The 121896-nt window shown below is 52.7% G+C and overlaps 7 protein-coding genes and 1 pseudogene across 19 annotated transcripts; 4 read left to right on the top strand and 4 right to left on the bottom strand.

Moving 5' to 3' along the window:
• Positions 1 to 336: 336 nt before the first annotated feature.
• Positions 337 to 2893, top strand: NKX3-1 (NK3 homeobox 1; the record flags this gene model as incomplete). Its single annotated transcript, XM_080634507.1, has 2 exons — positions 337 to 667; positions 2505 to 2893. 2 exons carry the CDS (start codon positions 337 to 339, stop codon positions 2891 to 2893), a joined length of 720 nt encoding a protein of 239 aa, XP_080490633.1.
• A 10611-nt stretch (positions 2894 to 13504) lies between these two features.
• Positions 13505 to 25460, bottom strand: SLC25A37 (solute carrier family 25 member 37). Of its 2 annotated transcripts, none has more exons than XM_080634715.1 (4): positions 25168 to 25460; positions 18751 to 18979; positions 17610 to 17666; positions 13505 to 16706 (listed from the first exon to the last, which is right to left on the bottom strand). In XM_080634715.1, exons 1-4 carry the CDS (start codon positions 25378 to 25380, stop codon positions 16189 to 16191), a joined length of 1017 nt encoding a protein of 338 aa, XP_080490841.1. In that variant the 5' UTR covers positions 25381 to 25460; the 3' UTR covers positions 13505 to 16188. The 2 variants fall into 2 exon arrangements, with proteins under 2 accessions (XP_080490841.1, XP_080490842.1); XM_080634716.1 differs by lacking the exon at positions 25168 to 25460 and adding an exon at positions 23747 to 25001.
• Positions 25461 to 28743: 3283 nt separating this feature from the next.
• ENTPD4 (ectonucleoside triphosphate diphosphohydrolase 4) lies at positions 28744 to 41058 on the top strand. Of its 6 annotated transcripts, XR_013958493.1 has the most exons (17): positions 28744 to 28881; positions 29259 to 29342; positions 29996 to 30139; positions 31157 to 32375; positions 33525 to 33642; positions 33913 to 34110; positions 34321 to 34526; positions 35101 to 35251; positions 35337 to 35440; positions 36013 to 36072; positions 36309 to 36463; positions 37425 to 37591; positions 37788 to 38112; positions 38830 to 38915; positions 39134 to 39295; positions 39975 to 40471; positions 40567 to 41058. XR_013958493.1 is itself a non-coding variant. In XM_080634350.1 (16 exons), exons 5-16 carry the CDS (start codon positions 33635 to 33637, stop codon positions 40201 to 40203), a joined length of 1851 nt encoding a protein of 616 aa, XP_080490476.1. In that variant the 5' UTR covers positions 28744 to 28881; positions 29259 to 29342; positions 29763 to 30139; positions 31157 to 32375; positions 33525 to 33634; the 3' UTR covers positions 40204 to 41058. The 6 variants fall into 6 exon arrangements, 5 of the variants coding, with proteins under 5 accessions (XP_080490476.1, XP_080490477.1, XP_080490475.1 ...); XM_080634350.1 differs by having other exon boundaries at positions 29763 to 30139; positions 39975 to 41058; XM_080634351.1 differs by lacking the exon at positions 29996 to 30139 and adding an exon at positions 29763 to 29955 and having other exon boundaries at positions 39975 to 41058.
• A 13491-nt stretch (positions 41059 to 54549) lies between these two features.
• On the top strand, positions 54550 to 80320 carry LOXL2 (lysyl oxidase like 2; the record flags this gene model as incomplete). Its single annotated transcript, XM_080634665.1, has 13 exons — positions 54550 to 54910; positions 55905 to 56080; positions 64246 to 64457; positions 67847 to 68069; positions 69445 to 69628; positions 71876 to 72027; positions 72404 to 72571; positions 74168 to 74333; positions 74430 to 74673; positions 77179 to 77294; positions 77766 to 77902; positions 78728 to 78839; positions 80241 to 80320. 13 exons carry the CDS (start codon positions 54550 to 54552, stop codon positions 80318 to 80320), a joined length of 2331 nt encoding a protein of 776 aa, XP_080490791.1.
• Positions 80321 to 82346: 2026 nt separating this feature from the next.
• Positions 82347 to 92121, bottom strand: R3HCC1 (R3H domain and coiled-coil containing 1). 5 transcript variants are annotated; one of them, XM_080634389.1, is made up of 9 exons: positions 91973 to 92085; positions 90453 to 90624; positions 89378 to 89500; positions 88416 to 88553; positions 86769 to 87966; positions 86387 to 86559; positions 85360 to 85430; positions 84445 to 84540; positions 82347 to 82556 (listed from the first exon to the last, which is right to left on the bottom strand). In XM_080634389.1, exons 3-9 carry the CDS (start codon positions 89470 to 89472, stop codon positions 82408 to 82410), a joined length of 1920 nt encoding a protein of 639 aa, XP_080490515.1. In that variant the 5' UTR covers positions 89473 to 89500; positions 90453 to 90624; positions 91973 to 92085; the 3' UTR covers positions 82347 to 82407. The 5 variants fall into 5 exon arrangements, with proteins under 5 accessions (XP_080490515.1, XP_080490513.1, XP_080490512.1 ...); XM_080634387.1 differs by lacking the exon at positions 90453 to 90624 and having other exon boundaries at positions 88416 to 88526; positions 91973 to 92121; XM_080634386.1 differs by lacking the exon at positions 90453 to 90624 and having other exon boundaries at positions 91973 to 92121.
• Positions 92122 to 92554: 433 nt separating this feature from the next.
• Positions 92555 to 95476, bottom strand: LOC308229972 (D(1) dopamine receptor pseudogene; annotated as a pseudogene). The gene has a single exon. The product of its transcript is annotated as a D(1) dopamine receptor pseudogene (transcript).
• Positions 95477 to 99313: 3837 nt separating this feature from the next.
• CHMP7 (charged multivesicular body protein 7) lies at positions 99314 to 107140 on the bottom strand. 2 transcript variants are annotated; one of them, XM_080634458.1, is made up of 10 exons: positions 106730 to 107140; positions 105615 to 105789; positions 103903 to 104088; positions 103089 to 103222; positions 102639 to 102687; positions 102202 to 102321; positions 101807 to 101905; positions 101118 to 101178; positions 100517 to 100681; positions 99314 to 99860 (listed from the first exon to the last, which is right to left on the bottom strand). In XM_080634458.1, exons 1-10 carry the CDS (start codon positions 107017 to 107019, stop codon positions 99796 to 99798), a joined length of 1344 nt encoding a protein of 447 aa, XP_080490584.1. In that variant the 5' UTR covers positions 107020 to 107140; the 3' UTR covers positions 99314 to 99795. The 2 variants fall into 2 exon arrangements, with proteins under 2 accessions (XP_080490584.1, XP_080490585.1); XM_080634459.1 differs by having other exon boundaries at positions 100517 to 100678; positions 106730 to 107137.
• Positions 107141 to 110980: 3840 nt separating this feature from the next.
• Positions 110981 to 121456, top strand: LOC308230169 (tumor necrosis factor receptor superfamily member 10B-like). The gene is made up of 10 exons (XM_080634725.1): positions 110981 to 113965; positions 117329 to 117461; positions 117829 to 117957; positions 118317 to 118431; positions 118514 to 118605; positions 118712 to 118801; positions 118904 to 118944; positions 119366 to 119506; positions 119954 to 120035; positions 120127 to 121456. The coding sequence occupies exons 1-10, from the start codon at positions 113522 to 113524 to the stop codon at positions 120411 to 120413; spliced, it is 1554 nt and encodes a 517-aa protein (XP_080490851.1). The 5' UTR covers positions 110981 to 113521; the 3' UTR covers positions 120414 to 121456.
• Positions 121457 to 121896: the final 440 nt, after the last annotated feature.

Consider the following 121896-nt stretch of genomic DNA (forward strand, 5'->3'; position numbering starts at 1 on the left):
GCCCTCTCCTCTCACCCAAACCCCCACCTTGGAAGCATTTTGACCCCCAAAAGGATGAACTCACTTAAGCATCATCCACCATAAAAGCTCAGGGGAGCAACAGGGGGGCAAAGGAGGAGGCTGAGGTTTGGCTGTGACCCCATGGATCCATGGGGAAGGGTGTCCTGAGCAAGGGGGAGAAGCAAGCAGGCAGGGAGCCTGTGGGAGCCAAGACACCAGGGAAGGGCGTAGACTCCAGCCAGGGATCTCCAATCAGGCCCCGGAGGCTTGGCTGCCTGCCCTACAAATGCAGAGCCGGGAGGGTGGGAAGGCCGGGAGGCTCTGGGCAGGGAGAGGATGAGGAGCAGGAGCGCCTGGGTGGAGGCAGAGAGCAGGCAGCAGCGCCCGGCAGGGATGAGCTGCACCCCGGCAGCAGCCCAGCACACGGCGCCCATCGCCTCCAGGCCCCGGACGTCCTTCCTCATCCAAGACATCCTCTGGGATGGGGCGGAACAGGGAGCGCAGCCGGAGAGGGGCAAGAGCAGAGGATTCGGCAGCCAGGACGGGGAGCCAGGGGCAGAGGCAGTGGAGGGGAGCAAGGGCAGCTCTGCCCCAGGGCACCCCACCAGGAGCCCTCATCCCGCAGGAGCATCCCAAGGCCGAGGGACACCCCAAGAGGCAGTCAAAGGTAAGGGAAGGGGGTGGAAGCTCCTGGCTGGGGAATGGATCAGCAATGGTTATGGTTGGGTCAAGGAGAACCCTCTGCAAGGGGCAGGATCCAGACCCGGCTGCTGGAGCCAAATAAGTTGTGCTTTAAATGCCATGAGTGTCTGTGCTCTAGGGGTGGGAAAGGAGGAGGAATAGCAGCAGTGTAATAGCAAACCTCTCACCGGGCGCTTCAAATAGCTCAAAGGACTGAATCTGCCTAAAATGCTCCTTCAAAATGAAACCCAATTAATGCATTTCTGTGATTTCTCGGGAAATAAAGTTCCCTTCAATGTGGAAGGTGCCCAGCAAAGGCACCGTGGGGCTGCCAGCCCATCCTTGATGCCACTGCAGCCGAGCTCATCGGTGCCTCTGGTCCTTTGAATGTCCCCGTGTTGAATTGGTGCTGTTTGAAGCCCTGCTTTCACAGCCTGTACCCCCATACATGGTTTGCTAACAGCAACCTGCTCCTCTTGCCACAGCGTCCCTTCCTAGCATGTAACTCCCAAATTCCTTGCAGGAATACCATTTCACTGCGGAAGCATCACACTGAAAACCGTGCTCAGGAGCCAACCTCTGTGCCTGTTGCCCCTTGTGTTGCAGCAGCACGAGCACAGCTGGGGCTGCAGGAGGGGGCTTGGCGTTTCCTTGCCCAAGCAGCCCTTGGGCTGAGCTGCGCCAGCTCAGTTTTGAACTCTCTAGTGACTGGCTCTCGCTTGCTGCACCAGCCCTTGCCAGGGGAAGGCTGGCTTTAAGTTTCAGTGCTGGGAGAAGGGGTTTCTATGGAACAGCAAGCTCAGAAGCAGTCACCAGGCTGGGGCTTATGAAAACCATTGGAGGCTGCACCAGATCTCCCCAAAAGCTGCTTTTGTCAGGGCAGCCGCGGGGGTTTCAGTGGGACAGCCGTGATTTACACAAGCTGGGAGCTGAGCATCCGATGCTTCCATCCTGAGCGCTGTGTTCAGGTCTTAAGAAAACAGACTAAGAAACAACTAAAGGGAAAAATCCCAATTGGCCTATTCCCATCCCAAGCTGGGGGTTACACAGAAAGGACCTCACTGACTTGAGAAGGTTCAACACTCCTATGGGATGCATCCCAGGGAGCGCAGCACCTTTGTGCCTCGTGGCTCAGGTGCCATAAGAAGCAAGGCAAACACTGAGATGCTGCTTTGGGGCTGCAGCCCGAGCCTAGGGCTGCAGTGATATGTGTAAAACCAGGCCTGAAGGTTTAAAAGTGTACCCCAAAATTTCTCGCCATTGCCTTGGAACCATGAAAGCAAACAGGGAGGGATTTGTTTCCAGCGCTTCCTCACTGCAGCCTGCTCTAAGCTGCACTGATTTCCCATTTCTGGGCTGTCCTTTGTAACCTGAGGACAGAACCTTGTTCTCTTTGGGGAATCAGGATTTTCCCATAGGCACAGGAGGAGATTTCAAACAAGTGCCTTCATAGTATCAACTCTGCAATACAAACCTCCAGAGCCCTTGACGCCTCGCTGTACATAACAACAGCACTCAGGCAGACCCCCTCCACCACTGCAAACCAGCCCTTTCGGATTCATTTGAGTCCCTTGAATGTATATTCCTATTGAATGGCAGGGATGGGGCAGCCACAGCTTCTCTGGGCACCCTGTGCCAGCGCCTCAGCACCCTCACAGGGAAGAGCTTCTGCCTAAGAGCTCCTCTCTGGCAGCTTAAAGCCATTCCCCTTGTCCGAAGCCTCTCTCCAGGGACACCCATCGCTATTTCACTCTCTGCAAGGGGAACACCAAGTGATTGGGGCTCTTTCCAAGTGGATCATTCCCATCTCTTTCCTCCCACAGACACCCCAGCGGAGCCCTACCCATCAGACTGTGCCCCCCCGCTGCAGCCCATGGCCCCGTGTCCCCCCAAGCAGGCGAAGCGCTCCCGGGCAGCCTTTTCCCACAGCCAAGTCCTCGAACTGGAGAGGGAATTCAGGCACCAGCGGTACCTGTCTGCCCCTGAGCGAGCCCGCCTGGCCCGGGCCCTGCAGCTCACCGAGACCCAGGTGAAGATCTGGTTCCAGAACAGGAGGTACAAAACCAAGCGGAAAGAGGTGGCCTCCGGAATCACCAGACTGGGCAGGCAGAAAGCAGCCGAGCTCCATGGAGCATCCCTGCTGGCGCTGCGGGGTGGATGGCACTACCTGCCCTGCCTCTACTACCTGAGCGCCTGGAGCCCTGCGTGGTAGCAGCTGCCTGTGAGCAGGAAGCAGCCTTTTCTCTTCTATGTGGTGGGGGTTTTAATCCTGCCTTGCTTTTTCTAGTGGTAATTGAGACCCTGCGCGCAGCAATGATCAGCATCTAGGTGCCGCACAAGCCTCTCTTGTTGCTAACAGAAAAGAACCTAAACAGAGCCCCAAAATCCCCCCCCCCCCAAGCTTTTAATTCAGCTCATTTGATAGCACTGTTACGAGGTGGAACTGCAGCTGTAAATCACTGCAGGCTTCTCAGGGGGGCAGAAAGGGATGGCATCTCTGCCATTGATAGCATCACGGTTCATGGTCCCAGAAGGGACTTAGACCCCCCTCAATACTCCTGCATGCTGTGAGGCAGCACCCCAGGTAATGCAGGTGGCTTTTGGGGTGAACTAAACCCCTTTCTGCTAGGAGGGACAGGAACCTGAAGTGCCCGATGGCCCCAGCTCACCCCAACCAAACCCATCCCTCTGCCCCTGGACGCTGAGATGCCAACCGGTGCCTTGAGAAGCCAAACCAGCCCCTTCGGGAACACGGACAATAGCGCAATGACAGATGAGCTTTGCATATCCGGGTGTTGCTGCTGTTTGAACGTTCCCATATCAGCTATTTAAAACAGCAACGTCTCCAAGAGCTCAACGCTCCCCTCAGCTTCCAAAGCACCAAACTCCCTGTTTGCCATTGAAACCAGCCCGAACCCAGCATCAGGACACGGGGACAAGAAGAGGGTGAGACCTTTACAAGCGGTTTCTTAGTGAGACAACAATTTGCACTGGTAGAAAAGCAAAGATTGGGTTTTTTTTTGCACCTAATCATACATAAAACCTGAGATGTCACTAAATCCATGGGAGAAAGTGTAAAAATAAATGAGATTTCCAAGAGAAGAAACACATCAACTGCTTTTTCTCACTGGTGTCGATCAGCGAAGCTCTGCTGGAACACATAGAATACCCTGGGGTAAAACACAAGTAGAGGTTTCTTCCCTGTGAAGCACCAGAAATGTCCCTGTGGTGCCTGTTCTGTCTGGCAGAGAATTCAGAATCACCCTGGTCCAGCTCCCTCCCGCAGCAGGGAAAGGGAGAATTAAACCAGAACCTGCTTAGATCTGTCCCTTTAAACCAGATTATTTGGAAGCTGAGCTTTTGCCTTGTCAATAGACTCAGATGGTGCAAGCCCACAAAGATGAAGCTGCTGGGGGATGCGGAGGAGGGAGGACAGGGAGGGGAGAACGTGCAAACTGAAGCCCTTTGCAGTAGATACTCGTGTGCTCTTGCTATCAAAGCCCTTGCTGGCTTTGGAGGACAACCAGTTGCTTTCTAATAGCCTGAAAGTAACCCTTAATATCTGGAGATATCATTTCCCTTCCAGCTCCGGCTCTCCGATGCTGCGTGTCCCTGGTGCTCAAAGCAGACATCTCCCCTGCACTGTTGCAATGTGTTTCAAACCCAGCCCTGCTGCTTATCCACTTTGCACTTTGCTTATCCACTGCTTGGAACATCAAAATGAAGCCCTTCTGGCCTCAAAGCCGAGCCCCAATAGGGCACAGATTCCTCTCCAGGGGGAAAAGGGCCTGCTAAACCTCAGGATGCTGCTTAAATCAATGCAAAGACACTGAATGTGCTCTAAACGCACTGGATTAGTAGCTCAGAGCATCCCAGAGCTGCCCCTGAATAGGGATCCTGGCACATCCTTCGCACGGGCAGCAGAAGAGCAGCAGGGATGGGCACATAACGTTGGGAAGGACTGAATTGGGCTGGGAAAATCAAACCTAAACTGGAAATTAGCTCTAAACTGAACATCTTGGATGCTTCTTTGGGAAAATGTGGTGTAGCTGCTTCTTTTTTCCCCACTGATGGTTTATAACCAATCAAATGCCCTTTTTGCTGCTTCAACACCCAACTGCTCATAGCTAACCCCTGGCACAAAGCAAGGCCAGCACAAATAGTTGCTATTTTTGTACATATATTTTGATACTATTTCATCCCATTTGTGTTGTCCTTTGGAATAAAGAGCTCAGAGTCTTTACTAAAAACCAGCTGCCTGTGTGGGGTTTTTGCCCTGGGTTTGGGGGTTCTTTTGACTCTGTTTCTGGCCATGGGTGTCCCATCAGCTTCTCCCATGAGCAGCTCCTGCAGATGCTGCACCTGAGTGAGTTTTGTGCAGTGAATTGTCACGAGCTCACAAGGTGGGAAATCGTCATTCATCGCTGTTTGTAGCTGCTCCATCACTCATGCAGCCAAGTACAGAGTGTCTGAGCATCCTCTAATCCCGTTTACCATCTGGTGAACACGAAACAGGTGACTACTTCCCAAAAGTAAGAGCTTATATAGTGAAGTAGTTTCTTTATTACCCAAAAATTACCCGTAATCCCATAGTTTAAGCCTAATCCCAGTGGCCTCTGGAGTTTTGCACCACAAGCACTGCTCCCAGGTTTTATCTCTGCCCCTGCCTTCCACTCCTGCAACCACATCAGTGCAATCAGGGCAGTGCTGGGCTCCATGAGGAAAAGGATCCATCCTGGGAGCTGTCGGTGTGAATGTTTCCCCTCATACAGGGTGGAGAGGGACCAACCTTGGGCACACACTCCCTCCCTTCTGCTGTTGGCAGCAGCAGCTTTTCCCGAATGGAAAGCAATGTGCAATAGCTACCATTGCACCCAGCGTAAACAGCTTTAAAAGGGAACAAATCGAAGCCAAAGCAAGCATTAAGATGGCAAAAGGAGCAGGTTCTGGCTCAGACATTGGTGCTGGTTGGAGGCAGGGATGCTGGCAGCAGCTCCGACTCCTTTGCAGCCTCTGCCGTGGAGAAACATCTTGGCCGTGTCCCCCCGTGCAGCAAGCACTGCCCTCCCTCCTCTCCTTCCCAACCCTTCTCTCTACAACCCTCAAGTGGTTTCTTTATGGGCAGAAGATTGACTTCCAGTTCGTTTTTCCTTTTCTTGTCCCAGCACAAAGCACGAGGACAAAAAGGAAGGGCTGTGCCATTTGGATAACCAAAGCATCGGAGAGTGTTACAGCATTAATCACAGCGGGAATGACATGAGAGGCTTTCCCACAGATAAATAGCTCCTTGATTCATAAAGGAAAGAAAAATCCCCCCCTTAACTATGGGGACTTGGAGTTTTAATGAGCCTTAACAAAGGAGAACTCCTGTTTGTACACAACTAGAAACAGAAAGCATCATTTAATGTCTGTCAATTAATGTCATGCTCCGCCGCTAACGCATCCATCAAGATTAAGCAGCTTCTAATGCTGACATAACATTTACACTGCTTTGTGCCAACTCATTTATTTCAAGCTAGGGAAAAAAACAAGGCAAGAAAGAAAGAAAAAAGGCTGCCTTTGGATAATGTAACTGTTGACTAACATTTGCATGCAATAAACCACATACTTGGCATGGGCTCACAGGACTCGGGCCAAGAGAAATCTTCAACTTGACCTACACAACATTTGCAAAGCAGAGCAGTGGGAACAAGATTGCTACATGCAGCTAAATAGGGGATGGAAAATGCAAGGACACTGCATCAGGCTGGTGGTTCCCCCTGGTTTTGGTATCAGTACAAAGATGCTTTGGAGGGAAAGGCAGAAAACCTTTCAGCAATGAGCACGGGGATGCACCTTTTGGGATGCGTGGATGCTTCCCAAAGAAAAATGCAAACTAAGCCATAAAGCACAAGGGTTTGGAGCTCTTAAACCCCTTGAGGACTTCCAGTATTTACTATTCTTATTGTAGATGCTATTATCCACAGAAATGCTTTATCCCCTTCTAACCCAGGTAGAGCCTCTGTGGCAAGGCCATCCTGTGACAGGGACTCCCACAGCCCATTGTGAGCCACTGGACCCCTTGGTGCTTCCCCCTGCTCCTTGAGCCATCCTGGCAACAGCAGTGCCAAAGGGGGGACAGGGAAAAGCCGAGTGGCAGAGTCATCGAGGCAGATTTTCACCATGATGGACAGTTGGTGGGGAAAGAAAAGGGGGCAAAAAGAATAGGAAGTACTTTGGAGATGCAGCAAAACACAGTTTCATCAATTGGCATTCCCAAAGGAGACTCCTTTGCTGCTTCCCTCAAAAATCCATGGCACATTCCTCCTCTTTCTTCTGTTATGGTCTGGGCACTGTTTATTAAGAACAACCAAAGGAGGAGAGAAATCCACAGCAAAGAGCCCTGGAAGTGCTCCCAAAGCCATCTGGCTGCAGGGATTTATGGCGGGCCACTCATGGAAGGGAAAGTCAGGAGATAAGACAAGTATTTTTACAGGAAAAGGAGTCGGGAGCGAAGCAAATACGGGTGGGTTTGGGCCAAAGTGCTCGGGTCTCAGAAGGAAAAGGAAACGGGGCCAAGAAAAAGGCTTTTGGAGTCAGGTGCTGGGTGTGTGAGCAGATGGATTCAGGCTCCTTGCTGTATCCCCAAGGTCAGAAGGGGAGGGTGTCACCATGGTCACCTCACTACAGCCATGGACCCCCCATCAATGCCCGTCCTGGGAGCAGGGAGGGGGAAAGCCATGGAAGGAGCTGCAGCATCTGGGCTCTGCCTCCATCCCTGCGGCACGGGGGAGTTGCCGGCTATGGCAGGGAGAGCAAGGACATAAGGGAGGCTCTGGCTCCCACGGGACATTCCCACTGGATAGTGCCGGGGCTGGGGGGGGGAATCTCTGCAGAGTCAGCAGGGGAGGATGCTCACAGCACTGTAGTTGGTTTTCCCCTATTCTTGCAGCACGGGGGTTTGGGTTGCCAAGGGCCATCAGCCAAGCAAGGTCTCCCCAGCTCTTCTCATCCGGAGCCTTTTGGGGCACCCAGATTCCCAGAAAAGCAGGTTTATTCCAGACTCCAGGTGGTCAAACCTTGGAATCTCCCTCGGCCATGTGCATCCCCATCGAGCCCTGACTCCTCCTGAGCCTCCCAGGGATGTTCCCAGCTTTTCAGGCTGAGTTTCCAACGCTTTGATTTTACATCCTCCGTGTCGACCAGTTTGCATTGCCCACATCAGGGCAAAGGAGGAGAAAGGGACCCCATCCTGAGGAGCCCACGCTCCGGAGAGGAGGGAAACCCAGGGATGTCAGCAAAGCCTCCGTGGTACTTTTCCATGGCCCGGGAGGCAAACGGGGTCCTGCTTGCGCCGCACCAGAAAGCACAGGGATTAGCACAAGTCTGTCTGCAAACAGAGCCTGGGTGAGGGCACCCAGCGCTCCTCACCACTCCCCTCGGAATTAAAGACCGGGAAAACCCAGCTCTATAGAAGCAATTCTTCATTTGGAGCCACTTTCTCATCGGGAACAGCAGCGCCCGGGCCTCTGGGGTGGGGATTGGCAGGATTTACCCTGCCAGTTCCTTCACTTCCTCTGCGGGAAGGTGGCAAAAGACTTCACAAACGTCATCCCATCGGCTGGGACCAGGGCAAAGCGCCCCCAAAGGCCAGATGTTGCCCTCAAGCATGTGCAGATGTTCCCCCCCTCACCCCGAGCTGGGTCTGGAGCAAGTAGAACGTGGGCTCCCTTTATACCCAGATAACATTAATCCTCCTTCTAGACTGCAGCAGCCGGGAGCTCTGCCAGTGTCTATGGGATGCGTGTGCTGTGAGGGATGCTCACGTACAAGGCAGGGCAATGCAGATTGCTCAGCTCCCAGGCGGGTTTCCATGAGGAAACAGAGCTTTCCCCACATAGCAGTGTTCTAATGTGGATATCCACACTGCCCCCCCAGCAAGCAGCTGCCTGCATCCACTTTTCCCTCTACAACAAGACAGGGATGATCCAGGTCTTTACCCATCTCAATTCAAGAGCCAGCCACTCAGTTGAACTGAAGGGAGATGGAGACGGTCGAAGCTAAACCAAACCTTCCTAGCCCCAGGACTGCATCCCAAAGGCACAGCCTGGTCCCCATCAGCACAGGCAATGTGGAACGTTGGGGTTTTTCATGCCAACTAATAGGTAAAGGGAGAACTTTAGGGCAAAGATCCTGGAGCATCGGAGGCATCTCTGCAAGATTGGGGCACCACGAGGCAGCCTCATGCCTGGGCACCAGGCAGCAAGCTAAGTACCAAGACATCATCTAATCGAGGGTCTGGAACCCTCAGGCTTCAGAAGAGGGACCAAAATCTGCTTCATTTCACCCCAGTTTTGTGCCCAGCAGGAGACGGGGCCACTCTTTGCTCTCCCAACCCCAACAACCTCGGGCATCATTATGAGATGACCAGTATTTCCCCCCTGTGTGCTGAGAGGCGTTTTGCTGGGTGTTGATGGCACATCAACCCTCCTCATCCTCTGTTTGCGCTGGTGAAAGGAGGAATTACTGCAGTATTTATCTACCACACTCTCTTTCACCAGGAGATTCTGCATCTCCTTTGCAAAGCAGCCCTGGGGCACGGCTCATGCTAAAAACCCACTCGCTAAAACCACCTCAGGGGGCAAAGCTTGAAAGCAAATAAAACAATGGGAATTTAGAAAGGAAGGTGCTTGACTGCATTGAGCTGCGTTGGTGTCAGGGCTGCGCTGGCCGGGGCAGACCTGCGGCTCTGAGCAGCTTCGGGAGGGTTTGGTTTATCCCAGGCAACAACAAACAGGCTTTTGGTGTGTAAATCACAGCAGGTGAAAAGCAAAGAGGGGGAAAGGAAAGCCTGGCTTTGCTACTCACAGGCAGTAAGGGAAGCAAAGGTGAGGATGCTGCACTGGGGATGTATGTTGTCGATTGGGGGTAGGGGAGCGGCTTAATTCCAGGACCAAAAGCGTCATGGCCTAAAACTGGCACTATTTGGGGCTGGACTCACGTTCACCTCCTCCACAGCCATTCACATCCAGGGCTTGGCCGCTGTAAATGCACAGCAGATTTACACCTGCAGAGCCCGGCGGAAAGCACTTACCTGTTCTACAAAGGGATCCCTTGTCTTTCAGAAGGAATTAAATCTTATGGATAAATACAAGTGGGTTTATTCCCTTTGTGGACAACTGTGGCAGAATAAGGTAGCGACTCAAGGTGTGGCCGGAAAACCTTTCCCTCCATGGCCTGCATCTTGTCACCCAAGGTAAATACGCAGCTTAATGAAATTTCAAGAGGGAAAAGGTGAAATATTTGCCTTTATGTTCATTACCCTTTAAAGCAGGAACAATATTTGAAGAGAAACAAAGATAATGATCATATGCGGTGAACAAACACAGCCTAGATCCTGGATTAATCCAATGACTTAAAAACCCAGCCGCTGGGGCTTTGGTGGCACAGGGGGAAGCACCCATGTCCCATGGAGCACGTAGGCCTTGCACCCACCACTGGTCCTAATGTCTCTGCTGGAAGGATCCCTCGGATGGCATCCTCCACCAGCAGCAGCATCATCCACATGTCCCAGGAAGCATTTGGCCTTTGGCATCCCGCTGTGTTCACAACTGATGCTCATGGTGCACCTTCCACCCTCCCGCAAAGCCTGCAGTTGCTATTCCTCCTTGTACCCATTACAGAGCCCATTTAATCCTTGTAGGCCCTTAGGAAAAATACTACTTGGGAAGTTTATAAATCATGGGCTGCACAGTAGCAGGGAATTTATTTGCTGGTAGCAACCCAAGGCTTCAATATAGGAGCAAGTGCTGAGCACAGCAAAGCGAACACCTATAGAGCTTCCCTGCAGGAAATCCTGCAGGTTGAAGGAGTTGCTACGCTCTATCGGGTACATACAACACATGTGGAAATACCCTCTAAAGATATTGACACAAGCAGCTGTACCGGTTCCAACAAAGCCATTAGTGTCAATTAGAACATCGGATGCATTCCCAGAGCAAAGCACCAGCCAGCCTGGAGGGAGATGGGGATATCGGTGTCACAGCTCTTGGCAAATGCACGTGCCCATGGCTGGCACCTCCAGCAGCTCATTCCTCCTCCTAAGGAGCCATCCTAAAGGCTTGAAGGTGATGGAGGAGCTGGGGGGTCACCCTTGGGTTTTGGTTGTTCTGCTGCTGCTTTTGGTACCCACATGTCCCATGGGATGGGTCCCATTCTGCACGGCTGCAGGAATCCCCTATTCCTACTCATCAACAAGCCAGGCAGATGCCAGAGGGTTAAAGCAGAAAGGAGGGAGCAGAGATAACCATCAACGTGATGGTTTGCAGGGGTTCCTTCAGCCTTTCTAGGAATCTCAGCCAGCCTCTCTCCATCCAAGGGAAAAACCATCCCTTTCTCCCAACCACAGCCTTTTCCTGCTGGGAATACTGAGGCTCAGACCATGCTTTCCTAACGAAGAATCTCTCTTTACTTCCCTCAATAACCAGCCCCATTCTCCATTATTATCTGCAGCATAAGGCACAGCACAGAAGCAGCATTTCCTGAAGTCAGGAAATGCAAACCCAAACCAGAGAAAACAGAGGAAAAGCTGCATTTACCCAGCAGAAGTGGAAGGAGAGGAGCCTGAAGCCTTTGGGATGTTGAGGCCGATGGCAGGTCTCCCTGTTGGGAAGGGCACGGAGTCTCTTCCCACAGGATCTCAGTTTTCCTGGCTCTTTTCCCCTTCATTTTAGCAGATTGCAGTCAGAATTTTGACAGCCTTGAGCAACCCAGGGGTGAAAATCCCTTCATCCCCCTGGGTCTAGCAGAGGTTACAGGGATGGGCAGGAATAGGCGCTATCAGCAAGTTTAACCACATAACTCACATCCTCCGTAACCACGCATCAGCCAAGCACAAAGCCCCCTCCTATGCAGACACTATAAGGGGCACTTCCCACTTCCTGAGGAATTACTGGGAATACGATGCAGCTGAATGGTGATTGTGATAGAGAAACGCAGGGTCCTCATCAGCCTTCATATAACCCCGGTATTTAGTGCTTACAAAGCATGCATGAAGCGTGTTACACACCTCACCCTTCGGGACTACCACATCTTTACTACACGGAGGAAGGGGAGCTCAGTATTTACTCTGCAGTGCAAACAGGGATATAAACCTGTCAGAAAGGGTTTTGCTGGGCATAAATAGTACTTTTATCTTCCAATCTTGTCTGCTTTGCTCTTCGGGCAGGGGAGGCAGCAATGCTCCATTGCACCTCCTTGAGTTTTCACTGGCAGTGAGAAAGCAACCAAGAAAGGAGAAAGGGAAGAAGAGGTGAGAAAAGGAAAGCCCTTCCTTTGGGGTGAACTGAGGACAGCAGCATCGTGCTGCTACTTCCCTTTGCAGCCTCCTCAGAGAGGTGTTTGCTGCTCAGCCCTGTGCTTATGACTTTATTCCGACCTGAGCCTGTCCAGGAGGCGCTGGGGCATCCCAACAAAGGTTCATCAATAGGATTTTAGGTGCATCTCTATTTGCCGCACACACGAACGCGCTGAAATCAGTGCTTCTGTATCACCAGAAGGTGCGTATCCCAGCGATGAGCATCTCTTCCAAACTAGACTGGTAGGAAGCAAGTTGTGCTCCATTCCTTTGTCAAAACTACAAGAGGCTGCTCCCAGAAGAATCCTTCAGACAAAGGTCCGGAGTTTCAAAGCTGGAGATTCACTCCAAGGAGTTTCAGACCCTTCTTTTTGAAGCAGAGATGCACTGCAAGCTGGAATGTGAGGCCAAGCTGGTTTTCGTGCTGATTTGGAACAAGGACCACGTGGTTGTGCTGGGTTTATTATAGGTGAAAAGGAGGGAAAGGACCTGGAGAAGCCCAGATCCTCCTGATAATGGTGGGAAGAATCCAATTCGGAAATAAGGAATGGGAGACTTGGGATGGACCAGGAAGATCAAACTTGGGCTCTGCCCTTGCTGCTCTGCCTGCAGAGCCCCAGACCCCACAGCAGCAGAGACCACAAGTCCAGTGGGGCTGCAGCTGAGAGCTGGGCTGGCTCAGCCTGGAGAAGAGAAGGCTCCTTAAGGGGTTCTGTGATTTCACATCCTGGGCACACTGGAGCAGAGCGACCTGCATCAGACAGAGCTGAAACCAAACTCCCTGCACGGAGCCACCCCATGGCCCGGAACATTCCCTACTTGGAGCTCAAAGTCACTTGTTTCATCATCAGAATGCTCCGATTCAAACTCAGGTTTTCCCTTCAGAGCCCACCTTGGCCAAGCCCTGGGGGTCCCGTTTGCTCCGGGCACAGCTCAGATTTAACCCAATGCTGCTCAGCCCAAGCTTTATTCCTCCCGCAGCACCAGTGCTGTGCAGAAACCAAACCCACGAGGGTGCCTTTTCCTTTTGATGGAAGGGGAAGGTAAGATCTGAAGCAGCTTAATGGCTGCTGGGGTTTTCCCTTCGAATTATGCAGCAAACATGAGTGAAACCTCAGCAAACAAGGAGCTTCCCAGGCACTTTCTGCCATGGAGAGGTGGGGGAAGGCATTCCCATTTGGGAATGCTGAGCAAACCATAGCTGCGGGTTTGCTTTGCCAATGTCAGGAGCCAATTCTTTGTGCCAGAGGGACCGTGTTTGAAAGCCCTTCAGAGGCTCCTAGAGGAGCACAAGCCCATAACAGAGATTTCAGCTCACAACCCCTCCCAGGAGGCATTTTCTTCCTCCCATGTGCTGACAAAGGGCTTGATGTGACTCATAGCGAGGTGCTCAGGCAACACTAGAAGGCACCATTCCCCCAGGGATCAGGACACCTCCCGCTGCTCTCAACACCCAACAGCCCAGGAAAGCCACAAGCAGGAGCCTCAAAGGCCAAAAAGAATGAGGATGTTTTATTTCCTTGAGCTCCAGTGATACAACTGTAGCAGCATCTCACAAAGGGACTCCTGCACTGTTAAACATACATTTAAAGGAAACACATTAAATTCCAAGGCAGGCAAAAATATATATATATATCTGTAAAATTAAGAACTGCAGACAAAGATCCTCATCCTCCCTCTTAAATAACATGTGCGTTTGTTGCAGACAAAGCAGCAGAACATGGTTCACAGCCCAGGTTAAAGTGAAACTTCACTCGCAAAGGCAAACCCAGAAGGGATGAGGAGGGGCTTTGGTGAAGGGGCTTTCACTGGGGATCCAGCATCACTTATAGCAGGAAACATTCCAAACGTAGAAGAGACCTCTGCAGCTATCAGACAGGGATGCTGCATCCCTCTCCACGGAGGATGCGCAGCCAGGACCACCCTCCCTGTCACTCCATGCCCACAAGGCTCCATCCCTGGGCAAATCCAGCCTTCACATCCCAGCTACTCACAGGTTACTCCAAACAGGAGATGAGGTTCTCCCAGCATAGCCAAGGTGAAGTCAGAAGTATTAAAGCTAAGCAGCCAGAGCAAGAGGATGATGCACTGGGGACTGCTCGCTCAGTGTGAATCCTAGCTACTGAAGTCACACTGGAAGCTGTCACCTTCCACGTGATGCTACAGTTTGCCCCTTAGTATTAAAGTGACCCAAAAATGTTCCTGTTTCTGCCCATCTCAAAAGGAAATATTTGGTGCAGTTCCGGTTCCTGTTAGTGATAACTCCAGTTTCTCAACAGAAAAAGACATCCAAGGCTAAGAGACAGCTCGGAGACCTCCAGCCCCTGCATGCAGAGACAGCTGAGAGCTCTCTCCAGCTGCACCACCACCATCAGTGGCCTCAAGCTCACAATTTGTACACTTTTAAGACAACACGGTGCATTTGACACAGTGATTCATTCAGTTTAAGTGACAAAAAAAAAGGCATCAAGAAGCTCATTTCACCATCAGCAATGGTACAAGGCTAATTTACACAAGGCACATGCAACACCACCCAGAGAGGTGCGCTTTGATTTACCTTCTCCAAGTAACACAGCAAGAGGTTTAGGTCTGTTTAGTGTCATCCTACCCAGGGTGCCTGGCTGATGGGACACATCCAGTGACACAGGCCAGCCCAGAAGCTGCCCATCACATTGCAGCTCCCCCAGAGACATCCCACCCAGCGCTGACAGCAAGCTGAAGCCACATCTCCACAAGCTGCACCATGGAGATGGTGCCAGCTGGAGCCATCACTTCCAAGGAGGATGGGGATGTGCCGCCTGGTGTCCTGTCACTTAGATTTACACATCCAGGCCCCTAAAATCCCTCACTGGCTCCTGATCACCCAAGTAACTGGTTAAAGGCTGCATTTTTGGGATGGAAAAGCCATTCCCAGTAGGAGCAGGCACAGCTTTGCTGGCCACTGCAAAGCTCAGCATCCCACAGCAGCAAACCAGAGGAACCTCTCTAGGTGGTCTTTTTGATGTTTTCTCCCCTCCCCAGCAGAGATGAGCAGCAGCTTATTGTCAAACATGGGGCTGGGAGGTGCCTTCGGTTCCGTAGGGCAGAATTCCCTATGGATTTCCCTGCCTGCTGCTGGTTTGGTGCTGCCAGGATGTGACCCTTGTGACTGTGTAGCCAACCTGTAAACAGAAGCCCCAGGTCCCCCCTTAGGGAGCAGAGCAGCTCCATGCACCCCAGCTCCAGCTATGGGGATGCGCACGGTCGCTCCTGCGAGCGGGAATGGGGCCTTGGTGGGAAAGGATGAATAAGTTAAGGGAGGATGAGGCTGTGCAGCCACCACGCACCACCAGAATGTACCTTTAAAAAAGCATCTGCGAAGAAAAAGGACTTTTCTGATTAAAATCCACATTTTTTAAGTCTCCTTGTAAAATACAATGGAATTGTTTCCCCCTTTCCCCCACAACGTGTTTTGGGATGTTCTTCCTTGGTGGTGCCCCTGGTCCTTCTCCTCCCCATCCCAAGGAGTCTCAAGGGGGTACCAAGTACCTTGACACCCCCACGAGAATCCAGGCCACCGTTTGGGGGTTCAATGCTGGAGAATTAAAGCCAATCTGGCTATAAAAATAAATGCTTTTGTGTCTTCCTCGCACAGGATGGAAGAATCGAGCCCTTTTTAAACAGCATCCAGCTGTAAGAGTAGTTACAAACCCAACCCCAACGCCTCTATAGAAAAATAAAGGATAAACATTATCCATCTATTTCATATTCATATAAAAACTAAGCTCTGTGACAGGATATTTTGCTTCTTTGCTGTAAAAAAAGCCACCGCCCCAGCCTGGGTTGTCCGACCCAAGCTTTGCGGTGAGGAGTAAACTGCATCTTCAACTTATTCATAGAGAAAAATATCAGTCAGCAATTTCACTTCTCCAAAATAAAGTTATTAAATATATATATTATTATGATGAGTCTTTATAAATCTTTTCATGGAGCAAGGAGGGGAACACGTGGCTGAGGAGCACTTGAATCCCTGAGGAAGGGAGAAGTGGACGTCAGCCGCGAATCCACCACGAACCTGGTACTTCCCTTAGCAGAGACCCAGAGCTGGCTGGCTTGCAGGTACACGCACACACACACACACACACACACACAGAAGGGACACGGAGGCTTGCATTCACCCTGGGAGTCCTTCACTAGGACGCTCTCTTCTCCTGCTTGTGCTTTGTGAGAAAGTACTTGAAGAACTCGTACACGGACCAGGCAATGGCTGTGGAGGGCATCTGGTAAATGACACGGGCTTGCACCCCCCTGAAATACCCCGAGACACCCCGCAGCTGATAGACAGTCTTGAAGGCATTCACCATGCCCGTGAGGTGCCCGCTGATGTTCACAGAGCTCAAGGCCATGTTCTCCTGGGTGTTGAGCAGGGTCTTGCAGACATCCAGAGGAGTGGTGGCGGCGGCGGCCACGGCCCCTGCGACGGCGCCGGAGACGATGTGGGACCACGGGTTGTACTCCCTGTGCGGGTTGATCTGCTCCTGCATGAACTCGTAGGTGATGAAGTGAATGGCCTGGAAGGGCACGTTCATGGTGAGCTGCGTGGTGTAGCTGCGGTAGAAGGCACCAAACCCTTCCGTCTTCTGCACTGTCCTTATGCACGCCAGGACGGACTTGTAAGGGGAGTTGAACATCTGCATCCGCTGCTTCACCACTGGTCCAGGCGATGGCCACAGGGTGGGCAGCACCAGGCAGGACAGGCACAGGGACATAGACTTGTTAGCTAAAGCACATCTTTCCTGGTCATCCCAACACCCAGCCCTGCTCCAAGCCCCAACCATCCAGAGCCAACCTCCCCCTTCCGAGTCCCAATTGCTACAACATAAAGCAGGTATTTCTGTAGCAATGAGCTCCTTGTCAACAGGCTTCCATCAAAAAGCTGCATAGAGCCTCTGCTTCCCCTCAGCCTGCCCAGTGCCTTTAATTCGGGCTAGAAAGGCACTGAGACAGACTGGTAAGGACCCTCAGATGCACCCATAAGTGCTGAAACACTGACACACCAAGAGGACAGGGGCAGAAAGGTGATTGAATCACCTGGGAAGTATAACAGACCCCAGTCCAGAAATGGAACAACTTCCACTGACTTAAGCAAAAGCCAATTCATTTGATCAGGGTGTGATTAAAAGGATTTCAAACACTAGAGACATCTTTTCCTTCAGAAAAAACTGATCCTGGCCAATTCAGAAGCCCCATACATTAACAGTAAAGAGCTGGCAGCCCAGCTGACTGTCTTCAGTTTAGCTGCATTTTACCATTAGCCCTCTTCATGCTGGACTCTACCTACCCAGGAAGCACTAGCAGAGTAGTAACAGCATCATGTTAGTAAAGGGGACACCAGCTTTCCTAAGAAATCACAACATGCCATGCAGATGCTGTGCACCCCCTTGGCAAGCAAGGGAGAGCAGCCAGGCAGAATCTATCCCTATGCACTGACCTGCCTGAGCTCGTTAAAAGTTGGGCAGAGTCACTAAAGCAAAGGGCTTAAGGTGCTGAGATGGCACAGGGTGTCTTCCCAGGCTAACGGGGTGCAGCACTTCCCAACAGCACAGGGCATTACCTTCAGCAGGATTCATCACTGCGTCATGGAGTAGCGTGGCCACGCTCCCAGCTATACCTGCAAGACACAAGAGCATCCTTTAAGAAGGGTATTCAGAAGCCAGGGCTTGCCTGGGCACTGCCATCTGCAGAGGCAGCAGCCAACATCATCATGGGATGGTTTGGGTTGGAAGGGACCTTAAAGCTCATTCAGTTCCAACCCCCCGCATGGGCAGGGACACCTTCCACTGGAGCAGCTTGCTCCAAGCCCTGTCCAACCTGGGTGCCGCTGCCTGCGATGCTGCAGCCCAAGGAAGCGCCCAGCAACACAACTCACTCCCAGTGCAGAAAAACCCCATCCAAAGCAGCCTAATAGGAACCAGGATCCCAACCATCACCTTTGCTACTCCCTACGACAACTCCCAAGGTTTTGTCTGTGCAGGAAAGCACCAGATGCACTCAGCCTGTGCTGGACTGAGGCCTGAGCAATGTTTAGCACTGGCTCAGTGCATCCATAATGAGGCATTTTCATCCGTTTACTCAGCCTAGTTCTAAACACAAATTGCCCAGATTCTGCCAGCATCCAGCCAGCCATTAATGATTGTGCAGTTGGCTCAAGGATGGGCCTCTCGAGCCACACCTTCTCCTTTGATGTAGGTTTCCATCTCAAATTCTCTCTTGCCCAAATGACTTTCGGTCATTTCTCATTAAGGCAGCGCTTCACTCTTCCCACTGGAACCAAAAGCCTGTAGCTACTTGAAAGGCAAACCCAGGAAGCACATTGCCAGCAAAAAGCAGCAAGCCAGAAAGCTGTTACATACCCTTAACTGAGGTGGTTGAGTCAAGTGGGGCCTGCCATGGCAGCTTCCCACCATCGCATTGTGTCAAGGACCACCACAGTGGTGGCAGGTACCACACTTGCCTGTCTGACAGTCCCTGCCTCCCCAGCCCTTCCAAAGCAGAGACCGGCAAGCCTGGGATGACATTTCCATCCCACGTCCTCCCATCCACGTATTAACAGCAGCATTCTGAACGCTGGCTGCCTACAGCAGCCCTTCCCAGAGCAAAGAACAGCGAGGGATGCCAGGCTAAGCACATCAAGCAAGCAAGGGACAGGCTGGTAACTGCAAGCTTATTTTGTGCATAACCCCCCCTGGAAATACCATTGGCCAAGTGGCTGTTTCCTCCATGCTGGAAAGTGTCACTTAGAGACTTTTTCATCTTCTCATAGCAGGCAAAGTACATGGCATGGGCAGGGCCAGCCCCCAGCATGGTGACATTGATCCCACGTAAAGGCCTCCAGAAACCCTCTGTCAGGACAATCTTCTTCAGCGCTTCATACACGCCCCTGTACTGGGCTTTGGGGTCCGGCTGCAAGCTCTGCATCCTGGTCTGCAACAAAGCACACGAAGGGAGAGGCCTCACTTAACCCATCCTGAATGCAACAAGCACGAGGCAGAGAGTGAAAGAGCCACGAGGCTCCCAGGATCATGAGTGGGCTCCATCATTCAGTCCCCAGCTGCACCCACGGCGCTATTCAGGGCAGCAAGATTAAGCCCATGCTCCCATTGCAACACCACAACGTTACGAGGCTGCTCAGACAAGTGCTCAGGAGGGACGTGTAACCTCTGCTCCTGTTTCTGCAGGGAAAACACAGGGAATTAAGCTCGCGCAGTCGTTCAAAAGCCTGGGTGAAGAAATACAGTTAGGTCTGTAATTGCCTCTTGCTTACAACACTCCCAGCTCTCTGCCCCAGCTTGTTCCTCCTGCTGTTGCTCAGCTGCTTGTGACACTTGTGTGCAGCGCTTGTCTGGTCCATTGGGAAACAGCTTTCCTAGAAGGGCAAGCTGAGAAAACTGGGCACCCACAGTAACCCCCCCATAGAGACAGGTAAAGGGCACCGGAGCTGGTGCAGGGCCTGGAGCCCAAGTGATGGGGAAGGGCTGAGGGACCTGCGGGGTTCAGATGGGGAAAAGAAGGCTCAGGGGGGACCTGATCGCTCCCTACAACCGCCTGACAGGAGGATGGAGCCAGGAGGGGCTGGGCTCTGCTCCCAAGGAACAAGGGATGGGACAAGAGGAACCGGCCTCAAGCTGCACCAGGGCAGGGTTAGATGGAGCTGAGGAACAATACTTTGGAAGTCAGCTGAGCTGCTGGCACCCAAATCCTCCCATCGCTCTCACTGCTGTCTATTAGGCACCATGTGAAAAATGACTCCTTTTGGTCTGTTTCAGGCTTCCGCAGGCTGATGCCATCACACACCAGCGACACCCAAAGCCCTTGCAGGGATGATGCCAACCCGCAGTGGTGTTTGCAGGGCGCAGACATGAGCTGCTTCCCACCATCAACAGGAGAGCTGCTGACAAGGCTTAAACCTCTGCGAACATCCCAGCAAGATCAAGCACATGTAGAGCATCGAAGATGCAAAGGGCTCTGGTGCTCCTGCTGGTCTGCGATCCCAGACTGAAGGGATACAGCCTCCAGTGCAGCCTCACACCTGGAACCACAGTCAGGGAATAGCCATGGCAGAGGAGTGTTCAGCACCCTGCAACAGGCACCAAACTAATGCTCTCTCAAGGAGAAGCTTGGGAATTGCAATGAACAGGTCCCTGACACATGGGTTTGACAGGAAGGATGCCTCCCACCCCATCACCTGGGACACCCCACCCTCTGACTGAAGTTTCCCCACCCATCAATGTGGCAGAACATAGGCAAAGCAGCTCAGTCCTCAGCAGAGATTCCTTAGCCCTTGAGAAAGCAAGGGCTGCCCGTGCCACCTCCACACTTCCTCATGGGGACACATCCCTTCAAGCTTATCATTTCCCATCAGCAATTAGCCGGGAGGTAATACTACAGCCAAGCTTTCAGGCAAGATTATGCCAATAATTAAGGTTTGGACCTTCCATTCCCCAAACCACTCCAGTCACTGCAAACTGCAGCACTTTCAGATACACTTTCTAGGACCAAGGAAGAGCTCAGGGCCCAGTGCAAGACTTTAACCCAGTACAATAAAACCAAGCCATGCAAGCAGCAAAGCAACGCTTTGAGGCTGAACCAAACAAACTGCTGTATTTGTAGTAAATAGCCTAAAAAAAGGGCACAGGAATTACATCTGCAAAGTGACTTAGTGCGGCAGACTTGAGCATCAGCCAGTGTCCACGACAAGGCATCACCACCCTGCAGCAGGGGATTTGGCAGCCTCGAGCAAAGCTTCCTGTTTCAGAGCACTAAAGGCATTGTAACCTATGAACAGCACTGGAAATGGACCCAAAGGTTGAGGAAAACCCTTCTGTAAATGCAGCAACAGCACTGGGTTATCTTTGAGCTTAAAACCAGGCTTTAAACCCAGCTCGGAGCCACCTCTGAGCAGGCACGAGGGTCTTGACCCCCTCACCATGAGTCCCAGCACATTCCCATCCTATGGATGCTCGTCAGGAGGGGCTGGATTTCGTGATGCTGCCAAGAAGCTCCCGGCAGCGGCTCCGCCGTCAGCGTGACTCAGCAGACCCACCGCTGCCGAGCTGGTCCCATCCAGCCGGGGCTGGGCTTCGCTCGGTTTCTCCTCTTCTCTGCTAGTTTTAACTTGAAGGCATTGCTTCAGAGGCCGGAGCTGACCCAGAGATCCCCATCTCACCCCGCTCTGCTGCTGGGATGCCTTCATCTCAGCAGAAAGGGAATGAGGAATAACCACTCCTCTAAAGCAGTAAACTGCCAGCCCAGCCCTGGGTACCTCCACCCTCACTAAGGATCCAGTTGCTTTCATATCACAGGGGATAAATGTTTTCCCACTCAGCACCCCAGAGTGGGTGGGAAGGGTGCTGGACCCACCTAACCCACGCATGGGTCTGCGGTTTGCATCACCACCAGCACAGCCGGGTGCACCAGGTTTCTTGTGGTGTGAACAATGATTTGCCACCAGCTCTGCAGTCCTTACCCCCCCATCTCCTGCCACCTATCTGAAGCCATCAAGTTCCTCCAGGAGCCTCACGCCCTGTTACCCAGCCAAGAAACACTTCTCCACCTACTGAGATTAATCCTCATTGCATAAGGCACTGACAACCACAAGCATCCTGGCAGTCCTGGTTTCAGCTTGGGCATGAGAAGCAACAGCAGAAGTCACGGCTTCAGCTCCATCAGGTTACCTGTTTGTGAACCAGCGCTGCCTTTATAGGTGCTGTTTGGGGGAGAGCACCCAGAAGCACGTCAATAGCCCAGGGCTGGTTTCTACCTAGAGCTGCTTTACTAAGGTGAGTCTCTGGCTTTGCACACTCTCCAAGGGTCACGGTTTGACATGCCGCTGTACAAACAGGCTGGGATCTCATTCGCCCTTGTTTTCCTTCCTGGACACAGCACGCTTTCTCCAAGTTCATGTGACAGACAAACAGCTCCCTGAGGCCAACAAAAGACACAGAGAGCACTGTATGCTTTCACCAGGAGATAAGCAGTGTTTCTGCAGCAACCTGGGCAGATCCTGCTGTCCACAGAAGGCTTTGCTGCTGCACAACCCATGCCATGCTCAAGCTCGGAGCTCCCTTTTGCTGCTCCCAAGCAATGTGGTACCCACCCCTGTCTGCAAAGGCCCACAGAAGGGGAATATGGGGCCAGCCAGGTTAGCCATGACTTTCCAGCACCCCAACACTGAAACAAGAGGAACTGCTCCTCCTAGACCTGCATTGGATGCAGAACCTCCCACCACCAAACCCCAGGCAAGCATCACTTAACTCCAAAGCCTGACTAAATTGCAGTAAAACAGCTCACAGGTGCTCATCTGCCCTGCTCAGTCACACTTGTGCTTTCAAGCTGCTACAAGCAGGGAAGCTCCAAAGCTTCCTTGCTCCAGGCAGGTCACCCATGGTGGATTGTCCTACCTAAAGCCATGGAAACACTCCATTCCCTCCCATCAACCCTCATTGTACCTATCCTTTCCTGTCCATTCCCCTCTCTGGCATCACAGATGTAGGCTCCATGTTCCTCCTACCCTTCACCCTAGGAATTCCCATTACAGCCCAGGACCTCCCATACCCACTGGGTAGGAGCAGTTGAGGCTTTCACAGGTGACTGCAGCATGGTTGGGGCTGGAGAAAGGACTTTGTCATTAGTGCCACTGCGAGGAAGGGAGGCTCAAGCACATGCAGTGTCTCACCAAGCTGTCTGAAGCAATCAGCTCCCACGTGAGGACAACTCCACATCCTCCATCCTCCAGGCAGCCACTTCACCCACCTTGGGAAGCCAGCTCCAGCAGCACTGCAGGGAAGCCACTACACAGCTTAAGAGGATGCTCCAGCGGAGTCCTCCTGAAGCCCCTGACATGCTGATCTCTACCATTCATTTGGAGGCTGATCAGGCTTGCCTGATCAAACAGAACGAGCCTAAGGACTATGAGACACACATCTAAAACCCTACAGCCAGTGCTTTAATACAACCACAGCGTTAGGTGCGTAAGACAGAGGTCAACACATAACCAAGGCTGAAGCTGCATGGGGGTCTTTAGCATCAGAAGGAAAAGGCACCAAGCAAGCCTCAATAACCACAAGCCTCCAGGTTTAGGGGGTAAATACAACCCGTAACTCATTCCCCCTCTATGAAGAAACACTGCTGCAAAACACCCAACTAGTGATGACTTCAGTGGCAGCACGTTATCACAGCAAGGAGGCTGCACACAGGGATGTGCACCATGGATTTACACATTACACAAGCACCAACGGCACTTTGGGTATTCCCAACACTGCCACACGAGTGTCGATGAGCTTCACAGAGGTCCATCGGGTGCTCTCTTGGGCGCTTCCCTTGACTCACCTCACCAGGACACCACCATCACGGCCCTGCCCTACCCCAGGAATTGTGCAAGCATCTGAAGCAAGCCATTTCCCAAATTAAAGCATTTTCAGTTTCTCTTCAGGAGGAAATGACTTGTTGGAGCCACAACATCACCTCGTCAGCCAGGTGCCTGAAACGTCTCTTGCTGCAGCATCCACAACCCCTGATCTCCTCCTCAGGCTCTGCTCAGCCACCGCGGATCCCAGTGAGTGTTACCCACAAAGGAAGGAGCTTTGCTGCAGGAGGTGAGCAGCACATTTCCCACAGCTGCTTTTACAAGCCTCCATTAGTGTTTGGTTACTCCCATTACAATAAAAAAGCCCTTTTTGGGTCAGTTCTCACCTTTCCCACATGGACAGAGCAGTGGAGAGCGCCCATCACAGCACCCAAATCCTGCGGCTCCGGATTCCACTCTGCCCCAAACGCACGGGGTGACCTTGGCCACTCTTCAAAGTTCTCCCAGTGTTTTATCAGCTCCCGAGCACTTCAAGGCAGTTGCTGAGCGGGATTATTCCCGGAGTAAGGCACTGCCCCGGTGCAATCCCAGCACCGGCAAGGAGGGAATTCACTGCCTGGGGAAAGCAGCACTTTCGCCTTCCTCCAAAGCACCTCCCGCCCGGGAAAACCAGGCACGGCTTTCGTTTTCTCCCTATTCCCTGCAGAGGAAATGCCCTCTTCAACCACACCACGGAGGCCCGAGTGACGCTGCTCTGAGCGTGACTTGGCACAAAGCACCCGGCTTGACTGGGACAGGAGCCAGGCTGGGCTCAGACCCTGCACCTCAAAGCAGCCCCAGCCCTGGAGCCAGGTCCAATGGGCACAAACCCAGAGGGAAAACACAGGAAAGCAGCAGAAAATGTTTCCTTTAAGTGCTTATCGCAGCACACGGGCAAGATCTCCAGTGCCTCAAAGCGAAGGCATTTCCTCTCCTCTCGCTACTCTTTCAGGAGCCCTGTATTGGGAAGAGGAGAATTAGAGCATCTCCTTGCAGCCTTTCCTGAGTGGACCAGTGAGGGTCCATCAGCACCAGCAACACAGCATCGAGGGTGCTTGGCTTTTCCCAACCTTCCCTCTCTTTTAATAGCACGCTGGCAGGGCACAGGGAGGAAATACCCTTCGTGATGCTTCCGACCATGCTGGAGACACTGTGAAGTCCTCCCTCATGTGCACCCAACAGCACGCTCGTTAGCCTGGAGCTCATTAGCATCGAACCCAACCACCAGCAGCCACACAAACCCCTTTGTAAAGCCCTGACCCCGGTAAAGCCACCATGGCCACGGCACTGGGGTGGCAGGAGGTCGGGTTCACGCTGCTCACAACCATCCTCGTGTGTGGACGGACACAACAACACCGGCGTTTCCCACCCGGCCTTGGGATTCCAACACTCCAGGAAGGAAAAGCTGCTCCAGGAGGGCACCGGTGGCATCTCTGCCCCGAGGCGGGAGCAGCACAAGGACTTTGCTTGCTGCAGCGGGCCTTGGTGCACACCTTTGCACCGCGGGTTGCGCAAAGCTCAACGGGGCCGAGGGCACCGGTGCTGCCGGGATGGTGCTTCCATCGGCGAGACCTCGAGGGACCCCCGGGGGGACCCTCTGCACCGCAACACCCCTCTTCGCACCCACCCCTGCACTCCCGCACACCCCCAGCAGCTCCGTACCCTGCTCCCCGCTATGAGCATCGCGCACGCCGGGACCCCCGTGCACCCCGACACCGGCAGCCGTCGGAGCACCTCCTCGGAGGTACCGGGGGCCTCCGCCACGCACCTTGACCGAGTCCACCGGGTACATGACCGTGTGCTCCATGATGCCCGCCACCGCCCCGGCTACCATGTGAGTGCCGAGCGAGGCGCCGCTGGGCAGGCTCTCGTACTCCTCGCCCTCCATAGGCGGCACCGGCGGAACGGCGGCAGCTGCGGGCGGGGGGCCGGGCCCCGGGGGTGCGGCCGCGCTGCCCCCCACTCCGCAGCTCAGCTCCATCCGCCCGGTACCGGCGGCGGCAGCGGGGGGTAACGGGTGGTTAACGGGGACGGGGAGGGCCCGCACGGGGCCCGCGCGCCGCCCCGGCCCCGCTTTAAAGCCGCGCCCGCGCCCCGCCCCGCCCCGCGCCGCGCCAGCCAATAGGAAGCCGTCGCCGCCGCTTCCCACCGCCCCGCCGGGCGTGACGTCACACGCCGCCGGCCACCGGTAGCGGATGATTGACAGGGAAGCAGACGAATAGGAAGGAGAGGCGGGTGAGCTGGTGGAGCGTGATTGGCTGCTCTCGGGTGCGGGGGGCGGGACTGCTGTGCAGGCGCGCTGAGGGGGGCAACAGCCCAGCCCGGTTTGAGGCGCGCGGGCCTCGTGGTGGCAGCCGCTCGTGGTGCGAGCGGGGCTCGCCCGGGGCTGCGCCCGTTGCACCGGCAGAGACCCCCGGGCACGGCCGGGCAGGAGCGTGGTTTCCCCGCAGGCACAAGGCCCTCACCGGGGGGGTCGGGTCCTGCAGCGCTGCGCCTGTCACCGTGTCCCGTCAGGATGAGGCACCGCATGGTGGAGTCATGGAGCGGGTTGGGATGAAGGGAGCTTAAAGCTCACCCAGTTCTGCCACAGGCAGGGACCCCTTACACTGGAGCAGGGTGCTCCAAGCCCCTGTGTCCAACCTGGCCTTGAGCACTGCCAGGGATGGGGCAGCCACAGCTTCTCTGGGCACCCTGTGCCAGCGCCTCAGCACCCTCACAGGGAAGAGCTTCTGCCTAAGAGCTCATCTCAGTCTCCCCTCTGGCAGGTTCAAGCCATTCCCCTTGGCCTGTCCCTACAGGCCCTTGTCCCAAGCCCCTCTCCAGGTTTCCTGCAGCCCCTTTAGGCCCTGGAGCTGCTCTAAGGCCTCCCCTTCAGGAGCCTTCTCTTCCCCAGGCTGGACAGCTGCTCTGTATGGGTTTGAGCCTCACCATGGGGAAGGGAAGCTTGTGGAAGAGCTCAGGAGAGCTTCCTGCCCTTCCCTGCAAAGCCTTTTTGCATGCATCGCCTCTCTATGCAGCTCCAGCCCCACAGCACAGCCATTAATACTGGCCTTTCCACACCAGGATTGAGCTCACCCCATGCCCCTGCACCCCCAACCGCTCCCTTGGTAACATCCCTTTGTCCCACCATGAAATCAGCCCAAACCAACTGCATTTGACACTCTTAAAGAGACAGAGGCGACGGCGTCTTCTCCAGGCACAGCGCTGCCTTCATTCCATTCCTCCTGGAAGGATTACTTGGAATTCGACCTCGCTGGGACGGTGGCATTGCGTGGCCTGCACTGAAATCAAGGTTAACCATTCGCGTGGAGCACCATGATACTGCAAAACAGCTTATGGCTGCTGAAGCCTTGGGAAGCACGTAAGGAAACCAGCCTCTGCGAGCCTGGAAAAGCAGGCAAATGAAGTGCTTGGGTTTCCCATTAACCATGAAATGAATACACGTGAGGTGGGAAGAGCCTGGTCTGTTCTCACCCAGGTACTTCGAGAGGGGCTGCAGCATTGGTGTGTGCCATCCTCCTTCCTCCCGCCCCATGTTTGTGCTGGGAAGCCTCCATTCCCGATGGGAACACGATGTGTGACTTGCTCCTGTTTGATTTTGGGTACCTGGGACCCAGAGCAGTGCTTGTGGGGGGGGTGGGAGAGATGGAGCGAGACCTGGGCGCTGTCCTGCGTGTCCAAGCCATGACACTGACATGGAATCATGGTGATCCCATGAGAGTAGGCATCACCAAGTGCCCTGCGACCTGCAGGAATCAGAGAGTGTACGAAGTCCTTCACCAACATGGGATTTAACACAGAGATTTCTAAAGGTCTCTTTCCTTTCCCCTGGAAGAAGGCGCTGGATTATCACAGCTTCGTCTCCATGTCGCTGGCCCGGTTTGACACCACGTTCTGACACTGTGGAGCCAGGCAGCCACGTGCACAGACGTAACTCCGGCAGACAGCGCTCCGGGTGATCACCCACGTCTGCGGGATGTAAATCAACGCCGGGCACAAGAGCTTCCTTTCTGTAAGGCAGCCTTGTTCAAGGAAGTGCCCAAGCTCCGGCTCGAAGGGGAGCGCTTTCCAGTATTGCTCCATGCAGTTTATCTGGGGTTTCTGCTCCATAAACAGCAGTCAACAGGAGCTGATTCCTCCCAGTGCTTTTGGCAGGGCAGAGGAGGGTGGGGAAATTACAGTGTCACCTTAATGAGCCCTTTCCCCTACAGTCTTAAGTCTGGCTCCCTGATAAGCATTAGTATGAATCAGTCTGAAATACGGTGCTGGTTCCAGGTAGGAACAGGTTATAATTTAACCCTGAGGAGCACAGGCACAAGGAATCCTTTCTGCTCCTGCTCTGTGCCCCAAGAGCCACCGTAGGGCACAGGAAGCTGCTTCAGCCAGAGGTGTCAGAGCAGAGATGCAGGGGTTTCCCTGCGTGATTCTCCCCGTGTTCGTGAAGAAGAGATTAAATCATTCATCATTTGTGGAGGCACGATGGGGCAGGGAAGCTGGTCTGGCTTGTGGTTTTGCCATGTCACATGCCCCGCCAGCAGGAAAAGGAGCAGCCCAGTGTCTCCTGGATGGTTTCCTGCCATCCCTGCCTGGCAAATAAGAGTCATCCCCTGCAGAGCATCACCAGAGTGAGCTTGATTTACAAACCCTTCCTTTGAAACAGATCTTGTGCAATGATTCCCTTGCTGCCTTCCAGGGCACAGCCACAGCTCAGTGCATCCCCTCCCTGTGCTGGAGCTCCCCAGGTCCCTCTGCGAGCCCCAAACTCCATCACAGCAGAGAAGCAGCAAAGGACGAAGCTATTTATGCTGCTAAGAGCACAACCTGGCTGCAGGCTGCATGGAGCACATTCATTTCTACACCAACAAGTTGATGCAGAAGACACCATCGCAATCTGCATGTGCATTGCATCACAGCGAGCAGCTAAAGATGATGAATCAGAGCCACAGATCTGAGTCCTCACTGGTGCGTAACCTTCTTCATGGGGCCTGTGCACTGCAGGACAGCTTTGAACCGGCAGAAATAGAACCCAAGACCAAAAACATGATGAGGAATGCAAAATAACCTGCAAAATGAAGGGAAATGCTCTTGGCTTTCCTAAGACCTGGCCCAAAGAAGGTGTCTGCAGCCCCCAGGCCATCTGCTTGGTGCTCCACAGATGATTAGGAGCACCCAGTTTGCTTATCCTGGTCCCTCGCGGGGCAGGAGGTGCAGCACATGGCTGCACCCATGGTGATAAGGCAGGAGTGTCCTCCTGGGAGGCAGCCACCTTCTGGAACCACACAAGCTGTGGGTTATCTACACCATGCAGTGGGAGGGATGTCATTTTCTTCTTCACTTTCCAAATGTACAAGCTCTCTAACAGCTGAGCAACACCTTGGCTTAGGGTGTGTTGTAGCTGCCACCATCACGGGGCTGCCAGCAGCGGTGCAGAGCCATGGGTGCTGAACTGGGGTGAGGAAAAGGCACCCAGACTCATCAAATGGTTTGTGTTGGAAAGGACCTTAAAGCTCCTCCAGTTCCAACCCCTGCCATGGGCAGGGACACCTTCCACTAGAGCAGGGTGCTCCAAGTGCCTCAGCACTCTCATAGGGAAAAACTTCCTAAGGTCCCATCTCGTGATGTGGATGCAGCCCCTTCCCGGCACACCAGCACTTTGCCACCCCCAGCCCCATCCCTCCTTAGACATGTTCAGTGCTCAAAATGGGTTTCAGTCAGCAGCTCTGGACCTGTTTCCCTGGGAAAAGGCAGCTATGGGGATGCAGCACTTACTGGGAAACCTGATGTGCTCCCCTTTATTTCATTATCTCCGTATTAGCCAATGCCACAGAAAATAAGCAAGCAATGTTGTTTTGTCTTCAGGTTGGACTGACCCACTTCTGTGAGCAGCAGTGTAAAGCAGCCTCTGGTGTTAAGCCCTTGCTGAGCACACCGAGGTGCTGGCAGGTGAGTTAATGCTGCAAAAGCAAGAACATTAATCCCTGCTCTGGCACACAACTGAGAGCATCTCTTTGCCTTGATTCCCCAGCACTCCAGATTCCCAAGGTATTCATTTAATGGTCAGCATATGCATAACAGGTTTATGTGTAACAGCTCAACTGCAGTGTATTCAGTTGATGCCAGTGAGGGCTATGAACATGAATGCAAAGGGAATTAGAGGGAATTGGGTCCCAATGATGCTGCGGGGTTATTCCTATGCCAAAACAGCCCAAATCTGAAAACTCAGCATTACAGCTCCACAGACAGATCCAGCACCCATTAACATTTATGCAACCTCAGAGGTAAAGGAGGTGTGGATGCGAGGAATTTGGCCTCTGGGTTTTATTTCAGTGCTCACATAATCTGACCTAATTTACCATTACCCAGCTCCATGGATTAATGGAACAGGGAGAGGCGATACCCAATGAGCATCATGAAACCTGCCTTTTGTGTTACTTCCTGGACCGAATTCTTTTCATCAACTCGCCTTTCTGGTTTGAAGCCCTGAGGAAACAGGGGGAAAAGTGCTTTGGGGTGGACTGGTGGCACTGCGCAGAGGAGGCTGAAAGGATGCCACAAGGTTTGCTGGAGTTGGGTTGTTTTGGCTTTGTTTCTGGCAGTCAGCAAAACCAGATCCAGAAAACAGAGGGAAAGCTTTGGCTTGGTGAGAGGATGTGTTTACAGCTGGGGATGATCCTGCTCTGCCACCGACTCCTTGCATGGCCTTGGTCAAATGGTTGAATTCAGATGGGTTTCACTTCTGGGTAAGGTTTTGTGTGACTCGAAGAGAGTAAGGATGAAAACCAGGGTGAAATGAGGCCCCTGCAAGCAGGGCTGTGGCTGGGGGGCAGTCATAGCCTGCTGCCACAATGCAAGCAAATGAAAGATCAACTTCATTCGGGGGGGTCGGGCTGCGGAGATGGCAAAATGGGAAGCGGGATGGTTTAAGAAATCAACACAAACATACAAGAAGAAAAGCCCATGTGGGAGGCACAGCCCAGCCCTGCCTCCTGCACATCACCCTTCACACCTTTGCCAGCCAAGAACCCCGCTGCTCACCCTGCATCAGCAACAACAGCCCCTGCTGCTGCCCTATCTGCTCGCCCCGGTGTCCCACCGTGGGCTGATACTGGGAGGGTGCGGTGGGGTGGGTGATGTGCTGCCCTGAGATAGGGGCTGGGCACCCTGCACACACCTCACTTGGGCTGTCAGGGTCGACCCAAACATGTCCCAGGGGTGGTTTTTCTCCTTTGGAAATGGCACCATCAAGCTGCTTTCACCGGGGAGCAACTTAGAGCAGGGGTGGTCTCCAAGGGTCCATTCCAACCCTAATGATTCTGTGATGGTTTTAGCATTATCCTTAGGATAATGGAGGGGGAATAAAGCAGGATTTGGTGCTTGGAGGAAACTTTCCTCCTGTGCAAAACGCTGGGAGCTCTTGAGCATCCGAGCCAGAATCCCAGCCTGGTTTGGGTTGAAGGGGCCTTAGAGCTCATCCAGTTCCAACCCCTTGCATCTGGAAATGGTTAGCATGCACAAAGCCAACTTGCGCATTCCTCCTGGGCTTCCCCTTTTGCCGCCTGCTGACTCTGGTTTCAGCAGCAGCTCTCCATTTCTACACATTCTTCAGTGTTTCTAACACCCCTTGCAGCCCAAAGCCTGTGGGTGACACAGAAACCACTCGGCCCCCCTCAAACCACCCCCCAGAGCAGCTTTTCTGGCTCTGCTTTGATGGCAGCGCTGCCTTTTATTCCTTTCCTTGTTTTCTCTCTTGCCCACAGAGCCCTCGCCGCCGCTGACATGCTCCTACTTGTGCCTTTGTCTCTGGAGATGACGGAACCAGCTGCAGCAATGACTTTTGGGTGGAATTCAGCTTGGAAAGGGACTGAGGGGCTGCCCACAGCCGCTGGGATTTAGCCTGTGGAAAGCCAGGATGGGTCCTTCCAGCCCTGCGGTTGAATGGCCACCATGCTGAGAGAGGGATGCCCTGAAGGGACATTTGCTTCTCATCCCATGGGACAACCATCTCAGCACCTTCCCTGGGCTGAACCCATAGCAGAGGTTTGCACCTTTGTGCTGACACCAGCTCCAGCGGCTGCCTCAGGGTTCTGTGTTTCTCTTGCAAACCAAAGGCAGGTCTAAGAGTTCCTGGAGGTCTCATCATTAACTCTATGTAATTTGCCATCCCAAAGCACATGCTTTTTTGCCCAGGGCCACATCCAGCCATGTTGGGAATGCCTTGCACACCAAACACAGCTTTCCCAGCAAGTTAATACTGTCTGCTGTGCTTTGGTCCAAACTAACAAGAAATATATACCCACAGGACCCCGCAGGGAGAGGTGAGACCCCAGCCACGCTTCCCAGCAGGTTATTCCTGTTATTAACACATTATAACTACCAGGATAAACCTCTTCTTTCCACTTCTTTGATGGCATCCTGGAGCCGCGTGGGCACAAGCTGTGCTGCCACTCAGTGGCAACGAGCAAGAGGGTTCCTGCTTTGCCAGCGCATTTGCAGCCCCTTTAGGGCAAGGAGAGGCTTTTTGCTTGATTTTTCTTAACCAGATTGATTTATTTATTACTTATAATATTTATATGCTCACTCCCGGTGCTACAACCGTTGTATATTCATAGTATATAATGAAATATTTGTAATTATGTATTTTTACTAATAAGTTTATATTTATATGCTTATACAAACATACTTATATAGCTTTGTTTGTAACCCATTGCTATGCTCAGCCTGCAGCGCTTGTCTTAGGGCTGGCCCTTATACCCGCCCTATAAATTATATAGGGCTGAGCATTATAACCGACCTATAGCTTAACATGAACCCTCCCTGGCCACGCCCCCACCCATGACCACGCCCCCTCACGCATGGCCACGCCCCCGGGGGAATCCCTTCCCCGCCAGCTGCAGCGCCACGTGCGTGCGTGCGTCAGGTCCGGCGGCGGGACCCGGAAGTGGCGTCGTGGCCGGTTGCTATGCGGCTGGCGGTGCGGTGAGTGTGGCGGTCGCGGTGGTCCTGGTGGCTGCCCCGGTTCAGCGGCTTCGGAGAGCGGCCTGAGGGGCGTGGGGCGAGCGCCGCCGGGTCCCCGGGCCAGGCCGCGGCCAGGCCGCGGGTGGGGAGAGCGGTGGGGGGTGAGAGCGGGCCGAGCCCTGCGGCCTGCTCCGTGAGGAGGGCCCGGGCCGGGTCTCCAGCCCGGTGCGCTCCCCGCCCCGCGTTGCGCCCTTGGTGGCCGCTCGGGGTGGTGTTTGTAGGGGTGCGGTGTGTGGGGAAGGGCTGTGAGACCTGCGGGGGGTGGTGGGACACGGGTGTCAGCCCTGGGCTCTCTGTGGTTGGTCTTTAAGTGCTGCTGATGGTTTATTGCATCCTCTGCCCTTGAGGGTGGCAGCAGAGTTGGAGATGCTGTGTTACAGCAGGCTGCTGCTGGCTGGGCATGGCGTTAAGGGTGCTCAGGCATTGGAACAGGCTGCCCAGGGCAGTGCTGGAGTCACTGTCCCTGCAAGTGGTCACACACCGTGTAGACGAGGTCTCAGTGCCATGGTTTAGTGGTGGCCTTGGCAGTGATGGAGGAATGGTTGGACTGGATGAGCTTAAAGGTCTTTGCTAGCCTGGTTGATGCTGTGATTCTCGCTGAGCTGGGTCAGCTGCAGCAGCTCCCTGGGTCTGTGTCCAGTCAGGCCTTTGAATGCTTCCAAGGATGGAGACTGCGCAGCCTCCCTGAGCACCCTGTTCCAGTGTCCCAGCATCCTCACAGGTTTTCCTTACGTGCAGATGGAATTTCATGTGGTTTGGTTTGTACCTGTTGCTTCTTATCCTCTCACTGGCCCCAGTGAGTTTGCTTCCTTTACATTCTCCACCCAGATATCTATATGCATTGATGAGAACCATGCTCTCTCCAGGCAAAACAGGCCCAGCTTTCTCAGTCTCTCACCATGTGAGAGGTGCTTCAGTATTGTAGCTTTCTTTATGGCCCAGCCCTGGTTTTGCCAGCAGGTCTTTGTATTTCTCCTTATTAGGGAGCCCAAAACTGGCCCCACACTCCAGATGCAGCCTCACCAGTGCTGGGCAGAGGGGAGGGATCGCCTCCCTCGACCTGCTGGCAGTGCTGGCTACAAGCTCATCTTTGTTTTCTGTTTAATTCAGGAGCAGAAGAGCAATGGCTTTGAGAATGGTCCCTGTGCCTTGTCAGTGTGAGGTGACCGGCTGATGCTTGAACACCAGCTGGTCTTTCTTTCTGCTGCTCATATCCCAGAATGGGGAGGTAAGAATCCAAAAGGAGCGGTCAAATTCAATTGTGATGTCTGTTGAGTGAAGTACAGGGAACCTGAGCATGAATTCCTGGCAAATCATAAATTCAAAGGTGGGAATAGTGTCTTGAGTACACTCTTGAGAGCACGAGCAAAGTGAGAGCAGAGCAAAGTGAAAAGCTGTGTGGAGCATCTCTTTATCCTGAGCTTGTTTTGAAATGCAGTGTGCTGCTTTTTGGTCCTGAAGCCCATTTTTAAAGCAGGTTCTCCTCTTTGAATTGTAGGATCAGCATCTCGTGTTTGCTTCCTGCTTCTTGGCACTTCAGCATCTCTCCGGTTGGATGCCCACGGCTTCTCAACACCACCTTGCGACAGATCCTGGTGATAGGAATTCTTGCTGCTGCTGTCTCTGTGCTTTACTACTCCCTGGTGGTCATCCGCAATAAGTATGGGCGTGCACACAGGGACAAAAGATTCCACAGGTGAGAGCCGGAAAGGGCTGAGGTGTGAAAGAGAACACACATGAATGGGGTGGAAAAAGTACGAGTCAAACTTCCTGCTTTCTTTACAAAGCTTTCTTTATCTAAGGGGACTTTAATTTATCAATACTTCGATCTTCTAATAAGTTAGTCTGAGAAAAAGCTTCCATATGGAATTTAATTGCCATGTAATAATGCTTAGTTTTCTCCCAGGTATCTTGCCCGAGTGACTGACACTGAAGCTACAGATACCAGCAACCCCAACCTGAACTATGGAATCGTTGTGGACTGTGGCAGCAGTGGCTCCAGGATTTTTGTGTATTGTTGGCCAAGGCACAATGGGAATCCACACGATCTATTGGACATAAAACAGATGAGGGACAAAACCAGAAAACCAGTGGTTATGAAAATTAAACCAGGTACTGGAAAGAAGTTAACTTGAGATGAGGTTTTGCAGCTAGTTGCCTGTCCTGACGTTGCTTTGTCCAGCCCCATGTCTGAAGTGTCTGGATAAAGGCCATTTGCAAGCTGTCAGCACGGCTCCCCTCCAGATTTCTTTGGGCTTGGTTTGCAGACAGCTTTGTTCAGCTTTAAAGCTTGAAATACGGCATTGATGGGCAGGAGGGAGAGGCTTCTCTGGAGTAAGATGGTTGCTGGTTCAGTTATCAGTTAACTCAGTTCTGTTTGTATTGGCTTTCTGTAAAGCTCTTTGAGCCAATTATATAAATACATAATATATCTAATACAGGTTTTTGTTTGTTGTTTAGAGGATTATTGTGAACTTCATCCTTATTTCTGTAGTTCATTTCCTGGCTTTCTTAGAATCATGGAGTGGTTTGGGTTGGAAGGGACCTTAAAGCTCATCCAGTTCCAGCCCCCTGCCACAGGCATGTTTGGATTTGGGTGGTTGGTTTCTCCTCTGTGTGTTGACTATCAAGATTTTCCAGGAAGTGCCTTGGGCTGCTTCAGCTTCCCATGTCTCTCTTTCACCAGGCATCTCGGAGTTTGCCAGCTCTCCTGAAAAGGTCAGTGATTACATTTCTCCACTTCTGAGCTTTGCTGCCCAACACGTGCCACGTGCAAAGCACAAAGAGACTCCTCTTTATATTCTGTGTACTGCAGGAATGAGGATTCTGCCAGAAAGGTTATTGCCTGTTGTATTTTTAGCATTTAGAATAGCAGTCCTGGTGCGTGTGGCTATTTATAACTGCTCACATGTAACTTTGCAGCCAGCAGAAGGCAATACTTGAAGATCTGCTCACTGATATTCCCGTGCACTTTGATTTCCTGTTCTCGGACTCGCATGCAGAGGTTATTTCAGGGAAGCAGGAAGGTAGGTCAGTGTTGGGAAAATGACCTTTGGATTGGTTATTGCTTTCATGGTCCAAATATATTGGATCTATTTTGTTGCCTCTTAAAATTCTGGGTTGGTTGAGAGACCTTATTCCTCAGTAGCAACATATGGAGTGTGGAGATGATCATCTGCTGGGAGCTTCCAACTTGTCTAAATGTTTTCTAATTAGCACTGAAAATAACTTCTCTGTGTTTAGCAGGAATTCTAGGCCATTTTCTTGGCTTTAAGGAGGGAGCCACATAATGGGAGAAAATTTGCAGGGGAAAACGGTTTCTAAAGGAGGGATGTTTCCATGTGATCAGCTTAAAAATCACTTTAAAATCGAATGTGCTTGCTTGGTCTGAAAATCCCACATCAGGCTGACTTTAATACAGTGAATCAGGAGTTTTATCGTAGCATTGACTTGGGAGAGAACAGCTAGAATAACTTCAGGAATGTTTAGCTTCTGAGCATTCTATATAATAAAATATGATCAGTGATATATCTTAATACATGTGCAAAAAACCCCTTTTTGTTTCTAAGAGGAGAAACATGTTTTCTTATGCATGTAGGAGTATATGCATGGATTGGCATCAACTTTGTTCTTGGAAGATTTGAACATACAGATGATGGTAAGTAACTTAATTGTGAATTGGATTTTAGAAAGGACTTGGGTGCCTTTCCCTGGTGCTGGTCTGGTTTTAGACCAAGATGTCGGTGAATTGTGTGTGTGCAGCCAATGTTGACTTCATTTGTACCTGAGCCCACTGATCTACATTGCTGCAAACAATAAGCTAACTGGCAGTGTACTGCTGCTTCAGGCCCACCCTGGGTGTAGTTCTCACTGCCTGTTTGCTGTTGTATGCAGAGGATGAGGCCATTGTGGAGGTGCATGTCCCAGGCAGTGAGAACCAAGAGGCCATCTTTCGCAAGAGGACAGTGGGTGTCCTTGACATGGGCGGAGTGTCAACCCAGATAGCGTATGAAGTCCCTAAAACTGTAAGCTTTGCCTCTTCACAGCAGGTTATTATCTGTGCAACTTTCTTCTTTTCCTTTCGATTCGTTTTAATGCATACTTTTTGTTGTTTTCTTTGTGTTGAGTCTTCTTCACGACATCACATTCCAAACCCAAGGCATGAGAAGATGGCAAATCCAAGTCCTTCATCAGCTGAGCAATTCATTTGTGTTTTGGTCATTCAGAAAGCTTATTTCAGTTAGTATGATTTGCCACATGCATTCTGTGTGTGTCTACATGTATGTTAAATGTGCTCTGCTTAAGAAAGTGTATTCTGGAGTCTCTTGAGAGACTAGGAGCAGATTGTCCCAGGCCAATGTGAATTAGAAATAGAGCTGCAGACAACTGATGATGACTGTTGCATGGCTCTGTCTGAACATAAGCTGATATAAAATAGGTATTTGGTCATGGAACCTGTCCAGGTTCCCAGACAGAGAATGACAAGAGTCACACAGCTCTGTGAGGTTTGCAGTGCTAGTGCTGGTTTTCATTTCCAGCATTGGGTGGAATCCATGCCATGTTAATGCTACATTTCTGAGCATGTTACATATGAAGTGCTTCTGCTGCACATCTCTTTAACTATCTGAAAAGCTACTGCAAGTGACTACTGTGTGGTATGTGAGGAGAGCAGAGTGACTGCCGGGTCTCCTGAAAAGCTTGAAAACCCCAGATTGGGAAATGAAGAACTGAGATTAGTATCTCCTTTTTCGTAGGAGAAGGTACTTTAGTGTCCATAGGAGCAGCCCTGGCCTTTGCAGTTCCTTGAGTATCAACAGTGATAGTGCAATTGATATTCTTTGCTCTATTCTACCCTATGAAGTAGAAGGTAATGTGGACCTGTGAAAAGCAAAATAGATGAGTAGGGAGTGAAGTTTAAAGATGTCAAGGGCATCCAGTTGTTCAAAGAACTTGTCTTTAGGTTCTGGTTCATATTGTTTGTACCTAATCTTGGTGCTTGTGTTCGTACAGGAGGAAGTAGCCAAAAACCTACTTGCAGAATTCAACTTGGGCTGTGATGCTCACCAAACTGAGCACGTGTATAGAGTCTACGTCGCAACGTTCCTCGGCTTTGGGGGAAATGCAGCACGTCAGAGATACGAAGACAATCTATTTACCAGTACAGTGCTTAAAAACAGGTAGCTGGCTTGGAGTTATGGGTTCTGTGCGTCACCAGGCTATAACTTCCTAAGTTAAATATATTTAGTAAAGTGTCCTGATATAAAACTTCTACAGCGTGCAGTGCTGAAGTGTCTTTAAATGAGGCTGGTTTGATGCTCTTAGAGCCTGATGTTTCTGATATGCAGTTGTTACTGTGCTTGCTCTTTTATACAGACTGCTGGGCAAACAGACTGGCATGACTTCTGACTCGCCCTACCTAGATCCTTGCCTGCCCCTGGATGCTCAGGATGAGATCCAGCAGAACGGACAGACTGTGTATTTGCGAGGAACAGGAGACTTTAACCTGTGTCGGGAGATGATCCAGCCCTTCATGAATAAGACTAATGAAACACAGACATCTCTCAATGGTGTCTATCAGCCTGCTGTGCACTTTCAGAACAGTGAGTTCTATGGTTTCTCAGAGTTCTACTACTGCACTGAGGACGTGTTACGGATGGGAGGAGATTACAATGCTGCTAAATTCACTAAAGCTGCAAAGGTAAAGTGATCTGGAGAGAAACTTCTAATTCAACACAACTATTCTGTAGAAGCATTTTATTCTGATAGTCTTGCCCCAAAACTTTAACTTTGAAGATCCCAAATCCTTTTACCCTGCAATGAACTATCACAGGGAATCCCTTTTCCTCTTTAGTTTTCCTTTTAGAGTACTTGTTTTAAGGCACAATAGTAACATTGACCGTAGAGGGAGTGAGATTCATGGTAGTCAGTTCCAGCAGAACTACTGATAATGGGAAAATCCACGCTGCTGCCATCCCTTGCTTCTTTTTAGGAATGGCTGCATTGTTGGATACAGATCCTTTTCCTCTGGCTTTATCCATTTTGTGCCAGTTTCTGGGGTGTTACTCCGAACAGGGTCCATCTGTTGGGGACAGTATAAAGTAAGGCTACAGCATAAAGTAGGGATTGCTTTTTTTTTTTTTGTCAATGCCTTAAAAATAAGTTGTCTATTTTTCCACCTCCACGTATGTGCCCAAAGAGTTTAAGTGCTACTGAATATTAATTTAATCACAAATGGACCAAAATGTTGCAGAAAATACTGTGAAATTTGTGCTCTGACTTATTAACAGTGCAAGGGAAGCTGTTATTTGTTACTTTTCCTTTTGGTATTTGCAGAGTGTCTTATCTAGTGGCATTCTTCTCAAGGCAGAAGCGATGTTGAAATCTTTGTGCTTTCTTTTCTTCCCTTTCCTTGAAGGATTATTGTGCCACTAAGTGGTCTGTCCTCCGGGAGCGGTTTGACCGTGGTCTTTATGCATCACATGCTGATCTCCACAGATTGAAGTGAGTGTGTTTGTACAGTAAACTCCTTCACACAGAGTTGTTAGAAGAGAGGTCAAGGTCATGCCTAACTGATCCATGTAATTAAGTCATTGAAAGTGTGAATATAACCTTAAATATTGCATCAGCCATGAAAAGGTACTGATAATTGTGTCTAATTGTGCTCCCCAGTCCTCTGGGACTCTAAATGCTGGCCTGACTTTATGCTACTCTTTCTATAGGTACCAGTGTTTCAAGTCTGCCTGGATGTATGAAGTATTTCACAGTGGCTTCTCTTTTCCTGTGAGTTACAGCAATTTGAAAACAGCTCTGCAGGTTTATGATAAAGAAGTGCAATGGACCTTGGGAGCCATTCTTTACCGAACACGGTTTTTACCTTTAAGGTACCAGTTGTTTTCTGGGGTGTCCAGAAAGAGCATTTGGGTGGGAAGGTGTGGGAGGTTTGTGAAAGGAAGAAACGTGGTTGATAGGCTGAGAGAGCTGGGCTGGTTCAGGCTGAGAAGAGAAGGCTCCTTAAGGGGAGACCTTAGAGCAGCTCCCAGTGCCTAAAGGGGCTACAAGAAACCTGGAGAGGGGCTTTGGACAAGGGCCTGTAGGGACAGGCCAAGGGGAATGGCTTTAACCTGCCAGAGGGGAGACTGAGATGAGCTCTTAGGCAGAAGCTCTTCCCTGGGAGGGTGCTGAGGCGCTGGCCCAGGGTGCCCAGAGAAGCTGTGGCTGCCCCATCCCTGGCAGTGCTCAAGGCCAGGTTGGACACAGGGGCTTGGAGCAAGCTGCTCCAGTGGAAGGGGTCCCTGCCTGTGGCAGGGGTTGGAGCTGGATGGGCTTTAAGGTCCTTTCCAACACAAACCAGTCTGGGGTTCCATGGTGATAGCAAAGGAGCTGACAGATAGAGGGAGACAAGATGTTGTTCCTGGTGCATTATATATAACCTCAGGATGTATTTCAGGTAGCTCAGTGAATGCTTTATGAAGACTATTCTGGCTGTTTCCTGTGGTGAGATAGTTTGGAGACAAACTTAGATTTGCACCTGGTGTCTGGTATCCCTTTGCTTCTTTTCAGAGACATCCAGCAGGAAAACTTCCGTGGAAATCACTCCCACTGGAGGAGCTTCTCCTTTGTTCACAATCACTATTTGTTCTTTGTGTGTTTTCTGGTCGTGCTGTTCTCCATCCTGCTCTACCTGCTGAGGCTCAGGCGCATCCACCGGCGGATGCTGCGCAGCACCTCCTCTACTTCCCTATGGATGGAGGAAGGCCTCCCACCACAGAAGATTGCAGGAGCCTTATGAGATGCTGTGATGGAGAGAGCTTTTCTTGGACTCGCTACACAAAAAGCCATTTTTGCCTCAGGGTTCCTCCTTTTTGTCCCTTTAAACCGTTGAAGAAGCAGGATGTCATGCAGAAATATGGGAAAATGGGGTCAACTTGGCTTAGTCTCATTAGACAATATTTGCCAAAAATTACCTTTTTCGTTGAAATATTGCACTTTTGTGTGTAATGAGACGAGCAAAAGCCTCGTCCTCAGTAAATGAGTAGCAGCAGCTTAAGCTCTGTATGGTAAGAGAATGAGTGTGAGTTCTCATCCTAGGGGTGAGGCTGTGAGATACTGTTAAGGTCAGATGAATAAGGACTGTGTTCAATTTCTTTTGCAGCTTCCAGGGTTGATATCACTTCTCAATTCTGAGCCTCCTCAGTCAAAGAAAAGGAAGTGCAGGGTTTTCCAAAGCAGTAAGAAAACACCTTTTAGGACAGCTGGTCTGAGTTTCATATTCTGGAACGAGTTCTGTGATGGAGAAGAAGAATCTCTTGCACCCAATGCTGTGCTTCCACAAAACTGCTTAAATCAGTTTTGTTTCTCTGGGACAGTTTCCCTTTTGTCTTGGAAGCTCAATCCTCGTAGTGGCAAAAGTCACCACTTTTTAATCCTTGATTTCTCTTTCATAATCACTCGGAGATCTCCTGACACTCCACAGTAGGTGAAGAGAACTGGAATATGCCTGAGCTTTTGTTTCCGCTGGAGTAGACAATGCACAGTGTCTTCTTTGTTTGGAGTACGATGATTTGTTAATTTATATTTTATTTAAAACTGTTGATTTTACTTGAAAGTAAATTTGTCCATGATTAAAAGTGGGATTTATATGAACTTTGGGTGTACGGATGCTTCACTGCACGCTATCACTTCTGTTCTCTGTGGGCCAACTGGCACCGCTTTCTCTTCTAGTAGGTGTGAGAATGCTGGAAAACTGGGTGCTGTTTTCACTGGAGAACTAGACACGTTGATACCGTGTTTGTCATTAAGGTACAGCTTATTTGTCTCAAATCTAGGGAGTTTGAGTTGTTTTATTGTCTCCTTTTGATACGCCTGCTTTTGCCTAGGACTACAGGGAACTTAAGCTTGATCTGCTGAACTGCAGCTGCATTCCTGCTCCTTCCATCCAGTGTCTGGGAGATGCAGTCACAGGATTAACTTTGAAACACCGATGGAATCTTAAGCAGAGTGTTCAGAAATACCAAACAGCATCTTTCTTTTCCTAAAGGATCCTTTGTACCTGGCAAATCCAAGCACTTCCCAGCCTGTTCTGCAGCTTGCTATTTTTTGAGCAGCATCTGAGTGAGCGCTTAGATAATCCACCTCTCACTTCTGATGTCTGGTACAAACCTGTTGCACTCCTAAGCTGATAAGAGCTATCAGACAACTCCCAGTGCCAATTGTTAGAGAGCCTCTGCTTCCTGCTTTAGAGATACCCAACACCAGAGCACAGAGCCTCTAATTGCAGGCTGAGATAAAGCAGGCAAGGGCTGAGGTTAGTGGTGAAGTGGCGAGGAAGTATCAGTGTGTGACTTGGCAAAGTCCAGGCAGATACCAAGCATCTCTTAGCAGAAGAGATAATGTGTAAAATGCAGTAAAGAAAAAGACAATGAACAACTGTAACATTGATTCTGTAATAGAATCAGCTTTTTTTTATTAACTAATGGACAGTCTGGGCTAAAAAAAGCTATTGTGACATTCCTAGGGTGAGAAAGGATCAGGAAAAAGGGCCAGGAAGCTTCCCATGTACCAGGGACTGCTCTGCAGTGTCCAGGCTTTAGTTTGTCCTTGCCTTTTCTGTGCCTCAGGCTCCTGGCACTGTTGTCCTGCTGCTTCTGGTGGTTTGGTTTAGGAAGAGCAGAATGAAGGTGACCAATTTCATCCTGCACTGATGAAGAGATCAAATCAGTGCATGAAGAACAGATTCCAACAAGTCAAAGGCCTGGAAATGTGAACAAGCTCGGCTTCAGTCATGCAAAATAGGGCACCAAGCCCTGGTTTCCATCTGTACTTTTCCTGCTCATTCAGCTATCAGGAGGTGACTGCTGGAGAAGGTGAGCAGAGAGTGCTTCAGCACCCTGGCTTCTTCAAAACCAAAGCCACCTGGCTCTTCTCTGGTTGAGGACTTGCTTTCCTCACTTCCTTAAGGTCTTTAGGTGCATCCCTGTACATGAGAAGGGGCAATTTGTCATGGTGATACCAGGCTCTGAGCCCCACATTCACACCTTGGGCTGGATTGGGGGTGGTTTTCTTCCAATAAACTCCTTGTTCTTGGGTTTCTATTTCTTTGGGCAGGTTTTCTCCTCCATTACGTCTTTATGGTTGTGGTGCTCACAGAGACATGAGGGGAATGGGCTGAGTTGCTTTAAGCCCTGTCTCTCAGATGTTTAACCCATGACCCACTCTTTAACCCTCGGAGGAGCACAGGGGTTGCATACACTGGGGAAGCAGGGCTGGGACCCTGTTTCCATCCAGCAAGCAGGGAGTTAAGCCCCTTGGTCTCACTCAGGCCACATCAAGAAGCAGCTGAGTTCATTAAGTGTCCTAAAGATGCACAGGAGAGAGCCATCATCCTCATTAGGAGCAAGAGCCCATAAGAGCCAGGAGAACAAAGGGCTGAGAAAGAAGAGATGGTGCTGTGCTTTCTGGATGTGTTATTGCTTACCTGAGGTATTCCAGCTTCCAGGTAAAGGTTTTCAGCCCTGTTGGAGAAGGGGTGGGATTGTGTTTTCCTTGTGGAACAGTGGGGAAGGCGCAGTAGAAGCGGGGTGGGATGCTGTGGGTGGTTTTAATGCTGTAATTGGGGTGTGCTTGGGGTATAGTAGAGTTGGGGTTGGGGTAGTAGAAGAGACGAATTTAGTCCTGGGGAGCTGTGTTTTAGAAGAAAGGACATTAAAAAGCAGCTTGGAGGCCCAGCCTGGCCATCAGGGCAGTGCAGAACAGGTTTGTAGTGTGATCAGAGAGTACCTCTGTGCATGGAGCACCCTGCAGATCCCTCTGCTCCCATAGCCTTGCTGCTGGTGTGTTTGTGAGGCCAATGGGATGGCCTGAGGGGTAGGATTGGGATGGGGAACAATCTGCTCCTCATGGGCATCTCCTCTGGGGTGCTGCTCATCGATGGGGAATGAGACTTTGGTGTCCACCCCCTGTGCAGCTTGGGCCGTGCACCGTCCTCTGTGGTGCAGCACATGGACTGTGTGAGGCCCTTCCTTTGAGGGCTCTGTTGAGTTCATCACCTTGGTGCCTGCTCTACATGAAGGGGAAAGGCAAAAGGAAGCCTTTGCATCCCAGCCTGGACAAGCCTGCTCCAGAGAGCCTGCACTAAGCAACGGGCAGCGTGATTCCTGTAAGAGCCTCAGCAATGCCTGTTTTCACTCGGTGCCTGTTCCTGCGTTCGGATTCCCAGCTCACAATGGTGATGTTTATCTGCTTGTGTCTCTTTCTGCATTAACATGCTTTAGCTTCTTTCCCCTGCTTCTCCTATGTACATTTTCCTTTCTCCAGGTCCATTAAGGACAGGGAAGGGCATGCAGAAAAGCACAGAGGGGAGGCAAGGGCACTGCTCTTTGCCCTATCCCAGTGACCTGGGATGGACAGGTGAATGTCACTGATGCTTTTGGCTTCATGGCCTCTTAAACACATCACTCTTCCTTTTGTCACTGTGCTTTTGGGTGTGGGGAGCATCCAGAGCAAATAAGGCCAAATGTGGTCCCTAATGGAAGAAGTGGCTGGGAGACAAAAGCATACAGGGTATGATGGAGAGGGTGGAAACAAAAGGGTTTCTGTCCCTGCAGCACTTATGGAAGGGGACAGTCAATAGCAGTGGTTGGTGGCACAACTGAGCGGGGGCACCTTGTTCTGCTTGTCCCATTGTTCCTGCCATTGTTGCTACTAAATAATGCATGAAGCTCATTGAGAGCCCAAATGAGCCTCGTGAGGACTCGCTGTGTCCCTGGGCATCAGCCTCTGTGTGTGCAGGGGACCTGGTCCTGCCAGGGTCACCCTCCCTTTGTTCAATGGGTGATAATCACTTTCTCACCTGCTTGTGCTTGAAGGCCTGGGAATTGCTTGGCCCTGGGTTAGCAATGTCTTAGAGGTGGCAAGTGAGATGTGCTGCTGGAGGTGCTCCTTAGAGCCCTGATCTACAACAGAGAGCACTCGGCACACTTGTACTGCACAGCATAGAAAGGAACTGAAGACACAAAGGTGATGCCCAGGTGTTCCTGAACTCCAAACGTTTTCCAGGGTCCTGGGCATCACTGTTCTATGTTCCCTGCTCTATGTACGGAGCAGGGGCGGATCTGAACCTATGCATTGCAGCTGTTTTCTGTCCCTGGGTTTCATGTGTGTGGTGCTTACCAGCATTTCCTTGTGCTGACAATTCCATGGTGACTTACGGACAGGATTCCAGCGGTGCCAGGCTTTTCCCCATGGGGCCCTTTCAGTTGCCACGGCCAAATCTTGGCAGGCAGCAATAGATGGTGGAAGGGAGCAGCCTCGGCTAACCCAGGGCATTGCCTGCTATGGAAGCCGAGTGCATTGCTCCCTGCTGATACAGGGGCATGAAGGGTGTGAATGAAGTGGTGGGAGCAGATGCCAGGGTCTGCCATGGATTCCCTCCCAAGGCCTGGCCCTGCAGGGAGTTCTGTGGATTCAGGAGCTGGAGTCCATGTCCTTGAGCTGCTTGTGGGGCTGCTGCATAGAGCAGAGCTGCTGGCAGGGACTGTCCTTGCTGGGCCATGTTCTTTGCCCTGGCACAGTGAATCCTAACGCCTGTAAGGATGGGGAGGGATTTGCTGCTTTTGCTTGGGAGTGATGGAGCCCAGGACGCTGTTCTTGAGCATCCTCCCCTTTAACAACCAAGTTACCTTCTTCGGGTCATTCCTCCCCTTTTCTCCCTTTCTCTTGGATGGATCTTGCTTAATCCCCGCACACTAAATCCCGACGGACTGCCCTCTGCTCAGTGCTCTTTGGGGCCGGAATTCCCTTCTCCAGCTCTTGACCCCTGCATGCAAAAGCTGTGCTCGCAGAGGCCCTGCTGCTCGGAGGGGGACTCTTGCCATCTAGTGGGAGGGGATGGTAAGCCTCCAGGCCCTCTGTTATCCCTTAGGATATGAAGACAAAACGCAGCTCCCTGCACATGCGGGATGAGCTCTCGCTGCTGTTCCAATTGGGGAAGCTGCGTTTCTCAAACGCTTTTCCTTGTTGGAATTCTCCCTCTTTTCACACTTTTTAGGGGCAAACCTTTCCTCATGCCCTTTTATACTTGCGTCCTGGATGGCTGCATGAGAACGTGTCAGGAACCGGGATGCATGGGAAGGATGCTGGTGCGCGCTGCTCAGACATTGTGTCAGGGCATTGCTGAGGGAAGCTGCCTTTCAACAGCTGACTCCTTGAATCGGTGCTCGGATCCCAGCCACAGCCCTTGCAGACAGGGAATGACAAGTGCCGGCAAAGGGCCCTGTGCTCGGCTCTTCCTTGGTGGAGGAAAACCGGAAACTCGCATTCCAGTTGGGAAATCTCAGCCCGAACCGGCCCCTCCTCACCCCTTTTGTGAAAGGTTAAAGAGAGAAATCCAAGGAAGATGAATGTGCTGCCCCTGGGAACGCGCCGCTCCGTGTCCAGGCTGCCCGGGCTGAGAAGGAGCAGCTGCTCTCATGGCCAAGGAGACGTCATCCCATAGACACGGATCTGCTGCGGGTGTTTCTCAGGGCCCCAGGTTTGCACACACTGTGGTGCATGGGCCCTCCACTTGCTCAGAGGCTGCTGTAGTCAATGGGCGTTGAGGATGCATTGCATCAAACTGAGCCGGGTCTATCCCATATCCCCCATGAGGATGATGTGTTTGCATGGGCTCTTTGGTGGGAGCCTGGACTCCAGCAGAGAGCTTGGGATGCTTTTGTAGAGCTGTGCCTTGGTGGCCTCATTATGGGGGCTGCAGAGCACGGAGAGCGAAGCTGCTGATGGGAAGTGAGCATGAGGTGGTCGTTGTGTGCATTGCATTGACCCTGGGACTGGAACCCATGGAAAGGAGGGGAGAGCTCAAAGGACTGAGGTTATTTCCTAGACAAAATGAGCAGCCTTCTTCCAATTTTCCTGGCTGCAGAAGAGCTGTGATGTGCACGAGGCCGTCCCTCAATAGAACCAGCACCTCTTTACAGTCCTTTTAACAGCAACTTGTAGCTACCAAACAGCAGGGGATGGGCAGTTCCGTCACTTCCAAACTCCTGATCATAGAAATTCCAGCAGGATTAAACCTATCAGTTGGTTTAATGCCCTTGAGGGAAGCATGGCCCTACTCCAGAGCTGCTGGCGTGAGCTCAAAGCAGGGCTCCAGCTCTTCAGCTCCACCTTGGTGTCAGTAACACCCCGCAGCGCTCTCAGGTCCTTCAGGTCTTTATTATCACCAAGCCCATCTCGGCACGGGGCTGAGTGTATCTGCTCTCTGAATGTGCAAGGCCAAGTTGCCCTGTGGCTCCAGAGAGTCTAGGGTGTGAAAAGCCCAGTTTGGGAGGCAATGAGCCTTCCCCTTTCAAAGGAGCTGAGGACTGGAGAGCAGAGATTACAGCGCCTAATAGCGTGTACCTAATCTTCGGGAGCACGGACCATGACTGTGCCTCCTTGGGCCAAACCAGCCTTGACTTGTCCAAGGGGCAAGGTGTGGCCTTCAGGCTGCTGCAGAAAACATGTAGGCAAGAGAGGTGGGCCTGAAATGGGGACTTGGCACAGCCAAGGGATGGATTCAGCCGGAGCTGGGACTTGTACATCGCCATCAATTCAGTGTGGAATCACTGCACGCAGGGAATGGGAGCCCAAAGAGCAGTGAGGGGGCAGTTAAACAGGTTGGGAGGTGCTGGGATGGGATGGCTGGTTGCCTGTTTGCATGATCAGATGATGCCCATCCACTTGGAGCACTTTTTGCTGTAGATTCCACGATTTTGGGAGGTTTTCCTGTTCTTTTTTGCTGGGTGCTTCTCTTCTGGTCTTACCCAGCTACAGGACGAAGGGGGCAGCAAATTCCCTGGATTACTTTGGGAAGCTCTGCTGGATTCCTGCTGGGTGTTGCGCTTTATGCAACCAGCAAGCTCTTCCATCAGCTGGAAGCCCTCATGGCATTTGCTGCTGTATCCTTACCCGACCCGGGCACCCGGCAGACATTCCTGGGGCAGGCTGTCATGTTCCTCCATGCCCTGCTCGGCAGACGCTCACACATTCCTTCCTCTGGCCAAGCGGCTTCCAGCTTCCTGCCACTCTCAAAGAGCTCTGCTCCGTGGAGCTGCTGCTGGGACATGTTTTATCCCTCATGCCCCCAGTGCTGACCGGTCCAGCCAGGCTTGAGCCTCCCCATAGGGCTCTGCTGGGAGCCACGGTGCCATTTGTGGTGTTTCACTGCTTTCTGGTGTGTTTCTTCTCCATTAACAGCGCAATTGATGCTGGGGATGCCCTGCAGGAGGCTTTGCCAGCACTGGGGATGTGGCTGTCATCACTCAGCCCATCTTGTGAGCTGGTAAAGGCCACTCTTGGTGGGGATCTCGGAAGCCTGTGATGTCAGTGAGTAACGAGGCTGTTCCCGTGCTGAGTCATCAGTTCTGGACCGAACCGCTTCATGTGGAGTCCAAAGCAGAGAGCAAGAGGCTTTGCTGGGCACCTTCCCGCCTCCTGTGGTACCCCATCTTCTCTGGTATCATCCAGCAAAGGGCTCTGACCTCAAGTTATCCCAAGCTGCGTTACCTCCAGACTGGCTTCCCTTCTGTTTGCAGCTTCCTTTCCTGCTGATGCCCAGCTCCATTGCCCGCAATATCCCTCTCCAATAAGAGGTGGCATCAGAGAGTGGGGAAGCTCCGCACAGCAGTGCCAGGGCAGCTGGGAATGCTGCTTCTCCTGTGCCTGGGGTTGAGGAAGTGGAGCCGTGCTCTGGATAGGAAGCAGACATCACTTGGTGAGGGGAACAGTGCTGAAAAGCCTGGGGACAGCCGTGGTCGTGTAGGGTTTGTCATTGTATGGCTGGGAATGGATGCAGGGATGTGGGTTAAGCACCTGAGCTTTTCCAGGTAATTAATAGGACTCCTTGGAGGCTCGATGTGGAATCAGGCTCGTGCTAGGGAAGGGCTTGCTGGGAAGTCCTTTATAAATATGCATAGACTGAAATTAACGGGCTATGCCTTTGGGAATCCCTGTGGGAATCCCTGCTGTGCTTCCTGTGCCTCTTGACTCTCTGCTGACTGAACGTAGGTTTTGATACCCAAAGCCAGGGAGAAAATCCATTTCCGTTCTTTGGGACATGCTGATGCTTCAGTGCTGTCCAAAACCAGGCCAGGAAACCCAATTCAAAGGTAATTCCTGTGTGGCAGAGATGGGAAAGCCACTGTGCTCTTGGTATTTGCATGGGTACAGAAGAGACAACTGCTGTGATGGGCTAAAACCCAATGAAGAGGCCAGTTTTCCACCAAAAGGGGGGGTTTGTGCCTTTGAAAGGTTGCAGAAGTTGTGTCTGACTCACGTCCAATTGATTTAGCTGCTTGTTGTTGATAGCAGAACTGTTTGAACCAGCTCCGAGCAGTGTTTCTCGGTCCCTGCTCACACCACAGATGCTCTGAACCTTCTGACAAAGCAGAGCTCAGGCTGTTTGAGTTGTTCTAGGAAGAGCAGTTTGCTCTATCTGCTTAGCCTTTGGGACATCAAAGAGCATGGAGTGACTTGCTGCAGGTTTACATGGCTTGCTTTGAGCTTAAGGGTATTGAAGAGCTCTGAAAGCACTTTCTGGCTGCTGAAGGGTTAAGGGGGGCAATAGCTTCAATGGAGTATTGAAGAATTCGAGGTATTCAAGGGGAGATGGAAGCTGCAGACTCTGCACGCTGTGGGAAGGGGTCTGAGTGTGAGGATGCTCTGCCCTAGGACCCTGCGCTCCTCTGTCTTTGCAGAGTGCTCAAGCCCTGGGAGGCTCTGAGCTGAACTGGGGTGCTCAGAACCTGTGCTCGCTGTGATTGAACCCTGCATGGGCGCAATTCCCAGGGTCTGTCCTGAAGGAAACATCCCCGCTCCTGACCCAGCTCCTTCACTGCGCCTCTGCCCCGATCCCCCCCCATTTCTGCCCTGCCTGCAGCCCTTCTGCTCGGGTTACAAGGCAAGCCCATGATATCACCGCTCACTGAGCCTGGAGGGGCCGGCTCTTGGGAGGGGTTTGCTTCCCTGGCTCCAGTGAAATTGGCCAGGAAGCAGCCGCTTCCCGCACCACATCGCTCCGGCTGCGGGAGGCTCCCGGCGCCGCGGGGACCGCTCGGCTCAGCCCGGGACGAAGAGCTCCATGCGGCAGGACAGGGCATCGCTCCCCCCCGGCACAGCCCACCACTAACGCCAAGGTAACGGCAAGCTAGAGCTGCGGCGCTGGAGCTGGGGGGGTTGATGAGTGCTTGGAGCGTTTCTAACCCTCTCTTGCTTCGGGGCTGGGAGTTGGAGCGCTTCTTCCCTTCTCTCTCGGAGCTGTTTTCCTTCTCTCCCATCGGTTGGTTCTGCAGTGGGATGTTCGGATAGAGCAGGGCTGCTCCTTCTAATCCTGGCCCCCAAGACTTGCTGTGGGACAGCACAGATGCTCAGTGCTGATTGCAAAGGTGTTGTGAGCAGCTTAAAGGTCTTCCCCCCTTGCTCACAAGGTGAAGTAAAAGCCATGCTGCAAACAAGCCCAGGCAATGCCTGTGCTGTGACATCGCTAAAATCAGCTTGATTCAGAGCAGAAAGCTGCAGCCCTGGGTACACGATACCGGGTACGCTTCAGGAGCAGCTGAAGTTCTCCTCTCTGCAGAGCTGCTCTTTCAGAGGAAAGGCTTCAGTGCAGCAGATGTTTCCCATTGGCAACTCAGTTCTGTCCCTGGTTAAGGAACTTTCCTGCTGTCATTGCTTGGGATTTGCAGCCCTCAGCCTGACAGCACCGTTCCTTAGGCTGGTTCATCACAGGGGTGCTCAGGATGACTCCAGAATACTCGGAACCAGGGGAGGTTTCTCTCTGCGCCGACCCTTCCCCAGGCTGCTTTTATTGCCTTTTAAAGAGCAATGAATGCATCCAGGGGCTAAATCTGAAAGCAGATGTGCATTGCTTCCCTTGAAGAAATGGATCTGGGAAGAGGCCTGCATTTGGAAGCTGTAGGAAGTGTTCAGCTGAGCCCTTGCATGAAACGTGCTGGCCATGGACCGGGCTGTTTTGGCCTGCAGAATTCACTGCATCCTTTGGAGAGCAGCGCACTGCTGAACACGGATCTCATAGGTGTTATCAGTGGTGTAAAGGGCTTTGGTTGGGCAATTGCCCCAGACACTGAATCTTTGGTGTTAGACCTGTAGCTGTCTTTAAGAGAAAGCACAAGCCAAGAGCCTTTTCTTTCCTAACTGGTGTGTTTGTCCATCAGGGCTTCTCTAGCTTCAGCAGCAAGTGATGGCAAGCAGCATCCATCCCTGGGCTGTAGATGTGTGTTTGCTGTCTGTCCAAAGTGCTGTCTGTTGTAGTTCATCCTCATCACTTGGCAAACACTGCAGACTGTTTTCTCTTCCCGATAGCACATATTTCATTGAGTTTTGGGAGGAAATGAAAGAATTGGGTGTCTATGTAGGTATGTTTGAGTGTGAAGTAGAGGCCAGGAAGTTCTTCAGTTGTTATCAAGTGATGTTTCTCTCTTGAGTGAGATCTTGTGGCTGGTAAAGTCATGGCAGGGCTCTAGCTTTGCCTTGTGTGAGCTTTCCTTCTGTGAGAAGGCACAGTGAGACTTTGCTGTCTCTTTCTCTGCAGCATCCCAGCAGACCAGAAGCAGCAAATTGCATTTGGAAGCTCCCCTGATGCTTCCCAGCAGTTGAATTTGGTACCGGTTGCCCTTGACCAGCCTGCAGCAATGTGAAAATGCCTTCCTTAAGGCAGGTCTCTGCTCCCTGGTAGCAGGTTTTGGTTCCTGAGCAGTGGCAGCTCTTTAAAGTGACTGTGGGGCTTGGGCTTTGATGGGGCACATGGTCTTCTCCTGAGCTCCTTATCCACTGGGGTAAATCCTGCTCCTCTACCCTATGGGTCTCTGCTGTAGATTTGAGTTTATTGCCATTGCTTGGTGTATCTGGGCCTGCCAGTGACATGTATGGCTTAGTGCTTTAAGGGGAGGATGTGAACAAGAGGGGATCTTACACCAGGGTTGTCATCAGTGGGGATTTAACCTCTTGAAGCAGTGGGGAATGTACCCAAGCGAGTGGTAGCATCTCTGTTCACTGTAACAGCTCTGGAGAGGGGCCCATGTGAATTGCCGTTGATTTGGCTGGAGAACTGCTCCTACAGCAGTGGGAATCCTGCTCCTGTCCCACGGCTGTGCCCGAGGAATGCTCTTTGGGCAATGGGGCACGGAGCTGGAAATGCAGGGGGAGGATTCCTGCTTGGTGCTCCTGGCTGAGAGGCAGGCATGCAGCATGGTCCGAGTGCCAATTGCCTCTTCCTCCCAATGGATGCCAAGCCACATGCAGCATTGCTGGCTCTCCAGGCACAAAGGACTCAAATCAACCCCTCCAGACTTCCCTTGGTTGTCTGGATAAGGATGGAAGCAGGAAGCCGGTTCCTGGATTGATCTGAGCTCATCTCTTGTTTGGGTCATTTGGTGATGTTCAAAAAGGAATTCCCATTGGTAGGAACAGGTTTGGCTTTGGGGAGATCCGAATCCCATTGGCTGCACCAGTGAAGCCTCTGAAGAAGATCAATGTTATCTCACAATGAAACTGTTGCTTCCTTATAAGCCTGTGTCTGGTCCCTTCCAGACTGAGCCTGAAAAGGGCTGAGTCAGCAGCCAGCAGGAGCATGCCTTAAAGCCTTCAATTACACAGTAATGCAGTGATGGAGAATCATCCTGTGGCCTCAAGTAGAGGATGGGGAGCCAGGAGACCGGGAGCATTTTGCTGGCTTTTCCACTGGCTTTATTCAATGGGATTTTTCATGTTCTCTCTTGGAGGCTTTTGAATGGGGAGACCAAAATATATACTTTTAGGATGACATCATTATTAAATCTGGAGGCCATTAAGGAAAGGGTGTGAGGGGAGGAATGAGCCCTGCAATAAAGGGAATAGTCAGCCCAAACCGAACGTCCTGTGCTGCTTTATCAACCCTCTAGACCAGGTCTTGTGTGTTGGATGCGGCTGTAATGGGTCCCAAGAGCCAGAGGTGGAAGAAGCTGTTTCATAGCCCATACATCTCATCCCAGGGAATAGTGGGGAATTTGTTCTGTTGAGACTTCCCAGTGTTTTCCCTGTTGTTCTTTGGGGCTGCTTGTTTTGACATCATTCTGCTGCTGCTTGGCTTGCCTCCAGTGGGAAGTGGCCTGGATAGGATGGATGGATGGATGGATGGATGTGATGGACGGATGGATGGGAGGGATGGATGGATGGATGGAGGGATAGATTGGATGGATGCTGCCACCTCTCCAGTGTCGCATCTCCCTGGTCCCTCCTGACCAGCCTTGAATGGAGGCAGAAAGCCAAGAGCCCTTCTCAGTGCCATGGTGTTAGATGGCTCCTCTGGTCACGCTGGGCTCCTGAAGCTTCCCCGCTGTACCTGGGCTGCTGTTCCTTGTGCCAATAATATCCCTGTGCTCTTATTCCACTGGATTCTGCTTTTCCTGACCTCATGACTGAGTCTGAGCAGTTTCCCTTGAACACCTCAATAAATGAGGCCTCCGGGTACGGGAGGTTCTGTTTCGGGGGCGATGCGAGCACTGGGGAAGCTTTGTCTCCTGCTGTGTGAATGTGTGGCTGTGTGAAGCGGATGGAGACAGGACCTGGAGGCGAGGTGGGCTCTGGTTGCTGGTGCTCACTGCACTGCTGTCTCCTGGAGCGCTGCTCAGACCCTGCAGAGAGTTCCTTTAGGATTCGCTTCCACGACTGGAATAGAACTGGAAGGGAGATTCCGGGATGCTTTTCCAGTCCTTTCCCTGACAAAGATGAGCTGCGATGCTCCATGACCTGAGCACACAATGGGCGTCCAAGTCGTCTTCCTCGGGAAAGGTTTGGGATTGTGCTCATGCAGGCTCGTTCAAATCCCTTTTTGCTGCTCCTTGAGAGGGGCCTCTGGGACAACCTTATCCTCAGGGCCAGGTTTTCTGCTCTAAGCTTTGGGGGAACAGGAATAAACGTGGTGCAGTTCAGGGGGTGTTCGACCCCTTTGGCTTTGCCAAGAGTGACGATTACACCTCCTGTATTGACCAGAATCCCAATGGGCATCTCCCAGGCTGAGCTCGGTATCAGGTAGAACAACCTGGAAGGCTGCTGTGTGTTTTGGGGATAGCAGAGAGCAGGAATACGGGAGGGTTTCAGTTTCTAGACCACCGGGTTTGGAGCCAAGTCTTTCCCCTTCTCCCTCCCCTCTGGTGGTTGCCAGGAAATAAGAGAGCTTTATAGGGCTGGGAGCTGTTTCCCACCACACTCTGGCATTGCTTCATTTGGAAACTATGGAATCCTCAACCCCCCGTGTGCTGCTTGTCCGCTCCGTGCGCTGAGTGAGGCTGGGGACGATGGGAGCAGGCAGACAGGGACCAGGATTTAACTCTGCATGGAATCCCTCAAACGAGTCAGTAAATTGCTGGTTCCTACTCCCAATGCCAAGCGTATGGAAGGATGGAGCACTTGTCTGACAAGCAACGCCCTATCCACACTCAGCAACCCAAAGCTGGAGACCATTAGTCACTACTCCATTGACAGACAAGGTGAGCAAAGTGTCTGTGTACAGTAACCTGTTGATTCTCTATAGATGGAACCAGACGTGCAGCAAGAGAAATACATCCATCACTGGATTGGGAAAACAGACTTCATTAGGAATAGCAGATTGTAACGCATCTCATTGCCTTCTGCTTTTCCACTGTTTAAGTGATGGTTTTGGCTTCTTTCTTGAAGCAGGTATGGGAGAAAAAGGGTTCAGTTGTGTCCTGGTAGGATTTGACCTGAGGTTTGCTGGAGCCACCGAACTACCGGATCTGCAGAGAAATAGGAAAATCCATTGCGCTTGCAACCTGTTTCTATAGGAAAAAAGGGTTTTCCAGCTGAAATGATTTGACAAGCTGCCCTGAACTTACAGATTGCTTTAATGGGAGGGGGTTTGCAGCTCCTCCTCCCCACAAGAAATCCTATACTTGACTTTGGTTATAGCAGGTATCATTGGACATGGCCTATTCCTCAGCTCTGTTCCCTGCAGAAGCAAGAGCTACAAAGTCCACGTCATTACCAAGCCTTACCCAAGCTTTTGTTCCCTTCCAGGCCAGACACGCAGCACCTCCCTGCACTGACTGGCAGCTGCTAGCAGAGGCTTTGGCTCTGAGCACTGAAGATGGGCAGATTCCTGGGTTTCATCCATAACCACTGTTTCATCGCGCTGTTCCTCACCTCCTTGAGCCCGCTGAGCCTTGCCCAGTACGAACACTGGCCCTACCTCCCCGGGTACCCTGAGCCACCCCCCCAAGTGTACCAGCCCCCCCAGAGACCAGCAAACGTGCCCAAGATCCAGCTCCGGCTCGCGGGGCAGAAGAGGAAGCACAACGAGGGCCGGGTGGAGGTGTTCTACAGCGGCGAATGGGGCACCGTGTGCGACGATGACTTCTCCATCCACGCTGCGCACGTGGTCTGCAGGGAGCTGGGCTACGTGGAGGCGGTGTCTTGGCTACCCAGCTCCAAGTATGGGAAGGGAGAAGGTAAGGACGTGCCAGGGAAGCAGAGGCTGGATGTCTGCAACTCCCAGGAGTTCCTGGGCTCTCCGTCCGGGTTAAGATGCAGTGATGCTCCCACAAGCATCCCCAAGGCAGCCCCTTCTGCCACGGTACTCTTCAGACAAGCAAAGCACTTGGTACCCCAAAGCAGGGGAATTGCTTGTTGGCTTTTGAACCCTGCAATGTAGGGAGCAAGGTGCAGGGGAGCACCATGTGCCCAGCACATATCCATAGGGAAAGCGAGCACTTTGAGAAGGGGAATCTCAGAGATGCCGCTGAGGCTTTTGCTCCTACATTTTGGAGGTGGCATCTGTTGATTTTTGTCTGCTTAACTTGGAAGTGAGTCCTGAGGGACCTGATTAAAGAATATCTAATACATTACATGTGTATATATGTGCATGTGCATGCGCTTTTGGCTGGAGGGAAAATGGCAGTCTGAAAACTGGACCTGGCCGTTTGCTTTCAAGGAGCACCTAAACCCCAGCAGGTTCCATTCCATGGGGCTGTGTTAAAGCTTAGGCAAGGACCTGCTTTATGAGAAGCTGGGGTGTTCAAGCAAAGCTTGAGCTTTTCCTCCAAGAGCTGTGATGAGGATTGGAAACATGGTGGAAAGAGAAGGCTGATGTGGTGTGATCAGAGGGCAAGGGTGTAATCGGGCCAAGCCGAGGGCACTGGTGATGCTGTATGCTCCGAAGGGGCTGTCATCAGGAGGTCAGCACTGACTGCATCAAGGATCTGCTTCACTGTGAGCCTACTGATCATTACCATGCAGATAAGGGAAAGGGAAAGCTGTGGGGCAGAGCTGGTTCCAGTTAGGAAGCACTTAAAGTGAGTTATGGATGTTCCTTGGCTGGTTTGCTCAAGCTCGCTTTAGCAGCGCTCTCTTCCCCTGCCACAGAGCACAGCCCCTTGCTTGCTTTCAGTGCAACCCAGATTTACCCCTTCCACGAGTCTCAGTTCTGTTTTCTTTCCCCTTCAGGGAAGATCTGGATGGACAACGTCCACTGCAACGGGAAGGAGCCCACCCTGGCTGCATGCACCTCAAATGGCTGGGGAGTAACTGACTGCAAACACACCGAGGACGTGGGAGTGGTCTGCAGTGAAAAGAGAATCCCTGGCTTCAAGTTTGACAACTCCTTGCTTAACCAAATAGAGGTAAAGGTGCTTACGACTGCAGGCTGCTGCTCCAGAGACATCCCTGCCTGCTGCTGGGCACCGCGGGTTACCGCAGCTGCGCGCTATGGTTAAAGCAAACTCAGCAGTGCCCCTAGACACTGGCTGAAGATGCAATTTTCAGCTGCTCAGACCACTCTATGTATAATAAGAGTTTGAAAGCGGGTTTTGGGGGTTGGTTTTAACAGCATAAGGAATGGGAAAATAGGTTACTGCTGTTCTGCAATCACTGCTCAATTGCAAACTGATTTATTGCATTTCTAAGAATGGATTTAGAGAGACACAATGGGTGCTGTGCTCATAGACCTTCCATCTGGGTGACTTTGTCGGTTCACAGGACTAAGCAATGAGTTTTCTTCCTCTCTTTACCTCCCTTTTGGTACTGGGAACAGTTAGGAGGTCTCTGGCATAACGGGGTGAGCAGGTAGGGTTGGCTTTGGAGGTGAATAGGGCTTACAGCCATGGCGTGGAATGGGAGCATTTAGGAGAGAGAGAAAGCTATTTTTGCACAGTTTGGTTAAGCAGAGCTGAAATAACCGTGATAACTGGATGGAAATATTTGTGGGAATGGGGGATTAGTGTGCAGGAAGTGCTGAAAGGGATTGAAGAGGGGAAAACGTGGGCTGGTCACTGGGGGAAAGGCTCTGGATTGCGACTGGGTTAGGCTGAGACTAAGTGCTTGAGTCATCATCCAGGATTCGTTGGATTCCTGCAGAATAAGGAGCTGGGGAGAATCTGGCGAAGAAAGTGGTGTTTTTCCTTGAGATTTTCAGGTTGGAAAGTATTTGTGGTGACTCCGCCACCAGCTCCCTTGTTTGAGGTGCTCCGGTGTGTCAGTGTGTTCAGTGGCTGCTCTTGGTCAAAAGAGCCCATCCAGTTACTACAGCCAAATCCTTTCAAGCAGACAGGGAAGCCAGGATGTATGCCATCACAGCGAGGTTTCCATGGCTGAATCTTGGCTTTGTTCATGGTCTGAAACAATGGATACAGCTGCCTTCATCACTTTAAACCCAAATCACTCTGGCAGTTACAGCACAGCCGCTGCTTCCCAGCATTTCCTTCTCCTTCAGGAAGCATGGGTGAGCAGGCACCATTCACCACTGCCATGGAAAGCTCCTGTGCGAGGGGGTAGATGTGGGATGTGAGAGCCAAAACGTCCTTCCTCGCCTTGCCCTTGCTTGGCTCAGGAGGGAAAGGCAGCTTTCCGAAGGCATCCCAAGCTGCCTCTGTCAATGGCACCGTTGTTGCTCGGGGAATGAGGCGAGCTCATGGAACATCAGTGATGGCTTTGGCAGACGTGTGCTTCCCCAAAGCCACAGGGAAGCCTCACAACAGAGGCCTGGAAGAAAAGATGCTTTCGTCTAGACAGAGGTCACTTCTCTCTTGTATTAATCATAAAGGCTTTAGAGGGTCTGCTTTTCCATTAGCTCAGCCCCGGGGTTTGACTAATGAGTTGAGCACATTGGGTAATGCAGGGCCAGCTGGTGCTGTGTGGGTGCTTGAGCTTCACGTATGAGAAGTAAAATGAATCAGAAGGTTGAAGCAGTTCATGGAGCAGAAGCCTGGGTCATCAATAGGAGAAATAGATGGAAGAGAAGCCGTATTCCCCATGTCCTGATGGTGCTTGGGAGCTGTGGATGGATGAAGGCGTCCACTGATGGGATCAGCAACAGTATTCACAGGGGGAGGAAAGTTGTTGCTTCTGCTTTACAAAACCCAGCTGACTTTTCTTGGATCCCTGTAAGATCACTGGCAGCTGAAGGGTTCTTTTCCCGCTGGTTTCTTTGCAGCAGGACCAAGGCTGAAGGTGATGCGCTATGTACGTTTCTAAGATGCCATCGTGGATGCACTCTTCCATCACAGCTCCCTGCCAAATGGTTAAACTCCATTCCCCTTTCTCAGCCTTCCTCCTCTTAATCTTTGCTTTCTCTCATTAGCAGCTGCTGTGCCACAGTTTGAGCCAAAGCTGATGAGCAGGGTTACTCATAGGGTCACAAACTCCAGACCAGGGAGGTCAAAAGGCTTGTGTGAACGTATGCTGAAGTCTTTGCTCTCTCCACCCTGCCTGGGAATCCTGCACATCGTACCTCCCATTCACCGGAGGAAACAGCACTGCTTTGTGAGCTGCTGGTTCTTTGTGGCCCAAAGCTTGCCCAAGTGATGTTTGCTCTTCGGAATGAGACCGAGGGTTGAGGGGCCTGGAATTCTCTGCAGTGGTCAGGTCTCTCCACCAGCCCCACTGGCTTCACTCATTGCACTGACAGAGCTAAACCCTCCCAATCCCACTGAGATTTCCCATGGAAACATTTCAGATCGCCCTTAAACTGCTTCTAAAACCAGGCTTGACTCGAAATAGGCCTGGTTATGGTGATGCTCAGAGCTTATGTATTCAGTTTTACCTCCCTTTGCTTCTGACAGGCAGAGTTCACACTTATGAAAGCAGCACGATAGCCCTTGAGCTGTTTGTTAGGCCTGGACAATGCACATCTCTCCATCTCCCAGTCTAGAAATGCAGCAGATAAGTGGTATAGGATGAATTTTTCCATCCCTGTAAACCTTACACATGTGTATGCTCAGATCTTTTCCCATCACAGCTCATATTTTGAGGGTTAAGTCACTTCTCTTCCTGTCCCTGAGCTTTTCCATTCCCTGCCTGTTGGGAAGGGGCAGTGCCTGACCCTGCTTCTGTAAGACAAGGTGCTCGTCACAGCCCAGAGTGGAAGGTTTCACTCGAGGGTGAGTGATGGGAGGTGGTGATAAGGAGGTGGGAGACGGGCAGGAAGAGGTTAATCCTTTCACAGGACGGAGGTTGGGACAGGTCTGAAATCCATCGGTCTCTTGTAAAGGGCAGCGAAGCTCCATCACTTTTGCTTGCTGTTTTCTGCAGCTTTTAGCCTTGGGGCTTGTTCAAAGGGTTCTGCCTGGGAGTGTGATGAATGGGCAGAGCAGAGCAGCCCTTTCATGGGCTGCTGCCAGCTCGGAATTAGCCTGGTCCCCTTTTAGCTCAGGGGCTGCACAAACACCGGAGGTCGCTCACCTTGGCAGAGCAGGGGAGCAGTGTTTGTTCAGCACTGATGTGTAATGGCATCAAGTGCATTTCTCAGAGGGGTTTTTCCCTCTGCTCTTTAAAGCATCTGGGCTGCACAGGCAGCCCCTCATGAATGGAGAGAGCAGGGCTTGTGGTTTGACTTTGTTATTGCCTCTCTGCCTCTGGCAGCATTAGGAGGGGGAAAGCAGGTACAAATCCTGCTGGAATCGCATCGTCTCCCTTCTTCCAGACCCCGTGTGCTCCAGTTCACATCAATGGCTTGACAGAGCAGCTCGGGTTCTTGCCTTGCAGTACACAAGTGTCTGAAAGTGGCCGAGTGGGCAGCGTGGTCCTGCCTTAAGCTCCTTTATAGGGTGCCAGGGGCTGCAGTTTGAACGCGTGCACAGGCTCCAGTGCTTCCCCAGGTCTTTGCAGGATGCCAGAAGCTCTGAAATCAAAGTGATCTAATGAGTGCTCACAAACCCAGGAGCTGGGAATGCTCTCCCTGCTTCTCCAAACAGGCCATGCAGCCACTTGGGGTTGTCCAGACACAGCACAGGCCCTCCTGCAAGTGCCTAAATGGGCTGAGCACCAGTTTGAAGACCACAGGAACCAACTCCTGCCCTTAAAGGATTTCTTACATAAATGCACCAAAGCGAATTCATCTTAACCCAAAAACATCCCTAACAAAATATTTGTTGTCCACCCTCTTCCTCCAGGTGCACAGAGAGGCTGCAAATAGGACATACTCTAAATATACCACATTCCTGAGCACATTACATGCTCACAAACAGCTCTGGTACCTGAGACCAGCCCCAGCTTTGGCCAGACGGTGGGCAGGCAAAGTCTAGCTAAACATAGCAGCTATTTCTGGCCGCCTTCTTCTTTCTGGGGGTATGTGAAGCATAAAGGAACCTCACTTCCAAACCCAGTGGCTCAAAGGCTCTGGTTATCCTATCTCGGGCTTCAGCTCTGTCTTGGCCGTCCAGTTCTCAGGACATTTGGCAATGAAAGGTTTCTTTGCCTGTTTGTTATGACAACAGTGGCTTAATTTTTGTCCCCTTGGTGTAAATGTTTACTTCTCTCAGCATAAGCCCATGTGCAACATCAGTGCTGATGCTTTGTGAGCCTAGAAGGGGTCTTCAGCATCTCCTCTGCAGCAAACTCCAGCCGCTATTAATGAAGCTGCTTTGGGGTAAATCACTGCTTTTCTTTAGCGCTGTAGTTCAAAGGGGGAGGGTGATAGTTTGGAGCTGCTCTCCTCAATGGGCTCTTTGTGATGGCTTGTGGCATGTTGGGGTGCTGGGTTTGCTGGGCAGAGACCTGGTGCTTGTCGCCTACCTGGAGGTAGAAGCCATGAACTTCATAGGTAGGGCTGAGGAAGCACCAAGGCTGCGGTTCCTGCTTGTCTCCTTGCCCTGGCTGCACCCAGCCATCGCGCTGGATGTGGCACCATCTCTCTATTACACAAGACAATGTTTAACTGAGCCTGGGAGCAGGGTATGATCTTGTGGTGGTTTGCAGTGGGGAGATCAGGCAATAAAGGAGGTTTCTTTGCAGCGTCCGATCCAGCTTGTCTGGATCAGGAGAAAGAAAACAGGGAAGGTAAAAGCTTGGCTCCGCCAGAAACCCTCTGACCATGATGTGCACAGGACTGAGCAGCATCCTGCCTGGAGCTGAGCCTCCCACAGCAACTCCAGGGCTCTGCTCCTGCCTTCTCTTGCTCCTGTCACCAGTTTCGTTGCTCTGGTGCTTTTCATTGTCCTGCTCTGCATTAGCAACGGTGAGGCTGCTGCTGGAGCAGTTCACAGCTCAGCAAAGGCCTTGGCTTTTGTCCTTTCCAACCCTGGCCCCTAATCCGGGGTTGCTCTCTCAGCCCTTACCCTTTTGTACTGCGCAAACCCAGAACAAAAAGTGCTTGCGGTCCAATGCAGCATCACATTCCCAGGGGATCGCTGTCCCCCATTGGCAACCAGCCTTGGTCTCGCAGCATCCATCTCCCTGTGTTTATTTAACAGCTGGGACTTTGTCAGTGGCTCAGAGGCACAGCTCCAGATGGTTAAAGCAAAACAGATTCCACCCATTCCTCGGGATGTGGAGAGAGAGCTTTGTGAGAAGTCAGCTTCAGGGGGCAAGACTTGGGAGCTGGGACTTCAGTGGAAGTGAGCGCAGGGTTTGACGAGGGGAGAGAAGATGCTCCGGGGATAAAGTTTGTGGAAGGAGTTTGTGGTTTTAATAGTGCAAAAGAAATCACTTCTGGTCCAAGCTGCAGCCTTAAAGCCTCCGTGTTTGGGAAGCCATAGCTGGAGCTTCACTATACAGGAGAAATGATGATCTGCATGGGTTTCTGCATCTTAAAGCAGGAGAGCGATGAATATGGGTTAGGCAGGGATGGAGAGAGCACCTCCATCCTCTGCCCTGCTCTCCTCAGCATCACCACTGGGGATGGGCTCCATCCTGATGCCTTTTCTGCCTGTTTTGGGCAGTTTCTCTGTCCTTGGCTGTTCAGACCCATCCCATGCAGGTCTCTTGCTGCTTCCTGACCAGCATCAGTGTGCATGGGGGGTGTTTCAAGTGAGTGCTAAGATCCTCTTGAGCTCACTCCTGAACCAGGTCTCTTCTTGTGCTTTGTGGATAGAAATCCCCCCCAGCGCTTTCCCCTTGCACTGAGGGAGCTGGGCTCTGGGTCTGGGCCGGGTTTTCTCCCTCCCTCCCTGCTTTGTGCCCCTCACACTGAGCCAACCGCATCCCATCAGCTCTGGGGCTTGAGTCTCTGTTTCTATGCCTACAATCAGGGGTGCAGCCAACCCGGTTGTGTTACATTGCTCTCTGAATGACTGCTTGGCTCCTGCAGTGCTGCTGAAGGCTTTGCTTTATGACAAGGTGAGGTGGGAGCTCACCAAGCATCCATTCAGGTGCCGAGTCCATTGCTTTGTGATCCTTGAGAGGATTTAACCGGTCTCCCTTGTGGCTGCAGTGCGTGGCTTCAATGTGAGCAGAGATAAAGCTTTCAGAGATGGGTTTTCCCTGTTGAAGGGACAGCTTGTTGGGGATGTCTGTCTCTACGTGTGCACAAAGCATGGGGAGGGTGATTGTAGAGTCTGTTGTAGCCATTAAGGATTGTTTGCTTCTGATTTTTACGTGGAGCCTGTTTTCCCCATCAGGGGCTCTGCCCGCTGGTGTTGGATGATACAATACATCTGCCTCTATGTGTGTTATTGAGTGCTCTCAGTGTAACAGAACCTCTGCAGTGAAGCCATCAAAAGCTGCAGAATTAGAGGGAGAAAACTCCTGGTTCTTGCTCCTTGGGAAACCTGCAGCTTCCTCAGCTTAATCCTTTGGTCTTGAGCCTTCCACTATAAAGCTGAGCTCTACAACGCCTTGAGTTCAGACTCTGGGTAAAGCCCTGAGCTGCTCTATCGATAGTGCTCTGCTCTAACGCTCCCCTCTGGGAGAGGGAAGGGGAATGGATGAGGACTGGGTTTGCTCTCAGCCACATCATGAAGATGTCATTGCGTGCAGGTCTGCTACAGCTATCTGAGGACTGAAATACCCTCCAGGGAGGGAAATGAGGGCTCAATTCTTGCTGATTTGCTCGCTTGCCTTTTTCATCCTTGGCAAATACAGGCAAAAAACCCCATGACAAAGGAGTTGGACTCACTGAAGAATCCCAGGGCAGAGCAGGGTTTGGGTTTGTGTCTATGTCAGCATCTCTGGGGGAAGAGAGATGCGTTGTGGGACCTTGCTTAGGAGAAACTCTCTGCATTGCAAATGGACTTCCCAGGCTACACAGGATGCAAGTTTGCTCTGGCACCAGACCCTCTGAGCACCTTGAAGTGCCTCAGATCTAACAAAGTCAGGTCTTGCTGTGCTGATTCTAAGAACCTAAGCCCAAAGCTTGAACCCGGTATGAGCAGCACTATCCCAAGGGGTAAATCACAGCAGTTCGTTTTCCAGTTTTCCCACGGATGCTGAGCTGCTGCAGGACTGAATTCCTGCAGCTGAAGGAAAGGAGGCATCAGTCATGTGTTTTGCTGTAAAATAGGTGGTAAATAGAGATAATAAAGGGGAAACAAGGAAGAAGAAAAGCCTCAAGTGACTTGCCCCAGGTAGTGCAGGCAGAGCAGGAGCAGAGCTAGGGATGAGGGGGAGATGCCCACTTGGTCTCCGCTTGCCTGGCTGCTGTCAGTGGCATCAGTGCTGGGGAAGTGGCTGGAGATGGATGTGCCACGTGTCACCTGCAGGACCCTGCCCGTCCTGCTGCCATCTCCTCCTGCCTTAGCACCTCTGCCTAACCAGGAGCTTGTGTCTCTTTAAAGCTTTGGGCATTCTTCTTTTCCAAGTCATTGGATTTGAGCAGAGGAGAGAATTCCTGAGCTCTGATGTAACCGTCAGCAGGACCACGTGGGTTATGCCGGTTTTGACAAGAAAAGGTCTCCTTGGAAGCAACTTATAACGTTTTCAGTAGCTCTTTTGTACAGCAGCGATTTTCCAGCCCGACTTTGCTCCTGGGCTCAGGTCCCTGCAACGCTGGTTTGTGCCGTGCCCTCACGTAGGCTCCGAATATGAAATCCATTCAATCTCCGTGACTCATTTGCTGTCCCAAGGAATGCTGCGGCTGGAGGAGGACCCTGGCTTGGGGGAGCAGCAAAGTGGTGGTGTCAGCACAGCAGGATTCCAGCTTTTCCAATGCCTGCCCAGGCCAGGAAGGGGAGGGATTCCCATGGGCTTGATGAGAACCCCCCAACATGAGACTCCCGCTTCCCTGCATCTTGCCAGCATGAAGGTGGCCGTAGCAAAGCTGAGCTGGGTTCACTTCCATAGGAGCTGAGGCCAAACTAACGCCCCTGTGCTTCTGAAACCAGCCCTCCAGTGAATTTAAGTAGCAAGGGAGATTTCTTACACAGGCGTTTGTGAAATCATGGGGTTTCTTTCTAAATGAGGAACAGCATCCTCTTGCACGGGCTGGAGGATGGATTTGCACAGGGTGGAAAGGTTGCGTCGCTTCCCTGTTGTGTCTTTTCCTACTGTGCCTCTCTAAGCAGGGCTGGGTTTTGCTCCCACCTCGAAGCCGTTTCCTTGCAATGCAGCATCACCTCTGTTTCCTTTATGGTTGCAGAACATGAACATCCAAGTGGAGGACATCAGGATCCGTCCCATCCTCGCCACCTACCGCAAGCGGGTGCCCGTCACGGAGGGTTACGTGGAGGTGAAGGATGAAGGGGCCTGGAAGCAGATCTGTGACAAGCACTGGACCATGAAGAATTCCCGCGTCGTCTGTGGCATGTTTGGGTTCCCGAGCGAGAGGAAATACAACACCAACGTCTACAAGTAAGAGCGGGGCTTGGTGCGAGGGCACCGGTGGGTTCCTTTGCACGCTTGGGTTGAAGTTGCCAAGTGACCCCATCCCTGGGCAGAAGCAGCTGCAGGATCAGGCCTGGCTTGTGCTGGAAGCTCCAACCAAGCCACTTTGCAATAAACCAGGTCTTTGTGCTTCGGTGCCCAGGTTCCTCCTTCCCACCCCTGCAGTTCTTGGTCTCCCACCTCTCATAGGATGTGTTTTACCCACGTGGGAGCTGCTCTGGCTCTCACCAGCCGTGGTTTGGGGGGGTCCAGCTGCCACAAAGGACATTTCCCCGTGTATCTCCCACTGTTGTTCACCTCACCTCAGCTCCTTTGGATCCTATCCCTCCAGGTCCCAGCCTGGAATTGCTGCAGCCATCTCTAACCATGTGTGGCTTGCTCTGTCCATTCCAGCCTGCTCTGAACCGGACACTGAGCTAAGAATATCAGTAGCACATCCCCGTTCCTCCTCCAGCATCGCTCCTGCCTGTGCAGCTCAGATGGTGCTTGCAGAAAGATGCAGTTGTGATTTTAGTGTTGCTTTTTCTCCCTGTAGCTGTAGATGGCTTTAAAACGAGAGAAGAAACCAGTGATTCATAGGGAGAACGTTGTTGCAAGCTGATGGCTTTAGGCTGTGTTTCCTGTTTCTGGAGCGCCAGGAGCTCTGGGCTCTTTTATCACTGCTTCAGTTTGCGTTTCATCACCAGCCTCCATCACGGACGTGGCTCTTCCCACACTTTTCCCTAGAAATAACACCCTAAAGCAGATGCAGAACAGTTTAAGTGAAATCCTGTCTCATTCCTTCCCTCCGCTGTGACCTGGGGAGGGGGAAAGCGGCGATGCTGGGGGGAGAGCTGAGCTCTCCAGGCAGGAATGAGGTTTTCCTGCCTGCCCCTTTTGGCCTGTGGAATTGCTCTTTCTGAGCGCTTCCCCTGGAGCTGCCTGGCCACGTTTCATTGCTTTCATTAGCCAGGTCGTGATCAATTGAGGAGGTCCTGGGGTTGGAACAGTGCAAAGCCACACGGCACAGAGAGCATCGGGTAAATAACCCGGGTGGAACTCTGCTTTCAGGCTTCCCAGGGACATGAGCAGTGGATCCATGATTGGTACCAGGCAGCCTCATGCCCTGGACACCACTCTGAGGAGTGTTGCTTCCATCAGTGCAGTGAACTCCTCTCCGAGATTCCCATCCCCTGCATCGGAGCAGGAAGGATAAATGAGCCCTGGTAGCACAGAGGAGACTTTTCCTGCTTCTTAGCTGTGGTGTTTCCAAGAACAGCATTAACTGGAGCAGCTGGAGCCATCTGCCTTCAATAAGAGGGTGCTTGGTAATTGTCCCATCTCTTGCAATAGAGATGGAAAAACTGAGGCACAGTTATCCAGCAAATCCTATTTATTGTGAGTGAAGCCTCAGAAACGTCCCTCTTGTTTCCCAGGCTTTGCTCTCCCTCGTTTGTAAATCCCATTCTCCAAGAGCGGATCCTTCCCTGCTCCTGCTCTGCAGATGGGAGATGGGCTGGAATGGGGGTTCTGCTGGCTGGGGCTGAGTGCCCCTTCCCACATCCCCACCAGCCCCATTGCCCGCATGCTGAGCTTGCTGATCCCCTGCTCCTGCACAAGGGTGGGAGGTGAAATGATTTGCAGATGGATCTTGCTTGAAAGAAAACAACTTAGTTCACGGCTGTCCCGGTGCCAAGGGTTTATTCCTGACCATAACCAAGGCTCGGCAGCTGACAGCATGATTTATGGTAGGAAACGGAACAAATCTCAGCCTTGTTTCCATGTTCTTGTTCATTCTTCAAAGCGATTTGCTGTGGGCACTGCTTGTGAGCTCCTCCTCCCGATCCCTGCTCTGCTTGAGGGAGCAGAGCAGGACTAAATGCATTTTGCTGATGGGGAGAGGAGAAGGCTCCGGCTGGCGATGCCTCAGGCCGGGAGCTGGACCCGGTGCCTTCCTGAGCCCTTCCAGCTTTGTGATGGGTCACATAAATGCAGGGAGGAGCTCAGCACTTCCAGGATACTTGGTTCAACATCAGCCCAAACAGCATCACCCAGTTTCCCCAGTGCTCTCCCAGCACTATAAAGCTGCTCAGATGCGTGGGGCAGTCAATCCCTGCCACGCTTGTATAGGAATCCTCATGGTTTGGGTTCTCTCTGGCAAAGCCAGGATCTCAAAGGCTTTGGCAGGAGGTGGCAAGTCTGGCTCCTCTTCTGCCTCCCTGAGGCTGAAGGCAGCAGCAGTAAAGGCTTGGAGAACACCACAAGGTGCAGGCTTGATGCTCGCAGCCCTGCGAGGAGTTCCCCAGTTCATTGTGTTTGGGTGAGTTTTCCCTGCGGGAATGTGGCAGTGATTGGTTTTGTGCTCCCAGATTCCCCTCGGATGCTTTCTTCCATCACAAGGCTCCTTTAGCTAAAGCTGCAGCCACTTCCCACAGCCCTTGGGCTCAATCTGTGTCTTTGATTAGAGCTCATGTGAGGAAGGTCCCTGCCTCCTCACCAGCAGGAATGATTTGGACTCCAGCTTGCCCTGGAGGTGGCTGAACTCTCGTAGTGTGACTGCTCTCTTACACCTCTGCTCTTGGCTTACACCAAGGCGGGGGAGAGGGGGGGTTGCAGCCTTTCTGTGTTAAAAGGTGATGAACAAGGATGCCCCGGGTCTCTGTCTGCACAAATCAGTGCTATTCCACTCCTTATCCCGGGAAATGAGGTGGGGCTTTCTCCAGCTCTTCCTCCCCAGCCTACCACGGGCTGCTAATGCCAACCAGATGTTAAAGCCTCCTGAAGTTTCCAGGATGAGGTCACTGTTTGCTGTTATAAGGCATCCCCACACTGAGTGCTCGAAGGCAGGCTGTGTTTCTTGTCTGCTTCGGAGTTCTCCTCATGTGTCTGCAGAGGGGAATATTCCCTCCGGTTCCCACTTCCATGCTGAGCACATGCAGGAGCACGGAGGCTGGTGGGGCAGAGCTGGCTTGTGCAGGAAGAATTTGCAGTGGTGGTGCTGGACCGGATGCTTTCCAGGATACTGCACACGTGTCAAAAAGCCGTGGAAGCCTCTGCCCCTGGGCTGCTGGAGCTCAGCACCTGAGCATCAACCGCTCTTCTCAATGGCAGAGCAAGGGGCAGATTCGGGCACTGTGAATGAGTGAGCTGATTTCTGACCCATACATGATGCAGGGATCTTCATTATGTGCCTGTCATTGTTGCTCCAGCTTCCCTGTTGATTCATGCTGAAGGAGATGACCTATTTACTCCCAAGTGACACCTTAGCAGAGAGTCATTGTGGGTATGCATGGCTGAGCCTTCAAATAACGCTGCTCAGCCCCATCTCAGTGCAGTTCCTATGGGCTCCCTTTCCTTTTCCCATCCATTCCTTGCAGGATGTTTGCCAGCCGGAGGAAGCAGCTTTACTGGGCGTACTCCATGGACTGCAGCGGGAGCGAAGCTCACATCTCCAGCTGCAAACTGGGCAACCACCTCAATGTGGATGCGGAGAAGAACGCCACGTGTGACAATGGGATGCCTGCAGTAGTCAGCTGTGTCCCGGGACGTGCCTTTGCCCCCAGCAGCCACAGTGGCTTCCGAAAAGCCTTCAGGCAGGAGGTGAGGAGATGCTCTGTCGTGCAACAGCAACGAGCTCTTAGGCAGAAGGGTTGAATGAGCTCTGTGTGTTCAGTCCAGCAAGGAGAGGGCTGAGGGTAGCACAAGAAGATGTGCAAAAGCCCTAGAAAATGACCCTGGATTCAGTTTTCTCAGGGTGACTGCACAGGAAAGAGCCGTTGAACTTGCAGCAAATGTTGTTTAGGTTGATGCCAAGGGCAATATTGCAGTTGTAAGGGATGTGCCTTAGGACACAGGGGTGGTCTCGAGGTTTGGAGGCTCCTAATGCTGGCTCAGGGGGTTATTTCCCAAGGTGTTGATTGCCCTCGGGTGCAGCCTGCATCCCCCAGCCCTCAGTCTGTGACTTGAGGAGTGGGCTTCATCTTGACCCCACCTCAGGCCACTGCTGTGGTGGGAATGGCACCCTCCTGGCCCTGCTTTGCCAGCCTGGAGTCCCCTGGAGTTTGCAGGATGCAGGCCTCCGAGGTGAAAGGTCTTGTAAATCACTGCTCATCCCCGGAGCCATGCACGCTGCCGAGTGATCCCTTAAGCCTTTGTGTGGGCTTTGGGCGTCCTTGGTGTGACCCCAGCCTGGAGAGCTGCCTGTGCTTCCAGCTTGGGAAGTTCAAGGGGCTTCTGGTCCCAGATGGTCCCATGGTGCTCCCATAGCTGAGACTCCTGCTGCATCTCTTGGGTGCAGCAGCAATTGGCAGGTCTCTGCTTGGTACTGGGCAAGGCTGTAAGCGATGGGTGGTTGGCAATAGAGTAAAGAGCAGGGATTGATGGAACTGGAGCTGTGTGTGAGCTGGCAGATCACTTATCCCACCAGTTGTAACTGCAGCAGACAGGGTTTACGTGGCTTGAGGTCTATGTTGGTCTTCCCAGGACCCCTGGCTGGAGATGTGTGCAGGAAATGAACCCATCCAGTGGTTGCACCACAGGCAGCAAGTGGGAAAAGCCTTGTGTGAATTGGCTCAGGGCGATTCCCAAGCCTCCTCTAAGGCTCCCAGGAGATGCTATGAGGACTGGGCTGTCCCATGGCCAACCAACCCCTTGTGGTGCTGCAAAACTGCTTGTGTGGAAAAGGCTCCTAAATCCAAGCACCAGAACTTCAGAGCAGTAAAATGTCTTTATTCTGTGCCCATGAATAGCCATGCAAGAAACGTGTCTGCGCGTGCCATGAGTCCTAACAGGTGAAAATCTACTTTCACCCAGCACTTTTAGCCCTTTCTATTACGTGCTGCTTGGTTTAAGGTACCGCAGGGTAACACTTGTTGGGCCACAGCTTGCCTGCAGCCGTGTGCCATAAGGAAGGGCTTTAGGAAAGGATGCTCTGGTCCCGGGCAGTGGGAACCCCTCCTCTGTCTGTGTCTTCCAGCAACCACTGGTGAGGCTGAAAGGAGGAGCCAACACTGGCGAGGGCCGAGTGGAAGTGCTGAAGAACGGGGAATGGGGCACGGTTTGTGATGACAACTGGAACCTGGTGTCGGCCAGCGTGGTGTGCCGGGAGCTGGGCTTCGGCAGCGCCAAGGAGGCCATAACAGGAGCCAGGCTCGGGCAAGGTAAGAGCAATGGGAGCTCAGGGACCGGTCGTGCCTTGTCCACCTCCAAGAGCCCTTTCATTGCCCAGGGCAGAGCCTGGTTTTAATGGGATCTTTATTTGGGGGGACCGGGAATTTGTTCTCTGCCCTTTATAAGTCTCTGGAGTCAGGAGCTTGAGGCTGGACTGGAATATGTGACTTGGGAACAGATCCTTGAAAGAAGGCTCCTGGTGATGGGTTCAACCCTTCCCTCCAGCAGCTCTTCCAGTAATTGCCTCTTCGTTATCACATCGGCTGCTCCCAACGCTCTTTGCAACTTCTCCAGATCCACATCCTGGTGTAAGGCACTACTGGAGGCTCCTGGCAAAAATGGGTTCTGGATCTGGACCTCAACCACTCTCCAGCTGAAGTCCAGAACGTGAATTTAGCCCATTATAAATAAAAGGGCATTTGAACAGTTCAGAGCCAGGTTTGGCTTTGGATTTCCTGTAGGTGGGAGTTGGTTTAAATCCCAAACTGTGGTAAAGGGTAACTCAGAGCCTAACAGCGCATGTAAAGCACAGTGGTGGTGGCCAGGAGCTGGGAAGCTTCAAAACGTGACCTGCCCATTGGATCTTGCAGAGGGATGCAGGGAGCTGCTGATGTGTTCAGCTGCATCCAGGAAACAGCAGGGTCATCACTGCGGAAAGCAGCTGCCACGGGAGGGAGCAGGACGTGCTGTTCCCTCTCCCATAGCCTGGAATCTCAGCAGCGGCTGCTGATTCCCACTCGCTTTCCTTCCTTTTACCATGGAACACTGGGCATCAATCACTGCACCCACTCAGAGCTGGCCTTTGGGAGGGCGAGCCCACAGGAACTCCCCTTAGCAGCCGGATCATTACATCGTGGTAGGAAAAGGAGCTCTTTTGGCCCAAACTCACCTCCCCACTCCCATGCCTTGGTGTCTGTGCATGTGCCTTGGTACAGCTGCATCTTGATGTATTTGTGGGGTCAAAGAGTAATGGGAAGGATCAGGCTCATCGTTGCTGGGATGGAGATTCAGTGTCACAGGGCTCCAGGTTCCATCAGTGGGCAGTGTTTGGAGGTCCCAGGTAAGACAAGGTGACCTGTGGGAGATGAGTGTTCAGGCAGCATCGCACAAGATCCATACAACGAAGGAGCAGACTCCGAGGCTGAGGCTTCCAGGGAATGTCAATCCAGGCTCTTTTTGCTTCTCCCTCATTAAAACCCTGTTTGTGGTCTACATCTGGAAACGCTGACACTGACCCAGTCATTTTGCAAGCCACCGAGCAGTTGGAGTAGGAGGAATGCCTTGATGCTGACCCGAGTTGGAGGGTGATGCCCCAGGAATGCAGCATGGATCCAGCCTCACATTCCCCACTGAAATGGCCCAGCAAAGTCATCCCAATGGAATGCCAAAGCAAGAGGGCAGGGCCATGGTGCTGAGCCACCAGCCTGGGCACATCTCATCTTTGGGGGAAGCTCCTTTAGGCCATGGGGGCAGTAAGTGCTGCTTGCGATCCAAGTTGTATTTCTTCCCATGTCATTCCCTTTAGGATGAGGAGTGGATTATGCGTATTCCCGGAAAGACTCGGGTCGTTCTTTGTGAGCAAAGAAGGCTGGAGCCTCTGATTCATCCCCCAAGAACCCCTTTCTAACCAGCGTTGGAAATGGGACCTGAGAGCTTTGCAGGCAGGATTCGTCCCATGTGCCCCTCTTCTCGTGCTGGTTCTCTTTGGGAGAGAACTTGTCCAAAGAGGATCCAGGTTATCCCCTTCAGCTCCCAACACCTCGAGGCCATTCTCTGTGGCACAAAATGATGCTCGCTCCTGTTTGCATCAGTGGTGTTGGAGCCTGTAGTGCAAACCTGCCCCGAGCTGTTCCTCTGCCTCCCCACGCATCCCCGCGCTGTTGCATTTTGTTGTCCCATTTAAATGTCAGGCCTTGATTGGGAGCAGATTCCCACTCACGGGCCCAGCCAGAAGGATTCCTACAGCTGAGGTCTGTGAGTTCTGGAACAATGGGACGTTTTGGCTTCCCCTGCAGGTTTTTGGTGCTGGAGCCGCAGGGATGCTGGAAAGAATTCACTGGTAAAATGAAGACTTTTATCCTGCAGCTTTCGCCTGGATTTTACAAGAAATGCCTGGAATGTTTGCAGGATTACTGGGCTCTGATGCCCGCACTGTGTGACCGACCGGTACTGGGTACCCCTTCACCACACAGCAGCGTGGGCAGAAGGTGAAACCTCTCTTTCCCTTCCCTCCCAAGGCATGGGTCCGATCCATCTAAACGAAATTGATTGCACTGGCTTCGAGAAGTCAGTCACAGACTGCAAGTTCAACATGGAGTCCCAGGGCTGCAACCATGAAGAAGATGCTGCTGTGAGATGCAACGTCCCAGCAATGGGCTTCCAGAATCAGGTGAGAAACCAAGGGGTCCAGATGGGAGTGAGCATGGTGAGATGTGCTCAACCTGACGCATCATCTGCCCTCCCTCGCTGTGCAGGAATCACTTCACCTAAGCTGTGATGTTAACATTGCATTGTATTGGCCAGGAGGGCAAACGAGGGTGATGCTCGCTTTTTGTACCACGCTTTGAGCTCCTCCAAACTCGACAGAGGCTGATAAAGGGGGGAAGGACCACTTTAGCTGCAATCACTGCAAGCCAATAACGCTGGTGCCCATCCCTGTTGTGATGGGATCCGGAAGCGCGGTTCTGTGGCCTCGAGAAGCCCCAGCTGCTGCCTCTTCCCCCCGAGCTGTGCTGGTTCTCATTGTGCTCTGCTGTGCCCTGCAGCTGCGGCTGAGCGGCGGCCGCAACCCCTACGAGGGCCGGGTGGAGGTGCTGGCCGAGCGCAACGGGACCCTGCGGTGGGGCACGGTGTGCAGCGAGAACTGGAGCACGGTGGAGGCCATGGTGGTGTGCAGGCAGCTGGGGCTGGGCTTTGCCAGCCATGCCTTCCAGGTGAGCCCGCTGCCCTCTTGTGCCCGCGCTGCGCGGTGCTGGTACCGGTGTGCTCGGCTGGGGATGCTGCAGGGGGAGGAAGGAAGCAAAACCCAACAAATCACAGCCTTCCACTTCAGGGCGTTATCTAGAGAGGTCCTGGAGGTTAAAGCTTGTTCACAGCAGCCCCTGGGGGGAATGCGGAGCGGAAGCTGCTGCAAAGCCGCTGTTTTCACAGCTCAGGTTTCCCGGGAAGCCTGACTCCCTTATCCCTGGTTGGGCTGTGGTTCCATGTGGTTTCTTGGCCCTGCCGGAGCCATCAGGGAGTTGAACTCCTCAGGCTGCCTGATGTGTGGGAGCTGAGTTTAATCTGGTGTCAGATCACTTGAAACCAGGTTGCTTTTGCTCCTGAGGGCTGGGTCCAGGAGGACACAAGGGGCTCATGGGCAGGCGGATTCCAACCCGTTCCAGTGTTACCCATTGCCAGAGGGGATGTGCGGGTCCAGGCAGGGGTTGGTTCAGGAGGCAGGAGGCTGCAGCCGCTGTTGGAGTGATCCCCATGCGCAGCCTGGTTCCTCCAGCTGATCTCCTGTGCGGATGCCAAGCAGAGCGCAGGAGCTGAGGAGAGCCACGTCCCTGCAGCGCGGCCTCTCCAGCCGCCTGCCTCTATTGACACAGCCCCGAGAGGCCAGCGAGGAACAAGACGTTTTTTCCTCTGGCTGAGGCTGCTGGTATTTAGGGCAGAAAAAGCCTTTCTGTGTATCCCGGCTGCAGCAGCCCCACGAGCATAAAGATGCACTGTGTGGAACAGGGCAGCCCTGTGTGCGGGTGTGCAAAGTGCTGCTGCGGGGCTCACAACCAGGCTGCTGCGATGGGAGCGGTCATACAGAGGGGATTTCTCCTCCTGGAAACGGGCTCTGACACCAGCAGAGCTGAGGGATGTTTTCTTCTTTCCTTCCTCCCCTTCTCCCAAGCTTTGCGATTGCAGCTTCCTCAGGGTTTGGATGTTGGGAGTTAATGTCCTGTTATTCCCATCGTTATGGAGAGCTGGTGATGGGGATGAGGGTTTGAGCATCACCGAATCCCCCCTTGAGACCAGGAGGTTTAGTCCTGGTTCTCCTCAAATGCATTGGTTCCTGTGGCATTCCAGTGCGGCTGCGGATGCTGCCTCCCCTCCTGTGCAAGCAGGCGCTGGCATTACTCGTGGCCCTCCCCAGTGCGCAGATGTCGCAAGACAGAAGTGCTTTGATTGCTGGGCATCTCTCCCAAAGCACGGCCTAAATGGCTTAGAACAGCCTGAGGATGAATGCGTCAGGGTGGAAAAGTGAGTTTACAGCTGGGTTAAAACCAAAGAGAGACTTAAACCAGCTCAAAACAAGGAAATTTGCTGAACACTGGGCAGGGCACATGGGGCTGGGATTAAACCCCAGTCTTCTGCTTAAACAGACCTGGGCTCATTCCCCAAGTTACTCTTCCCTGCCTCAGCATCCTTTGGCATCATCTGAATCCTTGTGTGCTCTTGCACCGCTCTCCCTGGAGGGAGACTGCAAGGTAGAGGGGGAGGAACCAGCAGTCCCTGAACACCAAGGAGGGGGTGAAATGCCTTGTTCTTCCCAGGAAACCTGGTACTGGCACGGGGACGTCAGCGCCGACAGCGTCGTCATGAGCGGCGTCAAGTGCTCGGGGACAGAGATGTCCCTGGCCCACTGCCGGCACGACGGAGCCCACGTCTCCTGCCCCAGAGGAGGCGGTCGCTTCGGGGCTGGGGTGTCCTGCTCGGAGAGTGAGTAACGCGGCTTTGATTTCCCCTTAGCATCGGTGACCCCGGGGGGGGGGGGGGGTCCGTAACCCCCTCGGTAACCCCAGCCCTCCCTTCCAGCCGCGCCTGACCTGGTGCTGAACGCGGAGCTGGTGGAGCAGACGGCGTACCTGGAGGACCGGCCCATGTTCATGCTGCAGTGTGCCCTGGAGGAGAACTGCCTGGCCAGCTCGGCCGCCAACACCTCCATCACCTCGGGCTACCGCCGCCTCCTGCGCTTCTCCTCGCAGATCCACAACAACGGCCAGTCCGACTTCCGGCCCAAGAACGGCCGCCACGCCTGGGTCTGGCACGACTGCCACCGGTGGGTGCACGGGGAGCCCCCGGCCGTGCCCAAAGCGGGCTCTGTTATGGGAGCAGGGGGCTGCAGTGCTGGAGCGGTGATGGGTGTTAGGGCAGATGTCACCCTCCCGCAGCCTCTTACAGTGGGAGTTATGGGTAAGAGCTGGTGAATGATCCCAGACTGGTTTGGGATGAAGGGAGCTTAAAGCTCCTCCAGCTCCAACCCCTGCCACGGACAGGGACCCCTTCCACTGGAGCAGGGTGCTCCAAGCCCCTGTGTCCAACCTGGCCTTGAGCACTGCCAGGGATGGGGCAGCCACAGCTTCTCTGGGCACCCTGTGCCAGCGCCTCAGCACCCTCACAGGGGAAAAGCTTTCTTAGATCCAACCTAAGCATCCCCTGTTTCAGTTTGAACCCGAAATGTATGGGTTAAGATAAGGTGGATGCGCAAGGGCCGTGGGTGTGCACACAGAGGGAGTAGAAAGATGCAGCCGTCTGAGCTACACCCCTCACCTGGGAAAGGACTTGAGGACATGCTGGGATCCTGCATCTTTTAAACACATCCCGACTGCACTTACACTGTGTGCAGCTGGGAGGTTGTTTGAGGCCTATTTGTGACAAACAGGGAATTCACAGCCATAAAAGCGTCGTTTTTGAGGGAGAAACGGACAGTTTGAGCCAAAGTAAACCATGGGGAGGAAAGGCAGCTGGAGCGCAGCCATCCAGATGTTTGCTTCTGAACTGGTGGCTTGTTACAAGGTTGATTCTCTCTAATGGGGGGTAAAAGGGAGCTGAGTAACTGCTGCCACTGCTTGTGTGAAACCAGCCGATGCTCAGGGCTCAGTTATTTGTGGTCCAGGGGAGAGGGGCAGGTACCGCTCCAGCGGGGCTGCTTCCCTGGCCCTGCTGGGATGGGCTGAGGGAACGCTTGGGTACCACAAGGCTTCTCTGAGCACGTTGCAGGCTGGGCACGTGGAGCTCTTTGGGAGAGACCTGGATCAGGAAGAGGCCTGGAGCCATCTGCGTGCTTTCAACTGGATCCCGTTTGTACGGGGCGGGATGAACTCAGTTCCTCTTCAGTCTTTCCAGTCTGTAAACACCAGCGTGTAAACAGCCCTTTGGGTGATTCAGACATAGCTCAGCACTGAGTCAGAGCCTCGGAGAAGCTCAGCCTCAGCGGAGGCAGCCGAATGCACCACCCGCTGCAGAGCGCTGCCTCCTCCCTGCGCTGGGAGCTTCTGTGTGGTTGGCTTTGGAGGTGGAAGGAGAACAGAGACGGGGCAGGCCTGTAGCAGGCAGGGAACAGTGATGAACTGCTGGCAGGTGGCAGTTCTATGCATACATAGACATAGATGTGGCTAGGGGAAAGGCAGGAGGAGGCGAAGCTCCCTCCCTTGTAAATCTGTGCCGCTGCAATAATGGGAGCTGGGGTGTTTGAGCCGTGATTATCTCTACAGCTGCACTTGAGTGGTTCTTATTTAAGCTCCCGAGCACTGGGTTTGACTCTGGTGTGTCCCAATGCAATGTCCCATCGCTGGGACAGCCACGCAGTGATTTAAGGACCCGCGCTGCTCCCCATAGTGTGCTCCTGCTGCAGCTTTGCTCCCAGTTCCAAGCCTGGCATCGAATCCAGCGTGTTCCATCAGCGTGACCACGCTTGTGCGCCCAGCCCTCACCTTTGTGGCAGCAAAGCTCGATCTTCCCACATTCAGCATCACCCAAACGCTGCTGTGGTGCAGGTTTGATAGTGCAGGGGCTGCAGCACAGGCTGTGTGCTCTCTCCTGCCTGCTGCACCCAGCAGTGCTGCTGTTGGAGCCCAGCCCAGCCTGAGTTGACACCAACACTTCCCTGTTTGAAATGATGCCGCCCATCCTGTGTGAACCCAGCTGCCAGGCTGCTCAGCTCCGAATCGAGTGCTCAAAGGAGCTGCTTCCATCTGCTATGGGTTTCCTGCCAATAGATCTCCATTCTGTTGCTGAAACCCAGATCAATCCCCATAGCCACGGCGCTGCTTTGATGCCTCCAGCTCCCTTCGCAGTGAAATATTCCTTGTTTGGGGCTGCTGGAAGCGATGCCCTGGCTGCTGATGCCTTTGATTCCGTGTTTTCTCCCTTCCTTGCCATTACAGAACATGGTGTCATTCTCCAAAGGCTGGGGCAAGGCTCTCCCCTGGAGCAGCTTTAGCCCTTGGTGTGTAAATGGTACCTGGGCTGGGAGGCAGCGTGCAGGCAGGATGGGTGATGGTGCCACAGGGAATAGCCCCTGGCTGTGGTTTCTCTCTACCTCTTGCAGCACTGCTTGGTCCATAGCACCTCATGGTTGTTGTGTATTCAGCTGCATGGGAATGGGGCTGGGAGGTGGAATGCTGGGCCTGAGGGATGCAACAGCACAGAGTCCAGGCTGCTCACATCCCAGTCCTCCTGCTGGAGCCAGCTCTTCTGGGCCGGGCTGTGCTGCCCTTACAGCTGGGGATTACAGGGATGCCTCTTTTCCCTAAGGATAACTCTCCCTGTCTGTGCCTTGCAGGCATTACCACAGCATGGAGGTGTTCACCCACTATGATCTGCTGAACCTCAACGGAACCAAGGTGGCCGAAGGGCACAAGGCCAGCTTCTGTCTGGAAGACACCGAATGTGAAGCAGGTAAATGCCAGAGCCACTTGTGCTGGGAGTTTACTGCTGGCCCCATCCAGGTGAAAGGCTTCAGAGATGCTCTCACAGTCCTAAGCAGGGCTCAAATGTGGCCTGACAGGAGCCAGAAACCAGTCCTGAGGTTATATAGGTATGGAGTGGTCTCTACAAGTGTAAGAATCCCTGAGGGCCCCATCTGCTCCTTACATCCCTATTCTGAGCTGCTCTAAAGAGCCAAATGTGCATGTTCAGCTTCCAAAACACACCTCTGGGTGATGAGGGATGAAGGCGGCCGCTCCTCCCCTGCAGCTGAACGGTCCAGCTATGGCAGCACAAGGCACCAGTGGCTCATCAGTGAACGTGGAGCTGGACAACAACTGCACCTTCCTCTGCTGTGCCTGCGGGTGGGAAATTCCCAGCCTGAGCTGCCGGGATGCGCCTTTGTGCCTCTAACCCTTTGTGCCTTTGGCTCTGCTCCTTCAGATGTGCAGAAGCAGTATGAATGTGCCAACTTTGGGGAGCAAGGCATCACCGTGGGCTGCTGGGACGTGTATCGGCACGACATCGACTGCCAGTGGATTGACGTTACTGATGTCCCACCAGGGGATTACCTCTTCCAGGTAGGAGCTGCTGCCGTTGCTTTTATCTCAGCCATTAGAGAGGAATACAACTGATTTAATTGGGCTATAAACCTGCCCCATCCCTGGCCAGCTTGGACACAGGGGCTTGGAGCAAGCTGCTCCAGTGAAAGGTGTCCCTGCCCGTGGCACGGATTGGAGCTGGATGAGCTTTAAGGTCCTTTCCAACCCAAACCATTCCATGATTCTATGAAACCTCTGATTACAAAGAGATGATGTTCCCATACCTGAAAGAGAAAGGATTACCCACCAGGGCGACAGCGATCCCATCCCCAAGTGAGAAATCACTTCTAACAACCACACTAAGACACCCACATCCAGCTAATGCTTGCTAGTCCCACACAATCCATGTGCAGGTACTGTTGTTAGCACGCTGCATTAAATGTCATATTCTGCACAGCCACTGTAGGCTTGTGCTAAGCTTTTGAGCTGTTTGTGAGCCAAGCTCACTTCATGTGGGGATTAAATGGTGCTGTTGTGGTGCTTGCAGGAGTTAGGGCTGTGCCTCCAGTCTGCTCTGTGCAAGAGGGGGGAATTCTATGGTTCTAAAAAGAGCCACTTGAAGTGAATAGGAGCAAAGGGAAGAGGAGTTAGTTCTGTCTGCACTGCTCTGGTGTGAAATGAGGAGGATGAGGGTGTAGCTTGGTGCATGGTGGAAGGTGTGAGCTTGATCCACCTTTAATCAAGTCATTTGCTTCCCCCTGCAAAGTGACTTGGGGTTTTCCTGTTACCAAGTATTATGGTGTAATGGGAAGTGTCACCATGAGCCCATTTGCAGTAACTTTGTGTTCCTCCCTCCCTGCTCAGGTTGTCATCAACCCCAACTACGAGGTTGCTGAATCTGACTACTCGAACAACGTGATGAAATGCAGGAGCCGCTACGATGGGCAGCGCATCTGGATGTACAACTGCCACATAGGTGAGAGTCCTTGTGCAGGGAATGCAGGGATCCCACCGCAGCACTGGCTCCTCCCTAGGACTTCTCTGTGCTTCCATGGCAAGGTGTTTATGTGCTGGTTTATCACTTTGTAGGTGCTTGGAAAGAGGAGACAGAGCCCAAACAGAGGCGCTGTTTGGTGTAGGCTGTGCAAAGCAGACACCACCGTGTCCCTGTTACAGGTTGCAAGGAGTAAGGTGGCAGGAGGGTTCAGTAGTGCTGCATCGTACAGGTTACTGGAGCAGCAAGCACAGCACTGGTCAAGCTCTGAAGGAAAGGCCTCAGGCTTGGTAGAATGGGGAGAGCAGATGGTCCAGCTGCGTCCCTTCCGTTGCGAAAGGAGCAGTTTTCCCTCCCAAGACCATCAGATGCAAGGAAAGCTCTTGTGCAATCACAGAGCTTGTGCCTGCATAGGTCCAGGCAAAGAGCTCCACCTTCTTCCCAGACTCAGGCTATTCTCAACCTGGTTCTCTTAGACCCCGAAGCTTCTCTTTCCTTGCAACGCAAACAAGAGCAGTGGAGAAGAGCTTCTGCTTGAGCCACAAAATGCCTTCGTGGCCTTGGAATGGGAGGGAAAACTGTGGAAATATCAAAGCCAAACCAGTTGGAGTCAAGGCCAGTTAAAAATGTAATGAAGCTAAGTTGGGGCTTTGCGAGATAAACTGTTTTTAACACAGAGATTAACAGCAAGTGCCTGCCACCCTCCCAGCAAAGCCAGCGGGGAAGGCAAGCTCCAGAGCTGGCTCCAGTCCTTCAAGGAATATTTTTCCTGACAAAATTCCACGTCACCATGGATTTTTCCGATTAATTTGCTGGTTTTTTTCACAAGAAGACTTCTCGTGTGTCATGCTTCAGCTGTGACCTAGTTCTGCAAAGCCAAACCCACTTCACGTGGATGAACAGGCACTTCAGTGCTGGGTAGGCTCCAGCTCAGCTTGCAGGGATTTCTCTTTACAAATCAATGGATGCTGCTAGATGAGAGGCAATGGAAGCTAAAACTAAGGCACGGTCCTATGGGAGATGAGCCACCAGCACCCGCTTACCATCAGCCTCAAAGAGACCATTCCCAGGTCCTGCTCAGCATCACCTAGTTCTTTCAAGCAAGAAAAGTTAGCAGTGAATTGAGGGTAGTTTATGGTCTTCCTATTACAATGAGAGCCAAGATCAAGGACTCTTGGCTGGATTTAAACAGCAAATGGTAAAACTTAACTAATGCTTAAATTTATTAGCCCAGGAAAATCTTTGCTCTCCTCGTCCTTGCTTTGAGCCCTTTGCTCTGCGATGGTCGCAGCTTGCACAGAGCCCCTGTGTTCCCTGCTTTATGTTGCGAGCTGCTTTCGGTGCCTCCTGCTCATCCCTGTCCCCTTCACGTGTGCTCCCCAGGTGGCTCTTTCAGCGAGGAGACAGAGCAGAAGTTCGATCACTTCAGTGGCCTCACAAACAACAGGGTGTCCACCCGATAGACGGGCAGTGCCTCCCACCCCACTATTTAAAGAAGCGAGGTTTCCCGAACCACTGCACACACACAAATCAAGCAAACAATCAAACGCTGCAGTAGCAAGGTAAATTATTTCCTGCAGATGCCTTCCTCCCCAGTTTAGGTGCTCAGACCACCGTGTGTCTCCTGTAACTACCCCAGGTAGTTAGGAGCAGGCTTTTAGACTCTACTCGGCTCCGTATCTTCACCATTCCAACCTTCGCCACAAAGACTTCTCCCTCCACTTTGCAGCACCATCTTTATTCACAGATGTAGGTCCAGGCTGCAGCAAGCACAATTTGTCTTTAGGTGCCAACAACCTAAATATGTCTTTACCATTCATTTTCCTCAAGGCCTTAATCTTGGTATCTTTAAGCTCTTTGACTCAAGCTTGAACACACTGTTGGCGCACTGGTGACACTGCTTCGTGACCGCAGCTAATCCTCAGCGCTCCCATGGCAGGACTTCTTCATTTTAGCAAAGAATACAGGAAAGGAAAGAAATGGAGCAGCTTTTCTGAGCAGAACAGTGTAAAGCATCATTTAATACTGCAGTGAAACTCTTGTATTCAACAATCAACTCCCAACACAGTCTCGTATGTGGAGCAGCTAATGCAGGACACTCCTTCTGCAAGTGGATCAGGGCTCCATGAAGCTACACCTCCCTTGGAACATCTCCAAGACTCTGCAGACCCAACGATGATCCGCTGGACACAATTTCCATTACACAGTAAGCTTTTCACCCCATAGATTCTACATACATCTAAATATTACCTTCTAAGCTGCATATTCATTCTGTTCTTTAAAGGATGCATTTAGTTAAGGCATTGTATCATCACTGTACCTTACAGAGGTAACTTCATGGCTTTTCTCATCAGGGATCTGGACCTGTGCTGTCACAGACCCACCTGTGTAAGTTGACTTTAAAGGATTTGAACACTTGGTAAATTCACAATGGTGCTAAGTGTGCTCCTCTGTTTGTTTGAGGCCACACGTTGCTACAGATCTGCAGACACAGCTACTTGAATAAAAGCCTTTTACCCAGAACACGTTTGACATGCCATTTGTCTATTTCTACTCCATGAAAGTTTAGGGACTTGGTCACAATCCCTGGTACTGAAGTTTTTTCTCTATATATACAAAAAACTTCTATAAGTCACTGAATACTTAAAGCTGTCCATTTCAATCCACAGGGGAACTGAAACTGGCTGCATCCAACACGTGCTCCCCAAAAAACCTACCTCACAGGGATGTTGTGAGGCTTAAAGAATGCAGAAGGACTTTTGCTAATGCCTGTCAAGAGTATGTCTGTCATTTATTTACCCAGTTGCCCAGATGGTGGCATCCAGCCTCCTGTAAGCTGGAAAACTCCATTTTGGTCTCAAGGTGCTGGACTGTGTAGCAGAAGCAGAGCCTGAGCTGCGTTGGATGCTCTGTTGCTGCTACCACAACGTGTCTCACAGCATCTCCTACCACCAGGCTCTGGGAATATCAAAACTGTCAAGTTCTAAGTGTCCTAATCAGTGTACAACTTGCCTTGCTACCAGTGCTAGGCAGCAAGTACAGGCTCTTTAAACACCATGCAAATAAGGAAATCCCTGAACCTCACTTGCATTCAATGCCTGTCATTTTGATGGGATATTATTTTAACAATAACATTACAACAAAGTGTAAACATTAAACAGCTTTTTCTGACCCCTGCAGATGCTCTGCTCTTGCTTACAGCTCAGTTTTGGCCAACAAGGTACAATTCCCTTCACCTAATGGCTGCTTTTTAAACATAAAGCAGGCTTTACTGTATGCAGACTCCCTTTCTGCAAGTGCCCCAGTGTTAACAGATGCTTTGAATCAGAGTCCAGCAGCATGCTCTCCATAACAAAGAGCTAACAGAACCCTCACAGGGTTTGGCTTCAAGTGCAAGATCTCATTAGTAGTAAAACTTTCCCCTTCCCAACTTCAGAAACAATGGTGCTAGTCCATAAGAGAACACCCCCATGACAACTCACTGTTCTGCATGCAGTTTAATATCACAGCCATGCTCATCTATACAGCTTTTTGTTTTAGCTGAGATGGTTTATTCCTCCTGGTCCAAGCTTTCTGGCAGGAGCACGTCGGTGCCTGAGCCCTCCTGCTGCTTGTGCTTCAAGCCCAAGGCACGGGTCACCAGCCGCTTGGCCACCGCCGTGTCTGTCTGGGGTCTCTCTTTTGCCAAGTGAAGGAGTTCTAGGTAGAAATGGGTGAGAAACCATCAAGTTAGTGCTTGTTCAGGAGCAGGCTGGTGGCTAACCCAGGGGCCTGGCAGACAGAAGGGCTGATGTCTATTTCCTTTGTTCCTTTACACATTCAGTGAAGGAGCACAGCAATCATTCTATGCATAGCCAGTAAACTGCCTTTTCTTTTAGCAAATACCCCTCCCTGCTTTATACTTCAAGATAGTCCAATGGCAGTTCAAAAGCTGCTTGGCTCTAACTAAGCTCCAGCTCTTCTGCAGTGGTAGAGAGAATCATTCCCTATTAGCTTTCAGGAACAGCTTCCTGGCCACCTTCAGCATCTCTGCAAACAAAATGAAGCCACACAGTCCAACCAAATAGAACCAAGTTTCTCCACACTTGGGGGTGTTTGAGCTCAATTTAGACCGAACAATGCAGCAAGGGAAGAAAAATCTGCATTTCTTAAAGACTACTTGGCTACAGCAGATGCTTTGGGAAAGCCCTTTGGCCACTTACTTCTAGTTTCTGGTAGATGCCTGGCTTGGCTCCAGTCTCACCTTCCAAGAAATGAATACACCAAACCTTTGCCAAGGGCACAGTGGGCTGGATTTGGTGGTTTCCTACTCATTTATCAGCAACTGGGTGCAAATCTATTATCCAGCCAGTAATGAGGCTTGGCTTTCTCAGAGGTTTACTTAATAAAAAGCAAAACGGGCAACGCAAAGCTTGGGAAATAAACTTGCCACTCTTTCTTGACAGGAACAAAGGAAAACACTAAAAGATAAGAGACAGTGTCAGCTAAAGAGCCAAATCTGTGTTTGGAAAATAACTGCTATTGGAATTGAATACAAGAGTTTACAGATGATGTTCCCCAGCAGGAGTTTATAACCTGATTCAGAAGTGTTCCAGCACCGAGAATCAGGAAGTGGGAGTGAAAAGAGATGCTGGGGAGTGTGGTAAACCCAAATTGCATCCTTTGATGTGCCACTGAAATCTACCAGTCTTTAAAACTCAGGAAATTCCAACTGTAACAGTGTCCCTTGAACCCATTCATACTGAAACTTGTTTAACTGCAGTGTACTGGAGAAGTAACAGCATCATTGTACCTTCAGCAAAGTCTCTGCTGCTACCAGGTTCATGGCATTTCTTTACTGTGGCAAGTATAACTGATTACAATATGATTTTAAAAGGCAATAAAAGAAATAAACCAATGTTAATGGCTAAGCTTAACAATTCTTTTACCTTCACCTGATACTGAATAAAATGACACCAGCCAGAAAAGGGCACTGTTATTGCTTTGGTCTTCCTGTGCTCACAGCTACAGCTTCACCTCCCTGCTGCACACAACCCCTTCACTTCAAGCTTCCCATAAGAGAAGCAAACATCACAAGAAAGACTCAGCCTGAGTTCTAGCAGCCCACTTAGCTGATGAGAGAACAAAAAGCAACAGGATTTGGTGCATTTTGCTTCCGTCCCTGCGTAGCAGGAGAAGAAAAGGGACTGAACACACACCCATAGGTAATAGCTGTAGCTCTCCTTCCTGTAAGCAGGATATAATGTCATCTTGTGCTGCCATTTCATCCTTGTCATCACATCCACCCTTGCTGCTGCACATGGGCACAACCAGCATTGCTGAGGCAGGAAGTTTTACCAGGAATAGGATACAAGTTGGCTGCAAACACTGTTAAAAATATAAATTCACCTTCAGGCTTCTACTAAAGACTCCACACAACAGCTCCATGTCCTGCAGTGCCAATGAGGCTCTAAACCACCAACTAACCCCAAGAAATACAGCTCTTTATTATGTACTTCCCCATTTAACATGTCATGGTGACCACTCAGGATGTAAAAGGCTGGCAAACCAAGAAATACTACTACTAATAATGACAAGATTGACTTACTTGGTCGCTGAAGGGCCTTGATTTTGGACTGCTTTGTGGCATGGATCAATGGTCGGATCTTTAAAGCAGGATAACGTCGTCCCAGGGCTTGAGATGCTTCAAAGGACAAAGAGTGTTGAAATCAGCAGACTGAATATGGTAAAAATCAGTACGTGGTATAATAACAGTGAATAATTTGAGCTCCAGCAGCTGCTGTGTTATTTCAAGCCTTGTGCTAAGCTCATTCTGGTCATCTCAGGCTTACAGGAGCACAGGGAGAGTCCCATGAAAATATAGACATGTTTTCAAAGACAACTCTGACATTATTAGGCTAAATAAGAAGGAAGTTACAAGGAAGTTCTCCCCTGGATGAGCTTTAAGGTCACTTCCAACACAAACCACTCTGTGATTCTAAATCCCAAGAAAAGAGCATAAGCTTTGGGCCTGCTGGATGGAAACATCTCTTGGGATGGCTCAGAGCTGAGCTTGGGTGTTTGTCCCCAAGAAGGCAGGTTGGGCAGGAAGGTTGGTGGCTGCCCTGCATGCCACCATGCTCAGGAGGTCCCCAGGAGCTCACTGTACCCCAGGCAGGACTTTCTGCCGAGTTAAAGGAGGAATAAACCTGCAGCAGCAACACAGATTCATTACTAGAAACACAGCATGAGTCACTCTCTATGCAAGAGGTGCCCTGGTGCCCATCCAAACCAGTTACAAACCTGCTGCTCTGGCAGAGCAGCATTTCCACACCCACCACAGAATTCCAGCTTCTCCAGCTGGAAAAGCCTTTCAAGTTGGAAGCGTGCGGGAAGAACATCACGACGAACCACGACTGCCCTTGGCAAACCAACTCAACACAGGTCAGTGCAGGGGCACTGTGTATGATCAGAGACCTCAGCAGCTCCATAGTGCCGTTGAACATGAACCAAGTCACTCTACCTGTGGAGAGGCTGGAGAAGATGCCCAGGGCGTGTGTATCATCAACCCACTGGATTTTGAACCCGCTCTCGCTGAAATGAAGAGACAATGGAATGATATTGGTTAATGAGAGAAAAAAGCTCCCCACACACTAAACCCCATCAACCACCTTGAGCTATCACAAGGACTGAAGTGTTTTCACACAGGTAGGTGGTGCTTTTCAAAGCATTACACCTATTTGACACAAAGGGAAAGAGAAGGAAAGGAGCAGAAGATCAGGTGTGCCCCCTTCAAGGCCACAATGTGCAATTACCCCCTCAGCTGCCCCCAAGAGCTCTCCTTTTCCCTCAGCCAAAAGCAACCTCCATTGCAGGCATTGCTCCATCGCAGCAAATGGAAATAGCACATGAGGGGAAACACACACAGAGGAGCTTATTTGAAACATAAATTATGGCTGTGTTAAGGGATCTGCAGAGGGAAGAGTTCCCATCTGATCCACCAGGGATAGCAAGAAAGGAGGAGGATGGTGGTGGGAGGAAGACACCCTCCTGCAGACACCAAACCAGTTCAGGGCTGGACCTTTATCACTAACCAGGGCTGAACTTTGTTCCACTCCTGATGCAGCGTCACTCCCTCAGGCACAAGGCTCTGTTCCCTGGATTTACATATTAAATCTGATCTCCAGCCGCAGAATCAAGCCCTTTTTCTTACATAAGTCTTTGCAAGCATGTAATCTCATTGTAATTTCATCCGGGCACCCAAGTGCAGGAACCAAGATGCTCCTAGAAAGCACCTGAAGCCTCATTGATGCCTGTAGGAGTAAGTGCGAACAAGTCTGCACGCAGCTAACCAGGAGAGAGCCCTGAAGAACCAGCTGTGGTTTAAATCACACATAAACTGCAGGAAATGTCCTTTAAGGCACAGAAAGAGCCTGACACAAGGGCACAAAGGTGAAACTAAGATTCCAGCTCCATCAGGCTGTCTCATTCCAGTGTGAAGGCTGTTCCCTTCATGCCCCTGCTGCGCTCAGGCTCTCAGAGATACTCACTGGAAGTCGGAGAACATTTCCACCAGGTCCTCTGTCTTCAGTGATGGGGAGAAGTCATAGATTTCAGTCACGTGGCCAAAATCCCCCTCGCTGACCTGGGCATCCCTGTAGCTGGAATAGTCTACACTGATCTTCTCAACGCTTATGCTCTTCACAGTTAAATAACCCACAATCTGAGGGGATTAAAGAAGAAAACCATTAAAAAGATGAGGTTTCACCACAAAGAACAACCCGCCAGGTTCCACCTCGGTCCCTGCAAACCACTTCTGTGGCTGCTGCCACCAGGTTCAGCCCCAGCACAGGGACTATTCCCATGCCCTGGGGCCCAGCCTCAGCCACATCCTTTCCCCACAGTCGCTCCCCATGGGTTGCGGAACACTACCTCTGCCAAGAGCTCTGTGGTACAGTCGTCCTCGAGGCTGCTCCTCCTGCACATGGCCACGTTCTCCTCTCTGTCACCTGCAGGCAAGTGCAGCTCATGCCACAGAGCATCGGCTAAGCACGATCCCTCCTTGTCCTCCCCTTCCACCACGGACTCCTTCCCGCTGCGGTTCTGCACCAGACCATCTGTCCCGTGCTCAGTCTGGTCCTCAGAAGATGATGGCTCAGCACCACACACGGGCTCAGCTGCAGGGAGAGGCTCATCTGGGGTTTCTGTGGGGTTCTGGCACTGGGTCTGCTCCACCTGGGCAACGCTGGCGCACTCATCTTGGCTTTCCAAGTTGGAAGAACTCTTCCCTTCCTCCACGGTGCCAGCATTCAAGTCCTTGCCCTGTTCTTCAGGCAGTGACACAATTCTGCTGCTCTCCAGGCCCTTGGCAGTGGTGTGGCTCTCATCCTGGTTTTCCAGCATCCGTGACCCTGCACTTGACTCTGCTTCAGCTGGGTCTGCACCACAGTTACTGGCTGTAAAGGAGGAGGTTTTGGCACGCTCCAATACACCGGCATTCCAGCTGCTTTGGTCTTCAGCTTGCACTTGGCACAGGATTTTGGTACCTTCTGGTGTAACAGTGTTGTCACAGCTCAAATCTTGCTCTTCTGCTTCAGTTGGGGGTTTATTGTGTACAGAAGAAAGGGAATCTGAACAGTCTTTATCCTGACCTTCCTGCCCAGAGAAATCCTTGTTGCTCTGTAACAATGGGACATCCCTACAACATGGGGGACACTCAGCATTATTATCTCCTGGAACACACCCTTCACCAGGCTCCTCCTGCTCACCAAAGGCCAAGGAGACATCACCTGAGCTTCCTTCACACCTGCCCAGCTCCTCCTGGGCAGTCTCTTTGGGGCAGCTCTCTTCCTCCTGTGCTGCATCCCTCCCAGCAGCCACCGGGTTCTCCTGCTCGCCCCATTCCTCCCTCTTGCGCATGGCCTTAGGCACATACAGGGCTTTATCCGGCTTCTTCCTGGGCGGCCTCCTGATCCTGCCGGAGCCCACGGAGGCTCGAGGGTTGTCCCCATGCACGTCCCCGGGGTGCCGCAGCCGCCCCCCTCGGCTCCCCCGGCCCCACGGCTGCGGAGCCCGGGCTGGTCTCGGGGGGTTGGTGCTGGGTTTTTGGTCGCTGGTTTCAGTGGGCAGCCTGGGAACAAGAGAACAGCAAGAGGTGAGCAGAGGAAGCCAAGTAACGCGGTGCACGTAAAAGAGAGGAGGGAAAGCATCACGTCCATGGCAAGTCAGAAGACAGGGAAAAAGAATCACGGAATCAGCTGGGTTGGAAAAGACCTTCAAGATCATCCAGTCCAGCACTGCCAAGGCCACCACTAACCCATGGCACTCAGACAGTTGTAGAAAGCAGTAAGCTCTCCCCCGAACCTTATCTTCTCCAGACTAAACCTGCCTAGGTCCCTCAGCCACTCCTTATCACACTTGTGCTATTCTTGTGCAGAAGAGCCTCTGCTTCCTCAATGACTGGAAGATGCCATCAGACACCCCCTCTTTGAAGACAGGCACCATACACACACTTTGTGCTTGTAAGCTCAAACAAACCCCGTGCCCATGGAAAGAGAAGCACCGAGAGAGCTACTGCACCTTACAGCCGAGTGGCAGATCACCGTCCTCCTCCTCCAGCCTTCTCCCACTGAAAAGCTGCTCAACAGATCCATGCTGTCCACAGTTCGATGGATCAGGTACCTGAGGCGGCTGGACAGGGGAGGGAATAGGAGCACGCTGAAAGGAGAGAGGGGATCCAGGGCATCAGCAACTTGTAGGAAGGCAAAGGACAGGCACATAGGAAGGATTTATCTATCCCTCTTCCCAGGTCATTCCCAGAGTAGGGCTTAAATCCAAGCCCAAAAGCCAAGCAGGACATTCTGATATTAAAGAGCCCAAACCCCCTCCTCATCCCAGATGTCTACATGAGCTTGCTTTGCATACAGCAGTGGGAGCACCCAGCCTTTGCCTGGGGATCCCAGTGCTGCCTGTGTCCATGCTGGGAATGGTGGGAGATCACCAGCACAAGCTCCTGGTCCCATTCCGCCCAGTATGAATGCACTCCAGAAACCATGAACTATGAACATGACTGGATGAATACAGACCCCATTTGACTTCATTGCATTTAGTCACATTCTTACAACTTCAGTTCCTTTCCTCAGCATCCCACAATGGCTGCCCCATCCCTGGCAGTGTTCAAGGCCAGGTTGGACACAGGGGCTTGGAGCAAGCTGCTCTAATTGAAGGTGTCCCTACCTGTGGCAAGGGTTGACGCTGCTTTGAAGGTGTATAATGAATGGTGTATAATGGTGTATAATGTGCCCTTAATGGAGAAGGGCACAGGCCACAGCTCTCTGGTGATCCTTGGCCTGCAGGGATGCTCCGAGCCAGGCTGGACCCTGCAGTCGGGCTTCAAACCCCACAGGCAGAGAACCGATGTAAAACAGGAGACAAGAGTCCCCACGTGCTGCTGTGTGTGCAGTGCTGTGTGTGCAGTGCCCTGTGTCACCACCCAGGGGTGCAGGAGAGGGTCACCCCTGCACCCACGGCCCAACACCCACCTGTGGAGCTGCCCCTGCAGCACGAAGCGCTCCAGCTCCTCCGTGATCCTGCCCACGAACTCATCCTCGTTGGGCGAGAGGAAAACCCCATCCATGCAGCGCAGCGCCAGCGTGGCAGCGGGTCTGGGGGGGACAGGGGCGCATGGAGGCACCCACAGCAGCACCCCGGGGTGCCCCACACGCTGCGGACCTCCCCTGCAGCTGCATGCATGGACCCTGGTGCAGCCCTGACCCGAACCAAGACACCCTGCTCCTCTCGACATCCCTGTGCACCCCTAAACACAGCTGTGAGCCCCCCCATCACGGCTGTGCACCCCCGGCACCCCGCTGTGCCCCTTCCCCATGCACCCCAGCACAGAGCTGCTCTTTGCACGTTACCCCTTTCCCTGTGCACCCCGCTCCGGTCCCCCGGCACCCCTCAAGGCCCCAGGCACTCCCGGACACCCCCTCAGCCGCTCGGTTCCCCGTTTCCCCCACCCCCGCGCTGCTTTCCCCCGCACCTCCCTCTTTCCTCACCCCCTCTCCTGCTCCGAGCCCCCATTGCCCCCCAGCACCCCCTGAACCCCCATTTCCCGACCCCCCATCCCCGCCGCTCACCGCCAGGCCCGGTCCCAACGGCAGCTACCGGCGCTGCGCATGCGCCAGGCCCGGCCCCGCCCCCCGGCAGACCCCGCCCCTCCGCGGTGCGCGGATACGGGGGGGTACCCGCAAACGATGGACACCCGAAGGCATCCTAAAACACCCCCAAAATACCCCTAAAACCACTCTAAAACATCCCCAAAATACCCCTAAACCACCCTCAAAATACCCAAACCACCCCAAGTCCCCGCCTTCACCCCAAATCTAACCCCAACCTTCACCACTCGCCCCATCCCCAGCAGTGAGCCCATGGAGCAGCCGACAGCCGGGATGGCTCCAGTGCTGGGGCAGCGCTGAGCTCCTCGTGGTGCTTTACCCATCGCCCCAGGAGGAATCCCTGGATCAACCAGGCTGGAAAAGGCCTGGATCATCAGGTGCAGCCGTGCCCCAGCACTAACCCACAGCACCCAGCACCACATCCACACAGCTCAAACACCTCCATGGGTGGTGGTTCCATCACCGGGCAGCCTGTTCCAATGCCTGAGCACCCTTTGCGGAAGGAATTGTTCCTCAGCTCCATCTAAACCTTCCCCGATGCACCTTGAGGCCGTTTCCTCTTGTCCCTTGTTCCTTGGGAGCAGAGCCCAGCCCCTCCTGGCTCCATCCTCCTGTCAGGCAGTTGTAAGGAACAATAAGGTCCCTCCAGAGCCTTCTCTTCTCCAGGCTGAACCCCCCAGGTCCCTCAGCCCTTCCCCATCACTTGTGCTCCAGGCCCTGCACCAGCTCTGTTCCTTTCTCTGGGTAATACTCACCTTTTTCCCTCATCACAAAGGTTCTTCCAGCCAAAATTCCCAGTTTTGAGCCATTTCCTCTCCTTTCTTGGGCACACAGCAGCACAAAGCACTAAATGAGTCCAAATGATGCCAAGAGCTGGAGCTCTGGGCGGGGAATAAAGAGCACTTTGGGCTTGTTTCAGGTGAAGCCAATGAGCCTCACAGGTGCTCATCGTTTCTAAGTGTGGTTTCACCTTAATAAGTTAATGCACAGGTCCTGGGGGCACCTTTTGCCCCAGGTGACAGCTGCTGCAAGAGGAAAGGTCTCCAGAAGTTCAACCATGGCACAGAATAGAGACAAGGGGAGCATCACTTTGACCAACCGCCTTCCCTGGGTGTCTTTGAGCTCTCACAGCCTCCTCCTCGGCAGGGTTAATCCCTCCTGCCTCTTCCCCGTCAGCCGGCTGATGGCTGGGAATTATCATATAGATTGGGAAAGGCAGGGCTGTGATTTCACAAGAGCTTCTGCCAGGCTCCTCCAGGCATCTGGAGACCCTCAGCCAGGCTTGACCCCTGCGCCTGGAGCTCCTTCCTGCAAGGCCAGCCCTCGCCTCTGCCTGATGCGAGGAGCAGTTGATGATCTCAATTTGGAAGCAAAATCAGGCAAGGCAGCAGCCTGCAGCAGCCACCTCCCATTGCCCCCTCCCCATACACACTATTTCCACCTTTCTCCACTAAACCCATTCCTCCCAAACCTGAAACATCACTTCAAGGGAAGCAGCCATCCCCTGCCCCACGCTGCCCACCAGAATACACGGGACAGGGGCTTTGGACAAGGGCCTGTAGGGACAGGCCAAGGGGAATGGCTTTAACCTGCCCAAGGGGAGACTGAGATGAGCTCTTAGGCAGAAGCTCTTCCCTGGGAGGGTGCTGAGGCGCTGGCACAGGGTGCCCAGAGAAGCTGTGGCTGCCCCACCCCTGGCAGTGTTCAAGGCCAGGTTGGACACAGGGGCTTGGAGCAAGCTGCTCCAGTGGAAGGGGTCCCTGCCTGTGGCAGGGGTTGGAGCTGGAGGAGCTTTAAGGTCCCTTCCAACCCAAACCAGGCTGGAATTCCCTGGCCTGCTCAGCACTGACAGCTCTGCTCACCCTGCCGAAAGCCATCCCTCTTCACACCCTGCCTGCTGGGTGCTGCCCTCCCTTCACCCATGACCAAACCAGAGCTCCAGAAAGTGAACTGCCTTACCTGGGCTTACAGGGCAGGAGCAGAGCTGCACCCACATGCATGGGTCCTGACTCATAGTCCTGGCTCCAGGAGCAGTCCCAGGTAGGAATTCATTTGCAGCGATGGAGCAGTACTGTATGGCTTTAGGATGGGAGGAGGATGCTTCCTGGTGGAACTGCAGGGGAGGACAGTGCAGGAAACCCACAGCAGGAACTAAAGAAACCCATTCTGAAGCCAGGTAAACAAGGGGTATTTTTGCCAAAGCAAGCCACAGTTACACTAGTTTGGAGCTGTTGCCATTTCCCAGCCTGACCACAGGAATGTCTGTGCTGGGCAGAGACCTGGTCCATAAGCTAGAAGTTAACGAAGACAATAACTGGACAAAAAAGAAGGATCACATCACCCTCTCCTTTGCCTTTGCAGGTTCAGCCCTGCAACCCATGACAGATAACAGTGATACACCGAGCCCTACTCCAGTCCCTACAAGCAGGCACGGATAAAGCTCCAGAACTTCGCCACAAGATGAGCATCAGCAAACATCAAACCCAGGGCAACCAGGACACTGGGAAAAGCTGCATCTTCAGCCTGACCCCCTCTATGCACCAAGAAAGGAGCCCTGAAGTAAAGCCCAACCACAGCATATATGCTACAACACCCTGCCTTTAGTGAGGGACATGCATGTATTGCAGGAACATGCAAATGGAATTGCATTGGATCTCCCAGGACCATGCCAGACGATCGTCCCCTCCTCTGAACTCCTTTCCTGAGCTGGGATTTACCACACTCGCAGAGCTTGCCTTGGTTCTGCCAGCCAGCCACCCCTGCTGCATGGGGAGATGGTTGTACATGGAGTTCAGTCCTCCTGGTGCTTCCCAAGTGAAATCCAAGCATTGACCTTGGAGATGCAGCGAGCTCTGCTCCCCTCCCACACTGATTGTGCTGTAACTTGACTGTAACTGGGCTCCAGTTAATAATTACCCTCACTCTGTAATTACCCCTTGCTGATTTCTCTGTTAACATTTGCAGGGAGGGGGAGAGGCCTTTCTGCTGTGCAGGGAGCTAAAGATGTCTCGGCTTCAAGACAACACAGACGTGCCACTTGCTGCTGCGGTGTTTCACCAGGCACGGAGCAAAACCCCTCTCCCAAGGCAAGCAGCCTGCAGGGAGATGCTGGGGGCTGCTCAGTTGCTGTTTCTGCCCCCAGCTAAGCAAACACAAGCTCCCAATGTGCAGGAGAGGCTCATTAAAGAGTACAGGTGAGCACAGAGTGCTGCTTAAGAAGCCATTCTTACTATTGAAATGGGCCAGCAAGGGAGGCAGTGGGGAAGGATCCGTAATGAAATGGGGGAGGAAGGGAATTAGAGGGAAAGGGGAAGATTTAGAGTGAAAAAGGGAAGAAACAGTCCAGGAAAAGCAGGAGGACCCGACTGATGAGGGCACAGAAACCAGAACAGCAATGTTCTTGCTCTAACATCTCATTTTCTTCTCTACCCTCACAGTCTGAAGGGCTCAGACACTCTCATCCCCAAAGCAAAAGGTCCAACATCCTAGGGCTAAACCTCAGTTTATGTTCATGCACCCCTCAGCTGTGCGTGTCCCAGCTTAGAGAGGCTGGCTCCTGCTCCAGGGGCCTTTACACACCCAGTCCTTCCCTGCAACACGCTCAGGACAAGCCGCTACCATGCACAGCCTCAGGGCTCCAGGAGAGGTGGCTGCGTTCCTGTCCAGACCTGCAGGATGATTTACCTGAGCAAGAGACACAGTCAGAGGAGAGCCCAAGAGCGTTATCCCAGCAAAGCCATCACCTCCTTCCTGCAAAGCCCACCACAAACCTGGGTTTCCCTCACTAAAGGCTGCTTTGCAGCACTGTCCCACGTGAGCAGTTGCCTTTGGCTTGTGCCTGTTGAGCAGCCAGGGCTCTTGCCCAGAGAATGCAATACTCACATTATCCACAAAGTCCTCAGAAAACAGGCAAGTGCAACAGTCCCTGGTTCCATCCCTCCTCGAGGCCATCCCACCACCCTTTTCCCAGCCCTGTCTCAATTGAACACGTTGCTGGTGAAAGGGGTGATCTTCTCCAGTGAGACAGCCACTTCACACTCCACGTGCATCACTGCAGGGCTGCTGGTGGGAGAAGGCTCAGAGGCCTGAGAAGCCCTGCCAAACGACAGCTCATTGCTCTCCATGTGCAGAGCAACGTGGGGGAGAAGCTGGTGGTAACTGAGGGTCACCACTTCCTTCTGGTACGTGGTGTCGTGGTGGTAGGAGACCAGCTCATTGCTGAAGTTCACTGTCTCCACCGCATTGCTGGGGCAAAGGCAGCCACAGCCCAAGAGGGTTGCAAAAGCTCTCCTGAAGTCTGCGTTGAAGGCGTAGATGATAGGATTGAGGGAAGAGTTGGCCCACCCAAACCAGACAAAGATGTCGAAGACGGTCTCGCTGACACAAGGCAGCTCTCTGGGCTCATGCACGTCAGGATCACAGAAGGGCACCATGCAGTTGAGCACGAAGAAGGGCAGCCAGCAGAAGACAAAGACACCCATGATGATGGAGAGGGTTTTGAGGACCTTGGTCTCCTTCTTGAAGGAGTTCTTCAGGGAAGCTTCGTGAGGGCAGCTGCTGCTGTGGCAGCTTTGGGCATGTTCCACTGCCCTCTCCAGGGAGGAGATGCTGCGGATCTGCCGCCGGGCGATGCGGAAGATGCGGGTGTACGTCACCAGCATGATGGCAACAGGGATGTAGAAGCTGATGAGAGAAGACGAGATGGCGTAAGTCCTGTTGAGGCTGAAATCACAGTTCTCCTCCTCCCCCGTGATGTTAAAACCTGGGTCCTGTTGGGTAAGGAGCTCCCAATCCTTGTGCCACTTCAGCTGCACGGGGATGAAAGAGATCAAGAGGGACAGCAGCCAAGCAAGCGCGATCATGATGGAAGCCACGCGCTGCGTCATTCTCCTCTCATAGCGGAAGGGGTTGGAAATGGCCCAGTACCGGTCCACGCTGATGATGCACAAGTTGAGGATCGAGGCTGTGGAGCACATGATGTCAAAAGCCACCCAAACATCACAGAAAGCCCCAAAAGGCCAGAACCCCACCACCTCGGTGGCAGCCTTCCAGGGCATCACCAGGACAGCCACAAAGAGGTCGGACACCGCCAAGGAGATGACGAAGAAATTGGTGACCTTAGAGCGCAAGTGTCTGAACTTCACCACGGCCACACACACCAGGGCATTGCCCAGGAGCGTGGAGAGGATGAGAAGGGAAAGCAAGGTGGCTGCCACCACACGGAAGGACAACTTGGAGCTGCTTTCCTCCACCCAGCTCTTCCTGCTGCTGGTGCCATTGATCACATCCTGCCCCCCTCCTTCTGTGGAGGAGTAAAAACCATCCATGGGTTCCCCTTTGTTTCAAGTCCCTCGAGAGGTTCCACAGCTCTTCAAGTCCCCATCAGCACCCAAAACCCCTTTTCCCTGCTCAGAAGCAGCACCAGCAATCCTTCCAGCTCTCATAGCACCAGAAGTGCCTGCAGCTCTCACCGCTTTCCCCGTCTGCTGATGACAGCGATTTTCCCCTCTTGCCACCCCACTTTGCTCTCCTCGCAGCTCGCAGAGGGCTGGCACTCACCTCCTGCATTGCATCAAGCCTTCCTCCCTCTTCTCCCTCAGCAGCTCCTCATCCACTGTTGATGTGGTGCCTGCTACAGGAGCCCAGTCAATCCCTTCCGCACTGGGACTTGCTGCCAGACGCAAGAGGGAATCAGAGCTCTCTCTGCTCTTGCAGACGTCCGGACCTTCTCTGCGCAGAGATCAGGCTGCTCTGCTCTCTGCTCATCCCGCTGTGCCTCTGGATTTCACACCAGGTCCATCCGCTGCAAGCCAAGACGATGGCAGTGGGAGGCTGCAGCTGACAGGGGAAGTTGCTCAGGAATTAGGCGATAGGATTGAAGGGGTAAAATAACAAACATTCAAGTGGGATTTGAGGCTCTTCAATGCAAATCAGCAGGAAATTCAGTGTGCTTGAGCTCTCAATAACAGACACCTAAATTCACTGAGTCACAGCTCACATGTATGACCCTACATCAGTTGTTCCCCCTGTCCCAAGCTTCCTGGCCGCAAAGGGGCTCCTTTGATTGAGAAATGTCAGCAAACTCTTCCAGGAAACAAGTTTCCACCAGAACTGACTCTGCTCAATGGGGACCTGCTTTTGGGAAATGCCTTGCTGGAAAACCAGCCAAGATGGGACAGAGCAGCAGCAGCTTTCCAAATCAAACTGAAGGCACAAGCAGGCAGCTGAGCATGAGTTCACACCACACTGGTAGTTACTGGAGTGGATCGTGATGACCCCTGCCTGCCCCAACAGCACTTCTGAAGCAAGCAGCAGCCAAGCTCCACAGAGGCAGCTCAGCTGCACTGAGATTTAATTACCCTGACCTTGCACCCCAGGCTTTGCACAAGCCCACAGCGAGCAGGAGCTGCCCAAGAACAACTTCCAAACAAGAGAGCAATTCTTCCCTTGAAGACACAGCACCAAGCAGCTTATTCCCGAAGCAAACAGCACGCTCGCTTTGTGGCAGGTTACAGGAGCTCGGTGCCAGCGTGTCACAGCAGTGACTTCGAAGGCTTTGTTTCATTAAGCCTCATTAGTTCCACCGTCTGCAGCCTTCTCCTGCCAAGTGCCTATGCCGGGAGGAGCAGCTAGATGGCACCAGCCACCGGCTCATGGCTCAGCACCCTCACTTGGGTCTTTGTGTCAGGCCAGCTCCCTCCCTTCTGTAATCCTTACCAGAGTTACATCAGAAGAGGGCTCTCTCATTGCCCAGAGCAGTGCACTGTCCTCTGCACCTCAAAGGGCATTTTTCCACATATTCCCTATATTAGGAACAAAGAGTTTCCACATCTAAGTTGCAGGACACAAAGAGGATGTCTTCATTGCTCAAGAGAGAGCAACAATGGCAAGTAATCTGTCCTATGGCATTAGGCCACGGCAGAGGCTTGGAGTGGGAGCTCATGGCACACTTAGGATGCACATGCTAAGCCAGGAGGCGTTCCAGGAAATCATTCCTGGAGATACAAGGAGCTTTCTTCCTCCTTAGGGGCTTAAAAACACCTCAGAAAGGCTCTCGCCCTCGCGCACAACTCACGCTGAAGCAGGCATTGGAAGCTGCGTTGGCAGGAGCAAGCAGATGGGAAGGGATCCAAGCCACTACCCAGTTTCTGGGCATTTCGGAACACACCTAATGAAGACAGGACCCATTAACTCTGCTGTCAGAGGCAGCCAAAACACAGCTCCTCAACCAGACCCCAGGCAGTCCCTGCTGTTCCCAGGTTAACCCCTCCCACCGGCTGGCTGTGATCTCTACCGAGAGCACTGTTTGCTGCCTTCTATCACTAAACTGTTGCTCCATTTCCTCACATAAGCAGCTGCTATTTTTGCTGAGACTCAAGTAAAGTCCTATTTTAACCAGCACTCAAATAGGAGAAGATTCCAGTTTGGTGACAATTCAGCTCTAGGTTTTCATATTTCATTTCCTCACCCAGCGAGAAGCTGCCCTCGATTTCCCTTCCCTGCTGTCGCACCAAAATATCCTTCCCATTCTCCATTCAGCCATCTTGATTACATTCCCCACTTCGCATCAAAGGGAGAAAATTGCCAGCCACTTCATCTAAAGCAGCAGCTGCTTGGGTTTAACTCTTCAAAGCCTCTTCCAGAAGGGCTGCCTCAGCCAGATGCAGCACAGAATGACAGGAGAGCATTTGTTCCTAGAGGAATCACTTGGAGCTTCCCTTCCAGGGAAGGTACAGGTGATAGCAGGGGAGAAATGAGGGGCAGGCAGATCTGCGGGCTCCCTGCAGCCATGTGAGCCTTGAAGCTGCACCTTTGTTAGCTGCACAATGGTGGAACAAGATGAGCTGAAGCAAAGAAAAGGAAGTGACCCTTTCCCAAATGATACTGAACACAAAGGCTGTACAACCCCAAACCCAGCACAGACAACTTCTTCCACATAGGAATTGCTGGGCCTTTTTAAAGGCAGAGAAAAGACTGGAGGCAGTCAAAGTGCACTAGAGCAGTTAAACAGCTTGGGTTGTGACAAAGCAGCCCAAGAATCTGCCTGTTTACTGTCAGCACACAAGTTTTATCGATGCAGCAGCACAGCTGGAACAGCACTAACACGCAGTGACCTGTGGCACAGGGAAAGAAAAGGAGGCACCACAAGGGACTATGTTTCCTCCCTTCCCTTTTATTACACGTAGGCAGAAAACACAGTGGTTTTTCTCCCATTTACTTACAAAGCTTCAAGTCATTTCACGTAATTCCATGTGCAGCCTGGGTGAACTGTTCCAGCACACCTCCTGTGGCAGGAGTCCACTCACCAACAAAGCAACAACGAAGGCAAGAGAGAACACAGTACCATAGTGACACCTGGAATTGCTTCCCTTGCCCTCTGGGACTAAAGCTGGGTCACCAGTAATGGGCATGGGAACTCCAGCCCTCCTTTACTGTTCACCCAACCTGCCATCCACATGGCTCGAGCAACAGAGCTTGGTGCAGGAAGCAGCAGAGAAATGGTGATGGGAATATGGGAATACATTCCGAGTCAGGGAGAGGGGCAGGGAGGACTGGTTACACACCAACATGGAGCTGGTCCCTCCCCTGCCACACACAGGCTCTGTGCACAGAAAGCCCAGTTTCTAGCACGTTCCTCTCCTAAAAGAATTCACTTCTCCATGTTCAGGATCCGGCTTTCTGCTCTCCCCTGTGCATACATGTAATAAAAAAGTGACCTGCAAAAGATGAGCATTTCATTTCTGATGGGTAAAGAAAGCCTCTAAAAACGTCTTCAGCTGCTGTGCTCAGGTGGGTTTGCATTAGAAACACTGCCAGGGTTTTGGTTTGGGGCTTTCTGGTCATCTATAATCTCGTGGAATAGCAACATCAAGACTGAAGGCAAAGACAAGGCTGTTGTAGGAAACTGGCCTCATGGAAAGGGAAAATGATGCATCCCTTCTCCTCCCATCCCAACTCACTCAATATGAGAGCTCAAAGATCACCCTGCAGCTCCCAGCAAGTTTTGCAAGCAGGGGAGATACAAAAATAGCTCAGATTTCAAGTAAGAGTGAGCAGCAAGTTGTATTGCAGTGCCCACGAGCCTGTGTCCCAACCGGCAGCGTCAGGACCGCCTTCAGCTACAGATCTTTTGCAGGTCTCCCTTTTAAGGCCTTAATGTCATTACAGAAAGAGGAATTCTTTTTGTCTTGTGCTTGCAATTGCTGCCCTCTAGAGCAGCAACAAAATCTCCTACAATTAAACACTTACAGTGTCTAGTTGCCCACGACCGTGCAAAATACAGACAGGGAGGGATAGAACTACCAACGGGTGTGTAAGCTTGTTGCAGGTAACTTATGGCAAGGACAGCACTTAGGTGCCAAGTGTTTTAAACAACCACACAAACAGCCAAATGTTGAGCAACTGCAATACTGCTGCAACTCAGGTTCTCAACATCAGCCACAGCAAAGGGAAAATGAAAAACGAGCACTGTTATGGACATAGAAGAGTTTGTTTTCGCTGGGCTGAATAGTGAAGGGCATTCCCAGAGGGAAGACTGGATGTTGCAGTGACTTGGGATCACAAGTCAAATTGAGACCAGCGCAGATGTTGGCACAGAGATGACAAACACCAGCTGGGGCCAGTTCCAGAGTGGATTGTCATGGCAGGAGATCCTGTTGCTGAGCAAAGTGATATCCATGAAGAACAGGAGAGTGTTACTCCTCTCCCCAGAAGTTCTAGTCATTAGTTAAGGAACCTTAAGACAACTTCTCACACTGCAGCAACAGGATGCTGTTGGGTCTTTAGAGATTCAGTCCCAGAGCTGTTTTGGGTTCAGATGAAGTAGAGGGAGTCTTTTGTGCCACATCTATAAAGACAATCACAACAGAAAGAGACCAGTTTTCATCAGTAAGATGAACTACATCAACCACCTCTATAACTAACAAATACAATCTCAGAGAGCCTCAGTGCTTCAGTATTCAATTGTGTTCTCTTGGAAACTCATGGGTTTTGTTTGATATGGGATGCTGAGCATTCTTCTGCTCTGAAACTTGGGAATGTCATGTGCCCAAATAGGAAGAAAACTGTATGGACAGTCCTGTGCAACTGTTCATTAACTGATTCCTGAAAGGAAAATTAAAACCTATTTATCCCTGTCCAAGACAGGTCTATGGAAAACTCACTGCACAACCCTTAAGCTCTGGTCACTCACTGTTCCTAAATAAAGACTGTTCCTAAATAAAGACTAGATTAGTAGTGGTTCTAGCAGACATCGTACCTATAACATAGGACATAATAAATACTGTGAGACAGAAAAGATGCTGTGTGCTTGGCCAGGCAGAACTCCTAGCAAAGAGACCAAGGCTGGTAGTGAAAGTCATCACTGAGCAGGGATACAGGAGAGCTTCCTTTCAACCCTGTAACTGGAAGTAGGAAGGATTCTGGCTCAGACTTCAGTTCTGGACCTCTTTGGTTTTGTAAGGCTGATAGCAGTTAGCTAACACAACTTGCTGACATTCATACCTCCATCAGACAGAGAGAGCTTCTCCAGCTCAGCTTCCAGCTCAGCATCAGAAATGGGTGGATTCAGCACCTTCTGGGGAACAGGAGGCAGATCCACAGGCTCCTTAGTTGAGTCCTGCAGAAGACTGTCCAGCTCCTTCTCAAGCTCTTCAGTGTCCATCTCTGCTGATTAAAGGAAACATTCAGTTCCACAAAGAATTAAGCAGCACCTTCATAGCACAGACTGTGTTTCAGCAGAGACAAACAAACTGCAGCAACACACAGGCCAGAGGAACAAGATTTTCTCTTATAAAACAAAGCAGTAGCCAGTCTAAAAATAGAGCTAAATCAACAAGACACAACTCTGAACTGAAAGCCACCAGCACTTAAGAGACTACAAGGATCTGGAGATGCAAAAATACCCACTGCCAGAGGAGACAATTCACTGTCAGTTCTCATCCCCTCTCAAGCCACCAGTAGCAACAGCTTTGGTATTTCAGTGAGCAATTATCCTTCCAGGAAGGAATACTTATATGTTGGGAGGGAGCAGGGAAAGGAAGCAGCACAAAGGGCCAGCAGTGGCAAGAGAAGACGAGCAAAGCATAAAGAGCCCAGCACATACCTAGACCATTGATCCCCACTCCAGCCAGAGTCTGGGCTACTTCATCTTGAGTATCACAAAGCTGAGGAAAAACACAGTGTTTGATATTGAATAAAACCTCATCTTATGTCTTACTGCAGCCACTTGTGTCAAAAGTAGGTAACAAAACACAAACTAAAGTCCCAAAGTTGAGTTAAAGGCAGAGTCACTCCAAGTACACAGAGCTGAAGTTGCTCAAAGAAGTAATCCTTTCCTGCTTTTTACACCAGCTTATGCAGACAGATTGGTCTCTTCATTTCAATTTGTAACAATCCCATCTCCTTTCCCATCCTGAACTGCAGAAGATTATGGATTAGGCAGTTTTAAGACCCTGTTTTCATGCACAGTTGCATTCCAGCTTGTATTTCATTTCAATACATCCTGCTGAACGTTTTCTAGGAAAGCTGGGAGCTTGTGCAATGCTCTAACCAAAAGAACACATAAAATGCACAGATTTCAGGGAAGCTGTGATTACTGGCTAGCAATAAATGCAAATATATAAAGCCAGTTATCTGAAGACCTCTGCTTGCTGATCTAAAAAGATCAGGATTAAGTTTTCTCTGGTGACATATGGGACAGAAACCAAACAGCCTCAACATTAGTAGCTGGGCAAGCTTGCTGTGTACATCTACACACCACTTATTTATCTAGATAAGCTCTCATGTCAGTACCTCTTGTATCTGATCCACCAGGTTTTCTGCCTTCTCCACAGTAACATCCTTCATTGACAGTTTCAGAGCTCCCACACCAGCCTGATAGGCATTAAATACCTTTAAAAATCCATAAAAAGGAGAAAGATGTACAATGCTAAGAACAAACACCACCTTCTCTCAACACCTGGTATCCAAGCAGGACCTTAGAGAAGCATTAGCATCCAAGTAGAAAATTAAGCCATTTAGAGCAATACCCCAACAGCAGATCTGCTGTCTCCTAGAGCAGAGAATCAAGTCTCATCAGCCAGCCTGCACCCACCCCTCAGACATGAGCTCTGACAAGCAGGTAAAGCAACACACAATGGGAAGAGCAGGGCTAGAGCAAGAAGCACATGACAATATGAACACACTACCATCTGGTCAGTTTGGGAGGCGTAAATCCTGTCCAAGATCCCCTGCACTGCATCCAGCTTGGAGTGAAGCTCTTCAATGCGCCTCTCTGTCCTTCGTTTGGACTTCAAACATCTCAGTGCCTGGGGACATGGGAGACATAGCCTGGGATCACCAATCAGGCAGCAGCCAAAGAAAGTGTGAAGGAATCAAAACCAGAAAGCCCTCTGCAGCAAAGCACACACACAACAGCTGGTTTTAAGAGTTGGATGCTTCCATTTCGCTTCACCACCTCACTCTGGACAAATACATTCTTATCTTCACCTTAAGGAGACCTTTAGCCTCAGGAACCTCACTTCAACACACCTAAGATCAAGCATACAATTTCTCACCCTGGCCATTATCTGCAGTTATGGACCAGCTCCAAGGCACTTGTAGTTCCAAGTAGAATGTGACTTACCAATTGTTTCTTCCCAGCTCTACAAGCACTCCGGGCATCCTCTTTACACCTGTACAGACGTATGAAGGAAAAGAAGCTCAGTTCTTTGCAAGCAGTAGCTATTTTACAAATCAGCAATCATCCTCACTGCTTTGCTCTAACCCAAAGACAACTGAGCAACAGTGCATTTCAGACACTGCCACCCTTAACCCATTGTTGCTCCTCAGCAGTTGTCCTTGAATTCATTCCAAACCTTTGCAAAAGTTTCAGGCATCCATTCACTGCGCGTTGTTTTTATGGGGATAAGGAACAAAGACTGGAAAACCTGCCCATTCACATGACTGTGACTACTGTGTTTACAGAACAGGAAGAAGCCTGCACCTTCAGAAACGGTTTCATTCTAAGTAAGTCACCGGAATTCAAAGTTCCACATCACACAGAAGTTCTTCCCACCACCCTTCCCCAAATTACTTCTCTGCTTCCTGGGAAAGGGACTCCACCTTCTGTGACAGCAGCTGTTCACTCTGCATCAACTGATAAACTCCAATGTCCACATCATTCATCGGGGAGACTTTGGCATGAAGCCCTCGGGCAAACTTCACTATCTAAAGGGAGAAAACCACACACTCGAGTCACTTGTCTTCACAGTCTGTGCCTGCACTAGATATACTCCAACTCTGGTGAAAGAGAAGATGTTTTTACCCTCAGTTTAAGCCTCGTAATAGTGATGAGGACGTATCAATCACTGTATAATCAAATATTGAACTAGCCAGGATCAAGTAACATCAGTGTGAAAACAGAAAGCTTTACTGGAACACCCTAAAGCTGCCCTGGTGCACTGACCAGCGTATGGCAGTGTCACACTTCCAAGCACTTCAGTATTGAACTGCACAGTGCGGCATCACAGGGAAAAGTGCCATCTTAGAGACAAGACTGTATCTCTGCAGGTCCTGACAGACAGGAAACCCTTCTCATAGAAAGCAGAACAGTGATTCTAGTGGTGTGGAATGATTTGAATTTGGGTAGCTAGGGACAGTCAACCTGCAGGTAGACAACTACAGTACCTGCCCATTAGCTAGCTAGTAACAGCATAAATGTTTAAGAACCTGTTGTGCAAGACTGAAGATTTAGTCTCATCTATAACCAGGTTACAATGTTGGAGCCCTCAGAATTTACTTTCCCAAATGAAGAACACCCACATTGATCCAATAAGGTATTCTTCCCAGCCAGATGAAATGCAAGACAGGGATTATACCACCCGAAAGCAGTCACCTTTACCCTGTACCTTCTCTCCATTCTGTTCCAGGATCGTGACCCTCTTTTCCTTTTGCAGCTGGAGAAGCAGCAAGTAGAACGTCCTTTCATCCGGACAAACACTGGCACAGAGGGAACGCAGCTCCGAGAGGGCAACAACGGGGTGAGAAGAAAGTGCAGAGTTCTGATAGAGGCGATAAACTTCCTCTGCCTTCTCCTGGAAGGAAGCAGCAGAGCGGGCTGTGAGTGTACACAGCACTCTGCCTCCTCTCACAACAACTGCAAATCCACACCTGCTTCCTCCTACGCACTGAAGGTGAAAAGCCAGACACATTCTGAGCCAGACAGACTCACAGAGCGAGTTGTACATCAACAATCAGAAGCAGCTGCAATGCTTTCAAATATCACCATTAATGGGATGAAAAAACAGCGCGTTTTCATGAGAATCAGAACCACACCACTCACTTTCCCCGTGCAAATGCGACGGATGGAGTAACACAGGAACCACACAGGCAGTGCCTTGGCTTCCTCGGCACGTCTCGAAATCCCACCTCCCACCCCCTGTTTAAAACCAACAGAAGCTTTTCTTTAATCATAGAATCCTGGAATGGTTTGTGGTTGAAGGGACCTTAAAGCTCCTCCAGCTCCAACCCCTGCCATGGGCAGGGACACCTTCCACTAGAGCAGCTTGCTCCAAGCTCCTGTGTCCAACCTGGCCTTGAACACTGCCAGGGATGGGGCAGCCACAGCTTCTCTGGGCACCCTGTGCCAGCACCTCAGCACCCTCACAGGGAAGAGCTTCTGCCTAAGATCTCATCTTAGGCTCTCCTGTTTCAGCTTAAAGCCATTAACCCACACTAGAGTTGAGCTCACCAAGTCATTTTGCATCATTTGGACATAAGCAGAGGAAAAAGTTTTCCCCATTTCAAGTGAGAGTTATTGATCCACTTCAGACCATTGAAACAGCTCCAGACTCCACATCAAGGCTTGTGGCTTCTAAAACGTTTTCCCTCCTCTCCCGTGCACATCCCTTCTGAAAGAGCTGTGGAATACCCACTGCAGAGGGAAGGCACTGTCTGCTATCAGAGTACCTACAAATAAAGGAACCCAGCCAAAGAGTTCTCACATTTCTGCTGGTCCCACTCACTTAAATGTTACTTGCATGCAACAGCAGCAAGTCTTGGGGCTAAGGCACAGCAACACAAAGAGGGACACACACTCTGCTCAAGTCAGTCAATGAGTTACAGAACGCAACCCACAGCTCTACCACTAACAATGTGCCAAAGGAAAGGGGCTTTGACAGGATCCAAGGGCTGAAAGCTCAGAGGCAAAAGCGACCTTTAATAACCCTCCTGCAAGCTGCACTCGGTGATACGCTGCCGTGACAGCAACTGCTGCATCACCTGTGTGTCCCTGCAACGGGTGGCACTCAACATGCAAGCTCCTCTCGTGTACCACACTTGCCCAGACTCAAACCTGAGCCTCACAGCACACTCCTGGCTCCCCTCGACAAGCAAGCCTGCCCCTCCTGTTTCTTAGAAGCCAGTGCGCAGCCATTATGTTTCAAGGAAAATCTGTAGATATGAACTATTTCTTAGCCCTGAGTTATCCCATCCACCTTTAGCCACCTAAGGAGTACAAAGGAAGATCTGTTCCATGCTGATCTTTCCTCCCTAGTGCACAAACTGAGTCATGATGTCTCTGGAGATGCACGATCTCAAGCAGGCTCCCAACAACACTCACCTGAAGCAGCTCCACATAAATCAGAACTTCTTCTTCTTCAGGTATCTTACTGTCACCCAGCACGCTAGAGAGAGTCCACTTCAGGGGCTTCAAAATGAAGACTCCCACACCCCAGGAGATCCAGCTGCTGTCTACACTGGCCATGAAGTCTGACTCCCTCTGCATCTTGCCACGTCTGGAGGAGAGACACGCATGCAGAACTGAATACTGTCATTCTACACCCTTCCACCAGCACAGAGAACTATGGACTGAAACACTACTCTGTGCTTTGTACATCCACGGTGCTGGTGGCGTTTCCCAACACCAGGTTCCAGCTGAAGCGCGAGGTGTTACTACTGGGTATGAAAGTGCACAGAGGTCTCCCTGCCTCCCCACTTCCCCTGGACACAAGGGTCTTTTGTTTACCATTTTCCAGTTTCCAAAGTTTCTCCCAGGTTTCTGACTTGAAACTGATAAGCAAAGAAGGAAATCAATGGGAGGCTCCGCTGGACACCTGGGGGTATTTCAGTGGGGCATTAAACTGCACACATAGCTTGTCTCATACCCACAGGCCTGGGGTTCATGTTACAGTCTCACCTGTCTCCTGCTGCTCTTGGATCTTTCCAGGGTACCAGCCCCGGGCTCTCGTTTCACACTACAGAGCCCTTGGTTGCAAACACCATCACTCACCACATCCCCACATGCAGCTGTGTGCATCGCAACAACCGCTTTAGGGAATGTAACTCAACTGAACACAAAGCTACCCCTGCACCTACACCACGGTATTCCCTTGGGATGCCCTGCGCTCCCCCTGCACCTCTGTGAACCCCAGGGTGAGCTCTAACTCCCTGTCCGTGCTTTTCCTTGCACAGAGCTCCCAAATTCCCTATCACACACACAATATAACCCCATATTCCCCCGGGCCTCTCTGTGCTCTCCTCCAAGAACAGCACCACGCTTTTCCTCATGTGCCCCTGCACCCCCCGTTCACCCAGCACCCCCCACCGCTCTCCCTGCCGTGCACACAGCCGGCATCTTCCTTCTGGCACGACACGGAGCTCTCCTTGCCCACATCCATGGCTCAAAGCACCATTCCCCTCACAGAGACCCCTCCGCGGCCTGCCCGCCGCCGGTACCTGAGGAGCTCCCGGAGGACGGTGCCGAGGCCGAGCGGGAGGCTGCCGCGCCGCTCGAAGCCGTGCTGCAGCTCTCGCAGGCAGGTCCGCACCGCTCCCCGGCGGCGGCCGCGGGCCAGCACCAGCCCGACCCAGAAAGCCATCTTACTGTCCCACTCGGTGCTGTTCACCTCGCGGCTCTGCTTAAAGGCCGAGAACAGGAAGGCCATACGCTCGTCGTCCGTCTCCCACTCGGGCGGCAGGTCCCCCGCCGGGGCCGGCCCAGGCGGCTCCCTCCCCGGGCTGCACATCTACGCGAGCCCCCGGCTGCGCCGCGGCCTAGCGCGCGGCCGGGACCCGCCTGGCTGCCGGGGAGCCGCGCACCGCGCAGGCGCACTGCTCCCCCCCCAACCGCCGCCTTTGTGTGGGCCGCGCCGCGCCGCCTTCCCCCCGCCCCGGCCTGCAGTGGTACGGGCCTGCGCCTGCGCACTGGTCGTCGTCTTGGGGCTGTGTGATCATGGAGTCGTGGAGGCGACAGTACAGTGAGCGCGGCTGGAAAGAGCCTTAGAGCCCGCAGTGCAACCGGTGCCACGGCCAGCATCAATCCGTGGCACCCAGCACCACATCCGCACAGCGCAAACACCTCCATGGGTGGTGGTTCCATCACTGGGCAGCCTGTTCCAGTGCTTGACGACCCCGCTGTGTGAAGACGTTGTTCCAGTCTCCAACCGAACCTCCCCTGGCGCAGCTTGAGGCCGTTTCCCCTTGTCCTGTCACTTGGGAGCAGGGACCAGCCCCCTCCTGGCTCCATCCTCCTGTCAGGCGGTTGTAAGGAGCCATCAGGTCCCCCCTGAACCTTCTCTTCTCCAGACTGAACCCCCCCAGGTCCCTCAGCCCTTCCCCATCACTTGTGCACCAGCTCTGTTCCCTTCTCTGGCCCTGCTCCACCACCTCAATGTCTCTCTTGTAGTGAGGGGCCCAGAACTGAACACAGGACTCGAGGTGCGGCCTCACCAGTGCCCTGCGCAGGGGCACAGTCTCTGCCCTGGCCCTGCTGCCGCACTGGTGCTGGTACAGGCCAGGATGCTGGTGGAATCCCTGGCTGCCAGGGCACAGGCTGGCTCATGACAAACACCACTGCTTAAGCAGAGCTGCCACGTTCTGGGTACTGCTGTGTGTCTGTATTCAACATACATGACACTTCTTATTCCGTGCGGAATGGGGAGGCATCAAACTGTGTCTGGGACCTCGGCACCGGAATGGGCTCACTTAAGGGACTTCGAATCATGGAACGGTTTGGGTTGGAAAGGACCTTAAGATCATCCAGTTCCAACCCCCTGCCATGGGCAGGGACACCCCACACTAAACCATGGCACCCAAGGCTTTGTCCAACCTGGCCTTGAACACTGCCAGGGATGGATTATTCACAACCTCCCTGGGCAACCCATTCCAGTGCCTCAGCACCCTCACAGTAAAGAATTTCTTCCTTAGATCCAATCTAAACTTCCCCTGTTTCAGTTTGAACCCGTTATCCCTTGTCCTGTCACTACAGTCCCTGATGAAGAGTCCCTCCCCAGCATCCCTATAGCCCCCCTTCAGATACTGGAAGGCTGCTCTGAGGTCTCCACGCAGCTTCTCTTCTCCAGGCTGAACAGCCCCAACTTTCTCAGCCTGTCTCCATACAGGAGGTGCTCCAGCCCCTGATCATCCTCGTGGCCCTCCTCTGGACTTGTTCCAACAGTTCCATGTCCTTTTTATGTTGAGGACACCAGAACTGCACACAATGCTCCAAGTGAGGTCTCACGAGAGCAGAGCAGAGGGGCAGGATCACCTCCTTGGACCTGCTGGTCACGCTCCTCTTGATGCAGCCCAGGATACGGTTGCTTTCTGGGCTGCTGTTGACTTCCCAAGCTTCTCAGATGTGTTTGGCTTCCTCCGGAGGGATCGCTTTTGTCAGCCTGCTTCCATCCCTCTGGCAGGGCTCCCGTGCTGTGCACTCATGGGCTGAACCCCGGAGCTGCTGCATGCCAGAGCCGCCCTGTGCCTGCAGCTCTTTCCCAGGAGCTGGGAAGCAGCCAGCTCCCCCCGACAGGGCTGTGGAGCTTGGGTCACCCTGGTTCTGTTACTGCGAGGGGTTGCCGCTGCCGCTGCCGATGCGGTGCACACGTCATGGGGCTGCTCACAGCCACTGTGGGTGATGGGTTCCTTTTCCCATTCACAGTCAGAATCCTTGACGCAGCCCTGCTGATTCACATTGATACCGGTAAATCAGTGCCAGAGGAGGTCCATTTGAAGGGACAGCCTTGGCTCCCTTCCCCTGGCCAGACCGAAGTGCTGCAGGGAAGGCAAAGAGCAGCCTTGAAACGCACCCTGCCCCATGTCTGAGCATGCTGATGACTCAGCAGAGCCAGAGTCTATTTTTACCCAATTCAAGCATTCTCTGTCAAGCTGGAATTTCACATTAATCCTTTCCAAAAGCCCCAAACCCACGGCACCTTTGGACTGAAGCGAATCACACCCCAGGACCTGCTCTTTCCTGCTCGGGAGAGCACAGTTTGGCTGCAGGCAGCAGAGCAAACGCTGCGTTCAGGAAGCCCAACGGTGGCATCTGAGCACGAGGCTTGTTCAAAGCAGCCGCGTTTATACACCTGGGGAATGAGCCTTGACCCTGCGGTGCTGGAGGCTGTTAGATGGGCATCACATGCTTGGTGATGAAAGAGCCAAGTGACGGGCTCATCCTGCTCCTGTTCCAGATGAGAAGCTCCCTGTTGTGGTTCAACCCCAGCCCCACACATGACTTGGGGATAGAAAAGGGTAAAAGTGAGAAAACTCATGGGTTGAGATGCAGTTTAATAGGTAAAGCAGAGCAAAACAAGGAATGCATTTGCCACTTCCCATAGCCAGGCAGGAGTCCAGCCATTCCCAGAGGAACAGGGCTCTGTCACGAGGAACAGCGACTTGGGAGAACAAACACCATCGCTTCGAACGTCCTTTCCTTCCTCCTCAATTCTTCTCCCGGCTCTATACACCAAACAGGATGTCATATGGTTGGGAATAGCCCTGGATCAGTTGGGGTCAGATGTCCCGGCCGTGTGCCCTCCCAGCTCCTTCTGTGGGGAGCAGAAAAGGCCTTGGCTCTGTGTAAGTGCTGCTCAGTGGTGTCTGAAATGTCCCAGGGTCATCATCAGGGTTTCCAGCACAGAACCCAGGCATAGCCACAGAGCAGCTACTACGAAGGAAATTGCCTGTACTCCAGGCACAAGCAGCACAGGAGAAGCTGTGATACGAGGTGAGATGTGATGTGATCCAGAGCAGCCCTGAGAAGGACTTGGGGGTGCTGGGTGAGGAGAAGCTCCCCATGACCCAGCTTCAGTGTCCGCTTGAGCCCAGAACCCCCCCATGTGCTGGGCTGCACCCCCAGAGCGTGAGCAGCAGCTCAGGGAGGGGATCCTGCCCCTCTGCTCTCATGAGACCCCCCCTGCAGCCCTGTGAGCAGTGCGGGGGTCCTCAACATGAGAAGGACAAGGAGCTGTTGGAGCAAGTCCAGAGGAGGCCACGAGGATGCTCAGGGACTGGAGCAGGTCCCGTATGGAGCCAGGCTGAGAACATTGGGGCTGCTCAGCCTGGAGAAGAGAAGCTGCACGGAGACCTCAGAGCAGCTTCCAGTGTCTGAAGGGGGCTACAAGGATGCTGGAGAGGGGCTCTTCATCAGGGACTGTAGTGATAGGACAAGGGGTAACGGGTTCAAACTGAAACAGGGGAAGTTCAGGCTGGATATAAGACAGTTGTTCCCTATGAGGGTGCTGAGGCGCTGGCACAGGGTGCCCAGAGAAGCTGTGGCTGCTCCAGTGGAAGGGGTCCCTGCCCGTAGCAGGGGTTTGGAGCTGGAGGAGCTTTAAGGTCCCTTCCAACCCAAACCAGTCTGGGATCCTGTCCCAGTTTCAAAGCCTGGCAGATACCTTGGTTTGGATTTGGAGCCTGGGCTGCAGCTCAGCCTCCAACACCCTCACCCCTCTCCTTCATCCCAGAGCTCCTTTTAAGTCCTGCTTCAAGGGGAGGAAAGGGAGGAGGGCAGCGAAGGGGGTAGATCATAGTTCAGACTCCATTTGCTGTTGAAAGCTTCCTCCTGCTTTCAGGAGCTGTCTGGCCTGGCAGGCAAAGGAGGGATTTAACACTTTCCCTTGCCAGCGGCTGCACGCTCGGAGGCAGGGAAGCTGCCTCAGGAGGGGTGAAGGGAGAAAGGATGAGGAAATCACCCACTTGGATTTCCTTATCCTTTCTCCCGGATAAGGCAGAAAAAGTGAATGAAGACAGAAGTCTGAGCACTCCTCTGCCTCTGTTTCAGAGGGGAAACTGAGGCATGGAGGGAGGGGGTGACAGTGCCGTGCTGCGGGGAATTGAGCTCCCTGGAAGGTCACAGCACAAGGCTTTTCCCTCCCTCTTTGAAAGAGGAACCTTTAAAAAAGGCATTTCAAAGCGCTGGCATTTATGGGACAAATCACTTGGTAATCTGGATGGGGGACGGTCAAAGTTATCGGGTGGCTTCAGATCCCTCCCAGGCATGCGAACAGCCCAGAGGGAACAAAGAGCTGAAGGTAAAACTGGATGCGGCTGTTCAAAAATAACAGATACAAGGGCACGTACCCCATCACCTCCCCGGCGTGTGCCAAGGGTCACAGTTACAAGCAAGATGCTCTGGAAGGGGAGATTAGAGCCTCTTTCACCTCCTCAATCTCCTTTCAAGGTGGAGCATGAGCAAAGAGACGCTACAAGGACACAAGAATTCCAAGGGGCTGGGCTGTGCGGCGTTGCAGGGCACCAGCTCACATGAAGTTAACCGCTAACCCTGGCTGATAAGAGCAGGCTTCCCCAGCCAGCAGCCATTCATTACAGCTCCTTACAGCCGTTCTCTGTGGGCAGCTCGGGCTCTCATCTCCCTTCTCCCTATTGCCATGGAGTGGGACACCAGCCCTGGTCCTGCTCAGACCCTGGTTCTCCTTTTAATACCCACTCACAACAGAACTGAGGAAGAAGGCAAGGAATTCGGTATCCTAACCCCCCTCTTCTTCTTGATGGGGTTAATTTACCCCCAATGCTTCTGTTGGGCTGGCTCCTGGGGGGTCCTGGTTCAGGGGGTGCTTTAGGGATGAGCAGGCTGCCTGCAATACGGACTGGGTGCCTGCAGGAAGGCCTGTCCCCTGGTGATAAACACACACCCTTCTCTTGCCCAGAGCCTGCCCTGTAAGTCAGCCTTAAATGGAAGCAGCGTGCAGCATGGCTGCAGTGGAAATTCCGGCTTGAATTGATGGGGGAATGACGTATCTGCCGGCATGTCCCAGAGCCTGGAGAGTGGGAGAGGGCGAGCATCGCTCCCGAGCTTCAGCACCCTCAGCCCAACACAAAGCTGCCTTTGTCTGGAGCTCTCTATCAATGTTATCTCTGTGGTTTGGCAGCGCAGACAGCTCCGACGGTCCCGTTTTATCCGTGGTTGAGATGCGTGGAGCAGGCACTGGGGCTTTGTAACAAGTGTTTGCCAGGAGGAGCATGTGGTCACCGGGGGCTGGATGCTGACAGTTGACCTCCCGCTGCTGGGATGTGTCTGAGCGCCCAGTATAAACCATGGGGCAAACTGGGAAACCTCCTCCCATCCTGGGTTTCTGCACAGCCATTCCCTAAGGGGCATTAGGGGGACTTTTCAGGGAGAGGATGGAGCAGGTCCTTCCCCATCCCGCTGGACGTGCACAGAGCAGTGCACTGGCACTGGCTGTGAGCTAACTGGAAAATTCATTGCTCTCTAAGGAGCCAAATGACTGCAGCTGAAGTCAGTGGTATCTAGAGCCCAGAACACATGGTTTTGGTTAAACAAAAGGCCCTGCATACTTTTGGGGCTTGTAATAGAAGTACCCACCCAGGAAACAAGCAGGAATTATTCCCCTTCAAATCCCAATTCAGTTTAACTATTTTTGGCATAGACGGGCACAAACTGCTGCAAGGAGAAACCCAGGTTTGCAATGCCCACCATGGCTGGGAGCACAAGTGTTCATTCTGCCATGAGTGTGGCCACCAAAGAGAAGATGCTTCCCAAATATCCACATCTTGAATGGGTTAGCTACAGCTCTGCTCATCTGGCTGGAGCTGAGGAGCCTCGCTGCCTTCCTCCAAGACCCGGGGATGATGATGAGGGAGGGGAGCTGCTCAGCAGCCCTGTTGGCACAAAGGTGTTCAATGCACTGCGCCCTTTCCCTGGCGAGCAGCAGTTTTCCTGCTGAGCCGCTTTTTCCCTGCAGCACCATGGGAATGCTGCTCCCCGTTCTCAGGATGTCACCTGCCTTTGCCTCTGCTTTGGGCTGCGATTAGCGAAGGCTCAGGGAGATTCCCATTACTCACAGCACAGCCTCAGTGGGTCACCACGTGTCTGAGGGAGGGTCCAGATCATCCGAGCGCAGACGTTGCGCAACGTCCAAAGCTTTACATTAAACAGGGTTTGTTCCCTTCCAACACAAGTTCCCCCGCACAAAACCACCCCAAACCCCAACCCGAGGTGACTTTCCTCACTTCCCAGCTTGTTGGGAAAGGATGGCTATTTTGCAAAGGGGGTGAGCGTTTCCTTGCCTTTGCGCCTCCGGGATTTAGCACCCGGACGTGTTTGTATAAACCCCTTTTCCCTGGAAAACCAAATCTTGCGACTTTCCTCGCTCAAGGTGGCTCCTGTGTGATGGCGACAAAGCGAGAACACCCCGCGGGAAGCATTCCTGGTGCCTCCTGGCTAAATGGGGAGCTTGGAAAACGAGTCGAGGACGGGAAAAGGAATGAATGGGAAGGGAAATAAGGGATGAGAAAAGGAAAGTTCTGCGAAAGCCGAGTCCGGCCCCTTCGGCTGCCACCAACCCCAGCGAAACCCCGAGCGCTTCCGGACAGGAGCACGGGACTTGGCAGAGCTCTGGGCCGCCTCCGTGGCGCTCCCTGCCCCTGCCCCTCCTCTCCGATCCCTCCTACAGCCTTGATAAGCGCCTTCATCGCGCCGCTCCACGCAGAGTGCCATTCACCGTGCCCGGCGCTGCGCATCCCGTCCAGACCATGCCATGTCCGGGGACCTTCACCGAGCCGTGCCCGGGGCCGCGCTCACCTGCGGGGCTGCCGCGCTCCGCTCCGCTCCGCTCCCTGCCGCGCAAGGTGCCCTCGTTGCTGCGCTGCGCGCCCCGACGGCTCTGCCCGCCGCTGCTGCTGGTGCTGCTGGTGCTGCTGGTGCTGGTCACGGTACGTGGGGCCGGGCCCGGGCCGTGGGGGGCTCTCTGGGGCTGCGTGGGGCTGTGTGGAGGGGTCCGGGACCCCCGTTGGCGCTGCCCGGTGCTGCCGAGGCATGCCCGGGCTTGCCGCGCCATCGAGAGGCCCCGGCTGCCGCGCTGGGGAGGGGTCTTGAGAAGGGGCTGGGGGGACACGCAATGAATTGGGGGGGGGCAACAGGGGTGCCCTGGGATGGGGGTGCGGGTTCAGCCGGGGGGGGTGGGAATGGGGGGTGCCGCTGGTGTAGGGGAGCAGGGGTTAGGGCTTGCCTGGAGAGAGCAGGGGAGGGGGCAGCGACCCCTTAACCAGCGATATGGGGGGGGTCGGGGCGTGGGGTTCATAGGGTTCCCCCCCAACTGGGGGGAAGCTGAGGCAATGATGGGGTCACCTGCGCCAGGGACCATGGTGGGAGCGAGGTTATGGGGGTCTCACTTAGCCTGGGGGCTGTGGGAAGCGTGAGGGCTATAGGGGCTCGCCTGGTCCTTGGGACTGGGGGGGCTGAGGCTGTAGGGTGTCCCCTATGGCACAGGGGCTATGGGGAGAGCTGAGGGTACAGCGGGGCTCAGCGGGCAGGTGGGGGTCAGGGGGTTCATCCGCGCTGATGGAGGGCAGCAGCGTTGTGGGGGTTCAGCAGCGCATGGGGAGCCTGTGGGGCACAGTGGGAGCAGCAGCATGGAGGTGGAACGGGAACGGTGATCTCAGCCTCCCCGGTGTGGGGCTGCGGGCGAGCGGCTGAGTGAGGGCCATGAGGCTCCATGTGGGGCTGGAGGCCTGCGCCGGGGGGGGATTTCCAGTCCCTGCGCTTCCCGGCCTTGAGCGTCATTTCAGTGTTGGGATCTGTTGGCAATGCCGAGGCTGTGCAGGGTGTTTGAAGGCATCGGGGTCGGATGCGGGCAGGAACGCTGCCTGGTGCAGGAACGCTGCCTGGTGCAGGAACGCTGCCTGGTGCAGGAACGCTGCCTCTCCAACTCACCCAAATGATGCCCAAACCCTGCGTGCCGCTGCCTTTTGGGACAGAAAGTCCTGCCTGCGTGGATCGTGTTTGCCCATGCACTGGGTGTTGGCGCAGAGCTCAGACATACCTAAAGTCTTGTCTCACCTCAAGGCGCTTGGATCCCGCCCTGAGTTTTAGGTTCCTGCTGCCACGAGGGATCGCAGTGGAGCTGTGGCCCAAGGACATGTGGTTGCTTGCTCCACACTGGAATTCCTCTCATTGAAATCGGCACTGCCGTAGCTGGTTGAAAGGAGTCAGCTCCTCATCCAGTTCCTTCCATCTATCAGAGTTCATTTACATGTGCCTGGGAAAGCCAGGCCTTACCAAAGCCCTCACCTAAGATCCCTTTTCTCTCCCTTTTTCTCCCATCTTCTATTTAATGCAACAAAAGGGGAGGAGGGACCTGTTGGGACTGACGATGCCGACGTAATAACACATGATGTCGTAGCTGCAGCTCTTGCCTGTTGCATCATGCCTGGACTTTGGCCACCCTAATGGGCTGCTGAGAAGGAATGCGGCTTGGATCCGTGCTTTTGTGGGAGCTCACATTCCATCTGCGGGAAGTCAGGAACGGGAGGAGCCCCCCTGTGTTAGTCACACCATGCCCATGGAGGAGCAGCACTCGGCGTCTGCTGGCACCTCCTTTGTCCCTGGTCCTTCACGCAGTTGGCTCAGAGCCTCTCATGACCGAGGGCTATGGACGCTCAGGAGCTCAGGGAGGGCTCTGTCCTCCGCTGTAGGGTCCAGCTCCTTCCTTGGGATCCCTTCAGGACAAAACCACATTGGGGATGGAGGAAGGGAAAGTTCAATGCTTGGTGCTTCCCAGAGCTTTGCCTCCAGGCTTTGATCATCCCGAAGGAAGAGGCTTTTTCCCTGCTGAGGGTACCCGGATTCGTCTGCCTGGAGGCAGCGTGGCTTTGGGATGTTTACGCTGGGTGAAAGCTACTCTTGGTTTCACCCACAGCTCCCAGCCTGTGCTTTGGGGGACCGATAGCTTAGTCAGGGTTAGTCAGAGCTGCCAAGGGCTTTGTGCTGGGCTGATGTGTTTGTGCTGCGCCCGCAGGTGCTGTGGGCTGATAGCCTTATCGTGCACTTGGGCAGACTCTGCCTGAGCTTCATGAAAAGCTCCCCCTGCTCGCAAGGGGCCTTTCGGAGAGCACATTGCTGCGTGGTGCTGCTGTGATCACCCTCGTGGCCTGGCGGAGTCTGAATAGAATCAGACTGTGTGGGGTTGAAGGAACCTCCTCCAGCTCCAACCCCTGCACAGGCAGGGGCACCTTCCACCAGAGCAGCTTGCTCCAAGCCCCTGTGTCCAACCTGGCCTTGGTGGTAAAGGACAGGGTCTCAGCAGCGGTGTCTGGTCTGGGCCAGGCTGTGCAGCCCCGTGACCTGCTGCAGCCACTTGGGAAGTGTCCTGGGAGGAAGAGGAGGGGAGCAGCTCTGTGCACGGCCAGGCTGGCCGGGGGGAGGCCGGAGCTCTGTTGTCTCCATTGTTTTAACCTTTAAAGCAGCTTCTGAGTCACAGCAGAAATATTTCCTTCAAGAAGCAGGTTTCATGCTCAGAGTGGGAGGGGAAGGAGGAAATGCCTCTGCCAGGCCGTCACTGCAGCGTGGCCGGGCATTGCCCCCCTGCATCCCAGCATTACAGGGGCAGAGGCAGGAGGCAGGAGCAGGTTTATCCCCCTGGAGCAGCGTGAGGACATTGGGATGCCCCAAAGCCCCCCAGCCCCCATGGGGTGAGCGGCTGTCACTGGCGAGCGTTGTCCCCCCGCAGCTGGAGTGACCCAGTACAGGAAGAGCTGAGCCAGGGAAAGGTGCTCGGGAGCCAGTGGAATTGTGGCCCTTGTTTTCCTGATCTGCAAGATAACACAGATAAGGCGGAAACTGGGAGCCTGGAGCAGCCCAGGGTGCTTCTGGTGGGCACAGAAGCCACATCCCGGCCGTGGGACTGGTTTCCTCCCCACAAACACCCTCCCCATCCCTCTTCCACTTTCTTTGGTGCTGTGGGTTCAGGCACTCGGCAGCTGGGGAAGGAAAAGGGGCCTGATGTTATCCTGAGGAAGCGTTAGGGAGCCTTGGCCTTGCTGATAACCTGGCAGCGGGAACCCCTCTGCAAACCTTCTCCTTCTCCAAGGAAATAACCACCCTGGATGCGGGAAGTGCCTTTCATCTGCATGGAGGGGAGGTTTGGTCCCTGGGTCCAGCAGCTCTGAGCCATCCCAGGCCTCCTCTCCCACTTGGTCTGAGCGCAGTGGGCAGAGCCCTTGCCCCGTCTCTTTCTCCCCTTGCCCCATGGATTTGGGGTGGGTTTTAAAGCAGGCTTTTCTCGATTGCTTTAACAGGAAGCTTCTTTGGGAACGGCTGCATCAGCGCTGCATAGGAGGGACAAGTTGGATCTGTCCGAGGCAGGCAGGGGAGAGGAAGAGTTTTACCTCATCCAGAACAGCAATATCTACTGCAGGAAATGCGCTGCGGGTAAGGTGGTCTCAACATCCATCACTGCCTGTGCAGCCTCACCCCGTCACCATGGTGTGTCCTTGCTGCTTGTGAGGAGGCAGTGGGAGCTCCAGCTCTCCCGTGCTCCACTCTCATAGAATCCTGAAATGATCTGGGTTGGAAAGGACCTTAAAGCTCATCCAGTTCCAGCCGCCTGGCAGGTTAAAGCCATTCCCCCTTGTCCTGTCCCTACAGGGCAGGATATGGTTGGCAGAATGGGGGTTTGTCTCATTATGAGATCTAAGGACTCATTATGGGAACATTTTCCTCCCTGTCTGCAAAGACATCTCCCTCCTGACCTGTATGTTCACCCAAACACCCTGTCTTTCTCCTGCCCTCCTTGCAGGCACCTATGTTGAAGAGTACTGTAAAGAGCAAAACGGCTTCAGCAAGTGTTTGCCCTGTAAAGACAATGAATACATCGAGTACCCCAATGACCTCCCCATCTGCTTCGGCTGCCGGACGTGTCGGGAAGGTACAAAGTGATGAACCCTCAGCACCCTCACAGGGAAGAGCTTCTGCCTAAGAGCTCATCTCAGTCTCCCCTCTGGCAGGTTAAAGCCATTCCCCTTGGCCTGTCCCTACAGGCCCTTGTCCCAAGCCCCTCTCCAGGTTTCCTGCAGCCCCTTTAGGCACTGGAGCTGCTCTCAGGTCTCCCCTTCAGGAGCCTTCTCTTCTCCAGGCTGCCCCAGCCCAGCTCTCCCAGCCTGGCTCCAGAGCAGAGCTGCTCCAGCCCTCGCAGCAGCTCCATGGCCTTGCTCCAGCTCAGTTAATGAGCCTGAGGGACCGAGTGTGGAGTGCACTGGGTACAGCGCTGTCTCCTGTCACCCACAGATGAGGTGGAGCTGAGTCCCTGCCGAGCCGTCCAGGACACACAATGCGCCTGCAGGAACGGCACCTTCTGCTCCCCAGAGCACCCCTGCGAGATGTGCCAGAAGTGCCGGCCCCGGTGAGCTGGGTGAGGCGCTGGGTGCCTCTGCCATGGGTGCTGGGACCCCCGGCGCTGAGCCTGCCCTGTGCTCCCTCTGCAGGTGTCCCAAGGGTGAGGTGGAGCTGGCTCCCTGCACGCCGTACAGTGACCGCCGCTGCGGGCCTCCCACCACCACCTTCCACAGCCTCCCCAGTAAGTGTGGGGCTGCTGTTGGAGGGGCGATGGGCTGAGGGATGGGGCTGAGCTGCTCCTGAGACCTGGAGCATCTCCCCACATGCCCTGTGTTGTCCCCTTCCAGCCCGCTGGATCGTGATCATCTCAGTGACAGTAACTGTGGTTGTCGTGGTGCTCCTCTGTTTCGGGATATACTGCTGCTGCCGTTCCACAGGTGAGCACGGCATCATCCCACCCTCACCACGGGCTCTGCATGAGTGGGAAGAAGGGCCTGCTCTGGAGGATGAGGGCTCACAACACTGCTTTCACCTTCCAGGAGACAGGACAGACCTGAGCGGGAAGCCCTGCAGCGTGATGGTGAGTCGCTGGGATGGTGGCTGTCCCATGTCTTCTGCTCCCCGTGTTGCCCGTGGCTCCTGGGAAGGCTGAAGGCGCAGGGGGATGAGTCTCCTCCCTGCAGTGGTGTGGTAGAGCTGGGCTAAGCAGAGGAAAGTCAAGGCTCCATGTGGAGTGCCTGCAGCCCCCTTCCCAGGGCCTTTAACCCTTCCCCGGCAGTGGTGTTGGCACATCCGGGGTCCCCAGTGGGGACCCCAGTTTGAAGGGAGGGCTGTGCTCTCCTGGGGTCCTTTCAAGCTCAAGATGAGCACACAAGCCATGCCCTTGGAAGCATGGCAGGGCAGATGCTGGTGCCGTAGGTGGCATCTTTGAGGGGTCAACGTGAGCCCTGCCCTCCCAGGAGCACCCAGCTCAGCTGGTTTGTGCTTCTCTCCGGCCCCAGGACTACCTGCTGCAGCGCTTGATAAGGTTCCGGAGCAGGAGCCTGGGGACTCAGGACAACAAGTTCAATGACAGCTTCTCCCAGAATCCGCTGCTCTCCAAGACCCTGGAAGGGGGGAGTCCCAGTGCTCCGGGACCAGAGGTACGTGAGCGTGCCCCTCTGCTCCATCCCACTTGGCCGAGGTCTGATGCTTTCCTCTGCCTTCACCAAGCTCATCAGCTTAGGGGCTTGCAGGGCTGGACCCTGGTTCCTGTATGGAGACAGTGAGGGGTTCCCTGTCCTTGCTCTGGGCTCAAGACTGAAGTCTGCTCATTGCAGCCGGCTGCCACAGTCCTCTGCAGGTTTAACACGGCTGCTGGGCAGACAGCCAGGAACCGGGACCCACAGGGCCCCTCTCTCCTGCTCGTGGCCTGCTCTCCTCCCAAAGCCTCCCAAAAGAAGCGATGGGTGTCTTTGGGGTGTGTGGTGATGTCCTGCCCCAAGAGCCCCTGGAGACAGGGAGAAGGTCTCCAACCCCCCCATGAACGGGGTTTGGGGACAGCGTTTGTGCTGGGGCTTTGTGGGTGCTAGAGGACGTGGTCTTTCCAGGTGATGGTGCCGGGGACCGTGCAGCCCACTGTGAAGCCCAGGAAGAAACTGGTTCCAGTGGAAGGAGCAGAGCCTTATGCCCGTAAGTGCTGGGGCCCAGGGGGTGTGCTGGGGGTGAACCAGCTCTCCAGGCTCTGCCCTGTCCTCTGAGCTTTTCCCTTTTCCCCCTCCAGGTTTGCGAAGCAGCTTTTACACCTTTGCCCAGAAGGTGCCCCACGACCTCTGGAAGAGGTTCGGCCGAGCCCTGAATCTGCTGGAGAACGACATTGCCCTGGCAGAGAAGGAGGTCGGGCTGGAGGTGTTGATTGAGATGCTCAAGAAGTGGCAGGAGAAAGAAACGATCGGCGCGTCCGTGAACACGCTGCTGGACACCCTGCACCAGATCAATCTCGGCGGGGTTGCGGAGGACATCTCCATCGAGCTGGTCAAGGAGGGATCTTTCCAGTATGAAGTGAGCTGAGGAGCAGGGCAAGCCCTGCATCTCCCTGCTTCAAGCTGAGGCCACAAATACCTCTAAGAACACTGGAGTTTTATCTTGTAGCTCTGCTGTGACTCTTTGGTAGCCATCGCACAGCTGGAGCCAGGAGTTGATCCTCTCATGAAGTGCAAACCTCGTGGTCCTCTCTGCTGAAGCTATGGGCTCAATGTTGGTGCTTCCCTATGAAATCCAAGATGGGGCTTGGAATTCACTGGGTCAATGCAAAGAGCCTTAAACTACTGCAAGCTGCCTCTGGCATGGTCTCACGTGGGAGCTCTGGTACTATATGGATGTCTTCAGGACCAGTGCAGAGAGGGCAGGATGCAGGCATCCCTGTGGCTTTTAACTGGATCATCCTTTTTGGGAGGGTTCCTATCTTCTGCTTGTAGGACATTTCTAAGCTGGTCAGCAAGGTCAATACTGTATGCTCAGTGGGCAAGCATTAACTGGGTTCTGGGGTTACCTTCTCAAAGCTGTTGACCGAATGCATTGTAGGTGGTAGTGCTTCTGCTTGCTGCTAGGAATCAGCTTGAAACTCGACTTTGAGGGGAGAATGGGAATGGTTTACATTGGTGATCCCTGGGGTTGCAGGCTCTGCTGTCCCTGTCTCAGCCAGCTTGGAAAGATGAATGCACTGAGGTCCGAGCATGACGGTGGGTACCTGCCATCCATCCTCCAGCTCAATGGATTGCTCCTCACTGTGCCTCTTGCTCTGGCTCTCACCCATTGCTCAGGGACAACTTGGCTGGAAAACACAACTACTGCATTACTGGAGCTGGTGTGTGCTGCATCCCAGTACAACCCAGCCCACCAGGACCTGCCCTCCCCAGTGTGCTGGGAGAGCATGAGGGTCATCACCAACCCCTCTCTGGCATCCCTCCCACTGCTGCCCCTTCTCCCACACATTTAAAACCCCCAAACGATCAAGCACAAGCAGCAAGGTTGTATTTATGTATTTATTAAGTAATGTAAACCTGTACGGATCTTAACTTAAAAGCGGATATAAAAATAGTGTTGTTTCTTTATGCATGGGTGTGTTTTTATACAGAGCTCTGGCCCAGCCAGTTTCTTATGTCCAGTTTTTACATGTCTCTTTATCAAGGAAGAACAAACATTTAAAAAAGCCTCCTGATTCCTCACCTGGGTTTCTTCCCCCTTTGCTTTGCTCTGCCAAGGGCACCAAAGGAGCTGGACCAGATGCTCAGCACTGAGGATGCAGCCATCACGCCAGCATCCCGCTGGGAATGCTCCCCCCAGCTATGCTGCCAGGAAGAGCCCTCAGCAGCAACCTGGGTTATGCCTTTACACCTGCACCATGAGTCCTGTGCTCTTGAGGTGCCTGCAGGAGGCCGAGACCTCGGTCCCTTGGGTGCACAGGGTTGGGACCCTGGGCCCGAGCGATGCTGTGAGCCCGTGCTGGGGCTGCTGCTGCAGAGGGGGTCCAGCAACACCCCACCAGGGCTCT

This window comes from Psittacula echo (assembly GCF_963264785.1).
Source record: "Psittacula echo genome assembly, chromosome: 25".
Lineage (NCBI taxonomy): Eukaryota > Metazoa > Chordata > Aves > Psittaciformes > Psittacidae > Psittacula > Psittacula echo.

Excerpts from the sequence above, each read along its gene's own strand:
- CHMP7 (XM_080634458.1), bottom strand. The coding sequence starts at position 107,019 with ATGTGCAGCCCGGGGAGGGAGCCGCCTGGGCCGGCCCCGGCGGGGGAC. Across the intron at positions 102,322-102,638 it reads GAGCTGGGAAGAAACAATTG|GCACTGAGATGTTTGAAGTC; the intron begins GTAAGTCACATT and ends CCATGTCCCCAG. Across the intron at positions 100,682-101,117 it reads AGTGGGGATCAATGGTCTAG|CAGAGATGGACACTGAAGAG; the intron begins GTATGTGCTGGG and ends TCCTTTAATCAG.
- LOC308230169 (XM_080634725.1), top strand. The coding sequence starts at position 113,522 with ATGGGAAGGGAAATAAGGGATGAGAAAAGGAAAGTTCTGCGAAAGCCG. Across the intron at positions 118,802-118,903 it reads CTGCTGCTGCCGTTCCACAG|GAGACAGGACAGACCTGAGC; the intron begins GTGAGCACGGCA and ends TTCACCTTCCAG. Across the intron at positions 119,507-119,953 it reads CCAGTGCTCCGGGACCAGAG|GTGATGGTGCCGGGGACCGT; the intron begins GTACGTGAGCGT and ends TGGTCTTTCCAG.
- R3HCC1 (XM_080634386.1), bottom strand. The coding sequence starts at position 92,013 with ATGCATGTGGGTGCAGCTCTGCTCCTGCCCTGTAAGCCCAG. Across the intron at positions 85,431-86,386 it reads GAAATGTTCTCCGACTTCCA|CGAGAGCGGGTTCAAAATCC; the intron begins GTGAGTATCTCT and ends TCTTCATTTCAG. Across the intron at positions 82,557-84,444 it reads CAAGGCCCTTCAGCGACCAA|AACTCCTTCACTTGGCAAAA; the intron begins GTAAGTCAATCT and ends ATTTCTACCTAG.
- SLC25A37 (XM_080634715.1), bottom strand. The coding sequence starts at position 25,380 with ATGGAGCTGAGCTGCGGAGTGGGGGGCAGCGCGGCCGCACCCCCGGGG. Across the intron at positions 17,667-18,750 it reads AAACAGCCACTTGGCCAATG|GTATAGCTGGGAGCGTGGCC; the intron begins GTATTTCCAGGG and ends TGTGTCTTGCAG. Across the intron at positions 16,707-17,609 it reads AGTGATGAATCCTGCTGAAG|TGGTGAAGCAGCGGATGCAG; the intron begins GTAATGCCCTGT and ends CGCCTGGACCAG.
- ENTPD4 (XM_080634350.1), top strand. Across the intron at positions 36,464-37,424 it reads GCTTTGCCTCTTCACAGCAG|GAGGAAGTAGCCAAAAACCT; the intron begins GTTATTATCTGT and ends GTGTTCGTACAG. Across the intron at positions 39,296-39,974 it reads ACACGGTTTTTACCTTTAAG|AGACATCCAGCAGGAAAACT; the intron begins GTACCAGTTGTT and ends GCTTCTTTTCAG.